Source organism: Myxine glutinosa, chromosome 7 (genome assembly GCF_964187855.1).
Source record: "Myxine glutinosa chromosome 7, kmMyxGlut1.1, whole genome shotgun sequence".
In the NCBI taxonomy this organism is placed as follows: Eukaryota; Metazoa; Chordata; class Myxini; order Myxiniformes; family Myxinidae; genus Myxine; species Myxine glutinosa.
Genome location: NC_136267.1, coordinates 174,246,616 through 174,386,196, shown reverse-complemented (window position 1 = coordinate 174,386,196; position 139,581 = coordinate 174,246,616). Strand labels below are relative to the sequence as shown.

General features: G+C 46.1%; 2 protein-coding genes across 5 annotated transcripts in view; both read right to left on the bottom strand.

The window, feature by feature from the left end:
* Positions 1-4,541, bottom strand: part of LOC137431847 (uncharacterized) — a 113,079-nt gene extending 108,538 nt beyond the window's left edge. The window contains exon 1 of one of the 2 annotated variants that reach the window (XM_068123605.2): positions 4,314-4,541. The gene's annotated coding sequence lies outside the window, so the exon portion shown is untranslated. The remainder of the gene's footprint in view (positions 1-4,313) is intronic. The other variant, XM_068123606.2, reaches the window with a different exon arrangement.
* Positions 4,542-39,143: 34,602 nt separating this feature from the next.
* Positions 39,144-79,957, bottom strand: LOC137431846 (uncharacterized). Of its 3 annotated transcripts, none has more exons than XM_068123598.2 (7): positions 79,661-79,952; positions 57,557-57,704; positions 54,919-55,027; positions 53,878-53,970; positions 53,463-53,536; positions 41,678-41,899; positions 39,144-40,496 (listed from the first exon to the last, which is right to left on the bottom strand). In XM_068123598.2, the coding sequence occupies exons 1-7, from the start codon at positions 79,669-79,671 to the stop codon at positions 40,368-40,370; spliced, it is 786 nt and encodes a 261-aa protein (XP_067979699.1). In that variant the 5' UTR covers positions 79,672-79,952; the 3' UTR covers positions 39,144-40,367. The 3 variants fall into 3 exon arrangements, with proteins under 3 accessions (XP_067979699.1, XP_067979700.1, XP_067979701.1); XM_068123599.2 differs by having other exon boundaries at positions 57,557-57,701; positions 79,661-79,934; XM_068123600.2 differs by lacking the exon at positions 53,878-53,970 and having other exon boundaries at positions 79,661-79,957.
* Between the last annotated feature and the right edge of the window lie 59,624 nt (positions 79,958-139,581).

Below are 139,581 nucleotides of genomic sequence, written 5' to 3'. Positions count from 1 at the left end.
ATTGTGTACGAGCTGGGTGTGATTGACGGTGATGGTTTCCTGACGGCTGACACGTGTACATATTGTGTACGAGCTGGGTGCAATGGGCGGTGTTGCTTTCCTGACACATGTACATATTGTGTTCCTACTGTGTACGAGCTGGGTGTGATTGACGGTGATGGTTTCCTGACACGTGTACATATTGTGTACGAGCTGGGTGCAATGGGCAGTGTTGCTTTCCTGACACGTGTACATATTGTGTACGAGCTGGGTGCAATGGGCGGTGTTGCTTTCCTGACACATGCACATATTGTGTTCCTACTGTGTACGAGCTGGGTGTGATTGACGGTGATGGTTTCCTGACACGTGTACATATTGTGTATGAGCTGGGTGTGATTGACGGTGATGGTTTCCTGACACGTGTACATATTGTGTATGAGCTGGGTGTGATTGACGGTGATGGTTTCCTGACACGTGTACATATTGTGTATGAGCTGGGTGTGATTGACGGTGATGGTTTCCTGACACGTGTACATATTTTGTATGAGATGGGTGTGATGGATCGTGTTGGTTTCCTGACATGTACATGTTATGTACATTTTGTGTACATATTGTGTACATATTGTGTACGAGCTCGGTGCGATGGGCGGTGTTGGTTTCCTGACGCATGTACATATTGTGCACGGGCTGGGTGTGATTGATGGTGATGGTTTCCTGACGCATGTACATATTGTGCACGAGCTGGGTGTGATTGATGGTGATGGTTTCCTGACGCATGTACATATTGTGTACGAGCTGGGTGTGATTGATGGTGATGCTTTCCTGACACGTGTACATATTGTGTACGAGCTGGGTGTGATTGACGGTGATGGTTTCCTGACACGTGTACATATTGTGTTCCTACTGTGTACGAGCTGGGTGTGATTGACGGTGATGGTTTCCTGACACGTGTACATATTTTGTATGAGATGGGTGTGATGGATCGTGTTGGTTTCCTGACACATGTACATGTTATGTACATGTTGTGTACATATCGTGTACATATTGTGTACATATTGTGTACGAGCTCGGTGCGATGGGCGGTGATGGTTTCCTGACACGTGTACATATTGTGCACGAGCTGGGTGTGATTGACGGTGATGGTTTCCTGATACGTGTACATATTGTGCACGAGCTGGGTGTGATTGACGGTGATTGTTTCTTGACACGTGTACATATTGTGTACGAGCTGGGTGTGATTGACGGTGATTGTTTCCTGACACGTGTACATATTGTGTACGAGCTGGGTGCGATGGACGATGTTGGTTTCCTGACGTGTACATATTGTGTACGAGCTGGGTCTGATGGACGGTGTTGGTTTCCTGACACTTATTCATATTGTGTATGAGCCGGGTGTGAAGAACGATGTTGGTTTACTGGCATGTGTACATATTATGTACATTTTGTGTACGAGCTGGGTGCGATAGAGGGTGTTGTTTTTATGACGTGTACATATTGTGTACAAATGTACACATTGTGTACGAGATCGGTTTGATGGACAATGTTGGTTTACTGACACGTGTACATGTTGTGTACGAGCTAAGTGTGAAGGACGGTGTTGGTTTCCTGACATGTATACACATTGTGTACGAGATCGGTTTGATGGACAATGTTGGTTTACTGACACGTGTACATGTTGTGTACGAGCTAAGTGTGAAGGACGGTGTTGGTTTCCTGACATGTATACATATTGTGTACGAGCTAAGTGTGAAGGACGGTGTTGGTTTACTGACACGTGTACATATTGTGTACCAGCTAAGTGTGAAGGACGGTGTTGGTTTCCTGACATGTGTACATATTGTGTACGAGCTCGGTTTGATGGACGATGTTGGTTTACTGACGTGTACATATTGTGTACACGTTGTGTACATATTGTGTACATATTGTGTACATATTGTGTGCATTGTGTACATGAGCCAAGTGTGAAGGATGGTGTTTGTTTCTGACACGTGTACATATTGCGTCCATATTGTGTACATATTGTGTACGAGCTGGGTGTGATTGACGGTGATGGTTTCCTGACACGTGTACATATTTTGTATGAGATGGGTGTGATGGATCGTGTTGGTTTCCTGACACATGTACATGTTATGTACATGTTGTGTGTATATATTGTGTACATATTGTGTACATATTGTGTACGAGCTCGGTGCGATGGGCGGTGTTGGTTTCCTGACGCATGTACATATTGTGCACGTGCTGGGTGTGATTGATGGTGAAGGTTTCCTGACACGTGTACATGTTGTGCACGAGCTGGGTGTGATTGATGGTGATGGTTTCCTGACACGTGTACATGTTGTGCACGAGCTGGGTGTGATTGATGGTGATGGTTTCCTGACGCATGTACATATTGTGCACGAGCTGGGTGTGATTGATGGTGATGGTTTCCTGACACGTGTACATACTGTGTACGAGCTGGGTGCAATTGACGGTTTTGGTTTCCTGACGCGTGTACATATTGTGTACAAGCTGTGTGTGATTGACGGTGATGGTTTCCTGACACGTGTACATATTGTGTACGAGCTGGGTGTGATTGACGGTGATGGTTTCCTGACACGTGTACATATTGTGTTTGAGCTGGGTGCGATGGACGATGTTGGTTTCCTGACGTGTACATATTGTGTACGAGCTGGGTGTGATTGACGGTGATTGTTTCTTGACACGTGTACATATTGTGTACGAGCTGGGTGCAATTGACGGTTTTGGTTTCCTGATGCGTGTACATATTGTGTACGAGCTGGGTGTGATTGACGGTGATTGTTTCTTGACACGTGTACATATTGTGTACGAGCTGGGTGTGATTGACGGTGATGGTTTCCTGACACGTGTACATATTGTGTTTGAGCTGGGTGCGATGGACGATGTTGGTTTCCTGACGTGTACATATTGTGTACGAGCTGGGTGTGATTGACGGTGATGGTTTCCTGACACGTGTACATATTGTGTACGAGCTGGGTGTGATTGACGGTGATGGTTTCCTGACATGTGTACATATTGTGTACGAGCTGGGTGTGATTGACGGTGATGGTTTCCTGACACGTGTACATATTGTGTACGAGCTGGGTGCAATTGACGGTTTTGGTTTCCTGACGCATGTACATATTGTGTACGAGCTGTGTGTGATTGACGGTGATGGTTTCCTGACACGTGTACATATTGTGTTTGAGCTGGGTGCGATGGACGATGTTGGTTTCCTGACGTGTACATATTGTGTACGAGCTGGGTGTGATTGACGGTGATGGTTTCCTGACACGTGTACATATTGTGTACGAGCTGGGTGTGATTGACGGTGATGGTTTCCTGACATGTGTACATATTGTGTACGAGCTGGGTGTGATTGACGGTGATGGTTTCCTGACACGTGTACATATTGTGTACGAGCTGGGTGTGATTGACGGTGATGGTTTCCTGACACGTGTACATATTGTGTACGAGCTGGGTGTGATTGACGGTGATGGTTTCCTGACACGTGTACATATTGTGTTTGAGCTGGGTGCGATGGACGATGTTGGTTTACTGGCATGTGTACATATTATGTACATTTTGTGTACGAGCTGGGTGCGATAGAGGGTGTTGTTTTTATGATGTGTACACATTGTGTACGTGATCGGTTTGATGGACAATGTTGGTTTACTGACACGTGTACATGTTGTGTACGAGCTAAGTGTGAAGGACGGTGTTGGTTTCCTGACATGTATACACATTGTGTACGAGATCGGTTTGATGGACAATGTTGGTTTACTGACACGTGTACATGTTGTGTACGAGCTAAGTGTGAAGGACGGTGTTGGTTTCCTGACATGTATACATATTGTGTACTAGCTAAATGTGAAGGACGGTGTTGGTTTCCTGACATGTGTACATATTGTGTACGAGCTCGGTTTGATGGACGATGTTGGTTTACTGACGTGTACATATTGTGTACATATTGTGTGCATATTGTGTGCATTGTGTACATGAGCCAAGTGTGAAGGATGGTGTTTGTTTCTGACACGTGTACATATTGCGTCCATATTGTATACATATTGTGTACGAGCTATGTGCTATGGACGATGGTGGTTTCCTGATAATTGTATTTTAATAACCGTCCGGTAAAGGACTAAAGTAAAGTAAAGCAAACGGACACGATCTCGTCCATACGATGTGTCCTAATGTCGTGTCCGAGCCGTGTTCGTCGCTCTCTCGAACTGGCACCGAATTCATCGGCACGAACACTCTTCCTCCTCACAACAACTCTCACACTCACAGCACGAACTCGTTGTAACTCACGAGTAACGCGCGCCCGGTAAACTCACCCGTTCGCTCCTCTCCTTGTTACGACCGCTCGTCACACACACACACAGGTCTCTCCGTAAAAAGTCTCGATGGTCGATGGAAGCTCCACGTCCCGGAAACAGCCCGAAAGCGCAATTTCGGACGTGCGGGCGAAACGGTCCAAAATAGCTTCTTGGGATTTCCCAGCGACCTCTGACCCTCGGAGAAAGCGGAACCGCGGCTGCAGATTAACACGTGCGAACTGTGGCGCGGAATTCAGACGCGGGGTTGTTGTTGTTTTTCGGAACGTTCATTTTAGGGAGACGAAAATGGGATTTTCGGATCGAGCTACATGCATAAATTATTGGGAAAATAAGAGGAGGATAACAATAAATTACAACATATTAGAGAAAGGTTCAAACAAATAGGACAAGGAATGTTATTACACTGTCTTGTCAATTTTAGGATAAAACTGCAGATTTCAGTGCAGGACTTACAAAATGACGTCATGAATGATGGATGAGGTATTTTGGCTAAGATGAGGATTGGGAGTGACTCCTATTGCGAATCAGTCCAATTGTATGACCATGCATGATTGTAACCCTTTGGGTTGGGGTGGGCGTGTTTGTTGTGATCACGTGGTACTTCAGCCTTTGTGCAGAGGTAAATGTGTATATAGTTTAATTTTTATTATAAATGTAAGAGGAAGAGCATGGGATTCCACCATAAGTACTCAGTAAAGTACGTCTCTGTGTAATTTTGTGTCGAGCATAAAACGGATATTGTGGCGGACACATTACATTGTCAATGGGCAATAATTCCGCGCACCAGTGGGTGGCGCGAGCGTCCAGCCGTGCAAGCGCAGCTCGGGCCACGCCCGGAGCGAAGGCGTCACGAGGCGCAGGGTGGAACTGAGGACATGCCCCGCCTTTCGGCCGACCGGCCACGCCCGGGGGCAAGGCGTGGCCTCGGGACATATATGCGGGCTCTATAGTCGAGCCCGCCCAGTGCTTACGTGCGAGCTGGTATTAAAGCATTTCAGTTTGTACAACGTGTGGTTGCCTACCTTCTTGGCAAACGAATCGTGTGTGCACAGCACCACACTGGTGACCCCGACTGGTTCAGCGAACTGAACCAGCTGGGTGTGATTGCCACTACCAAAACCAGCGGCGGTAGTGGCCGCTGCTACGCCCCGGCCACTACCGCCGCCACCAACACCACCACCGCCGCCGGCACGGCCGACGCGGCCGCCACCACCGCAAACCTGGTGCTACTATCATGCCATGTTCGGCCGCAAGGCTAGAACGTGCCGCCCGCCGTGTTCTTTCGACGGGTCGGGAAACAACCGGGCCGGCGCTCACTTGCGGCCATGAGTGTCGACCATTCCGGCAGCCTCCTGTTCATCACGGACACCTCGTCTGGTCGTCGTTTTCTGTGCGACACGGGAGCGCAGGTAAGCGTCCTCCCTGCCTCCACGTCCGACAAGCAAGCCGTGGGCCGGGGCCCCGCTTTGCTCGCCGCCATCGGAACACCCATCCGCACATTCGGGAAGCATTGCCTCTCACTGCGGTTCGGAGGGCAGCGCTTCCAATGGTCTTTCGTCACCGCCAGCGTGCCAATGGCCCTGCTCGGTGCGGACCTCCTTTGTGAGCATGGGCTGTTGGTGGACGTTAAGCGTCGACGTCTTGTCCAGGCCGAAACCTTCAGCTCGCTCACTTGTTCGCTGAGCGGCTCGTTGAGCAGCTCGCTGAGCGGCTCACCGAGCGGCTTGCCAAGCGGCTTGCTGAGTGGTTCCGTCACGGCGAGGTTAGTCTGTACTCTTCCGGCAGCGGACGAGTTTACGCGCCTCCTCGCCAGTTTCCCGGCACTCACGCGGCCCACCTTTTCAGCGGTGGCCGTCAAACACGGGGTGGAGCACCATATCCCCACCCTCGGACCACCAGTCTATGCCCGGGCGCGCCACCTCGACCCCACGAAGCTCGCCGTGGTGAAAGCGGAGTTCGCCACGCTGGAGGGGCTGGGCATCGTACGGCGCTCCAACAGCGCGTGGGCCTCTCCTCTGCACATTGTGCCCAAGCCCGGCGGCGGATGGCGGCCGTGCGGTGACTACCGCCGGCTCAACGATGCCACCACCCGACCGCTACCCGGTCCCGCATATTCAGGACTTTTCCACCCGGTTGGCAAACACGACCGTTTTCTCCAAGGTGGACCTCATCCGTGGCTACCACCAGGTCCCCGTACAACCGGACGATGTACCAAAGACGGCCGTCATCACCCCTTTTGGCCTCTTTGAGTTCCTGCGGATGCCTTTTGGGTTGGAAAATGTGGCCCAGGCGTTCCAGCGGCTCATGGACAGCATCTTGCGCGACTTACCTTTCATCTACGTCTACCTGGACGACATCCTAGTCGCGAGCGCGTCCTGGGAGGAGCACCTGCTCCACCTCCGCATGCTCTTCGAACGCCTGGGCCAGCATGGCCTGATAATCAACCCCGCGAAGTGCCGTTTCGGCGTCACCACCATCGACTTCTTGGGGCACCGCATCACCAGGCACGGGGCCATCCCTTTGCCGGCCAAGGTGGAGGCGGTCAGGAGTTTCCCGCGCCCCCACACGTTCAAGGGGCTCCAGGAATTCCTGGGCATGGTGAATTTTTATTACCGCTTCGTGCCCCGCGTCGCCCAGCTCCTCCGCCCCCTGCACGAAGCCCTCCGGGGGAAGCCGGGCAAAGGTGACATCGCCTGGACGGAGCCGATGGCCGCGGCGTTTGCGGGCGCAAAGCTGGCCTTGGCCAACGCCACCATGCTGGCGCACCCGGCACCCGATGCACCAATCACCCTCACCACTGACGCGTCAGACTACGCGGTGGGCGCGGTGCACGAGCAGTGGGTGAGTGGTGCTTGGCAGCCGCTGGCGTTTTTTAGCCGGCAGCTTCGCCCGCACGAACGCCGCTACAGCTCCTTCGACCGCGAGCTGCTCGGGCTCCACCTGGCGGTCCGACACTTCCGCCATCTGCTCGAGGGCCGCCTGTTCACGGCTTTCGTCGATCACAAGCCCCTTGTGTTCGCGATGGCCAAGGTCGCCGAGCCATGGTCGGCCCGGCAGCAACGCCACCTCTCTGCCGTGTCCGAGTACACGACGGACATCCGTCACGTCGCGGGTAAGGACAACCCGGTGGCGGATTGCCTTTCCCGGTCCGTCGCACACGCGGTCCACCTCGGGATCGACTATGCCCGGATGGCGGTGGACCAGACCCCCGACCCCGACGTCCAGGCCTTGCGGACCGCCGTCACGGGCCTCCGAGTCACTGAGGTGCCGTTCGACGTCGCAGGCACTGCCCTCTTGTGCGACCTCTCCCTCGGCCGGCCTTGCCCCATCGTGCCCGCTGGTTGGCAGCGCCCGGTGTTTGACGCCATCCACGGCCTGTCCCACCCAGGCACGAAGGCCTCCCAGAAGCTCGTCGCGGCGAAATTCGTCTGGCATGGCCTCAGGAAGAACGTCCGTGACTGGGCCAGGACGTGCCTCACGTGCCAGCACGCAAAGGTCCACTGCCACACCCAGGCCCCGTTGGCCTCGTTTACGGTGCCCGAGTGTCGGTTCGACCACGTCCACGTCGACTTGGTGGGACCTCTGCCCCCCTCGCGGGGTTTCACCCACCTCCTCACCATGGTGGACCGCACCACCCGGTGGCCGGAGGCCATGCCATTGGCTGCGACGGCTGCGACTGACGTCGCGCAAGTCTTCATCGCCACGTGGGTTGCCCGGTTCGGTGCCCCCTCGGACATCTCGTCAGACGGCGGCCCCCAGTTCACCTCGGAGCTCTGGGGAGCGGTGGCGCAAGGGCTCGGCATCAAGCTGCACTGCACCATGGCCTACCGCCCCCAGGCCAACGGCCTGTGCGAGCGCTTTCATTGCTCAATGAAGGCCGCGCTCCGGGCCAGCCTCCGCGACTGCAGCTGGGCCGACAGGCTCCCCTGGGTCCTGCTGGGCCTCAGGACGGCGCCCAAGGACGACCTGCGCGCATTCTCGGCAGAGCTGGTCTTCGGACAACCGCTGCGGGTACCGGGTGAATTTATCCCCGACTCCACGGCTCCTTGGTCCGCGGCGCAACAGCGCTCCACCCTGCAGGAGACCGCCAGGAGGTTCGCCCCGGTGCCGACGACACACCACGGTTGCCCGTCCTCCCACGTCGCCCCAGAGCTTCGCACGGCGGTGTACGTTTTCGTCCGGCACGACGCCCACCGGGCACCGCTGCGGCCCCCGTACGACGGGCCCTTCCGCGTGCTGGAGACCGGGGACAAACATTTCACCGTGGACATCGGCGGTACTCTGGATCGTATCTCCATGGATCGCCTCAAGCCGGCCCACCTCGATCTGGACCACCCCCCGCAAGCAGCTCTGCCTCCGCGTCGAGGCCGCCCCCCGGCGGTCAGACCCCCGGCACGCCCCAGCCCCGCTACCCCCCAGCCCTGCACGCATCGCCAGAGGGCGTTTCGGCAGGGCCCTCCGGCTTCCCCGCAAGCTGACCCTTCAGGTGTGCGGGAATTCTGGGGGGGCGCGTGTGGCGGACGCATTGTCAATGGGCAATAATTCCGCGCACCAGTGGGTGGCGCGAGCGTCCGGGCGTGGAAGCGCAGCTCGGGCCACGCCCGGAGCGAAGGCGTCACGAGGCGCAGGGTGGAACTGAGGACATGCCCCGCCTTTCAGCCGACCGGCCACGCCCGGGGGCAAGGCGTGGCCTCGGTACATTATGCGGGCTCGGTGGTCGAGCCCGGCGCCCGCCCAGTGCTTACGTGCGAGCTGTTAATAAAGCATTTCAATTTGTACAACGCGTGGTGGCCTATCTTCTTGGCAAATGAATCGTGTGTGCACAGCACCACAATATAAAAGGCAAGGACTCTTCAGGTTGAGGTCTCAGAACATCGTGTCCTGTTTGTATTTCCGTTTTCATATAATAATTTTAAGCAGAGATCCAAATTTATCATCTGACCTGTGCAGGTTCATCCTCTTCTAATTCCTCCTCTTCTTTGTCTGCCGGCAGAACCTTGGGACGAGCCTTCACGAACCGGATGGCCAGGCTTGACGTTTCAATGGGTTAAAGCAGGAGTTTGTGATTTCTTCAGGATGCCGGCGATGGCTCGCCTACTCTTCGCAAAGGACACCATCGATTAGGATCGTTAGCGTCCACCAACCAATGCTGACCGACGGGACGTCTGTTAAACTGAAAGTCTTAATTCTTAAACAACAACCACCATTATGCACCAATAATAACCCGATGTTGAATCGCAGTTTAGGCGATGGAGGCTTTATTGATCACCACAGAACACAGCGTTAAACAGCATGGTGCAATCACAGCCATTCGGCGGCTTCTTTGTTCATTCGCTATGCACTCCCTCATAATATACCACGCCCTCTCGCGCGCCACGCCCTCACATGCCACGCCCTCTCGCGCGCCACGCCCTCTCATGTCACGCCCTCTCACGCCACGCCCTCTCACATGCCACGCCCTCTCATGCTATGTATCTATCTATAATTCCAGTAATCTCTGTGTGTATGTATGTATGTATGTATGTATGTATGTATGTATGTATGTATGTCTGTGACCGCTGTTTCTCGACAACCACGGGTTCGATATACTTGAAACTTGCCAGGTATATTGCTGGGGACCCGAGGATGTGCCTTTTCAAGGTTTCATATTAATCGGACAAGTAGTTACCGAGCTATGTCCAAAAAACGATTCAACCAATCAGAGAGCAGCGAGCTATCACGTGTGCCGAACGTGCCGAACAGACTCTGCCTCGGACGGCACATTTGAGAGCGTATTCATTTATTTCACGTTGGCAAACTATGTTGCCGCTATGTTGGCGTTAAACTATGTTTTAAAACTAATTAAAACTAATTTGCGATTCTTTCGCTTTCCTGCGCGTTTGTGCACGTTATGGCGATTTCTTTACCAAACTCCGCAAGCCGTTCGCTTTGGACCAAACCATTTCATGTAAATAGAGGGGGGGGATTGTCACCGTACTCGCAAGCCGTTCGCTTTGGACCAAACCATTTCATGTAAATAGAGGGGGGGGATTGTCACCGTACTCGCAAGCCGTTCGCTTTGGACCAAACCATTTCATGTAAATAGAGGGGGGGGATATAATTTTAGATATAGATATAGTACGGGCATGCCCTAGTATCATTAAATTTAAGTAGAGGTTTAAAGGCATATAAATAAATAAAATCTGGGTTTTACTGCCGTTTTACCCAGCGTTTAATAGATCACCTAGATTCACCAGCGGAATTGCACAACATTGGTCAGGTAAAACCAGATCACCGATGACCTTCTTTAACCGGTTTGCGAGTACCTTGGAAAACAGTTTGTAGTCCGTGCACAATAATGAAATTGGTCACCAATTTTTCACCTGCAGAGATCACCAGTCTTTGGCAGTAGGCGCACTACTGCTCTTCTGAAGCTGAGCGGAATTTCTCTGGACAGAAGAGATGCATCCAGAACATTGAGCCCCTCTGGGCCCAAAAGGTCCCAAAATGCTGAAAAAAATTCAAATCTGATAGGTCAGATAATGTCCCCCAGGGTCTTGGGCATAACTTGAGGCTGTTGAAAACTTATCTGGAGGCACCTTCTGGTTCTGGGGTTTTATTGGTTGCTGCGGTCCACACTCACCAGCACACTGGTGTTTATCTATATATATATTGTTGCGGAGATGAGGACTGTATTTTTTTGATTGTGTGCTGTATTATTATTATTATTGTTTATTCTGCGCCCCCCTACCTCCGGAGCTGTGTAAAGGTGAAAGGGCATCCCATAATTAGTCCACAAGCATACACATCAGCCAAATAATAGAATACCCCTGTTTGATAGTTATCTCTTATTCTGTGTTTTAGAGTAAGGCTGTGTCTCCCATTAATTGAAGTACTCCATTGCACCAGTGAAAGAGAATAGATCCCCTTTCATTCCCATCCCCAAAATCTCCATTCCCTTTTACATCCCCTCTGATCATTGCCAACCCTCGATTGCCAATTACCTCCCCTCCAATAACCGCCATTGACCACGAGGCAGGGTCGGAGAAGAAAGGCGTGTCTCCACCTCGTCATAGAGGGGAGGAGTGAGCCAGAGGGTCGCATGACCAACCAGGGCCGAGGTGAGCACACCGATTGGCGTGTCCTAAAGGCCGGCGGCTTGATCGCTGGAGGCGCTATAAAAGGCGCGCACGCAAGAAGCAAGAGAGAGAGTCGTGAGGAGTCAGTCAGTGGAGTCGGTGGTCAGTTGGTTGCGTTGGTTGCGGTGAGGAGTCGGTGGTGGTGGTCAGTTGGTTGCGTTGGTTGCGGTGAGGAGTCGGTGGTAAAGAGTGAGTGGACCAAGAAAGAGTTGAGGGTTTGGACCAGACGAGTCGGACAAGGCCTGGCAAAGCACGCGACGTCCACAGCAGCCCCAACAGCAGCTTGGGGGCCTGAACGGCGGTTTGGAGCAGGGCCGTGAAGGAACGGTGGCTGCTAAACGCGCCGGTTGTGCTGCAGGACCCCCTTGGACCTTCCTCTCCCTCCAGCCATCCACCTCCTGCCTTTCCACCCTTCTTGTGTACGTGAGTTTGTTTTGTTTGTTCTGTCCCTGGGTTAATTAAGTCTGTATAAGCTAATAATTGCACTGTGTCTCTGATTCTTCTGTATATTATTTTATTATCTTTCCTTCTCCTTGGTTACTTTGAGCATGTAAATAGTAGGAATAAATTTAGTAGTATTTCCAACCTTTTTGTCTTCTTCTTCTTCTTCACATCCGTGTCGCCTTTGTCTTTTCCCTATTGAATAGCTGCGGTGCGATCCGGCCAACGTTTGGGTGGAATCGGGTGAGTCGGGGATCCTGTAACGGTCGCGGTTGGACCATCCGCTCGGCCCATCATAACATCTAAACCGCGATCAGTAACAATTGGTGTCTGGGAGTGAGATTCGGGGCCCGAACCAAATTTTTAAAACATCTAAAAAAAAAATTTGGTCAAAATTTGGAGCGGCCGAAATTTGTTTTGTTTTACAAAACCTGAACTTTGAAATCGCGCCATGGCTGGTCAAGGCGATCGGATGCAGGTGGGTGAGCTAGAGGAGGGGTTAGGAGTAACCCAGGATCAGAGGGACGAAGTAGAGGAGAACAATGAGGAGGTGGTTGAGGAGGTATCAGGCGCACAAAATGGCGCCCTCGCGCACATGGTTATTGTGGCGCCAAATCTAGCCGCGCCCGTGACCGTAGCAGCACCGATGAATTTGGACCTCTTTATGATACAAATAAGGGCGCTCATGGTCCAGACAAGTGAAGACCTGAGGAATGACTTGGGGAACCGGATGGATGCTCAGGGTGAGCGAATGGGACAAATGGGGAACCGGATGGAGGCTCAGAGTGAGCAATTGGGGGTAATGAGGGACGAAGCGAGGGGTACCAGTGCCCAAATAGGGAAAATAGACAGCAAATTTGAGGGGTTAGACAATGGGATAGAAGGGGTGAAAAATGGGCTGAGGGGGTTAGAAGATAGGATGGAAGACAAATTGCGGGAAATAGGGGAGCAATCCGCCCGAGAAATTAAACAAATGGGAGAGCAGATAGAGGAGGTAAAAATCGGGGTAGAAACCAAATTGGATGCTCAGAGGGATGAATTGGGACAGATGAGGGTGGCATCTACAAAGGAGATGGAGGAGATGAAGGAGGAGATACGACGAGGTGTGAGTGAGGAGGTCTCGGGGCTACGCAAGGAGGTAAAGCGAGGTGAGAAGCGTATGGAGAAAGAGGTGAGAAATAATACGGCAAAGTTACAAGGGGGAATAGAAGATCTGACGGAGGAGGTGGAACAGCTGACGGAGGGACAAAAAGAACTAGTGGAGCAGGTTCAAAAGAACACTGCGGTACTAGGAGGGTTAAAGGCGACACAAAAAGAAATTAAAAACGAATTAATAGCGACACAGAGGCAGTGTCAGATGGTACGTGAGGAACTGACAATGAGGGTGGACGAGGTGACAGAGATAATGGAGACAAAGGACCGGCAGGTGAGGATGCACATAGAGACGGTCACGGTAGCCTTAGAGGACGAACTTGAGGAGACGCACCGGGAAATAAAAGAGGTGAAGCAAAAATTAGAGGAAGTGGAAGGAGAGGTGAGTGAAATTAAGAAGAGACGGACAGAAACTAAAAGAGAAATCCAGGAGGAGGTGATGGAATATGTGCAAGGTCGGTGCTCAACTCATAATGTGATGCTCACTAACCAAATAAAAAGTTTGCAGGTGGCAAAAGAGGTGCGGAGACGAGGTGCCAAGGTGAGTGGCGAAATATTCGGCAATGTATATGATGTGAGGAAAGCTTCAGTCGGCTTGGGGGTTGCTATGGATCCGGGTGTTCGTGAGAGGTCGTTGGTGAAGTGTGCGACAGGTCTGGTGTGCGAAAAACGAGGTGTGCGAGAATGTCCGACCATGGGGTGTGTGAGGAAAAGTGCACGCCGAGGAGTGAGTGTGCCGTCAAGAGTGAGTCGGTCGTAGCGCGTGTGCGAGGGGGTACATGGAAGCGCGGTGTGGTGAGTGTTACGGAGGAAGTAACGGAAAAGTGTGCGCAAGAGTGTGCGTGAGAAAGGTGTGTAACGGACGGGTGCATGAGGAAAGAGTGTGCTGTCGAGAGTAAGGGTGAGTGCACGACCGAGAGTGGAGGTGAGAGTAGTGAGAGTGACACGTAGCGTGAGTTGGTTGTGACAGGTGAGCGAGGATGTACACCTGGAATGGAAGGATGCACACCTGGAATGGTAGAGCGTGTGTGGGAATGCACACTTGAGTTGGTCGTGAGGCACGTGGTTGGGTGTGTGGGTGAGAGCACACCTGTGGTTGTCACAGAGGAGGTGACCGAGGAGGGGGCGCGAAGAGGTGTGTTGGTGAGGTGTGCGAGCGACGAATGTGTGCCAAGGTGTTCGGTGGTCAGGTGTGTGACCAAGTCTGGGAGCGGAATGAGTGTACCGAGGTGTGAAAGGAAAGGTACAAGGAGCATGGGAACAGCTGGAGGTATGAGCAAGAAAGGGGTAGCGTATGCGTGTAGGAATCCAGGTGAGGCATCGACGGTAACCGGGTTAGCGGTTAGAGCGACTTATAGCCGAATCGGGCCCTCGGTGCGCGTCGGGCAGCTTCGCGTGCCGCGAGGACCAGTGGGGATCCGAACCACGGTGGTTTCGAAAGAACCGCCATATGCGATCCACGCTGTGCCTCGCTTGGAACGGCCGCGTCCGGGCTCCACTAGGCGGAGCGGGAAGCCCGATAGGAAGGGTCGTCATGGCGACCACTTTCTATTGAGACGTGCCGGCAGGTCGAGATCGGGCAATTGGATGGCTCCGCGCCGAGGTGGTGCGTGGGATCTCGGCCCGGGTAAGCCCCCGTCCCTGCCACGAATGCGGGACGTATCCAGCCGCTGGCACAAAACAACCCGTATTCATTGCTCGGCTGTACGAAGCCGAGCTTTAGAAGGGAATTGGCGCACCGAGAGGATCTAATAAGTAGACGGGTGATGAGGATAGTGTTTTGGCCCCGAAATTAGAAGAAGGCAAAATTTGATGATGGTATGGTGATTAGCAGTAAATGGCAAATTGTTGATTTGTTGGATTTGGACGAGCGAAATTGATAGTAGGACCTCCCCGATGTGGTGGGATGGCAAATCCACCATCCCTCACAAAAAGGGTGGGGCAAATGCGCAATAGATTATGGGGTTGATGGCAGTGAAAACTAGCCCGGGTGGGTTAGGATATCGTGTGTAGGGATCTAGCGAAGATGACATTAGGTAACGTTAAGGTTAGTTAGTGACTGATACCTGTAGTGGGGACGCAGGTAGATTAGTGTGGATGATAATGACGTGGGAGCGCAATAGTTTAAAGGGGCGACTGGGAAGCGCAAGTTTCAGAGGGGAGTAGTTAGCTGAGATGATGCCGTGTGTTTGAAGATTGAACAGGTGTGATTGAACAGGTGTGATTGCACAGGTGTGCAACTGAACAGGTGTGTGGAGCAGTGTATGAGGGAGTAGTGGTGATTGCGTGTTGTGTTGACCAAATGGTCCAGGAAGAGGAGGAGGGTGCAGGTGGCACCAGATGATTGCACAGGTGTGCAACGACAGGTGAATGGAGGACAGGTGTATGGAATAAATGGTATGGAGTATTGGAATGGATGGTCGTGGAGTGAGTATGGTGGAAATTGTGGAGTGGATTGGATGGTGCGAAGGTGTGAATGGGGGAAGAGTGGACCCCCATCACGGATACCCGGGGCGGGTAGTGTAAGTGTTAGGTAGAGGGTACAGGTAAATTGTGGTTGGATATTGGCATCTGTGGTGCGGGTGAAAGAATGGTCTTTGGATGGGTGCATTAGTGTTGTGGAAATGGCTGGGCGTGTAGCCTGTTAGTGTGTGTAGTTGGTTTGGGCACTCCACCACTGTGAGGATGTCGGCCAGGTGAGGCCGCAGGTGGGCTCTGGGAGCCGGTAGTTGTGGATGGGGCCCGAGGATCCGGAGGACGGACCCGGGTAGCCCAGTGCCAGAGGGCACCGAGTGGGGTGACAGAGCCAGGAGGGGTCTTCCCCAGTTAGTTAGGTTAGGGTGAGGAGCTAGGTAAGCTCGGGTGGCAACTGCAGTGGTGGAGGTGTGCAGGTGGGTAGACCTGCTGGGAGAGCTACACGTCGCAGCCCAGAAATTGTGCGAGGGCACCGGGAGATGAATCGGGGGAGTGAGACCCCAAATTGAGAAGCACCACAGTTTGGTCAATGGGAATTGGTTATTAGAACCCATAGTGTAAGTTGGCCAATGGATTGGCAGGGAGAGACCCCGGGTAGTGTAAAGTGTGTTAAAATCATTTAGGGGATAGTTAGGATGAAGGATCTCCTCGCACCATCTGCATCCACTCACCTGAGGTGACAGGTACTCCGCACCATGCCATGTTTAATTATTTTTGATGCAAATGTTTTGGATTGTGAGACGCATCATGGCGTGGGTGTGACATTGTGCGTAATTCCATCTCTCCCTCCTTATGAGGATTGATGACGAATTGGGTGATGGCAAATTTTGAAGTAGAGGGATTGTGGAGACGAATTTGGTATAGGAGAAATATGGGGAAGACGTGACAGTAGCGACGGATTGGTAATGTGTAGATTTTGTACATATGGGGTAAGGGCAAGGGTAGTGTAGGTGACGAGGGGGGTGACATACGGTAGGGACGAGCTTTCTCATTTCGCTCTCCGTACGCATTTCGCCTTGCATTGCCTTATTGATGTGTGCCCTTGTGACCTTACCCCTCGCTCATTTGTCTTTCCCCTTTTGTCTCCCACATGACCTGTGCGCCATTGGGCGCCGAGGGGAGCGTGCGTGGGTCGGCCATTGTGCGCCCGAAATTCCCAGAACCAGCTGTCTGCATCGATGCATCACATTATGGACCACAGGTCTGTGGCCGAGCACCACTTATGGACCCCATGGGTTGGGGCATGGCCCCTCTGCTGGAACCGGCCATGAGGGCCCGACATCTTGCTGGCGGACCTTGGCCACAGGGCACCGATGCCCCACAGGTGAACCACACTAGTCGGCCCTGTGGGCCATAAATAAAATAAATAAAAATGGACACATTGGGTGCAAGTTTTAATACAAATAGGCCGCCAGTAAGCAAAGCAAAAGGAATGACAACATCTGGAAGACCAAATAATAATAACCAGCAGAGGGAGCCGAAGAGCAAGAGATCACCTGCAGGGTTAGGGGTTGTTGGTTTATTTTTATTGTTGAACACTGATGAACGATGGTGACTGCACCGATTGGTGCTTGAGGGTGTGTATTGGTGCGTTTTTAGGTGCTTTCATGGTGCATTGATGCAGAGCAGACTGTCTCCCCCCCAGAAAGAACAATCACAGGTCCTGGGTTAGTTTTGTAAATAAAAGTAGTGTCAACTGTAAATAATGCTTCCCACCGTCAGTGTATAGTTTGAAGACCATTCCGCAATTCGGTTAACTGTGGGCGTAAGTCTGTTAGGCAGGGTGCAATGGAGCAGCGGGACACATTTATTTATGTTTTAAAACTGTCGCACTCAGGGTCAGGTTAAAAGTAGAGGGAACTACACCTACGTGTCACACTAAATAAAAGTTGTAGGCCCGGGACGTGCCTAAGAGGAGGAGGGTGCAGTGTTGTGGAGATGAGGACTGTATTTTTTTGATTGTGTGCTGTATTATTATTATTATTGTTTATTCTGCGCCCCCCTACCTCCGGAGCTGTGTAAAGGTGAAAGGGCATCCCATAATTAGTCCACAAGCATACACATCAGCCAAATAATAGAATACCCCTGTTTGATAGTTATCTCTTATTCTGTGTTTTAGAGTAAGGCTGTGTCTCCCATTAATTGAAGTACTCCATTGCACCAGTGAAAGAGAATAGATCCCCTTTCATTCCCATCCCCAAAATCTCCATTCCCTTTTACATCCCCTCTGATCATTGCCAACCCTCGATTGCCAATTACCTCCCCTCCAATAACCGCCATTGACCACGAGGCAGGGTCGGAGAAGAAAGGCATGTCTCCACCTCGTCATAGAGGGGAGGAGTGAGCCAGAGGGTCGCATGACCAACCAGGGCCGAGGTGAGCACACCGATGGGCGTGTCCTAAAGGCCGGCGGCTTGATCGCTGGAGGCGCTATAAAAGGCGCGCACGCAAGAAGCAAGAGAGAGAGTCGTGAGGAGTCAGTCAGTGGAGTCGGTGGTCAGTTGGTTGCGTTGGTTGCGGTGAGGAGTCGGTGGTGGTGGTCAGTTGGTTGCGTTGGTTGCGGTGAGGAGTCGGTGGTAAAGAGTGAGTGGACCAAGAAAGAGTTGAGGGTTTGGACCAGACGAGTCGGACAAGGCCTGGCAAAGCACGCGACGTCCACAGCAGCCCCAACAGCAGCTTGGGGGCCTGAACGGCGATTTGGAGCAGGGCCGTGAAGGAACGGCGGCTGCTAAACACGCCGGTTGTGCTGCAGGACCCCCTTGGACCTTCCTCTCCCTCCAGCCATCCACCTCCTGCCTTTCCACCCTTCTTGTGTACGTGAGTTTGTTTTGTTTGTTCTGTCCCTGGGTTAATTAAGTCTGTATAAGCTAATAATTGCACTGTGTCTCTGATTCTTCTGTATATTATTTTATTATCTTTCCTTCTCCTTGGTTACTTTGAGCATGTAAATAGTAGGAATAAATTTAGTAGTATTTCCAACCTTTTTGTCTTCTTCTTCTTCTTCACATCCGTGTCGCCTTTGTCTTTTCCCTATTGAATAGCTGCGGTGCGATCCGGCCAACGTTTGGGTGGAATCGGGTGAGTCGGGGATCCTGTAACGGTCGCGGTTGGACCATCCGCTCGGCCCATCATAACATCTAAACCGCGATCAGTAACAATATATATCTATCTATAATTCCAGTAATCTCTGTCTGTCTGTCTGTCTGTACGTTTGTTTGTCTGTGACCGCTGTTTCTCGACAACCACGGGTCCGATATACTTTTAACTTGCCAGGTATATTGCTGGGGACCCGAGGATGTGCCTTTTCAAGGTTTCATATTAATCGGACAATTACTTACCGAGCTATGTCCAAAAAACGATTCAACCAATCAGAGAGCAGCGAACGATCGCGTGTGCCGAACGTGGCGGGCACACTCTGCCTCGGATGGCACATTTGAGAGCGTATTCATTTATTTCACGTTTGCAAACTATGTTGGCGTTAAACTATGTTTTACAACGAATAAAAACGAATTTGCGATTCATTCGCTTTCCTGCGCGTTTGTGCACGCGATGGCGATTTCTTTACCAAACTCCGGAAGCCGTTCGCTTTGGACCAAACCATTGCATGTAAATAGAGGGGGGGGATTGTCACCACTCGCAAGCCGTTCGCTTTGGACCAAACCATTTCATGTAAATAGAGGGGGGGGGGATATAATTTTAGATATAGATATAGTACGGGCATGCCCTAGTATATATATAAAACACAGTTTGTGTGTGTGTGTAATGTTACCATTAGACTCCTAAACGGAGAGGCTCACGTGCTTGATATTTGGCATAGACATGGCCATTGAGCCTGGGAAGAACATGGCCGACCTAAAAAAAAAAATTTCGTAATATTTTTTTACCATATTTTTACCTCAGCGCAATTCAGCGAGGAACATTGCCATTCACACCACATAGGTTTTTTTTCTTTCATCTTTACGAGATCCATATTTTTTATTCATATTTACCTCAGCGCATTTCAGCGAGGAATATTATACACGGAATCTGAGCAGGTGGCAGAGCAGCGCGCTGATTCGCTCAGAGCGATCACATGATGTTCCTTGCCGCCAATAAACTCACAGTTACGCGTTCACACGTAATTCACACGTTCAAAACAAACGAGATCCGCGAAGCGAGTTGGTCGAGTCGTGCTAACCAAGATGGTGACACGGCGGCTTCACTTTTTACGGAGTATGAGCGTTCTATATATTTTCAATTCAGTGCGCCCGACTCGCTCACGTACTTGATTTGTGGCATAGACATGGCCATTGGGCCTTCACGGTGTAATTTGTGCGAGGCTTTTGTCCGAGTGAGCTTGAGTCGAGAGAGCGAATGTACGGGTTGGGAATGTACGGGTCTGCCTTCCCCCACCCGGCAACGCCGGTACTGGAGGGCGTCACAGGATCGGTGAGTCTCCAAAATCCACTTCGTGCTGTTGCGAAGATGCAGGACGATGTCGCGATTGTTGTGCTGCTCTCCGACCATGAGAACTGCAACGTCATTGTTGACTGGCCCTCCCCTTCCCTCCCCTTCCCTCCCCCTGAAGGAAAGACACATGAAGGCCCGCTTGAAGTTTACAAAAAAGCACCTAAAGGACTCTCAGACCGTGAGAAACAAGATTCTGTGGGGTGAAATCTGTGAAATCTGTTCTTGGGAACCTTCAATGCAGCAGAGATTTTTTTCTAGGCTTCCCCAGATCTGTGCCTCGACACAATCCTGTCTCTGAGCTCTGCAGGCAGTTCCTTCCACCTCATGGCTTGGTTTTTGCTCTCATATGCATTGTCAGCTGTGAGACCTTATGTAGACAGGTGTGTGCCTTTCCAAAGCATGTCCAATCAATTGAATTTACCACAGGTGGACTCCAATCAAGGTGTAGAAACATCTCAAAGATGATCAAGATAAATGGGAGGAACCTGAGCTAAATTTCAAGTGTCATAACAAAGGGTATGAATACTTATGTAAATGTGATATTTCAGTTTTTTCTTTTTAATAAATTTGCAAAACTTTCTAAAATCCTGTTTTCTCTGTCATTATGGGGTATTGAGTGTAGATTGATGAGGGAAAAAATGAATTTAAACGATTTCAGCATAAGGCTGCAACATAACAAAATGTGAAAAAAGTGAAGGGGTCTGAATACTTTCTGAATGCACTGTACCTCATGTTTGCATGGGTGGTTAGAAGCTACCCCATGTTTGGATAGTAGTTAACCCATGTCTGGATGGGTGGATAGTAGCTACCTCATGTTTGCATGGGTGGTTGGTCGCTACCCCATGTTTGGATAACAGCTACCCCATGTCTGGATGGGTTGGATAGAGACTACCCAATGTTTGCATGGGTGGTTAGTAGCTACCCCATGTTTGGATGGGTAGATAGTAGCTACCACATGTTTGGATGGGTGGATAGTAGCACCCGAGTGAGCTTGAGTCGAACTAACAACCCTAACCCTAACCCGAACAACCCTAACCCTAACAACTCGGTTACGGTTAGGGTTAGGGTTAGGGTTAGAGTTGTTAGGGTTAGGGTTAGGGTTGTTAGGGTTAGGGTTGTTAGGGTTAGGGTTAGGGTTGTTAGGGTTAGGGTTAGGGTTAGGGAGAGGGGGGAGGGAGAGGAGGGAGGGAGAGGTGGGAGGGGGGAAGGGGGGAAGGGGAAGGGGTAGGGGTGGGGGAAGGGGGAAGGGGGGAAGGGGAAGGGGTAGGGGGTGGGGAAGAGGGAGGGGGGAAAGGGAGGGGGAGGGGGTAGGGTGGAGGGGGAAGGGATGGGGAGGGGAGGACGGAGGGGGGAGTGGGAGGGGAGGATGGAGGGGGGAGGGGGGAGGGGGAGGGAAGGGGAGGGCCAGTCAACAATGACGTTGCAGTTATCATGGTCGGAGAGCAGCACAACAATCGCGACATCGTCCTGAATCTTCGCAACAGCACGAAGCGGCTTTTGGAGACTCACCGATCCTGTGACGCCCTCCAGTACCGGCGTTGCCGGGCGGGGGAAGGGAGACCCGTACATTCCCAACCCGTACATTCGCCCTCTCGACTCAAGCTCACTCGGACAAAAGCCTCGCACAAATTACACCGTGAAGGCCCAATGGCCATGTCTCTGCCACAAATCAAGTACGTGAGCGAGTCGGGCGCACTGAATTGAAAATATATAGAACGCTCATACTCCGTGAAAAGCGAAGCCGCCGTGTCGCCATCTTCGTTCGCACGACTCGACCAACTCGCTTCGCGGATCTCGTTTGTTTTGAACGTGTGAATTATGTGCGAACGCGTAACTGTGAGTTTATGGCGGCAAGGAACATCACGTGATTGCTCTGAGCGAATCAGCGCGCTGCTCTGCTACCTGCTCAGATTCCATGTATAATATTCCTCGCTGAAATGCGCTGAGGTAAATATGAATAAAAAATATGGATCATCAAATATTTTGAGGTAGGCCATGTTCTTCCCAGGCTCAATGGCCATGTCTATGCCAAATATCAAGCACGTGAGCCTCTCCGTTTAGGAGTCTATCGGTAACATTACACACACACACAAACTGTGTTTTATATATACAGTATATAGATTGAGTGCAGATTGATGAGGGAAAAAATGAATTTAAACGATTTCAGCACAAGGATGCAACATAACAAAATGTGAAAAAAGTGAAGGGGTCTGAATACTTTCTGAATGCATTGTATATCAGAATTGTTGATTTTGGGTTTGGGGCCATTTGCCTTTATTGCTGTCTAACCTAGGTTACACAAGCAGGGTGATTCGTCAATGTGTCCCTCAGATGGACGTTAAACCAGGAGTCTCGTCACCTGACATTAGGTAAAGATCCCAAAGTGTCCGACGCGAAGAGTAGGTGAGCTACATTTCCGGCTCCGTGGCAAAATTTCTGCTCTAACCTACAGGGACATCAGTGGCACACTTTCGTTCCTAGGAAATGGTCCTACCTGCTGCCATTTACTGCTTGCCAGAGAAGAAGGCATTGGGTCATGTACAGTGCAAGGCAATGCAAGGCCTTGTGTTCCTGTGTCCAAGTAAAGGGCCATTGCAGTGTTCAGTCCTTGTCCCGACGTGTTTGGCAGCTCAAAGCCGGTAGGAGTTGGGTGTCATGGAAGCCAGAGTAACACTATGAAGAGCAATTTAGGCCACTGTCAGTTTTCATATTTGAAAACTCCTATCTGACAGCTTTGTTATTATCACAGGAAACAAAAATCCAACTTGATCTCGTATCACCGCATCACTCATGGCCCCATTACCCAAGTATCTCTCGGTTGTCCAAGATATGTTTGAAGGACACTCAGGGTATGGCTTCTCCGTGCTTTTCCAAGTGCATTTTTTTTTTTGTTTGTTTATTTTGTATACTGAATCGAGGCTCGTGAAAGAGCATTGTCCCTGTTGTTACCATGTAGGTTGATCACAAGTCACTGCCATTTCCATTCCCTCGTTTCAGTGTATCCTCACTGTTCGCCATGTTTACAGCCTGTATTCAGCTGAAGGATATTACATGAAATAAACCATATTTTCAAACAAAGGGAAGTCGATTTTCATTCTGATAATTTTTCAGTGAAAATACATTTTTAGACACTATGGCATTAGTGTCTTACGTTACGTTAGAATGAAACAAACTTTACCATGGTGTTCCATCAACGCACCTACGCTGAAATATATATATATATATTGTTGTGGATATGAGGATTGTGTTTTTTTTGTTTTTTTATTGCTTTATTCTGGACCCTCCTGCCTCCAGTCTGTGTAAAAAGGTCAAAGGGCGTTCCCGTAATTAATTCCATAAAACATACACGAAGGACACCATATATCCCTGTTCAGTAGTTATATCCTTATTCTGTGTATTAGGCTAAGGCTTTGTCTTCCATTAATTAATACTCCATTGCACCGAATCAATTAAGAATAGCTCCCCTTCAATAATTCCATTTCCCAGCCAAACTCTCCATCTCTGGGTAAAGCAGTTCACAAGCGTGGGGTGCGCGCCCTCTCATTTCGCTGCTATAGTGAATATGTGCTCCGTGCTCTGTTTGAACAGGAGGAGGCGGGGTCGCCAGGAAGAGGCAAGCCCAGGGCGCACCAGGAAGGGCGGGGCTGTTCAGCCCCATGCCCAAATAAGGAAACAAGCCCGTGGCTCGCCATGAGGGGTGTGCCGTCGGCGCGATGCCCAAATAAGGAGACAAGCCCGTGGGATTGCCATAAAAGGTCACGAAACAGAGCACGGAGGGGAGGGCGGTACCAAAACCGACGAGGGCATGACACACCCGCGCTGAAGGTATGAGAGAAGGGTGCGACGATCGCTGGAAAAAGAAGACACACCAGAGATACGGCAGATGAGTCCAGGTGCGTAAGAGGGTTGGCAGTCCACCGGGAGAGAGTTGAGAGTTGCACCGGAGTTGCGTGAGAGATACGGAAAGCCTTTGGGTGGTTGTTGCGTGAGAGATACGAAAAGCCTTTGACAAAGAGCCGCTTCAACCAGCCCCGTTTCAACCAGCCGCATGAAGCCCTGACGGGGCAGCGAGTGACCATGCCGGTGTGCGGTGTAAAGCCGAATACAAGGAGCTGCCGGCTCCTCGCTTCCAGCCCGGAGTGGACCTGCTCGCTGTGCCCTGTGATTCCACCTGCTCATCCCTCCAAACGATTCCTGCCCTTCGATCCTTTTGCGTACGTGAGTTTGTTTTGTTTGTTCTGTCCTGGGTAATAAGTTAAGCCTGTTTAGATAAGCTAGTATTTTCACTGTGTCTTTCTGGCCCGTCCCTCTTTCTGCTTTATTTTCTTATCTTTCCTTCTTCCTTGGTTTCTTTGGTCCTGTACATAGTAATAAATTATATTCGTATTGCAAAACCTTTTTGTCTTCTTCTTCTTCTTCACATCCGTGTCGCCTTTGTCTTTTCCCTATTGAATATCTGTGGCGCGATTTTGGCCAACGTTCAGGAATCGGGTTAGTCGGGGTAACTTCGGGTGCGGCGGCCATCCGCTTGGCAAACAACATCCTAGCCGCGTCTGTAACAATTGGTGTCAGGAGTCGGATCGGACCTGAAGCACTTCGTGCGCTCAAATTACGAGTGGGCCGAAATTTGTTTTGCAAAATCTTAAATTGAACATCGTGCCATGGATAATCAAGGCGATCGGATGCAGGTGGGTGAGCTAGAAGAGGGGTTAGGGGTAACCCAGGACCACAGGGAAGAAATGGAGGAGAGCAATGAGAAGGTGGTTGAGGGCGTATCAGGTGCACAAAATGGCACCCTCGCGCACGTGGTTGAAGAGGCACAAAATGGCGCCTCGCACATGGCGGCGAGAGCCGCGCCCTCTGTACCAATGGGTGAAGTCATGCAATCATTTATGGCTGGAATGGCGGCCCTTATGGCCGAGATGAGGGAGCAATTCAAAAATGACTGGGGAAACCAAATTAAAGAAATAACTGAGGAAATGGCGAGGGACAGAGTCGCATATGAGGTAAGGGAAACGGAGAGGGACAGAGACCGCAGGTTGGGCGAAAGGGTCCCAGGGGTGCACGATGAGGTAAAGCGGGGCGAGAAGCGCTGGTTGGGCGAAGTGAGTGGAGAAAAGCGCGGGTAAAATGACGGAGGTAGAAATCGTGACCCGGGGTATGGGGCAGCCGGCGACCGCTGAAGTAGAGGGAATTTTAATAAAGCCAGCGGTCGAAAAAGCAAAAGTAACGGGTATAGTTAAAATTGAAGAGACGACGGAGGTAACCCAGGAATTGAAGGGAGAAATGGAAACTGTACAAAGTCCGTGCTCACATCACGATGCTGTGCTTAACCCAAATGGAAGTTTGCAGGTGCGCGTGGAGAAAAGGATCCCCCAGGTGAGTCGTGCTGTGTATTGTGCGGGGAGATTTTGTAGAAGGATATTTGACGACGAGAGAATTGTCGCGCGATTGGGATCAAGGAAGCACCCAGGCGTTGTTAAAGGGTCGCGTGTGAAAAAAAAGTGTGCGTCAAGGGGTGAGTGTGTTACGAAGTGCGAGTGTGATACCGAGTGCGAGCGAGAATGCACGTCGGGGTGTACGGAGTGTGACACAGGGAGTGAGAGCAATACGGAGTGTACGTGCGAGGGGGAGTGTGAAACGGAGAGTAAGGTGGTGGTGGTGGAACGTGTGCGAGGAAGCACACCTGAGTTGGTCGTGGCACGGGTGTGGGAGAGCCCATCTGAGCGCGTTAGTGGGTGGATGCAAGAGTGCACGCCCATGGTGAGTGGTACGGAGTACGTACCGAGGGAGAGTGTGCAAGATGGTGCGCGAGGTGTATTAAGGGAGTGTGCGAATGGTGAGTGTGCGCGAGAGGTGTGGTGTGTAACAGGGAGTGCGTTGGTGGAATGGACGGAGTGTGTGGAATGTACGGACGGCGTTGGAACGCCGGGTTTTGTGAGTGTCAAAAGGGTCGTGTGTGCGTGTGGGCATGCGAGTAAAGCATCGACGTTGAACGGGGCAGCGTTTAGGGCGACGGATAGCCGATGCGAGCACTCGGGGCGCGGTGCGCTTTGTTGGATGCCAGGCCCGGCACGGATCGATGCTGCGTCGCTTCTCTTCGAAGCGTTGTTGCCGATTCGGGCTTGGCCCCGCCCTGCACGGTCGAGTCCGGGCCTTGTCGGGCGAGGCGACCGGTCCGGTTCAAGGGCGAGTGGGAGGAAGCGGAACCGTGCCCCCTGGCGGGGACGGGGTTCCGACCGGGGGAGATTGAGCCATCGGGCCCGGGACCGCAAGGTACCGCGCCGAGATGGTGCGTGGAATCTCGGCCCGACCAAACCACCTCCCTTGAACCGAAAGCCAGACGGATTCAACCTGCAGGCGACCAAACCACCCGAATTCATTGCTCGGCTTTGCGAAGCCGAGTTTAATGATGTCATGACGCACCGAGGCTAGGATATAGCGGACTGTGATGATGGTGATACTGATAGTGTTTTTGGATTCGAAATTTTGGAATAGAAAATTTTTGATTGGTTGGAATTTGGAGAGCAAAATTGGTAGTGGAAGATACCCGATGTGATGGGATGGCAACTCTGCCATCCCTCATAGTGCGGGCAAAGGAGCACTAGGTTATGGGGTTGGCAGTGAAAACTAGCCCGGGAGGGTTAGGATATAGTGTGTAGGGATCTAGAAAAGATTGACCTAAGGTAACGTTAAGGTTAGGTAGTGACAATGATACCTGTAGTGGGGACACAGGTAGATTAGTTTGGATGATAATGACGTGGTATGTGCTTAGTTTAAAGGGAAGACGGGGAGCACTAAGTTAGCAGGGCAACAGGTAGATTAGAGGATGCCGTGTGTGTGGTTAAAAAGTGTGATTGCACAGGTGTGCAACTGGACAGGTGTATGGAGCAGTAGTTGAGTGAGTGATAGTGATGTGAGTTGTGCTGACCAAATGGTCCAGGAAGGAAGGAGGGTGCAGGTGGCACCAGGTGTGATTGCACAGGTGTGCAACACCAGGTGAATGGAGAATAGGTGTATGGAATAAATGGTCTGGAGTATATGGAGTATTGGAATGGATGGTCGTGGAGTGAGTATGGTGGAAACTGTGGAGTGGAGTGGATGGTGCGAAGGTGTGAATGGGGGAAGAATGGACCCCCATCACGAATACCCGGGGCGGGTAGTGTAAGTGTTAGGTAGAGGGTACAGGTAAATTGTGGTTGGATATTGGCATCTGTGGTGCGGGTAGTTGCACAGGAGTGTAGTGATGGGTGCATTAGTGTTGTGGAAATGGCTGGGCGTGTAGCCTGTTCGTGTGTGTAGTTGGTTTGGGCACTCCACCACTGTGAGGATGTCGGCCAGGTGAGGCCGCAGGTGGGCTCTGGGAGCCGGTAGAGTTGTTGTGGATGGGGCCCGAGGATCCGGAGGACGGACCAGGGTAGCCCAGTGCCAGAGGGCACCAAGGGGTTAACAGAGCCAGGAGGGGCCTTCCCCAATTAGATAGGTTAGGGTAAGGAGCTAGGTAAGCTCGGGTGGCAACTACAGTGGTGGAGGTGTGCAGGTGGGTAGACCTGCTGGGAGAGCTACACGTCTCAGCCCAGAAATTGTGCAAGGGCACAATCTCGCGAGATCTTGGAGACGGCGGCAGGGATTTTCGAAGCTCCACACGGTCTCCACGTTTTTCGAAGTTAAGTCTGTTCACAATTGTATTTTGTCGAAACTGTATTTATCTTTCGGTGTGTGAAGTTATTGTGTGCAACTTTGGTTGTTTCTCGGTGTTTATCTTTCATAAATTGATCGTCTGTTTGCCGTGTCGCGAGCAAGGCCTTGTACAGTGTGCACTGTACAACCTTGAGGCTTTGTTTTTCTCTCAGTGGTCCGTCGTTTGTGATCCAATAACTTTCGTTCTCTGTATTCCCAGGCTTTTCACCCATAGCCTACTTCCTTGTGTAAATCTCAACTCAAAAAAAAAAAAAAAAAAAAAAAAAAAAACATTTCTTTCTCTGTTCTCATTCGTTTATTCATTCTTATTCGTTCGTTCGTTCTTCGACCACGTGTTTCTCCCCCATTTCCCCAGATAGTTTTCACTCATTAACCTTCAATGTTTACACTTTCCCCTCAAGTTATGTATTCCGTCATATTTTATAACACCTTTTTCTTCTTCTTCTTTAAAAGGCTGCTTTCGACTTGCTCACCAAATCAATTCATCCCAAAAAAAAAATCCATCTCCTATAGTGCCTTTTTTCTACATTCCCTAAACTCTCCTGCACTCCATCCTCCATCCAGCGTCCTTAAACGTATTTTTAACTCGAAGGTCACAAGAAACTCATTTTGCAATAAATGTTCGTTTCCCATAAATCGTACACTTTCAAAAATCCAATCTCACCCCTCCCCTCCAAATCTTCCCCATAACCCCTCCCCTCCAAATCTTCCCCATCACCCCTCCCCTCCAAATCTTCCCCATCACCCATCCCTTTCAAATCTCCCCCCTTGCCCCCTCCCTCCTAAACTACCCCCTCACCCCTCCCCGCCAAGACGCCCCCTCGCCCCTCCCCTCCTAGACTCCTGTCTCACCCCTCCCCTCCAAATCTCCCCCATATCCCATCCCTTTCAAATCCCTCCCCTTGTCCCTTCCCTCCCAAACTCCCCCCTCACCCCTCCCCTTCAAATCTCCCCACCCTCATTGCTTCTCAATTTCCCCCCTCTCACTCCCCCTCCTCAAAGCGTCCTCCCCGCTTCTTCCCCCTTCAAACTCTCACCTCCATCTCCCCCAACCTTCTGCCTCGCTCTTCCCCCTCCTCAAATAACACCTCATTGTGGCTCACCCAATCACCATCAAACCTTTTGTCCGCCCCATCCTTCCCTTTCTCCGAGCTATTCTGAAATCTCTGACACACCTTCAACAGCTCTCCCTACCTCTTCCACCTCTTCCACATCTTACCCTACCCCTCCTCCCCCCTGTTCTGTATCTGATGCTCCCCCTTCCTCTTCATTAACGGTATGGACCTCAAACATCCGGGGCCTTCGTTCAAACTTAACTGATCTCTCCATACAGGTTGCTTCTGTCAAACCAGACGTGATCTGCTTAACAGAAACTTTCCTCCTTTATGATGTCTCTGATTCCATAGTATCTCTCCCGGGCTACTCCCTCCTCCGGTATGATAGACCTGAGCCTCGTCCTGGAGGCGGGGTTGCTATCTTTATCAAAAACTCTCTTCCTCACTCGCCCTGCACTGCACTCTCTCCACCTCACCCCCAGGAATACCTCTGGCTTCGGCTTCCCCTTCGCTCCCACCTCTTGTTCATATGTGTGTTCTACAGTCCACCAAACAGCGATGACTCCATCTACATCTCACTGTCTGATAATATGGACCAACTTCTATCTACCCATCCCAACTCTCTCTTCCTCATATGTGGTGATTTCAACTGTCATCATGCCAGTTGGCTGGGTGTGGGTACCTCTCTCACCAGCCATGGCTCCTCAGCAAAGGACTTCTGCGACTCACTGGGACTGACACAATCTGTCAATTTCCCGACCCGGATCTCAGTCAACGGAACATCTTCTCTTCTGGACTTGGTTATGACTAACTTCCCTGAAAATGTCTGCTGCTCTTCTTCTGCTCCGATCGGATCATCTGATCATGTCCTTGTTAAAGTGGACATCTCTCTGACCATCCTCAGGGAGCCTGCTCAGCGTCGACGAGTCTGGCATTTCACTCAGGCCAACTGGCACGGTCTTCAAGCAGCCATCAATCATCTGGACTGGTCTCCCATCTCTACCACCTCTGACATCAACTCATCCTGGGAATTCTTCCAAAGTAAATTGCTCTCTCTCATGCACAGATTTATCCCATCTCGTCTTCAGTTGTCATACCCTTCCTCCCGTCCATGGTACACGGAATCTTGTGGTGAGGCTGTTGCCCAGAAACAACTTGCCTTCGTCTCCTGGAAAGCAAATCCAACGGAAGGAAATCTCATTTCCTTTCACAAAGCCCGAAACAAGTGTGTGTCCACCCTCAGGAGAGCCAGGAAACAATATCTCTCCGTTCTCAAGACCGAACTCTCTTATCTGTCTCCCTCTTCCAAATCCTGGTGGCGTCTGGTCAAATCCGTTTCTGGTGTTTGTTCCTCCTCCATCCCCTCCCTTACCTCAAATGGCTACACAGCTGACTCCGCACGTGAAAAAGCTCAATGCCTCAACTCTGTGTTTGCCTCTAAATCTTGTGTCCCAAACCCATCCCTCTCTGTACCCACCATACCCAGTCGTACCCTGCTGCTCCTGGACTCCGTGTCCTTTCCTCCTGACAAGGTGGAAAAGTTTCTGTCAACCCTCGACTCTGATTCTGCAACTGGACCCGACGGCATCAGCCCACGGGTCCTAAAATCCTGCTCTGCTGCTCTATCTCACCCTCTCTCTGTTCTCTTCACCCTCTCTTTTGCTCAAGGTCAACTGCCATCTGCTTGGAAATCAGCCAACATCACCGCTTTGCACAAAAAAGGTGCAAAAACAGATCCTAGCAACTACAGACCAATCAGCCTTCTCCCAATTATCAGCAAAGTCATGGAATCCATCATTGCTTCGGATATGAAATCTTTCCTCTTCTCCAATGGCTTGATCTCTGATCATCAATTTGGTTTCAGACCAGGTCACTCTACTCTGGACATGCTGCTTCTGCTGTCTCAACAATGGATGGAGGTCCTCAATGCCAAACAGGAAATTAGAGCTGTCTCCCTCGACATATCACGTGCCTTCGACACGGTCTGGCACCCCGCTCTGCTCACCAAACTCTCCTCCTTTGGTATCCATGGAAATCTCCACGCATGGCTGGCGGACTTCCTCTCTAGTCGTCGTCAACGTGTGGCCCTGAATGGGTTTCTCTCATCTCCTCTTCCTGTTCAGGCTGGAGTTCCCCAAGGCAGTGTTCTGGGCCCCGTGCTTTTTCTGGTCTTCATCAATGATCTCTCTGACTCTCTCGAAAATCCTCTCTATCTCTTTGCTGATGACTCCACTCTCTGCCGCTCCATTCCTCTTCCCTCAGATCGGCAGTCTGCTGCCTCCTCACTCTCTGAAGACCTGGACAAAATCACAGACTGGTCAAACAAGTGGAACATGTCTTTCAATCCTGACAAATCTCACACTCTTACTATGTCTCTCCGAAAAGATCGACTGGACAACCCTCCCATCTACTTTCTCAACAATCCTCTCCAAGAAGTTCTGTCGCTCAAGATTTTGGGTCTCACTATCTGCCATGATCTTTCTTGGGAAAACCACATTTCCCAGCTGGCCTCCAAAGCCAGTCGCCGACTGGGCATCCTCCGTCGTGCGAAGTCCTTCCTCGGCACACCTGAGCTCCTCACCACATACAAGGCTTTCATCCGCAGCTCAATGGAATACTGTTCTCCCCTATGGGCCGGTGCTCCTGCCTCACACCTAGCTCGGCTTCACGCTGTTGAAACCAAAGCTTTCAGAATTATTGGAATCTCCCGCGATGAAGCTATCTCTGAGGGCCTTTCACTCACTCACCGCAGGCAGGTAGGTGGTCTTTCTGTCTTCTACCGACTCCTCTCCGGCCTTGCACCCCCAGCTCTCTCTGTGCTCTGTCCCCCAAATATTCCTACAGGTCGCACAAGATCTGCCAGCAACCCTCTGATGGTTAAACTGCCGAAATCTCGGCTCTCCGCTCACCTTCACTCTTTCATTCCTCTTTTCTCCCGCCTCTGGAACAAACTACCTCACTCCCTTCAATCCCACTCCTCCCTCCAGGTCTTTAAAACAGCTGTTCACCACCATCTCTTATCTTTCCCCATCCAAAACCTTGATCTTTTCTACCCCCGCTAATTCACCCCAGATCCACCTTGTTTGAAATTCCAACTTCTTTCCTGGAAGTCCTGGCAGTGTCCATATGTTTTATACCTCTCCCACTGCCCCCTTCCCACGCCCCCCCCCCCCCCAAAGCCCTCGCCCTCTCTCAGATCTCTCGATGTCTCCATGTCTCTCGGTCCCTGCTCTCAAATGTTGTGTTTGTGTCCTTCCCCCTCTCTCCCCATCTTGTCTACCGCTCCCTATGTTATATGTTTTATGTGTCGGTTTGTCTTTCTGTGTGATTAATGTTCGCTCTTTCACGAGCCTCGATCTTGTATACAAAAAAAAAAAAAAAAAAAAAAAAAAAAAAGGGCACCGGGAGATGAATCGGGGGAGTGAGACCCCAAATTGATGAAGCACCACAGTTTGGTCAATGGGAATTGGTTTTTAGAACCCACAGTGTAAGTTGGCCAATGGATTGGCAGGGAAAGACCCTGGGTAGTGTAAAGTGTGTTAAAGTCATTTAGAGGATAGTTAGGATTGAAGTCTCCTCGCACCATCTACATCCACTCACCTGGGGTGACGTAACTCCACACCATGCCATGTTTTGTTATTTTTATTGTGCAAATGTTTGGAATGTGAGACGCATCATGACGTGGGTGTGACATTGTGCTGATGTTCCATCTCTTCCTCCTTATGAGGATTGATGATGAATTGGGTGATGGCAAATTTTTGTTAGAGGGATTGTGGTGACAAATTTGGTATAGGGGAAATATGGGGAAGACGTGACAGTAGTGACGAATTTGTAAAGGTGTAGATTTTGTAAATATGGGGTAAGGGCAAGGGTAGAGTAGGTGACGGGGGGGGGGGGGGGTGACGTACGGTAGGGACGAGATTTTCTCACTTCGCTCTCCGTACGCACTTCGCCTTGCATTGCCTTGTTTGATGTGTACCCTTGAGACCTTACCCCTTGCTCATCTGTCTTTTCCCCCCTTGTCTCCCACATGAGGACCGTGCGCCACTGGGCACTGAGGGGAGCGTGCGAGAGTCCGCCATTGGGCGCCCGAACCTCTCGCAACCACAGCTGTCTGCATCGATGCACCACCTTATGGACCACATATCTGTGGCTGAGCACCACTTATGGACCCCATGGGTTGGGGCATGGCCCCTCTGCTGGAACCGGCCATGAAGGCCCGAAATCTTGCTGGCGGACCTTGATCACCTGGCACCGATGCCCCACAGGTGAACCACACTAGTCGGCCCTGTGGGCCATAAAAAAAAAAATGGACATGTTGGGTGCATTTTATTATTGCAAATAGGCCGCCAGCAAAGAAGATGACAACCATAGGAAAATAGCAATAGCCAGCAGAGGGAGCCGAAGAGCAAGAGACCACTAGCAGGGTTTGTTGGTTTTATTTTTTATTGAACTGTAGTGACTGTGCACCGATTGGTGCTTGAGGGTGCGTTTTTGGGTGCTTTCATGGTGCGAGGATGCAGGGCAGACTGTCTCCCCCCCCAAAAGAACGATCACAGGTCCTGGGTTGCGTTTTGTAAATAAAGCAGAGCCATTGTAAATAATGCACCCCCACCGTAAATGTATAGTTTGAAGACCATTCCGCAATTCGGTTAGTTGTGGGCGTGAATCTGTTAGGCAGGGTGCAATGGAGCAGCGGGACATATTTATTTATGTTTTAAAACTGTCACACTCAGGGTCAGGTTAAATGTAGAGGGAACTACACCTACGTGCCACACTAAAAGCTAAAGTTCATAGGCCCGGGACGTGCCTAAGGGGAGGAGAGTGCAGTGTTGTGGATATGAGGATTGTGTTTATTTTTGTTTTTTATTGCTTTATTCTGGACCTTCCTGCCTCCAGTCTGTGTATAAAGGTCAAAGGGCATTCCCGTAATTAATTCCATAAAACATACACGAAGGACACCATATATCCCTGTTCAGTAGTTATATCCTTATTCTGTGTATTAGGCTAAGGCTTTGTCTTCCATTAATTAATACTCCATTGCACCGAATCAATTAAGAATAGCTCCCCTTCAATAATTCCATTTCCCAGCCAAACTCTCCATCTCTGGGTAAAGCAGTTCACAAGCGTGGGGTGCGCGCCCTCTCATTTCGCTGCTATAGTGAATATGTGCTCCGTGCTCTGTTTGAACAGGAGGGGTGGGGTCGCCAGGGAGAGGCAAGCCCAGGGCGCGCCACGAAGGGCGGGGCTGTTCAGCCCCATGCCCAAATAAGGAAACAAGCCCGTGGCTCGCCACGAGGGGTGTGCCGTCGGCGCGATGCCCAAATAAGGAGACAAGCCCATGGGATTGCCATAAAAGGTCACGAAACAGAGCACAGAGGGGAGGGCGGTACCAAAACCGACGAGGGCGTGACACACCCGCGCTGAAGGTATGAGAGAAGGGTGCGACGATCGCTGGAAAAAGAAGACACAACAGAGATACGGCAGATGAGTCCAGGTGCGTAAGAGGGTTGGCAGTCCACCGGGAGAGAGTTGAGAGTTGCACCGGAGTTGCGTGAGAGATACGGAAAGCCTTTGGGTGGTTGTTGCGTGAGAGATACGAAAAGCCTTTGACAAAGAGCCGCTTCAACCAGCCCCGTTTCAACCAGCCGCGTGAAGCCCTGACGGGGCAGCGAGTGACCCTGCCAGTGTGCGGTGTAAAGCCGAATACAAGGAGCTGCCGGCTCCTCGCTTCCCGCCCGGAGTGGACCTGCTCGCTGTGCCCTGTGATTCCACCTGCTCATCCCTCCAAACGATTCCTGCCCTTCGATCCTTTTGCGTACGTGAGTTTGTTTTGTTTGTTCTGTCCTGGGTAATAAGTTAAGCCTGTTTAGATAAGCTAGTATTTTCACTGTGTCTTTCTGGCCCGTCCCTCTTTCTGCTTTATTTTCTTATCTTTCCTTCTTCCTTGGTTTATTTGGTCCTGTACATAGTAATAAATTATATTCGTATTGCAAAACCTTTTTGTCTTCTTCTTCTTCTTCACATCCGTGTCGCCTTTGTCTTTTCCCTATTGAATATCTGTGGCGCGATTTTGGCCAACGTTCAGGAATCGGGTTAGTCGGGGTAACTGTTCGGGCGCGGCGGCCATCCGCTCGGCAAACAACATCCTAGCCGCATCCGTAACAATATATATATACTTGTGATTGGCAGGTGGTGGCAGACCTAAATCCAGAATTGGTATTCCTAGAGAAGATCTGTGTGACAAGGTTGCGGCCTGACATTGTCATTTGGTCAGGTGCAACAAGACAGGTCATCTTAGGGGAATTGTCTGTACCTTGGGAAGAGAACATGGAGGAGGTGCACGAGAGGAAGAGAGGAAAGTACAGTGAGCTGGAGGCAGAGTGCCGGGAGAAGGGTTGACGAGTTTCTTGTCAGCCATTTGAGGTGGGGTGTCGAGGGTATCTTGGCGATTCCTTTTCTGCATTTCTTGCTTGTCTTGGAGTATGTGGGACAGAAAGAAGGAGGATGTGTGATAGAGTGGCCCAGGTTGCCTTGAAAGGCTCACTTTGGAAATGGTGGAAGTTTAATGGAGGCACGTCGAACGGTGTAGGTTGAGGTTGTAGGTGGTGGTGGTGGTTCATTCCAGCCTAAAGGGGTAGTGACTGAGCACGGAAGAGAAATGGAGGTGTGTGTGTGTGTGTGTGTGTGTGTGTGTGTGTGTGTGTGTGTGTGTTCCAGGAGTGGGTGTGTGTGTTCCAGGAGTGTGTGTGTGTGTTGCAGGAGTGGGTGTGTGTGTTGCAGGAGTGCGTGTGGTTTTGCATGAATGTGTTTTTGTTTGAGTGGTGCATGTTGTAAGGGTGGTGGTCGGTAGGTTGTTTTTTTTTGTTTTTTTTGTGTGAGTGGATGAGGGGCTGTTGATTCTGGGAGTGGAGGCGGTTTTGTTGTTGTAGTCTCTGTTCTCACTGGCTGGAGGTGGGGCTATGTACGCATTCGGGTGTAGCTGCTGCGTGTGGAGGCGTATGTGCCCCTGCTGGCCCACTTTAGCTGACCGTATCGAGGTTGAAGGGCCGAAACGGGATGATGCTGAGGACCTCGACTGAAGACCCGGTCAGTGAGGCACACTTGTGACCAGGTGTGTTTTGAAATTATATATACAGTGAAACCTTGACTTACGAGTGCACCAACTTACGAGTTTTCCGAGATACGAGCCGTCGCTCGGGCGGTTTATTGCTTTGAGATGCGAGCCGAGATCTGAGTTACGAGCTTACGCCACCCGCCACCAGGTGGGTTCCGGTCACGTGGTTATCTTGCCGTGCAAGCATCTCTGCCGTATATCGCTGCTGCTTTGTTTTCGCATTTTGGTTATTTTGGAGCTTACGCCACCCGCCACCAGGTGGGTTCCGGTCACGTGGTTATCTTGCCGTGCAAGCATCTCTGCCGTATATCGCTGCTGCTTTGTTTTCGCATTTTGGTTATTTTGGAAAATTTCTTAGTTTTAACCATGGGTCCTAAGAAATTGAGTGCCAAGGGCAGTACTGAGAAGAAGAAGAGGATGATGTGCTTGGATATAAAACACGCAATCGTCGAAAAACATGAGCGAGGTGTGCGTGTTGTCGACTTGGCGAGGCAGTGCGATCGTAGTACTTCTACGATATGTACGATTTTGAAGCAGAAGGAGTCGATAAAGGCTATAACGCCAGCCAAGGGCGTTAAGATTATTTCAAAGCGGCAGCTTCAACTGTGACGATTGCGTGTATAACTTATAACAAAAATTATAAAATCAAAATAAAGATTTTATTATAACTTTTGCCGAACTGATAGAAGCCGAACGATACATCCCCCAGCAAATCTTCAACTGTGACGAGACAGGGCTCTTCTGGAAAAAGATGCCGAGGAGGACGTATATAACGGCAGAGGAGAAGAGCATGCCAGGCCACAACTTGTTCAGAGTGCCGGCGATAGCTCGCCTTCTCTTTGTGGAAAACACGGTGAGATCCTTAACATCCAACAACTAATGGGACGCAAACGGGGCGCCCAGTTTAGCGGTACACACATTGATGAATCACCCTGCCTGTGAAACACCGACATGACAGGTTATAGCTGGGTCGGGATTCAAACCCAGGCTGGACAGTTTAGAGTCAAGTGTGCGTACCTCCAGTCCAGGCCATCCTGCCAACTTGTATGCTGCATACAGGTGAAATATAAAGCGCGAGATATTTTTATATATACTGTATATAAAAAAAAAAAATGGTGTGGTTTTTGGCGGGCTGGAACGGATTAATAGCATTTCAATGCATTTTAATGGGGAAATTTAATTTGAGAAACGAGCAAATTGAGTTACGAGCTCGGTCACAGAACGAATTAAACTCGTAAGTCAAGGTTTCACTGTATATAGTTTTTTTTATGTTTCTGGAACATCTCTGCTCAGCAAGTGGAGGTTCAGAGGAGCAAGTACAGTATACCAACTAGATGGTATTCATAGAGTACTTACCCCGTGCAGTCTTGAGAAGGAATTGGTGTGAGCCAACTCTTCTTTTTTTAAAGGTTTTTTTTCTTTGATCCAATATGGCTGCCAGACCAGTGACTGACGATGTCACTTTTATAAAAACGATATTTCCCATGGATAGTTGATCAATTAGTTAAAGTTTTGCATTGATCGATTAAGCAGTTTCAAAGAAGAAGATTTTCAATGATTTTCACTCAGATACAATATGGCTGCCCAACCTATTGTTACGGATTCGTCACTTCCGGTGTTGTGGTTTTCATCCACTTGAAACATTTCTGGTTCTATGTATTATTATTATGATTGTTTGAGGGAAATAGCCATTATTATTGTCAAAAGGTAAAAAGGTTAATGTTAAATGAAACAGGAAACCGGATCGGGAACCGGAAGACGAAGAAGAAGAGGAGAGAGAAAAGGAGGCAGGGCAAAAAAGTCGGACAAGAAGCTGATCACTTAAAGCTCCGGAGCGAGCGTGGTCGAATGAAAGTCGCGAGTGAACTTGGAGTTTCCTTGAAAGGAATTCCTGCGATAGGTGTTATCGCTGGGATTGATAAACCTGCATGGTTTGGTTTGGCGTTGGGATTCTGAAGAATCATCGCCAGGTCATTGCGACTCAAATACGAGCCATCGACCATTTTGACACTCGCGCTTTGCTAATCGCAAAAGGTCTTTGCTTCCCGTCAGCCTTTTTCACCATTCCGACGTCTCTCTGGGATGTGTGTGTGTGCAACGCGGAGTTTGAAGATTAATTTGCGGTTCGCCGACTGAACCGTGAATGTTCATACCTGGAGGGCGCCTTGGGATTTCCCATTCCTCCGTGAGTTTGCCTTACGCAGTTTTGGACCACGTGACTTTTTGCGCCGTTTCGGCCGCCTATGCCTTTTGTGCTGTTTTGGCTGTGTGACTGAGCCCGTCATCTGAACGAGGTTCGGGTTTCGATTCGATATCGCTCTGACGCTCGCTGGAGGGGATCACCTTTGAGCTATAGAGACATTGGGGGAGTGTTCTTTTTCACTCACTTGGAGCACAGTGAGTTATATTACCCTAGCTGATGGTACCATCATAAGATGTGTTGATTGGATTGATGATTGCTATTATTGTTGAATCGTTAATCTTGTGTGATTTTTAATACAATATTTGTTTGTTGATAACCATTGGTGTGGTTTCACTCGTGGTTTTTGACACGGAGTAACACATTATTCTGCCGTGGCTCCTCTCGGGGCTCGGAGGCACACCATGACCAGGGGGTCGGGGAGGACCACGTAACACTATGACATCGTAAATTTACATTCCGGCTCCAATTGGGTAGGGGATAATGGGTGTGGAGTTTTGTGTTGATCAGAAAAGGGTCGTTTTTCTTTCCAAGATGGCTGCCAAACCATGTTAACTATGCCATCATCATTTTCACACGGTATGCAGCAATCGTGTTGGATGATATTTGGAAAGTTTTGCTTCGATAGCTTCAGCCGTTTCAGAGAAACATTAATTTTCTTCCTTTGATCCAACATGGCTTCCAGAACATGTGACCTATGATTTATTCGTGAACACCATGGTATGCCCAAGGCTTGGGGAACATGTGTGTGAAGGTTCCCTTATATATTTCTGGCTGTTCTGGAAAATAAGGTTTTAAAAGGTTGTATGTTAAATCCAATATGGCTGCAAGACCATGTGACCTGTGATTTCTGCATTGGACACCCAATATTCCACAAGGCTAGGAGATCATGTGCATGAAGTTTTGCATTGATCTGATCAGCCGTTTTGGAAAAGGTAATTGAAAAAGTTTTTTTTATATTCAATACAACATGGCTGCCGAACCACGTGACCTATGATGTCATCAATTTAATTCTGTTGACCATTCTGTTGATCTCCAGATGACCCTCAATTTTTTTCATTCTGATCGGATCAGTCGTTGTACTTGTCGAATTATGACGTAAAGAAGAAACCAATGACATCGATATTAACAAATTTTATTCTTTATGGGGAGTGCTTGATAATGAACCATGTTTCAATTTTTCCATGGAGAGGTTTTGGAGATATAGATGTCCAAGGTTTTTCAGTTCTTACAAGATGGCACCATATGACCTATGACGTCATAATTATGACTAAAAAATTATACAGGAGGAGGCGTTCTTATGGTGAAAATTTTGTGTATCAGATCAATGGTTGCCGAGAAAATAAATTTTTAAAAATGCAGGCATGTACGTACAACATATGTAGGTACGACCTATGTACGGACGAAGGAGATCGCTTAACTCCGCTTTTCGCTTTGCGAGCACAGGGTAACAAGAACAGCACTCGGTAGAGCACATACGTCCGCCAGGCTGAACAGTTTGTTTTGTATCCCACTGATAGGCCGGATATGGATCCGGACCTGAACCAAAATCGAATCGGCTTGTTCTTGTCACCTACCCAACTCATCCACCAAGTTTTGTCCGAATCTGTCCATACCTTTTGAGATACCCTGCTCAAAGACAGACGGACAGACAGGCAAGCAGACAAACAAACATGGGTGAAAACATAACCTCCATCCACCGTCGGTGGCAGAGGGGTCTATAGTAAATATGATGCATAAGAAGCTTGAAGATGCTTTGAAAAAGTTATTGGTCAGTCTGTGTGCAGATGCATTGAGTTCTGGGGTGCACATGGATGGAGCGGTTGAATCCTCCGCTCACTACTAGGAAAAGGTAATTTAATGATATCAGTAGAAGCTTCACATTGGTACAACGAAGGTCTCACAGGCTTTGAAACCCAGCCTTGTCTCAGTGAGATCTGGTACCGGTCACCTCGAGGTGCGGTTTGTTTTGCTGAAGGTAGTGAACAAACTGAGAATGACGTCACCATTGCACCTGCAATTTTGAATGAAGCATGCACAAGAACTCCCGAAAACAAGTTCCGGAGAAGGCTCCAATGCTTGAAGGTGACCATGAAAAGCAGTTGCCGTCGACAATGGAAATGCGTCAATATTTTATTGGAAATCATATATAGCTCCCTATAGATGAATCGGTGGATATTTATTTATTTATTTATTGTAGAATTACTGTACAGGAGATTTGCAACAAAGCAAGTTACCGTAACATTAACTGTTTGTTAAAACTCAAACATGTAAACAATTTGTTGTCAAACAATCAGGTTCATCTGTCTTTGAATGGCACACATTGTCATGAGGACGTATCGCTCAGTTCACGTCCGAAAAGTGACTATTGATGTGACGATTTATTTCTGATGCACAAGTGTTGTCTGGGAAGAAAGCGAAGCACACGGGACACTCTTTGAGTAGATGTGGTCGCGTGGATCTTTGATGGTCCTGCAGAGGGCACACACCATAACACATGCTCTCCTGGCTCAAGTCCAACAAGTACATGCAGAATCAGAGTGTGTTTGAGCTGAAAATGCAGAGAAGGCCCACATCCAGTTTCCTTGCATCCTTTTGTTTTACTTGTTAACGTCATTGCAGGTGGTCATTCTTGTTACCTCCGCCACCAAAGGTGGATGGAGGTCGTGTTTTCACCCCTGTCTGTTTGCCTGTTTGTTTGTTGTGAACAAAATATCTCAAAACGTTGTGGTTGGATTAGGACGAAATTTGGCAGAGATGTAGCGAATTTCACAAGGACGAAGTTATTAGATTTTAATGAAGATCCGGATTCGGATCCGGCTACTAGAATTTTTAAAGTGATTCTTCACCATTGGGAGATGGGGCCAAAAACGATATATAGCAGGATATCCCAAAAAGTTTGGACGGATTTGGACGGAACCTGGTGGACAGGTTGTGTGTGTGACAAGGAAGAATCGATTCGATTTTGGTGAAGATCTGAATATGGATTCGGATATGAGAATTATTTAATTTTTTAAGTGATTCTTCACCATTAGGAGATACGGCCAAAAACGATACATAGCAGGATATCTCAAAAAGTTATGGACGGATTTGGACGAAACTTGTTGGACAGGTTGCGTGTGTGACAAGGAAGAATCGATTCAATTTTGGTGAAGATCCGAATATGGATTCGGATATGAGAATTATTTAATTTTTTAAGTGATTCTTCACCATTCAGTGATATGGCCAAGCAGACGAAGGTTTGCTCACTACTGAGTGCCGTTCTAGTTTATGATGTAAATGTCACTTACGTCATTTCGAAAATATCGTGCTGTCCAAATCATCGATGTCGATTATTAGTAATATTGATCGCAATATTGACCCCTGAGGTTCCCCACTACTTACATCCTCCAACTCACAGCCACACCATGCTTCCCATCACTAATGTAGTTTACAATCCAGATATCTGCATCCCAGGCTGCACAGCTCAAAGGTAAGTTGTGCTCCTGTACTTCTGCAACATCCTCATAAGACAACTGAACAAACAATTTGACGGTTCAAATAGATTGAAACCTAAATACATGTGATACTTCAGATGCTTAAACTTGAACAAAAGACCGGCCTGAAGAGGCCCGTGGATCAGAATTGGCTAGCTCAGCTCAATGACACCTTACCTTCTTCATTGGCTGGGCGACTCTGAGTGACCGCAAGGGGTTAACGAAGGTGAGCCTTGGTGCAGGTTGGCGCGCCATCAAGGCCTCTCTATTCATAATCATTCTGCAAGGAGCGTCCTCTTGCAAGTGTACGACAGTAGCCTCCGGCTCTGTTATCACGTCACATTTCGGTGTGTCCACTTCCTGGGCTTTGGAACCATGTCTGGCGGAGTAGTAATTATCCTTTGTGGGCACACAGTGAAAGGCGAGTAGCACAAAGTCAAATTCAGCTTCAATGTCATACACAACTTCACACTTCTGACTTTCCTATCATACTAAAATACGCCATTTGTGTCTGTCTGATGAATTTTTGACACCAATACATTCTGTCGTTACTTATCCAATCTCAACCAAACTATACAGGATGACGAAGTTACACAATGAAGGTTGTATCCCATTCATTTCCCCCTCCCCAAGGGGGTTTTCTCACCCCACCCCTCCCCCGAGCAAGTTTTCCCGCCATTACCGTCAATGGGGTTGCACGTTGAGGTGTATATAAATGTTAAATTAGCTTTATCGTGGCGTTTGTCCAAATAAGAAGATTTATCGTGGCGTTTTTCCAAAGACGCTTTTAATAACAAAATTAATGATAATCGCATATTGTTAATGTTATTACAAAACAATATTAATACTAATAATGTCCCACTTCCCCAAGGCGTTTTTCCTGCAGTGATAACGTGTATAAATAGCTTATATATATATAACTAACAACTGTATCCGCCCTATGGGTGGGGCTTCAATTGGGAAGCCCAAATGAAAAGGCAAAATATCAGAAATTGAAGGCTTTTTTAATTTTAAACGATTCATATAAACATCCATTGAATCATATCACACGCAAATCATCAAAATCTAAACAGTACATGGCGCCCATTTTGAAAAAGGATTGAATTCTGCAAAATGGAAGCGGCGGCTGCACGTCTTTCTCAGTCGCACGTTTATGTGTGAAGAGTACGCGCCGAATCTGTAACACGGAAGCGGCGGCTACACCTGTTTCTCAGTCGCTTTGCACACTCTGCCATATTACTTCGGAGCCGCACGTTTATATAGGAAGAGTTCGTCAGGAGTTGATCTACTCTCTCCTGGTACGTAGAATAAACAGTATTTGTAGAATTTCAACAAAAGCCACATCACTGTTCATATCAGTAAATATGATTCCATTGTGTTTGGAAAAACTGAAAAATTGGAAAACTAGAAAAAATTAGAAAAACAATGTGGCCTATTTTACTCCCAGTGGTCCCAGGATTACCCACCCAAAATATCTTTGCGATCGGTTCAGCAGTTTTTACAGTACCTTCAAACAGACAGACGGACATTTGGTGAATTATAGTAAGGTGGCGTTTCTGTGGGAGCAACGCCTTCTGCAGGAAGTAAAAATATTATAAACCACAAACACGTATGCTTAGCATTTTAAACAGCCGCTAGTGCTCTTTATAACACTAAATTAAGAAATTTGGAGAAATCCCGACATCCGTGAAGTAAGGTTTACTTGTAGAACTGAGCGAAGATCTACTGTACTCTATATAACCCACAAATGTTGGGTTAATAACATGGCCCTTTCTGCTGCTACCGTGGAATTTTTCGGAGCGAACTTTTCAAACTCGCTCCTGCTGTTTCATACGAAACTGAAAGGGAGAAGCTCGGGTTGTGCTCCTTTACCAAGCAGCTGGCTAGCGCTTGCCAAGCCCGCCGTTCCTTAACGGTTTTGAATGGAGTGCTTGCTCGAATGCTTAAACCACTTGGCGATCTCTTCACAATAAACTTGGTAAATGAACATACACTGAATGTTCTTGAGACTCGACCATAGAATGACTGTAATCTATATACCCCAAAGAGGAATGACCCTTCCTGCCCCTCCCGGAGTCTGCGTGTGTACTTGTTGGTTAAAATTTGGGGGGAAAAAAATCTCATTCCTTCATGATTTCAATAAAGGGTCGAACAGTCCACTTTGTACAGGAACACTTCAAAGTTAGAGAGAGAGAAGAAGTGGAGCCAGTTGCCATAGATATTGCATGTGGCAACAATGCAAGACCACAAAATATAAGCATACAGATAAAATTTACCGCAAAATTCCTAAGCTTTGGCTTCCGGTCATGCCGGCGAGGTTTTCGTTTTTTCGAAGCTGTACACGCTCTCCACTCTATCGAAGTTAAGTAATTGTTTCCATTTGTATTTTCGTCAAAACTATTTATTTTATGGTGTGTGTATGTATCGTGTGTCCCTAGGAAGATTATCGGTGTTAATCCTTCATACCTGTATAAAATATCGTCGGTTAATTCGTGTCGTGTCTTTTGAGGCCTAGTCCAGTGTCCGACCTTGAGGCTTTATTTTTCTCTCAGCGGTCCGTCTATTGTGCTCCAACTACTTTCGTTTCTCTGTTTTTCCCAGTCTTTTCACCCCATACGTCCTTGTTTAAAATCTCAACTCAAAAAAAACAAAAAACAAAAAACATTTCCTTCTCTGTTCTTATTCGTTTATTCGTTGTTCTCATTCGTTCGTTCGTTCGTTTTTCAACCACGTGTTTCACCTACATTTCCCCAGATAGTTTTCACTGTTAAACTTTAAAATATTTAAACTTTCCCCCTGAAGAACTGTATTCTATCATGTATTATAACACCTTTTTCTTCTTCTTCTTTAAAAGGTTGCTTTCGACTTGCTCACCAAATCTATTCATTCCAAAAAAAAATTCCATCTCTTACAGTGCCTCTTTCATACATTCCCTAAACTCTCCTGCTCTCCACCCCCCCCCCCCCCCCCTCCAGTGTCCTCAAACTTATTTTTGACTCGAAGGTTACAAGAAACTCATTTTGCAATAAATGTTCATTTCCCATTAATCGTACACTTTCCAAAATCCAATCTCACCCCTCCCCTCCAAATCTTCCCCATCACCCCTCCCCTCCAAATCTTCCCCATCACCCATCCCTTTCAAATCTTCCCCCTTGCCCCTCCCCTCCAAATCCTCCCCATCACCCATCCCTTTCAAATCTACCCCCTTGCCCCTTCCCTCCTAAACTCCCCCCTTGCTCCTCCCCTTCAAATCTACCCCCCAACCATCCCTCCCAAATTCTCCCTCCTCCCACCTCCCTCTCAAAGCTGCCTCCTCCCCACTTCGTCTCCCTTCTATCTCATACCTCCACCTCCCCCAACCTTCGATCTTCCTCTGCCCCCCCTCAAACAACCCCTCACTGTGCCTCATCCCATCACCATCAAACCTTTCGTCCTCCTCATCCTTCCCTTTCTTGTAACTCTTCTGTAATCTCTGCCACACTATCAACTGCTCTTCCTACCTCCCCTCTCATCCTTCATCTGACCCAACCCCTCCCCTCCCCTGTCCTGCACCTGATGCTCCACCTCTCTCCTCATTAACGGTATGGACCTCAAACATCCGGGGCCTTCGCTCAAACCTGATTGATCTCTCCATTCAGGTTGCTTCTGACAATCCATACTTGATCTGCTTAACAGAAACTTTCCTCCTTCAAGATGTCTCTGATTCCTTAATATCTCTTCCTGGTTACTCCCTCCTCCGGTATGATAGACATGAGCCTCATCCTGGTGGTGGGGTGGCTATCTTTATCAAAAACTCTCTTCCTCACTCTCCCTGCACTGCCCTCTCTCCACCCCATCCCCAGGAGTACCTCTGGCTACGGCTTCCTCTCCGCACCCAACTTTTGTTCATATGTGTTCTGTACCCTCTTCCAAACAGTGACGACTCCATTTACATTTCGCTGTCGGACAACATGGACCAACTTCTATCAACTCATCCAAACTCTCTCTTCCTCATATGTGGCAACTTCAACTGTCATCATGCCAGTTGGCGGGGTGTGGGTTCCTTTCTCACCAGGCATGGCACCTCAGCAAAGGACTTCTGCGACTCATTGGGACTGACACAATCTGTCAATTTCCCGACCCGGATCTCAGTCAATGGAGTATCTTCTCTTCTGGACTTGGTTATGACTAACTTCCCTGCAAATGTGTGCTGCTCTTCTTCTGCTCCAATCGGTTCTTCTGATCATGTGCTTGTTAAAGTAGACATCTCTCTGGCCATTCTCAGAGAGCCTCTTCATCGCCGACGAGTTTGGCATTTCACTCACGCTGACTGGCACGGTCTGCAAGCAGCCATCAATCATCTGGACTGGTCTCCCATCTCTACTGCCTCTGACATAAATTCTTCCTGGGAATTCTTCCAAAGCAAACTGCTCTCTCTCATGCACAGATTTATCCCATCTCGTCTTCAGTTGTCTTACCCTTCCTATCCATCCATGGTACACTGAATCTTGTGGTGAGGCAGTTGCCCTGAAACAACTCGCCTTTGCCTCTTGGAAGGCTAATCCAACTGAAGGCAATCTCAGTTCCTTCCACCAAGCTCGGAACAAGTGTGTGTCTACCCTCAGGAGTGCCAGGAAGCACTATCTCTCCACACTCAAGATTGAACTCTCAAACCTGTCTCCTTCCTCCAAATCCTGGTGGCGTCTGGTCAAATCCGTTTCTGGTGTTTGTTCCCCCTCCATCCCCTCCCTTACCTCAAATGGCTACACAGTTGACACCGCACGTGACAAAGCCGAATGCCTCAACTCTGTGTTTGCCTCAAAATCTTGTGTCCCAAACCCATCTCTCTCTGTTCCCACCTTTCCCAGTCGAACCCAGCTGCTCCTGGACTCTGTGTCCTTCTCTCCTGACAAGGTGGAGAAGTTTTTGTCAAACCTCGACTCTGATTCTGCAACTGGACCAGACGGCATCAGCCCACGGGTCCTAAAATCCTGCTCTGCCGGTCTATCTCACCCTCTCGCTATTCTTTTCACCCTCTCTTTTGCTCAAAGTCACCTGCCAGCATCTTGGAAATCAGCAAACATTACCGCTTTACACAAAAAGGTGCAAAAACAGATCCTTGCAACTACAGACCAATCAGCCTGCTTCCAATTATCAGCATAGTCATGGAATCCATCATTGCTTCGGATATCAAATCCTTCCTCTTCTCCAATGGCTTGATCTCTGATCATCAATTTGGATTCAGACCAGGTCATTCTACTCTGGACATGTTGCTTCTGCTGTCTCAACAATGGATGGATGTCCTCAATGCCAAACAGGAAATCAGAGCTGTCTCACTTGACATATCACGTGCCTTCGATACGGTCTGGCACCCAGCTCTGCTCACCAAACTCTCCTCCTTTGGTATCCATGGAAATCTCCACTCATGGCTTGCGGACTTCCTCGCTGGTTGAAGGCAACGTGTGGCCCTGAATATATTTCTCTCATCTCCCCTTCCTGTTCTGGCTGGAGTTCCCCAATGCAGTGTTCTGGGCCCTGTGCTATTTCTGGTCTTCATCAATGATCTCTCCAACTCTTTGGAAAATCCTCTCTATCTCTTTGCTGATGACTCCACTATCTGCCGCTCCATTCCTCATCCCTCAGATCGGCAGTCTGCAGTCTCCTCACTCTCTGCAGACCAGGAAAAAATCACAGACTGGTCAAACAAGTGGAACATGTCTTTCAATCCTGACAAATCTCACACTCTTACAATGTCTCTCTGAAAGGACCGACTGGAAAACCCTCCCATCTACTTTCTCAACAATCCTCTCCAAGTAGTTCTGTCGCTCAAGCTTTTGGGTCTCACTATCTGCCATGATCTTTATTGGGAAAACCACATTTCCAAGCTGGCCTCCAAAGCCAGTCACCGACTGGGCATCCTCCGTCGTGCGAAGTCCTTCCTTGGCACACCTGAGCTCCTCACCACATACAAGGCTTTCATCCGCAGCTCATTGGAATACTGCTCTCCCCTCTGGGCTGGTGCTCCTGCCTCACACATAGCTCGGCGTCACGCTGTTGAAACCAAAGCTTTCAGAATCATTGGAATCTCCTGCGATGAGGTTAACTCCGAGGGCCTTTCACTCACTCACCGCAGACAGGTAGGTGGTCTTTCTGTCTTCTACCGACTCCTCTCCGGCCTTGCTCCCCCAGCTCTCTCTGTGCTCTGTCCCCCAAATATTCCTACAGGTCGCACAAGATCTGCCTGCAACCCTCTTATGGTTAAACTGCCAAAGTCTAGGCTCTCTGCTCACCTTCACTCTTTCATTCCCCTTTTCTCCCGCCTCTGGAACAAACTCCCACACTCCCTTCAATCCCACACCTCCCTCCAGGTCTTTAAAACAGCTGTTCACCACCATCTCTTATCTTCCCCCATCCAAAACCTTGATCTTTTCTACCCCCGGTAATTCACCCCAGATACTTTTTTTTTTGAAATCCCAACTTCTTTCCTGGAAGTCCTTGCAGTGTTCATATGTTTTATACCTCTCCCACCTCCCCCAAAGCCCTCCCCCCCCCCCCCCCACATTTCTCCCGTTGTCCTTGCTCTCAAATGTTGTGTTTGTGTCCTTCCCCCTCTCTCCCCATCTTGTCTGCCGCTCCCCTTATTTTTTGTGTTTTGTGTGTCGGTTTGACTTTTTGTGTAATTAATGTTTGCTCTTTCACGAGACTCGATCTTGTATACAGAAAAAAAAAAGGAAAAAAGAAAAAGAAAAAAAAAAGCTAATGGATACGATCGAAGAACATCCAAATCGGAAGTTTTACTAACCTGCAGTCAGGTACTTCTTCTTTCACAGCCATGATTCACATTCCTGGGACGTTTTAGCCCAAGTGTTTCACGAACCGGCTGGCCAGGCCCGACAACGTTTAGGGCAGGAATTTGTAATATCGCCAGGGTGCCGGCGATAGCTCGCCTACTCTTCGCAAAGGACACCATTGGATATTTAACGTACCCCAACTAATATCGGCAGATGGGATGCCACACTGACGTCGTCAATCCGAGGGAGGGCATACACATTGATGATTCACCCCACCTGCTAAACACCGGGATGACCGTTTGTAGATGGATCGGAATTCAAAGCAGGTCCAGAGACAGCTTGAAGGAGTATGTGTACCTCTAGGTTATCCTGCCAGCCCGAAGCCAGGTTAAATGGCTTGAAGGAGTATGTGTACCTCAAGGGTCTAGGCCATCCTCTGAGCCCTCCAGTCAGGTACAGTCTGTAATATTTTAAATAAAAACGATTGATTAATGTCTCCCTTCACATATTGAGTAAGGATAATGTTCTCTCCTGCTCCCACCTCGGAATGTCACATCACCTACTCCCAAAAAAAGCATAAAGGGAAGAAAGTGGTTAAGAAGTATCAGGATAAATATAATTATTAATAAATTATGTTAATGTGATCCTTTACGTCCTGCCCAGGTGTATGATTAATCACAAAAATGTGCCCTTCCCACCCTTTTCATTGAATGGAGTTTGTGGTATAGTGTTGCTTTCCGCACAGGTGAGTGCCTCCTTCCTGCCAACGTTCCTTCTCCCACCCAGATCTTCCACTGTGAGCCTGATCCTCATTCCTCCCATGAGGCTTCTGGCTCTTTCCTCCTTCCAGCTCTTTCGTCATCTCGAGCGCTATCCCTAGCCTACATGCTCCACTGCTCCAGTTTTATGATGGTCATCAATTCTTCCTGGCTTGTAACAAGAAACATTTAAAAGTAAGTAATATGGTATGAGCAGCATCACAATGCCCTATGCCTCCTCAGCAACACCAAAGGCCTCCCCTGCCCCAATCCCTCCTTTTCCTCCATCTCCCCTTCACAATCCCATTGTCTCTCATTCTCTTCTTTCTCCTGCCACCTCCGCTTACCTCACCTCCCACCTTTTCTTTAACTGATGAGAGGCTTCCGTCTGGCCACTCTGCCATAAAGCCCAGATCGGTGAAGTGTTGCAGTGATGGTTGTCCTTCTGGAAGTTTCTCCCATCTCCACACAGGATCTCTGGAGCTCAACCAGAATGACCATCGGGTTCTTGGTCACCTCTCTTACCAAGGCCCTTCTCCCCCGATTGCTCAATTTGGCCGGGTGGCCAGCTCTAGGAAGAGTCCTGGTTGTTCCAAACTTCTTCCATTTAAGAATTATGGAGGCCACTGTGCTCTTGGGAACCTTCAATGCAGCAGAGATTTTTTTCTAGGCTTCCCCAGATCTGTGCCTCGACACAATCCTGTCTCTGAGCTCTGCAGGTAGTTCCTTCCACCTCATGGCTTGGTTTTTGCTCTGATATGCATTGTCAGCTGTGAGACCTTATTTAGACAGGTGTGTGCCTTTCCAAATCATGTCCAATCAATTGAATTTACCACAGGTGGACTCCAATCAAGGTGTAGAAACATCTCAAAGATGATCAAGAGAAATGGGAGGCACCTGAGCTAAATTTCAAGTGTCATAGCAAAGGGTATGAATACTTATGTAAATGTGATATTTCAGTTTTTTCTTTTTAATAAATTTGCAAAACTTTCTAAAATCCTGTTTTCTCTTTTTCATAATGGGGTATTGAGTGTAGATTGATGAGGGAAAAAATGAATTTAAACGATTTCAGCATAAGGCTGCAACATAACAAAATGTGAAAAAAGTGAAGGGGTCTGAATACTATATGAATGCACTGTACATACAAACACCTGCTCCATTATATACAGATGGCCACCATACAGAATGCCTCAGTGTATGTCCTGAGACCTTCAAGTATGACATCACACCCAAAAAATTTCACCGGTCAGCATTCCGCACCCAGTTCGTCAACCCCCGACCTCGGATCTCACAAACAGGTTCCATCACTCTACTTGAGCTTGCAATATGTCTGGCAGCTCAACAATGCAAATTAGCCTGTTTTAGGATATGTTTTATCTCTCAAAGAATTGTCATCCATCCACATAATCAGAAAAAGACCAATTACTGCACAGTAGTCACAAGAAGGAAGCCGGACATTAACAATACATACATACAAACACACACACACACACACACACACACACACACACACACACACACACACACACACACACACACACACACAATACTGTATGTACATATATATATATATATATATATATATATAAACACATACACTACATGACCAACAGTATGCGGACACCCATTCTAATTAGTGGATTTGGCTGTTTCAGCCAAACCCATTGCTGACAGGTATATATAATCAAGTTCACAGCCATGAAATCCCCATAGACAAACATTGGCAGTAGAATGGGTCGTACTGATGAGCTCAGTGACTTTCAACGTGTCACAGTCATAAGATGCCACCTTTCCAACAAGTCAGTTCGTCAAAATTGTGCCCTGCTAGAAGATTCTGCTGTCCCAGTCAACTGTAAGTGCTGTTATTGTGAAGTGGAAACGTCTCGGAGCAACAACAGCTCAGCCGCGAAGTGGTAGGCCACACAAGCTCACAGAACGGCACTGACAGTGCTGAAGCACGTAGCGCGTAAAAAAAAGTCTGTCCTCGGTTGCAACACTCACTACCGAGTTCCAAACTGCCTCCCGAAGCAACGTCAGCACAACAACTGCTCGCCGGGAGCTTCATGAAATGGGTTTCCATGGCTGAGCAGCCACACACAGGCTTAAGATCACCATGCGCAATGCCAAGCGTCGGTTGGAGTGGTGTAAAGTTCGCCGCCATTGGACTCTGGAGCAGTGGAAACGCGTTCTCTGGGGTGTTGAATCACACTTCACCATCTGGCAGTCTGACGGACGAATCTGGGTTTGGCGGATGCCAGGAGAACGCTACCTGCCCGAATGTATAGTGCCAACTGTAAAGTTTGGTGGAGGAAGAATAATGGTCTGGTGCTGTTTTTCATGGTTCGGGCTCGGCCCCTTCGTTCCATTGAAGGGAAATCTTAACACTACAGCATACAATGACATTCCAGACGATTCTGTGCTTCCAACTTTGTGGCAACAGTTTGGGGAAGGCCCTTTCCTGTATCAGCATGTCAATGCCCCTGTGCACAAAGCGAGGTCCATATGGAAATGGTTTGTCGAGATTGGTGTGGAAGAACCTGACTGGGCTGCACAGAGCCCTGACCTCAACCCCATCGAACACCTTTGGGATGAATTGGAACACCGATTGCTAGCCAGGCCTAATCGTCCAACATCAGTGCCTGACCTACTAATGCTCTTGTGGCTGAATGGAGGCAAATCCCCGCAGCAATGTTCCAACATCTAGTGGAAAGCCTTCCCAGAAAAGTGGAGGCTGTTATAGCAGCAAGGGGGGGGGGGGGGGACAACTCCTTGTTAATGTCCATGATTTTGGAATGAGGTGTTCGATGTTCGGGTGACCACGTACTTTTGGTCATGTGGTGTACATACCTACATACACATGTACATATAAAGGCACATATACAAACACAGATATATTATGTACTTGGAAGTACTTGTAAAATATATTACATTTAAAGTTATAATCTTAACTTATTAACCATTGACTGGTTTTCCAACTGCCTGGATCATGAACTGTTTTCATGACAACATGCACGGCACATTACATTTCCACTTCATGAAGTTTTGAGATGAAAAGTGGAGTTAAGCAGGGCTGTGTCCTGGCTCCAACTCTGTTTGGTAATTTTCTCTCGGTACTTCTCAGATACTTCTTCCCTGCAGACATGGCAGGAATCTACCTTCACACCTTCAAGAGCAAAGCCAAAAGTGCAGCATGTCCTGCTCAGAGAACTTCTCTATGCAGACGACGCTGCACTTGTCACCCACACAGAAGACCAGCTCCAGAAGCTAATTGATCATCTCTCTCATGCATGATGTTCTCTCGCCATCAGTGTTGATAAAACCGTGGTGATGGGACACGGTGTCACAACCCAGCCACTGATTACACTAAACAATACTGCGCTGGAAATAGTCAGCAAATTCAGTTATCTCTGGACTTTGGTGATGTAACAACCTGTCTTTCGATGATGAACTGAACGTACGCATCAGGAAGGCAGCCACCACCATTGGTCGTCTAACAAAGAGGGCGTGGAAAAACATCAAGCTGGCCCTCAGAACCAAGACATTGATCTACAAGGTGTGCATTATTAACACCCTACTTTATGGCTTTGAAACATGGGCAACTTATAGCTGCCAAGAACAAAGACTCAACAATTTTCATCTTCGCTGTCTACGATGCATCATTGGCATCACGTGGAAGGATAGTTGCACAAATGCAGAAGTCCTTTCCCAGGCAAATCTGCCAAGTGTCCTTGCACTTATTAAGCAAAGACGACTTCAATGTCTTGGACAGGTATACAGGATGGAAGATGGACGTATCCCAAAGAACATCTTATATGGGGAGATGGTTGGGCCAAAAGACCAAAAGGGTGTCCGAAGCAGAGGTATAAGGATGTCTGTAACTGTAGCAAACTTCAGAGGCACATGGTGACATCAATTATGGGCTGGAGTAAGCCATCATGATGACCAGTGGCTGGAGCAGCTGCACGACAGAAGCTGTCGCAGCAAACAACATCGTCCCACAACTACAGGAGACAACAACCTCACTAACTACTTCAGATGCGGCAGGTGTGGCAAACTCTGACGCTCCCAAATTGGCCTATACAATCACCAACGGAAGTGCAACACATAACTGACCTCACGAAGAAGTGCTGCATACCCACCATTTTACATAGATGAATGGATGCCATTGCTACAATATGAAGTCTACATTAAAATGTGTAGCCTTCATCCGAATATCCTAAGACTCCATCAAAGAATATTTGCTCGTTAGAATAAAATTTGTTGAAAAGTTTTTCATCTCGGTAGTTCTAGAAATAAGTCCGCAATGACATGAAGTTGATTTCAGAGGCTTTTCTGGACAATCTGTAATGGCCAGCATCTCTTGATCATATATGATACCTATTGCTGAAAAGGTAACTTGTAATCATTTGTGAGTGTGATATAAATCTGTTGTACCTTTCGGTTTTCTGTTTCTGCTTTCTCTTCTGGAATATGCGTTGTGATGTCAAAAGGCCTACTTTGCCCTACTTCTGGAGAAAGAAACAAAAAAGACAATCAGTTAAACATATTCTTCTCCATATTCTCACAATAAAGCTTCGTTGAAAATTTGATGACAAAAGCTCAAATGGTAAAAAGGTTACGGCCTGGACAGACAGACGGGCAAATAGAAGTGATTGCAACCCCCGTCTCCCACTCCATGACGGACGGGTTAATTATACTAGGTTTTTGCATCTATTGGTGAAATTAGAAGCGTGTGTGTGTGTGTGTGTGTGTGTGTGTGTGTGTGTGTGTGTGTGTGTGTGTGTGTGTGTGTGTGTGTGTGTGTATGTGTGTGTTATAACCACGGCCACCATTAGCTACTTCAATTCACCGGAAATGATATGAAGCCAACTCCTCTCATCTACGGATAAGGTGGGGAGGTGGGGAGGCAGGAGAGGGAGGGGTGAGGAAAGGAGTGGGGGGACTGGAAGGGGCAGGGGAGAGAGTGGTTAGGGGAGAGGGAGGGGTAAGATATGTCACATATACATCTTTTGGGGGAGGGGGGAGGAGGGAAGGAGGAAAACATTTCCCGTACAAAGAGTGCTTTAACCTCAATGTTGCCCAGGTAAAAAAAGAAATTGTAATACCCTGTGCGACCATCACCAGGTGGCATTACATGGTACACATTTACATAGAGAATTTACACCGCTCTCCCGGTCCCCCACACGCCCATATGAGGCCGCGGCCACATAGCCTATGTTACCCCCCAGCCAAAAATGTATTTGTATTTGTACCCCGAGTAAAGTATGTAAGTGTTTATAGCTGGAGGACCCGGCGTTGCTCAAGCGAAAAAGAAACATTAACATATTTGAAATGAGGGCAAATATAATGGAAAAGCAATTACATCCAAATCAGAATGCATCACAAATGTTAAATCACCATTTTAGCTTTTCGTGGAATATGCTGGTGAAAGTGCCGTTCATCACGTTTCTGAGTTAAGTAAGATGACGTTCAGGAAGAAGAAGAAGCCTTACCACCAACTTCGACCGCTTCCAGAATTGTTTGCTTTATTCGTGTTCAAATGTCGGGTGATTGCTTTGTATTTATTTATGCGACTGTGCACTTGTATATAACTGTCATTAATCAAAAAGGCTCTTGTACTATAGATCGATTTTTTTTCATCCAAAAGAGCTAACTTGTTTGGCCTAAAACACCCCCAGGCACTCACTCACGAACCTCTGAAAGTTTCCCGAAGATCCGTTGAGCCATCTCTGAGAAAAAATGGCGACACACAGACGGACCAGCGGCTCTCTTATATCGTGGATTTACAACACTGTCGCATATATTTGTGTTTTTAATTATTGTTGAAATATCTAATTAGTGCATTTATGGCAATCAAAGTAGTACTGGATATAAAAAGAATCACCCCTACCTGTAGGGGAAAGCTGTTTTGATCCGGTGTCCTGAATAATCTCTGTAAGTCTTTTGTTGATGTCTTCTTGAATCTGGAGATGATTTTTGAGTTCTTGAATCTTCAAGTCCTGACAATTTTGGAATTTTGTAAGTTGGGTTCGGGTGAACAAGGTCACAAGATTGTGTCAGTCTATTAAACACAAATACCTCTGAAGTGTCACAAGTTAATTACCTCCGCCACCGAAGGTAGATGGAGGTTGTGTTTTCACCCCTGTCTGTCTGTTTGTTTGTGAACAAGATATCTCAAAAGGTTGTGGACAGATTCGGACCAAATTTGGCAGAGATGTAGCGCATGTGACAAGGAAGAAATGATTCGATTTTGGTGAAGATCCGGATTCGGATCCGGCTAGTAGATTTTTTAAAAGTGATTCTTCACCATTGGGAGATCGGGCCAAAAACTATACATGGCAGGATATCTCAAAAAGTTGTGGACAGATTTGGACGAAACTCAGTGGACAGGTTGTGTGTGTGACAAGTATGAATAGATTCAATTTTAATGAAGATCTGAATATGGATCTGAATACGAGAATTATTTAATTTTTTAAGTGATTCGTCACCATCAGTGACAGGGCTAAAACCAACACATAGCAGGATATCTCAAAAAGTTATGGACAGATTTGGATGAAACTCGGTGGACTGGTCGGGTGTGTGACAAGTATGAATAGATTCAATTTTGGTGAAGATTTGAATATGGATCTGAATACGAGAATTATTTAATTTTTAAAGTCATTCTTCACCATCAGTGACAGGGATAAAACCAACACATAGCAGGATATCTCAAAACGTTATGGACAGATTTGGACGAAACTTGGTGGAGATGTTGTGTGTCTGACAAGGACAAATAGCTTCGATTTTGGTGAAGATCTGAATATGGATCTGAATACGAGAATTATTTAATTTTTTAAGTCATTCTTCACCATCAGTGACAGGGCTAAAACCAACATATAGCAAGATATCTCAAAAGGTTATGGACAGATTTGGATGAAAGTCGGTGGACTGGTCGGGTGTGTGACAAGTATGAATAGATTCAATTTTGGTGAAGATCTGAATACGAGAATTATTTAATTTTTAAAGTCATTCTTCACCATCAGTGACAGGGCTAAAACCAACACATAGCAGGATATCTCAAAACGTTATGGACAGATTTGGACGAAACTCAGTGGACAGGTTGTGTGTGTGACAAGTATGAATAGATTCAATTTTAGTGAAGATCTGAATATGGATCTGAATACGAGAATTATTTAATTTTTTAAGTGATTCGTCACCATCAGTGACAGGGCTAAAACCAACACATAGCAGGATATCTCAAAACGTTATGGACAGATTTGGACGAAACTCGGTGGACTGGTTGTGTGTCTGACAAGTATGAATAGATTCAATTTTGGTGAAGATCGGAATATGGATCTGAATACGAGAATTATTTAATTTTTAAAGTCATTCTTCACCATCAGTGACAGGGCTAAAACCAACACAGCAGGATATCTCAAAACGTTATGGACAGATTTGGACGAAACTCGGTGGACTGGTCGGGTGTGTGACAAGTATGAATAGATTCAATTTTGGTGAAGATCGGAATATGGATCTGAATACGAGAATTATTTAATTTTTTAAGTCATTCTTCACCATCAGTGACAGCAAGATATCTCAAAAAGTTATGGACGGTGATTTTAATTAAATGTGATTCTGTATTGTGATTTTCTGGTCTACTCTGGGATACAAAACGTTCACCTGGTGGAGGTATGCTCTCTACTGAGTGCCGTTCTCGTCTTAGAAAAAGAACAACAATAATTACTATCTGATCTGTTATGGGAACGACACTAATAAACAGGTGCAGCACTTTGTTGCTGCTGCAATGATAATAATCATCGATTGATAACAAGATGTAGTGGGGAAGTTGGATGCGCAGTGGACTGATCATGTTTCCGTTGCCAATTGGAATCTTCTTATGGCAGACAAGGACATGGCGTTTAAACTTGTTGCCTGTTCTACACCCTCTTAAGAACACATGGCTAGCATGAGAGTTTTGTGTTTATATGGGACAGTAATATGGAGACTATAACCAATATAACTATAACCACCAATTGATTGTTTGCTCCATATTTAACTTCGCCACTGAAGGTGGACGGAAGTTATATTTTCTCCCTGTTTGTCTGTCTTTGAGTAGATTATCTCAAAAAATTGGTTCGATTTTGGTGAAGATCTGGATCGTGATCCGGATACTAGAATTGTTTTTAATTCTTGAAGTGATTCCTCATGATTGAGAGATAGGGCAAACAACGATATACAACACAATATTTCAAAAACGTTTGGATGGATTATTACAAAACTTGGTGGATGAGTTGGTTAGATGACGAGAACAAGCCGATTCGATTTTGGTTCAGGTGCGGATCCAGATCCCTCCTATCAGTGGATACAAAGCGTAAACTGTTCAACTCGGTGGAGGTACGCGCTCTACCGATTGCCCATCCAGTTTGGTTAATGATATTGTTTGTCTGATATGTGGGTGTTCCTTTTACTCTTGCAAATCTCTGTATTTCCACTAAAAATAACACCAAAACATAAAATCCTCATTTGAATTGAAAGAAAGTTCCTCCTACCTTTTTGTTAAGAAGTTCCTGCAAAGTCCGACACATTCTTTGCTGGTCCTGGCACTCTTGGCATGGACCCTGTTTTCTCTGTTCAGATATTGTATTCGGGGTTTTCGTTTTGTTCATTTCCACATCATGGACTGCAGGGTTTGAACTGCTGTGAGTTCAAAGGGAAAAGAAATATTCAAATGTTAAAATGTACATCAAGAGGCACTGTGTGTGAACAGGCTTCTGTGTTCCATCAAAGGTTATATTACCAAAGATAATTGATTATATTTCTCAACTAGATCTTCCAGGGAAGCAGAACTCAACTGAACTGACTGGACAACTGTAAAGTAGGTCGGTTGTCTGTACTAGATTTGACTTAAATGAAAAGCCAACAACCTACCTTGTGTGGTAAGGGTTAAACAGTCTAAGTTTGATCACAATCTGTTAATATTTGTGGACGCTAGAGTGTTAACGTCGTTTTCATGACCAAAAACAAAATGGTCGCCTAAATCCGCCATTTTTCAACGGATCGGGCTGAAATGTAATACCACCCTGGTCCTTGGGGTAAGGATGCTGCACGTCAAGTTTGATCAGAATCGGTTGATATTTGTGGACGCTGGAGTGTTGACGTCGAAAAGTTAACGGACGACAGACGACAGACGACGACGGACGCCGGAGGGTTCAGTATGTGATGAACCGTCCAGTTGAGTTAAAAATGAATGATTAGCTTTATCAAATAAATAGCACCGCAAAGCGGACGTAACCCCTCAGCCCATGCATGGTGGAAACCAATTTCAAGATGGCTGCCGTGGCGGCCATATTGAAAATCGCAGCGTGCCCATGAACCTTCCTCAAACCAACCCCAACACACCCTGCAAAAATGGATTTAATCGGACAAGCCGTTCTGCTCGAAATTGATGGAAACCAATTTCAAGATGCCTGCCGTGGCGGCCATATTGAAAATCGCAGCGTGCCCATTTTCGAAAGGAACCTTCCTCTACCCAACCCCAACACACACTGCAAACATGGATTTAATCGGACAAGCCGTTCTGCTCGAAATTGACGGAAACCAATTTCAAGATGGCTGCCGTGGCGGCCATATTGAAAATCGCAGCGCGCCCATTTTCGAAAGGCACGTTGCTCTACCCAACCCCAACACACACTGCAAACATGGATTTAATCGGACAAGCCGTTCTGCTCGAAATTGACGGAAACCAATTTCAAGATGGCTGCGTGGCGGCCATATTGAAAATCGCAGCGCGCCCATTTTCGAAAGGAACCTTCCTGTACCAAACCTCAACACACACTGAAAAAATGGATTAATCGGACGAGCCGTTCTCCTTGAAATTGACGGAAACCAAAAGTTGACAGACGCCCGGACGACGCCCGTGACGACAATACCCCTTAGCCCAATTTGGGCTGAGGGGAGAAAAGTGAATGATTGACGAATGAAACTGAATTGTTTGGCAACAGGGAACAATGCACAGAGCGTGTTTCTCCATTCCATATGCACATTCATCCACCTGTTCATTAACATTTTCATTTTTTCCACGAAAACCACTTCTATCACTAAACTTTGGGGAAACCTTCCTCCCTACATATATTTTCAAGAATGTTTGAGCCAATCCCCAACTCATACTATAAAATCGGTCATCCTTGGGTGAAAAAAGGTCATAAAACATATGCTTGCCCAATATTTGAGGACAGTACTAAAAGCATGTGAGTTTCATGAAGATTTGATTTAATTATTCTTTGGACAAAATTGGTCAATCCCAGGGAAATTACAGATCATCAGGCTCCATTTTTCTTTCACGTTATAGTTTTACACCTTGTATGTTCCTTTTAATAGGACAAACACTATTCTATTAGTATTTATTTATTATTATACTTTATTATATATATATATATATAATTATTATTTATTATTAATTAATAATATTATTATTATTAATTATTATTTATTTATTTATTCATTTATTATTTATTATTATTTATTTTATATATACTAGGGCATGCCCGTACTATATATACTAGGGCATGCCCGTACTATATCTATATCTAAAATTATATCCCCCCCTCTATTTACATGAAATGGTTTGGTCCATGAAATGTTTTGGTTCATTCGCAACGCCAAAGCGAACGGCGAACGCTTTACATGAAATGGTTTGGTCCATGAAATGTGTTGGTCCATTCGCAACGCCAAAGCGAACGGCGAACGGCTTGCGAGTACAGTGACAATCCCCCCCCCCTCTATTTAGATGAAATGGTTTTTATTAGTTTTAAAACATAGTTTAACGCCAACATAGCGGCAACATAGTTTGCAAACGTGAAATAAATGAATACGCTCTCAAATGTGCCATCCGAGGCAGAGTGTGTTCGCCACGTTCGGCACACGCGATAGCTCGCTGCTCTCTGATTGGTTGAATCGTTTTTTGGACATAGCTCGGTAAGTAATTGTCCGATTAATATGAAACCTTGAAAAGGCACATCCTCGGGTCCCCAGCAATATACCTGGCAAGTTTAAAGTATATCGGACCCGTGGTTGTCGAGAAACAGCGGTCACAGACAAACAAACAAACGTACAAACAAACAAACACACAGAGATTACTGGAATTATAGATAGATATCTAAAATTATATCCCCCCCCCTCTATTTACATGAAATGGTTTGGTCCATGAAATGTTTTGGTCCATTCGCAACGCCAAAGCTAACGGCGAAAGCTTTACATGAAATGGTTTGGTCATGAAATGTTTTGGTCCATTCGCAACGCCAAAGCGAACGGCGAACGGCTTGCGAGTACAGTGACAATCCCCCCCCCCCCCCTCTATTTACATGAAATGGTTTTAATTAGTTTTAAAACATAGTTTAACGCCAACATAGCGGCAACATAGTTTGCCGACGGGAAATAAATGAATACGCTCTCAAATGTGCCATCCGAGGCAGAGTCTGTTCGCCACGTTCGGCACACGTGATAGCTCGCTGCTCTCTGATTGGTTGAATCGTTTTTTGGACATAGCTCGATAACTACTTCTGCGATTAATTTAAAACCTTGAAAAGGCACATCCTCGGGTCCCCAGCAATATACCTGGCAAGTTTCAAGTATATCGGACCGGTAGTTGTCGAGAAACAGCGGTCACAGACAAACATACATACAAACATACATACAAACATACACACAGAGATTAGTGGAATTATAGATAGATATATATATATATATTTATATATATATATATATATACATATATATATATATATATATATATATATATATATATATATATATATATATATATTGTTACAGACGCGGTTTTAGATGTTAGTTTACCGAGCGGTTTGGTATTACCGCGTCCGCACAGTTACTCCCCGATTAGAACCCTATCCCGCCCGATTCCACTCGACGTTGACCAAGTCGCGCTATGCTAAATCAATGAAGGAAAGGACACAACGGCTGGGATAAATGCAACGACACAAGGGGTACAGTTCTCAAAACCTCCGGAGGAGGATATAATATTGGTGATGCAGAAACGGGTAGATTACACGGTAAGAGGTAAAGCACAGAAAGATGGGCACTTAGACACAGTCTTATCTTATCCCCGACAGACCACAGACAAACGGGACAAGACTGACTTACACAGGGATTGATGGCAAGGAAGGGCAGGCAGTCGATAGCACAAGGTGCACCTTGGCTCAGGGGCAGAATCGACCCGGTCCGGTCCAGAGATGCGGGGAGGTATTGTCGCGCTCGGAGGTGGCGTCCTTTTCTCTCCAAGCTGAGGCACATCTGACGTCACCTCCCTCTTCCTGCGCATGTTCAGCGGGGAGTGACACGCCCTCGGCTCGTTGTCTCCGCCCCCGATGGAATCGGTCCGCCGCTTCCATTGGGTGCGGGGGGTTACCGGGCTCCGCCCTTGACGAGGAGCTGACAGCGAGCCCCTGCGTGGTAACCCCGTCGGAGCACATGTTCAATGGCGGCTAACCAAGCCGGAGTGAGGACGCACACTCCCCGCGCCGCCGCCGCTGTTGTTGTAGTTGTTGTTGTTGTTGTTGTACCATGAGGGAGAGCTGCGGGGATGGTATTGGGAGGTCCTAAACTTTCTAACGGTGCCATACAATCACATTCTGGTGCAACGAAGAGTCAGAATTAATGGAAACGAGTCCTTAACTGACATAGACTAAGAATAACTAGCAAGATGTCCTATCGTTGTCTATGTGAGATGCGGTGAACCTGGATGCGACATTTAATGGGGGAAAAAGGGGAAGGTCGGCTCTACGGAGTGTTGTTTACAGAAAATGGGACTAGGGAATGGGGGATTGGGGATAGTTGGGAAGTATTGGGGAAATAGGGGAATATTTACAAGCGGATATGGATGGAGGCCAAATCCCATATCCGCAACATTGCACCCTTCTCTACCTCGGGGCGTCCCGACCCGATAAATCTTTACCTACGTTAGTGTGGCACTCAGATGTAGTTCCCTCTACTATTAACTCAACCCTGAGTGCGACAGTTTTACAGATGTTCACAAATGAGTAAATATGTCCCCCTGCGACGTTGCACCCTTCTCCTCACAGAAACACACCCACAGGATAACCGAATCGCGGAAAGAATCCTCAAACTAAACATACAGCCGGTAGGGAGCATTATTTACACAAGACTGCACTGATATTTACACTACGATCCAGGACCTGTTTTTGGAGGAACACATGCAGATGTTATGCATAGAGAGAGCACGCATGCCAGCATCGATACACCAACCCACGAGTGCCCTGTGGCCTTACGGCCTTTAATAATGTGCAGAGCACCCCATCCAAGCACCAAAAGCACCACCCCATACATACAGTCAGCACCATCCGGTGCACCAATAAAGTGTTCATAGTCACCGGTGGTGTCGCAGCCGGCCGATGTTCTGCCGGTGGTCTTGCCTTCATGTGGTGTACTTGGCCTTCTGGCTTCTTTCAAAAATAAAGAAAGGTGCCAACCGCGTCCATTTCTGAATGGTGGCCGTCAGGGGGGCCAACTATAGTGGTTCACCTCTATGGCATAGGTGCCACGTTGACCCAGAGGTCCATCCACGGGTGGTGCTTGCCCGCAAAAGAACTGCGGTCCATGGTGGGCGGCCACAAAAATTGCGGTCCATATGGTGTATCGATCCAGGCAGCAAGCAGCGAAAGTACAGGCCCACAACTGCGGAGCCAGCACCTCTCTCTCCTCTCTCTCTGCCCCAAAGCCAGATCCTCGGAGGTGGGAGACAAAAGAAGAAGACACGTGAGTAAGGTGGTAAGGGCACAAAAGTGCACGCAATACAAGGTGATGCACTCTGGGGGCACATGGGAACCAGGTGAGACAGGTATGTTCCTACCGTACGCCCCCCCCCCCCACCAGGTAACCTACATTGCCCCTCCCTTACCCCTTACTGTATCCACAAAACACAACACTACCCATAAACATCTACTTTACAAATCAACAAACGTCCCTACTGTCTTCCCCGTTCCTCCCAAAAACCAAATTCGTCTTCTCTCCCTCCTAACCAATCAAATTTGCCATTTCCAACTCTCATCACAATTTGCCATCTCCAACTCAACATCAAAATTTGCCATCACCAATTCATCATCAGTCCCTCCTAAGGAGGGAGAGATGGAATCACCCCAATGTCTCATCCACGTCGTGATGCGTCTCACAAATCCAACAGCAATTCTCATTTCCTGCAACACAGAACAAGGGAACACAGGTGTGGAGGCATCATCATCACCTCAGGTAAGTGGCTGCGTATGGTGCGACAGGTTCATCAATCCTAACTATTTCCTAAATGACTTTAACAACTTTACATTACCCGGGGTCTTTCCCTGCCAATCCATTGGCCAACTTACACTATGGGTTCTAAAAACCAATTCCCATTGCCCAAACTGTGGTGCCTCCTCTCAATTTGGGGTCTCACTCCCCCGATTCATCTCCCGGTGCCTTCGCACAATTTCTGGGCTGTGACGTGTAGCTCTCCCAGCAGGTCTACCCACCTGCACACCTCCACCACTGTAGTTGCCACCCGAGCTTACCTGCTCCTCACCCTAACCTAACTAACTGGGGAAGGCCCTCTCGCACTCTCACCCCCTCAGTGCCCTCTCTGGCACGGGCTGCCCGATCCACACCCGGGATCCTCAGGCACCCACTGACACTAACGGCTCCCAGAGCCCACCTGCGGCCTCACCTGGCCGACATCCTCACAGTGGTGGAGTGCCCAAACCAACTACACACACTAACAGGCTACACGCCCAGCCATTTCCACAACACTAATGCACCCATCCACAATACCATTCTGCAACCGCACCACAAATGCCAATATCCAACCACAATTTACCTATACCCTCTACCTAACACTTACACTACCTGCCCCGGGTACTCGTGAAAGGGGTCAACTCTTCCCCCATCCACACCTTCGCACCATGCACACCACTCCGTACCACTTACTCCAACTCTCTCCACACCACTCATTCTCTGCTCCATGTATTCCACACACCTGTACTTGCACACCTGTGCTCTCACACCTGGTGCCACCTGCACCCTTCTCTCCCCAAGCGCATTCGCGCTGATCCACAACACTCACTAGTCATACACTGCTCCACACTGCTCCACACACCTGTCCAGTTCTCACACAGCATCATCTCATCTAACTACTCCCCTCTGAAACTTGCGTTTCCCAGTCGTCCCTTTAAACTATTGCGCTCCCTCGTCATTATCAACCACTAAGCTACTACGTCCCCACTACAGGTATCAGTCACTATCTAAACCTTAACATTACCTAATGTCATCTTCGCTAGATCCCTATCAATATAACCTAACCCACCCGGGCTAGTTTTCACTGCCATCAACCCCATAAGCTATAGCGCATTTGCCCCACATGGGAAGGGTGGCAGGGATGCCACCCTTACCCACCATCATACGGCGCGAGTGGGACCTTGTGGGACCACCTCATATGCGAGTCGTTGCCCGCCTGCCGGACCCCGTGCGTCGCCCCTTGCGGGGTCAGCGCGGGGCCGAACCGGCCGGGCCCCCACAGTACATTACCCCCAAGGGGCTCTCGTGCCTCCCCTGTCCCTCTAACAACTACCCCTGTTGGTGTCGATGCATGGGTCACACTTCCGCAACCCGCTACCCATTCCATACCACCACAACCTTGCTCACCCACACCTCGCACCTCTCGTTCCATACCCTCCGGACCAGCCATACACCTCACTCTTGGCCTCTCACGAACATCCGGGTCTATCTCGACCCCCAAGCTTATTAAATCACCTGGCGCATCATACGCACGACCATATTGGTCACCACTTACACCGGGTCCTCTTCCTCTTCGCTTCTCCTCCATCACCTGCGAATCCCTCATCCGGTTAATGAGCACATCATCACGATCCGAACACAGACTTTTGACCAATTCTTTTACTTCCTCCTTTATCTCTTTCTTATCCCCTCTCCGTCGCTTCTTAATTTCGCTCACCCCTTCTTCCACTTCTTCTAATTTCTGCTTCACCTCTTTTATTTCCCGGTACGTCTCCTCAAGCTCGTCCTCCAAAGCTACCTTGACCGCTTCTATGTGCGTCCTCACCTGCCGGTCCTTCGTCTCCATTACCTCTACCACCTCGTCCAACCTCGTTGTCAGTCCCTCACGTACCATCTGACATTCCCTCTTCGTCGCTATCAAGTCGACTTTTAGTTCTTTCTGTGTCGCTTTTAAACCCTCTATTACCGCTGTGTTCTTCTTTACCTGGTCCCCCAACTCCTTTTGTCCCACTGTCAGTTGTTCTACTCCCAGCGTCAACTCCTCTATACCACCTTGCAATTTTACAGTCCCCTTTCTCACCTCCTTCTCCATGCGCTCCTTACAGTGCCTCACCTCCTCGCGCACTCCTCCGACCTCCTCACTCACCCCTCTTCTGATCTCTTCTCCCATCACTTGCATCTCCTGCCCAGATGCCACCCTCATCTGCTCCATTTCCTCCCTGTGAGCATCCAATTTAGTTTCTACCCCCATTCTGACCCCCTCTACCTGCTGCCCCATTTGTTTAACTTCCTTTTCCGCTTGGTCCCTCATGTCCCTCAATTTGCCTTCCATACTGTTTTCTAACCCCTCTAACCCATTTTTCACTCCCTCTATCTGATTCTCCTGGGCAGCCATTCTATTTTCCACCCCCATTAACCCATGTTTCACCCCTTCTATCCCATTGTCTAACCCCTCTAATTTCTTGTCTAATCCCTCACCGGTACCCCTCGCTTCGTCCCTCATTACCCCCAATTGCTCACTCCGAGCCCTCGCTTCGTCCCTCATTACCCCCATTTGGCCCTCCAATCGCTCACCCAATCGCTCACTATCAGCCCTCATTTGCTCACTATTCTGGGCCATAAGGGCCTTCATTTGTATTAAAAAAAGGTCCAAATCTACCAGCGGCGCTACTACGGTCGCGGGCGCGGTCGCCGTGGCCATGTGCGAGGCGCCATTTTGCGCGCCCGTAACCTCGTGCGCGAGGACGCGATTTTGCGACCCTGCCACCCTCACTGCTTCGCTCTCCTCATGTCCCTCAATTTGGTCCTGGATCGACCCTGCCTCACTCTCCTCTACCGGAACCCAGCCGTCTTGATCCGCCATAGCGCGACTTTCAAAATTCGGGTTTTTATTTTTTTGTAAAACAAAATCAAATTTCGCCGTTAATAATTTCGAGTGCGTGAAGCACGCTTCGGGTCCGATCTCACTCCTCGACACCAATTGTTACAGACGCGGTTTTAGATGTTAGTTTACCGAGCGGTTTGGTATTACCCCGTCCGCACAGTTACTCCCCGATTAGAACCCTATCCCGCCCGATTCCACTCGACGTTGACCAAGTCGCGCTATGCTAAATCAATGAAGGAAAGGACACAACGGCTGGGATAAATGCAACGACACAAGGGGTACAGTTCTCAAGACCTCCGGAGGAGGATATAATATTGGTGATGCAGAAACGGGTAGATTACACGGTAAGAGGTAAAGCACAGAAAGATGGGCACTTAGACACAGTCTTATCTTATCCCCGACAGACCACAGACAAACGGGACAAGACTGACTTACACAGGGATTGATGGCAAGGAAGGGCAGGCAGTCGATAGCACAAGGTGCACCTTGGCTCAGGGGCAGAATCGACCCGGTCCGGTCCAGAGATGCGGGGAGGTATTGTCGCGCTCGGAGGTGGGTCCTTTTCTCTCCAAGCTGAGGCGCATCTGACGTCACCTCCCTCTTCCTGCGCATGTTCAGCGGGGAGTGACACGCCCTCGGCTCGTTGTCTCCGCCCCCGATGGAATCGGTCCGCCGCTTCCATTGGGTGCGGGGGGTTACCGGGCTCCGCCCTTGACGAGGAGCTGACAGCGAGCCCCTGCGTGGCAACCCCGTCGGAGCACATGTTCAATGGCGGCTAACCAAGCCGGAGTGAGGACGCACACTCCCCGCGCCGCCGCCGCTGTTGTTGTAGTTGTTGTTGTTGTTGTTGTACCATGAGGGAGAGCTGCGGGGATGGTATTGGGAGGTCCTAAACTTTCTAACGGTGCCATACAATCACATTCTGGTGCAACGAAGAGTCAGAATTAATGGAAACGAGTCCTTAACTGACATAGACTAAGAATAACTAGCAAGATGTCCTATCGTTGTCTACGTGAGATGCGGTGAACCTGGATGCGACATTTAATGGGGGAAAAAGGGGGAGGTCGGGTCTACGGAGTGTTGTTTACAGAAAATGGGACTAGGGAATGGGGGATTGGGGATAGTTGGGAAGTATTGGGGAAATAGGGGAATATTTACAAGCGGATATGGATGGAGGCCAAATCCCATATCCGCAACAATATATATATATATATATATATATATATATATACAATTATTTATTATTATTTGATAGGACAAACACTATTATACATTATTTAATTACCCACTTCTCATTGCAAAAAATTACACCTCTTCAATGACCGAGACCACCAAAATATGCTGATGATGTGAATAACATGACTAAGGTGATCAGCCTGACATGCAGGACATAAAATAGTCAAAATAACAACAGTCAAGCCAGTTCTGCAAAACATAGAAATCCAAGTTAATTGTTCCAATGAAAATATGTGCAAGTATTGAAAATATACATATGAAATATTGCTCTCGCACTCTAGGCAAATTTAAAGTGGAATCAAAGGCACAATTACACAAGAACGGTCAAATTAGGATGTAGGTCAGAACAAAATACAGGGTGTTCCAAAAAGACATGGACAACTTTGGTTGTTAACATATTTAGTACACACATGATATTAGTGTAGCAGCATAGCAAACCTGTTGTGCATTTTGTGATACAAGCACCAAATTTGGCACAAATGTACATTAATATGTTGCGAACATTTTCAGATATTGGGCCACTTGAAATTCCGTAATTTTTTTTTTCAAATTTTTTCAAATTTCGTAATTTCAAATTTTTCGGGTGACACCGTCACAATTTCGGTCTTCGAGGCCGGCCGATATAGTGGGGCGGCTTAGCCCAAATATTCAAAAGAATTGTGCATTTTGTGATACAAGCACCAAATTTGGCACAAATGTACATTAATATGTTGCGAACATTGTGTGGTCAGCAATGAAGACGAGAGTCTGAATTACATGTATGCAAAAGACCTTGTGAACCAGTGAAGCAAATACACGGGTAAGCATGAATTAAATCTAGGGCATGATATAATTTCCATGATGTTTACCTCTACACTCAATGGTGGAAGGAGGTAATGTTTTGATCCCAGCTTGTCTGTATGTCTGTTTGTCTGTTAGTCCACAAAATTCCAGCCAAAGCTTGTAGTAGTGGTAGTTGTAGTGGTAGTGGTGATAACAGAAATTGTTATATAGAACTGAACTTATATTATTATTATATGCAGAAAATAACTTCATTTCTATATGCCCTGCAGTGGACAGGTTAATTGGTTTATGCACTGAAGGGGTCACCCTGGTGTGCACTGCTGTGTTCTGCCTCACTGAGTTGTTCAGGTATGATGTACTCAGCACAAGCTTGCGGTCGGCCCGGAGGTGGGGGTGCGGGGCCTGTCACGGAACGTCAAAACAAACGGCCTGCCGGGGCCGCCCAAAAGTCGGGCGTGAGGGGCGCGTCCACTAATGGAACGCCTCTCGCTTCCCAGATCGAGGGCCACGTGGTCAGGAGAACCTCGTCCCTTCCGGTCACACTTTGCCTATCGGCCGGCCTCGAAGACCGAAATTGTGACGGTGTCACCCGAAAAATTTGAAATTACGAAATTTGAAAAAATTTGAAAAAAAAAATTACGGAATTTCAAGTGGCCCAATATCTGAAAATGTTCGCAACATATTACTGTACATTTGTGCCAAATTTGGTGCTTGTATCACAAAATGCACAATTCTTTTGAATATTTGGGCTAAGCCGCCCCACTATATAACGACTTTCAGGTCTGCTGGTTTAATATAAAATAAAATGGCGACTACACAGGAGAAAGATCAGTGTGTCAAATGGTTCATCGAGATGAGAACCGACATGCAACTTCAACATAATTTCCGTACGAGGTATGGAAGGAATCTGCCATCGCGGAATAGTATCAGAGAGTGGTACAAGATGTTTAAGAAGACCGGAAGTTGTCAGAAACAGAAAAGTACCGGTGGATGAAGCACAAGTGCAGCAGACGTTGAACGAGTAGTGCGATAATCATTTCAACAAGGTTCCAGAAAATCAATCTGCTGCGCATCCAGAGAACTGGGACTACCAACCACCACTGTACACAGGAATTTGCATAAAAGACTGAAGCTTTGTACCTATAAGATGCAGATTCTGCAGAAACTCAAACCAAATGATGGACCCAAATGCAAGGTGTTTGCTTTGGGAATGCTCAGTCACATAGAGGATGAAGAAGATTACCTGAAAAAGGTCAAGTTCACAGACAAAGCTTGCTTTCATGTATCGGGGAAGGTAAACTGGCACAATGTGAAGATCTGGCGCTCTGAAATCCCCAGGTGGTCATTGAACACATACGCGGCAGTCCAAAAGTCAATGTGTGGTGTGGCCTTTGGTGGGCCCGTTTTTCTTTGCGGAGGACACAGTAACCTCAATAATTTACATGAACATGTTGGAAGGATTCACTTTCCCACAGATTGAAGACCTGCAACCCAATATCATTTCTCAACAGGATAGCGCTCCCCCTCATTGGGCCTTAGTCGTTAAAGCCGTCCTGAATGAAAAATTTCCAGGTCGCTGGATTGGCCAAGACGAACCAACCGGGTGGCCCCACGATCACCAGACATAGCCCTCCTTGATTTTTATTCTGTGGGGATTTGTCAAAGATGTTGTCTACAACACCAAGGTGGCAAACCTGCAGGATCTTCGTTCTTGGATCACAGCTGCATGTGCACTGGTGGACGCAAACAGGCTGAGCCGAACATGGAAAGAACTTGTGTACAACCTCAATGACCTGCACGTGACAAATGTAGCTCACATTGAAGTGTACATTGATGGTGTGTACAAAATCATTTGTGTCATTGTATCAATTGTGGTTCTAAATATAATAACAACCAAAGTTGTGCAGTTCTTTTTGGAACACCCTGCTCAACACAATGTGTGCCCCACCAGGTGGGCATTTAGTGGTGGAGCCATCTGTCGGCACTGGTCGTTGATGGGCGTTAAATATCATTAAAGATCCCTTTGAAAGAGGGGCGAGCTTTCGATGATGAGCTGGATGCCAACTTCATGTCACCAGCCATTTAGAGCATGTTTTGTGAACTGTCTTCCGTAATTACTAGTTTCAGTTTTGTGTGTTACATATTACAATGATTCTTATGTATGTGTGTCATGGTGTTTTCAATGGGAAATTACAAAAGTATAAAAACAACTTTAGGTTAGAATTTTTCTAACCTAAAAAATGTTCTATTTACGAAAGGCGTATATCTAATTTTCTTACTAATTACATACATGTATATATGTTTTATTTAATGTTGGCATTTCTTGGACTACTGTTGGGATTGGAGGGCTAGCTGGATCTCTTCTCCCTACACTTGACCCTGCCTGGAAGTTCTGGCCTTGCCGACATCCTCCCGTTCAGCCTGGGGTTTTCCACTGCCTGTCTGAAGTTCCCAACTCACCCTGTTCTGTATGCATGCATGTTGTGTGTGTGGGCCCATAGAGGGGTTAGTTCTATTGTTTAAATATAGTGTTTATGTAATGTCTCTGTCTTGGATGCAGTGCATGTTTTTATTAACAGCACAGGGAAAGCAAATAAAGAAGATGGGAAATATAATCACGATGGTGGTAGCGCAGATGATTGGCCAACACTAAAATGAAGAGGGGGCAAGGTGTTTCCCAAAATTTTGCAAATAAACAATCAGCATTCCAAATGGCAATAACAGTGTAAACTGGTGCCCTCGGAACAGCTTCCCTGGAATCCCCCGCTCGGTGCGGCTCCAGTTGTGAACTGTGAGAGAAGGTGATCTTTGATTTATGTGCTGGTTGATGAGGCAGCTTCACAGGGAGCTACACCTGGGTTTGGGCTTCTAGCTTTCTGCATTAATCATGTGGGAACACAGACCCGAAAGGTAACCTCCAGCAGGCACAGCTGAACTGGGAACACACAACAGTGATGGAAGAAAGAACCACCAAAACCACCGCACCTCTTCCACCCCCTGCCAATCTGGCAGCTTGCCCAAGAGCTTGCAACAGAACCAACGTTCCATGGACGTTTACTACAGGACAGGTGGTGGGACTGCACTGGGTGGCTTTGGATAGCCTATCACCTTAATTTGTCTTGTACTCATTAAGTTAGTTTTATTCCATAAGTTGTGCACGTGTCAACTCCTGCGATATTTCCCGTTTCAACCAATTTGGATCATTGAGGACCCCTGGAGGATTAAATTGGATTTTATTTTTTTGGGGGATACAACATCGAGGCTCGATTTAATTATTTTATTGATGACAAACATGGTTTATACACACATTCAAAATATGGGGACGCGCTAAATACTGCTCTAGCATGATCCATGTTTAAATTGGCCATTGGCAAAGGGATCGCTGCCATGTTCCGCCTCTGCACCAGGATCTGTTCTGGTTGTGGTTGAGTGGTTGAGTTGGAGGCTTGGAAAGAGTCGGCCATTTTCCCCATTGAAGTAAGAATAGGAGAGGCTCCCTGGCCAGATTCCAAGTTCGTGCCACCTTCAGTTAAATGTCAGGAATGGGCAGCCAGTTGCTGAAAACTTGAGTGAAAAATATTTTTGACAACCTAAACAGGTGGGAATAATTGAGGCTGTTAAAAGAGGTAATAGTTGGTGTTTGAGTTTCTTTTTTTTCTCCATCACTGAAGGTGGACAGAGATTATATTTTCACTCCTGTCTGTCTGTTTTTCTATCTGTGATGAGGATATCTCAAAATGCGATGTACAGATTCCCACAAAATTTGGAGGACAGGTTGAGAGTGTGACGAGAACGAATCGATTCCATTTTAGTGGAGTTCCGGATCCAGATACGATAATTTTTTTATTTTCTGAGGGATTCTTCACCTTCACCGCTCCAGCGGGGAAAATGGCCTTAAAACGATCATTCATTCTTCACCATTGAGAAATTTGACGCAAAATGATATGCAGTACTGTACATAGCATGGTATTTCAAGAAGTTGTGGACAGATTATGACAAAACGTGGTGGATGAGTTGGGTAGGTGACAATAACAAGCCAATTAGATTTTGGTTCAGGTCCAGATCCACATCCGGCCTATCAGTGGGATACAAAACGTAAACTGTTCAAACTGGCGGAGGTATGCGCTCTACCTAGTGCTGTTCTATTTGTTGTTGTTGTTGTTGTGTTGCCCCAGTCAGTTCTGGTTGAACAGACCAGCTGCACGGAGATAGCAGATAGATCTCACAGGAGCGAAACAGAGATCCCTCACATCTAAGGTGTTGTGATGTTGACTTTGTGAACCCAGGACCGTGCAGTCTTCCATGATATGTTTTTACCGTGTGTGGAGTGGCCTGGCAGTGGTTGCGGGTGTTGTCAGTGGTGTGGTCGAGTCTATGTTTGTAGTGTAAAAGTTGTGGGTGGTGTCCACCATGAAGACGTGAAAGGTGAACACGATCAGACCTGTGGAGTAGTTTCTCTGTGTTATCGATGTGTGGGGGTTTTGTGCCCGAGATAATGTTTGGGCCCTGGTTGTTTGTTGTGTTTATGGTATTGTGGGTGTGGGTGTGTTTTTTTTGGAGTTTCGGTTGTTTGGTGGGGGATGTTAGGAAGGATGTCACTGTAGTGTCTTTGTGGTGTAGTTTTAATGTGTTCAGAGGCCGGTGGGTGGTTGCACGTGGAGTGCCATGCGTGCTCTGACAAATCCAGACAGCAGGGTTGGGAAGATTTGGCCCCCGTCTTGATTTGGGGGGTGCAACCACCACGAAGTGGCATCCCCATTAGTTGCCCGCTCTAGTTACCCTCGCCAGAGGTGAGGGTATTGTATTTGAGTCCTTTTGTCTGTTTGTCTGTTTGTTTGTCCGCACAGAATAAATATGATTTTCTCTGCAACCGTTGGTCCGATTGAAAGGGAATTTTCACCATTGGTGCATCTCTACCTGTAGAAATTTAAAATTATAATTATGACGTCATACGTCACCTGGTATGGGCACTGTAGTGAAATCGTATTCGTACTGAACCCGGGGTGATGCTCGCTGCTCGTTGACACCGCTAGGGGTGTGACTATAAGACCCGCTGCTGCGAACGGTGCTCCGAGACTTCTCCTGTGACATGTTACATCTGGTAGACTCGCTAACGGTACGCCTGCATAGATTATCCAGCTTGCTTGCATTGAATGATATGAATGGACCCATGAGATGTCACATCGTATAAGTATTGTATTTTCTACTTTACAGGATGATGTTATGATCTAAATGCAATTAAACCAACCCGTTGGACTAAAGTTGTGTGGACCTGATTGGTTTTACACAACACTTAATTGCATTTAAGATCTACAGACATGGCTGGCAACAAGACGCTGACGGTGTCCGTATTCAGCGCCGACCCGCAAGCCCCGGATGGAGGCTTGCAGCTGAAGCACTGGCTCAGACAATTGGAGAATCTTTTTGATGAGCCTGAGACCGCTCCGACGGCTGCCGCGAAGCTAGCAACTCTCCATTCAAAAATCGACTACCGGGTATACAACGCTATCGCTCAATGCGCGACGTATGACCTTTCCATCGCGGAGCTCAAACGGCTGTACATAAAGGAAAAAAGCCCGGTGTATGCACGATATTTGCTGCAAACGCGACGTCAGCAACCCAACGAGGCGATGGACCACTATGCCCAGGAGCTCCGGCAGCTTTTGCTGGACAGCGTCAGGGAGCCACGGACTCCCGCGCAGGCTCAGGATGATCGTCTTTTAGATGCCTTCTTGCAGGGGTCTCCTCCCAGGAACTAAGGCTCAAACTCTTGGAGAAGACCGACCTGACCTTCGCTACGGCACTCGAGCAAGGGACAGTATACACCGAAGCGCGGATGCAATCGAACACCTATGATCGCACGCGCCTCGTGGCGGGCACCACACTACACGCCCGGCCAGAGAGTGCTACCGCCGAGGACCCGGATCCGCTCGCTGAACTCCGGGATGCTCTGGAGGAAGACCCAGCCCTGACAGCTGCCGTTACGACCAGACCCAAGGCCTTACGCGGGGCCGCATGCTTTTTCTGTGGGGGGCCACGTCATGCCTGGGTCGTGTGTCCGGCACGAGGCGCTATATGCCATTTGTGCTCGCAAAAGGGTCATTACGTGAAAGTGTGCAGGAAAACGGCACGCGGCTCGCGGCTCATTGACTCGCGCGGTCGCGGTCGCGCAGGCGCGGCGACCTTGAATGGGCTCATTGCGGAGCCCGCGAGCCGAGCCCGACACCCGGCGCCTTACCCGACTTCGAAGGGGAGGGCCCCTCTCTGCGGGCCCCTGGGCGCTCAGACGTCCTTGGCGGGCGTCACCGGACAGCCACCATCGTCTCATCCTCCATCGGGCACAAAGGACGTGTCCTTGACCAAACTCCGGGCCACGCAAGGGGCTTTGAAGCCACGCCAAGCCCCAGCGGAACGTTCTCCTCGAGTCGTCCACGAGCTAACGGCGGCCCACGCCCCGACAAAGGAGATTTCAAAGACTACGGAGGCCTTTTGCTGCCAAAAATGTCAAAAGGCGATTTCGAATACTACGGAAGCCTTTTCCTGCCAAAAGTGTCAAAAGGCGATTTCAAATACTACGGAGGCCTTTTCCCGTCAGAATTGTCAGTTTTTGAATCGCGAAACACTGGAATGCTTGGGAAAGCCCTCTGATGACGATAATGGATTCCCCATGGTCAACACAGACTCCGGCCACGACCGCAAAACTGCTGCTGGCGTAGGATCCACCCGCGAGGCTGGTCCGACCCATTCGGGGGGCTCAGTCCCGCTCCCAGCAGCCTCGTCTGGCCTGGCTCAAGCCCTTATTCCCCTCATGGTCGAAGGCCATTGTGTTCAGGCCTTGGTGGATACAGGATCTACGGATAGTTTTATCGACCAGCGACTTGTGCTCAGGCATGGATGGCGGATCTGGAGGTCTACGAGACGGATCTTCATGGCTTCCCAGGGGCTTCGACTCAGCACGAAGGGGGAATGCCGATTGAAACTCGTGCTAAAGGGACGGGTTTTCCCTGATGTACACCTTATGGTTTTACCCGCATTATGTGCTGATATTCTGTTAGGACACGATTTTCTTAAGCTGCATGGACGTCTGGTAATGGAGTTTGGTGGGCCTGACACTCTTGTTGTGGGGGCGGACGACGTGCTTGCGGTGTGCGCCCTAGCGCAAATGGACGTCCAGCCACTTTCGCTGTTCCCCAATCTAACCTCCGACTGCACCCCTGTCGCGGTAAGATCCCGACGCTACTCTCGTGCTGACATGCAATTCATTGCGGACGAAACGGCTCAGCTCTTGAAAGACGGCATCATAGAACCTAGTAGGTCGCCGTGGCGCGCCCAGGTCTTGGTCGTGCGCAGCGAGGCCCATCGCAGATGCATGGTAATCGACTATTCCCAAACGATTAACCGGTTTACACAGCTGGATGCCTACCCCCTTCCGGGGATGGATGCGCTAGTGCAACAGGTGTCCCAGTATTCGGTCTATAGCACTCTCGATCTCCCTAGTGCGTACCACCAGATCCCTATCTCTAGGGCGGATCGTATCTATACCGCATTTGAGTCGGGGCAGCGGTTGTACCAATTTACGCGACTGCCTTTTGGGGTAACGAACGGGGTCGCTTGTTTCCAGAGGGCCATGGATGACCTCGTTGCGCGGGAGCACTTAACCGATGTTTTCGTCTACCTCGATAATCTTACGGTTTGTGGATATGACCAAGGGCACCATGATGCTAATCTGAAGCGCTTCCTTGAGGTCGCGCAGCGGTATCACTTAACTATGAACGAGGATAAGTGCCAATACTCCCTACGCACGATAGATCTTCTGGGGTACACCGTGACCCATGGCTCTGTCGCTCCGGATAAGGAGCATCTGCGACCTTTGCTCGACATGGCCCCTCCCTGCGATCGGGCGTCCCTGAAGCGCGCCCTTGGGCTGTTCGCCCATTACTCCAAATGGGTGCAAAGTTTCTCCGCGAAACTTCGCCCCCTTGTGGCCTGCGACACCTTCCCCCCGAGTCCGGCCGCGTTGACGGCCTTTGACGGCCTTAAGGCCGACATCGCCCGAGCCGCCGTGGCGACAATCGACGAGAGCGGCTCGTTCGTCCTCGAAAGTGACGCCTCGGATCAGGCCATCGCGGCGACCCTCTCCCAAGGGGGGCGTCCCGTGGCTTTCTTTTCTCGGCCTCTTACCACCGCTGAGCGGAGACACTCGTCCGTTGAAAAGGAAGCGCATGCGATCGTCGAGTCTATTCGGCGATGGCGCCCGTACTTACTCGGGCGGAGCTTCCAAATCATCACGGACCAGCAACGCGTTGCGTTCATGTACGACACCTTACACGCCCAGCGCATTAAGAACGAGAAAATCACTCGCTGGCGTATCGAACTCGCCGACTTCTGTTACACCATCAAATATCGCCCGGGGAAGGATAACCAGGCCGCCGATGCCTTATCACGGCCAGCTACATGTGCCGGTATCACCTCTTTGGAGGGCCTACGGGTGCTGCATGCCACTGCGGGCCATCCCGGCGTAACGCGTTTCGCTCATTTTGTGCGGAGTGGGAATCTCCCATACTCGATTGACGATATCCGCCGTATCTGTCGCGACTGCACTATCTGCGCGGAAATCAAACCGCGTTTCTATAACCCTCCCATGGGGACTCTGGTGAAGGCTACACGCCCGTGGGAACGCTTGGCGATGGATTTCAAGGGCCCATTGCCGGTGTCGAGCGGCTCTCGCTATCTGCTCACTATCGTAGATGAGTACTCGCGATTCCCCTTTGCTTATACGTGCGCGGACATGACTGCTGCCACGGTGATGCGATGCTTACAGAACTTGTTCTCAATGTTCGGTTACCCGGCCTATGTCCATACCGACCGGGGTGCGGTCTTCTTGTCTCAGGAGGTGCGCGGCTATCTGCTCCAAAATAACATTGCGTCTAGTTACACCACGCCGTACAGACCCCAGGCTAATGGGCAGATCGAACGCTTCAACGGGATTATCTGGAGGGCCGTCATGCTCCACCTCCGGACCCTCGGCCGGGGCCTCGATAAATGGGCTTGGTCGCTACCTGCGGCGTTGAACTCGATCAGGGCTCTCCTGAGTACGGCAACCAACCAAACTCCCCACGAGCGACTTTTCCACCACCCCAGGAGCTCGGGGTGTATACGGTCTTTGCCCAGTTGGCTCGCTGGGCCCGGGCCGGCCTACCTTAAACGGGCGGTTCGCGCGAGCAAGTACGACCCCCTAGTGGACAAAGTGCAGATTCTCCAGGCTAATCCTGAGCATGCTCGTGTGATGACGACTGATGGCCGTGAGACTACTGTCTCCGTCCGTCACCTTGCCCCTTGCGGGGTCGACGACCTAAGTAGGGAATCGGACGAACCGGTCGAACCCATCTATGAGACTATGGCCTCTCCCGACGCTCCCATCGCCAAAAGTCTACCGACCCTCCCCTCGCCGAGACTACCTGGGCCCGACGACTTGGAGTTACCCCCTTCGTCACCCGACCCTGTTGGCGCCCCTGACGCCGGGGACACAGGGATACGTGATGCCGTACCCGGGGAATTTCGGACGCGTGCTGGCAGAGAAATTCACCGCCCGGCCCGATACGGTTGGGTCGACTGATGTTCCGCACCCTATTCGTGCTGACGCTCACTCGCTTTAGCCGCGCTGCCATATAATTCTGACGGGGGGGAGAATGTAGTGAAATCGTATTCGTACTGAACCCGGGGTGATGCTCGCTGCTCGTTGACACCGCTAGGGGCGTGACTATAAGACCCGCTGCTGCGAACGGTGCTCCGAGACTTCTCCTGTGACATGTTACATCTGGTAGACTCGCTAACGGTACGCCTGCATAGATTATCCAGTTTGCTTGCATTGAATGATATGAATGGACCCATGAGATGTCACATCGTATACTTATTGTATTTTCTACTTTACAGGATGATGTTATGATCTAAATGCAATTAAACCAACCAGTTGGACTAAAGTTGTGTGGACCTGATTGGTTTTACACAACAGGCACCATCTTGTAAAAACCGAAAAGATTTGCATCTCTATATCTCTGAAAGGGCTGCAGAGAAAAAAATGAGACATGGTCATTGTAAAGAGCTCTCCATGTGGGATAACATATGTTAAAGATGATGTCATAGTTGCCTCCATTATGACATCATAATTCGACAAGTACAAAACGTCATCCGATCAAGATGATATTTCTTGAGCATCATCTCAGGATAAATAGGTGGAGGGAAAAAAATAACGATGACGTCATTGGTCATGTGGTTCGGCCGCCATATTTTGTTTTAACACAAAATCCTTTAAAACCACTGAAAACAGGCCCTGGCGAGGGTCTGCAATCTCTGATTGCTCTTTCTTGTTATATCCTGTTGTTTATAACTCGGATTTGAAAAATAGAAGCAGCAGCAATATTTTATTCCATTTTCACATTCTTAGCCTAATCATTGACTTCATGTCCAAACAAGAGAGGTATTTTTCATTTAATTGCGATATTTACTGCAATTGTTGTAATTTGTTGTTGCTCTAATTTTTTGGTTGATAACGTAATTAAATAACATTTCATTCCAAGTTATACAAATGAGATGCTGACAAAATTGAAAGAAACACCTTAAAAAATCAATATATTATGTTATATATGATTTAGTCAAAAAAATTAACCCCTGAAAATAAAATATGTTGAGATTTCTTGGACTTGTACTATATCTCGTTTTTATTTTGAATTTTGAACTTCCATCAACAACAACACAACAACATGCATTTTAAGGCCATTTTCCCTGCAAGAGCGGGGGTTAGCCTTGCGGTCCCCATTACAATCTTCTCCATTTTGCCCTATTTTCTGCATCTCTCCTTGTTAACCCCCTTGCCCGCATTTCTTCTTCCACCATCTTTAGCCAAGTCTTTTTCGGTCTTCCCCGTCCTCTACTTCCTTCTACATTCATTTCCATCACTTCTCAACCAGTCACTTTCATCCTTCCTCAACACATGACCAAACCATCTCAACCTGTTCCTCTTCACCGCATCAATCACAGGCTCTATTCCCAGCATCTTTCACAATTCATCATTTGTCTTCCCCTCTCTCAACGATACTCCGCACATCCACCGAACCATTCGCATTTCCACCCTTTCCAGCCTTCGTTGCTGCTCTACGTTCATTACCCATGTCTCGCTCCCATAAATCATAACAGTTCTCACACATGCAGCATACACCTTTCCCTTCAGCTTCAACGACACTCCCCTCATCATCAGCACGCCACCCAGTTCCCGAAACTTCTTCCATGCACATCTCACTCCAGCAACCGTTGCCGAGTCTGATCCACCTTCTCCATTCAGCATGTCTCCGAGGTGGCAAAGTGGTAGCAAAACTACCATCGTAGCAAACAATTCACTGCTTGGACAACTTTAATGACGGTACCCGAATAAGTTTAACAAAATGTCCAAACAACTCACCAAGAAGTCATGGTGGATTTCCACGGTATTCTCCTTTTCAAAATTGTCCTTCAGAACAAGGTTGTTGAAAGATTCCCTGTTACTGTCCCGACTAAGACTACCTCCTGTGGAACGGTCTTCCCACAAGGACAGAAGAAGCACAACAGAGCAAGAAGTAGGCCTCAAATATCCCTTAAACGCAAATTTCCCTTAAAGCACAACAGAGCAAGAAGTAGGCCTCAAATATCCCTTAAACTCTGAAATCTTCTAATGTCCCTTCGAGAGACCGACAGAAGTTTATATTAAAGCTTCTGAGTCACTCATGGGAAGGAGTGTCTGTTTTGGGTTGAAGTATTTAAAATTGCAATCATTTCATGAATGCTTGCATGTTTGGAATGCTGTGGGTCATGTGATGAAACAGGTTTGGCCGCATTGATAAAAGCTTCCATATCTGGACTAGTTGGTTAAAAATCAAAATGTGACAAACTCACATATCGAAAATAATACACTTCCATTTACCAAACTTTTTCATGTTACACAGTTGATACATTGTTCGACTAAACATTAATAGAAATGGTTGATCCCAGAGGGAATAATAAAAGAAGAACATTTTCTAAAGTGTTCATAAATGGGAGGTGAAAACATAAAATGAGACCAATTTCGCTTTTTGGAATGTATATTTATTATGTACAGGTGCTGGTACAGGTGTAGAGGTGGGGGTCATGCCATTGCCCCACAAGTTGTACATTTGATGGGAGAATGCGAAGGGTAGTTTCGAGGAAGGGTGCTGTATCTGTGCTAATCACAATAAAATACAGTCACGTGAAAAAGTAAGTACACCCCATGTAAAGTTTTGACTTTTTCAACATATTTCAACATACAGCTATTTGATCCTCATTTCAACAATATTGATAGATAAAGGTGATGTAATATAACAAATATCATGAAACATTTACATTTTGTAGTCCATTGTATAATTAAAATAAACATAAATGCAAATGTCGCATGTGGAAAAAGTAAGTACACCCCGACATTTATCACTACTTCAAATACCTAAAATTAGAATCAGGTGCACCAGCTCAGGTGCAAATGATTACAACATCGTTAGAGAGGATCTTGGAGGAACCTGTCTTATTTAAACCTCAGACATTTAGTTTGGTTTGCTCTTTGTTGTTGAAGTGTGTGGCGTCACCATGCCTCGATCAAAAGAGCTCTCCGAGGCCTTCAGAAAGAAGGTTATAGATGCTTACGAGTCTGGGAAGGGATTTAAAAAGATCTCCAAACAATTTGAAATCAATCATTCGACTGTCCTGAAGATCATCGACAAGTGGGGAAGATTCAAAACAACTGCCAACTTGTTCAGGCCAGGCCGCCCCAGCAAGTTCAGCCCGAGAGCAGACCGCAAGATGCTGAAAGAAGTCTCTAAGAACCCCAGAATGTCATCACGGGACCTACAGGTAGCTCTTGCCACTGTAGATGTCAACGTGCACGAGTCTACCATTAGAAAGAGGCTGCACAAATTTGATCTACATGGGAGGTGTGCCAGGAGGAAACCTTTGCTGTCCAGAAAGAACACCAGGGCAAGACTAAAGTTTGCCAATGAACACCTTGGCAAAGACCAGCACTTCTGGAACAATGTGCTCTGCACAGATGAGTCAAAGGTAGAGCTATTTGGCCACAGTACCAGAAGACATGTTTGTTGAAAATCAAAGACAGCATTTGACCACAAGAACCTGATACCAACTGTAAAGCGGTGTGGTGGAAATATTATGGTTTGGGGCAGCTTTGCTGCATCAGGGCCTGGGCAGCTCACCATCATAGAATCCACTATGAATTCTTCATTGTACCAGAGGTGTACTTACTTTTTCCACATGCGAAATTTGCATTTATGTTTATTTAAATTATACAATGGACTACAAAATGTAAATGTTTCATGATATTTGTTATATTATATCACCTTTGTCTATCAATATTGTTGAAATGAAGATCAAATAGCTGTATGTTGAAATATGTTGAAAAAGTCAAAACTTTACATGGGGTGTACTTACTTTTTCATGTGACTGTACAGGTTATCATAATTATGATAATATAATAGATATTATAATAGATAATATTACGGCATATAATTTTCCCATTATAATAGATAATATTACCACCTATAACGATATAATATTATATAATACAATCTACCAGTAGATTATAAAACAGGAGTGTCCATCTATCTGTCCCCAAACTACTTCCTCAGTTTTGGGGCCAGCCCCACCAAACCTCCTGTGGAACGTTTTGGGGTCCCAGTGGATGTTGTAAGGTAGGTAGGAGGTTCCAAAAATTCCTCAATCAAATTATGATTTTGAAATTAACTCGATACGAACCTTCCCCGGATATGGAAGTGAACAGATGATGATAATGAGCTGGTTAAGCAATTGTCTCACTTTGTCTGTCTGTCTGTCCATTGACATACTGACACTAAAAATCTGCACAGGTACTTGTATGCATTTGCCCATCTCTATCTGCTTTCTCCCTCTGCCATGCTGTTGGTGTTTCCTCTTTCTCCTGCTATTCCTTTTGTTATGTCCTTATCTGTTCTGCGTCATAGCTCTTCCATAAGCCTATACCATGTATTAAAATAACTCCGCTGTACACAACACATTTTCTTCAGTCTCCTGCCATCTTACCTGCTCGCACCCACTGTCTATTGGACTTTGAATTCTTACCTGAGTCAGTGGAGAAAGTTATGTCCAGCCTCAACCCTGACACAGCAACTGTCCAGATGAAATCAGTGCCCATGTTCTCAAATCCTGTTCTGGTGTTCTTTCTTCTCTACTGTCTGCACTCGTCAGCTAATCCTCATGTTGCCACCTCCTATATACCTGAAAATGAGCACGCATCACTCCCATTTGGCAAAAAGATTTGGTAAAAAGAGTGCAAAAGCAGATTCTATGAATTACAAATTTGTAAGCTTATTTCCAATTACAGTGTAAGCAAAGTCGTGGAACCCATTATTGCTGTTGACGTCGTCTTTCCTCTTTTTAAACAGCCTGGTGACGTGTTAGGGTTATGGGACAGAAACATGGTACAAAAATGGCCCGCCATGTGAAGGCCCCTGCCAGGAATGCTCAGCTGGCAGAAAAGGGTATTGCCCAAATGTAAAGGGGGCATAAACCAGCAATTATATTTACAAACGGGATATGATGCTCAAGAAGATTTCAGCAGAGCAGTCTGAAACAATCCAGAGGCAACTCGAGGGACACTCCTGGATGGTCTTTCTGGAGTACCTGCTACATGCAGGTGTGGTCGGCAAGGCCAGACGGAGAAGTTACGCCTCTGATGTAGTAGAAGAAACAAACAAACAAGAAAACACCCGGAGTGAAAACTGAGTACTCCCTTTCAGTGCACGTCATCGCCGGGCCCACTTCGGTGCCTGCCGGTGACGTTATGCAGCGCCTGGAGATGGCATAGGAAAGGAGTGGTGTACAAAAATTGAAGACCTTTTGCTGCTGTGACATGGTGAATGCTTTTGTGGGTTGAATGAAGGTGAGTTGGGGAATTGGTTTGGGTGATGGACTAGAGGTGGCAGGAAGTGCCAGCACGTTGCACCAAGTGGAAATGTTTTACATGTGTTCGCCATGCATATGGAAGTAAAAATGAATGTGTAACAAAATTGCTGGCATGTTAGGTATTATGTGTCATGATGGCATCATCATCATGACATAAGTTCCCAGGTGTGTTTGATGCCAAACATGGCAGGAATCTTACTGTGGTACTCAAGCTGTGGTACTTACTGAGAGAAGATAGTGCCACATGCCATAAGTTCGGAACTCCCTTGTCTGGAAGATTGAACGTACTGCAGCTTTTTACCTGGGGACCACAGACGTCTGACAAGCAACATTGGATACAACTGGGAATATTGATCAGGAGCTGCAGCTGACATCTGCCAAGTAATAGAGCAACAGTTGCAACAATATCTACTCCACATTTGGAAGAATCTTGTTCAGGTTGTCATCGAGAATGTCATTGATTCTGCATCGTCTTGGGTTCCAGCACTGTATAATGTCAAAGGAAGTGCTCCTAGATATTCGTGCATGCAGCCAATTTGATTGTGTTTGCAGCACAGATTATGACAATAAAGCTTGTTTGAAATCAGGGGTCATCTTAATCATTTCATATGCAGCCTGTGGCTGCCGGTTGCATCATTACCGGATGCAGTACCCCCTGTTCCCAGTCACCTGGTACTCATTTTGCTGACCTTGGAAGGATGATGGGCTGAGTCAACTCACCTAGTGTCATTTTAACGGCACGGCAGGGGCTCAAACTCGAGACCTGAAGATCTTCAGCCACCTTAACCGTTAATCCAACACGATGATTCAAATTTGTGGTGACCATCTTATTCTGGTAGGGCACTGTATACACCACAGTCTTTTCTTGTTCTGGAGATTTTTTCTCCAGCTATGGGGAGTAGTACAGCTGCGTCATTCAATGATCTCCAAGGATTGTTCTTCAATTAAGCCCAGTATTGTCATGTCCCTGCATTTTGACATTTTGCCACTTCGTCATTGCTCATCCTCGAGGCCAGACCGACTCCCACTTAGGGATTTCACAACCTGAAGTTTTTCAAAGAACTGTCACCTCAACTATCCCCAACTTTTTGATGTCTGTTTTATTCAGTACTGCACCAGTTAATGCTAAATCCTCATTTTCCTAAAACATGTAACATCTTTTTAACAACTGTTGTGCAGCACTTTTGACTAAGGCACATCTCCAATTAACTTCATCAGTAATGGACTGTCGGCTCCGATCAAGCTCCCCAGGTAAGACGCCATTTGTTCTATGATTACACCTGCTGCTACATTTTCATTCATCATCTATTTCATCATTTTCAAATTTGACACCAAATTATTCAATGTAGAGAAGAACATGATTGTTCTTTCAAGTGAGTCTTCTGAATAAATGAAGGAGCTGATTTTAGGTAATCCAATTACACAGACTTCAACTCGTCTCACATTCTTAACGCTCAGTTTATGAACACCATGAATAGAGATGCCGTTTCCGTGCCTACTTGTCTTACCCCAAAGTTAACTAACAGGGTGGACGGGATACCTAGATGTATGGCAATCACATTTGGGATCACTCGTCTAGGTTCAACTCCAAACCCCAACATAAACCTTCATCCTTGTGCATCACAGGCAGTGCATCTGTCTGCTTGCATTAGCCGGAAGGCCTTCACGATTGTGTGCCGCAACCCTGGCTAAATTCAAAATTCTGGCTGGCAAGTGCAGGCACACCAATTCAGTGGCACAACCAGTACACCAAATAAATAAATAAATAACACCAATCAAATACAGAGTGTCCCAGAAGAATGTGGTGCACTTCATCAAGTAATATCTTGTACTAGTAAAAAGCCCGTCAAAAATGACGGGTTGGAACAGTTTATTCGACAGTGCAGCCATGCGAGCATGCCAAAGTCTGAAGCCTCAGCCTAGTGTTAGGTGTGCTTCGATTTTCTTTATTAATTAGACATCCTATCGACATAAATAAACACTCGGTTTACTCTCTGCGTGTTGCACGTCACATGCAGCGAATTTCGCCTCCCTGCGCCTTGTATTTATTGTTATTTAAAAAAACGCTTCTGTACACCGCCCATGAGGCTCGTTTTGCAAGTCACCGTCTACAATTGCAGTAGAAGAGACGTAATTACTCTTTTATGGGAAATGTTTTTCGAGTTTGTTTTGTCCTCAAAATTATACCATAGTGAACACAGATTCGTGTTAAAACATTGGACTTTAAAACCTTCCCTTAAGGAGGGGGACAGACATCTGTACAAACACACAAACTGACATTGTGTTATATATGTTAGATGTTAATAACTACAATATTATAACTGTGATAGCTCGAGGTTCTGTAGTGTTCACAATGGGTAGCAGAAGCAGATGGCATTAGCTCACTGTGCATGTGGTACCTGCATATGTATGAATTTGATGGAGAAGAGAGGGACAGGTGGACAAGGCAGTGGATTTACCGAGACTTCTGGCGTAGTGTGGTCTGTCCGCTCGGGGTATTTTGGGACAATTTTTCTTTGAGAGGACAGTTACTGGTGCCGAACACTTCAACATGCTCAAGTTATCCAAAGTACCCGCCATTCATCAGAAGTATGGCAATGAAGAATTTTACTTCCACAAGACGGGGAACTCCCACATTATCATCGCAAAGTCAGGATCTATCTTGATGCCCAATTTCCGAATCATTGGATAGGCCGAAGAGGACGTGTTGATGTTGGGGTTACCTCAACATTTACTTGTGGGGTTCCCTGGAGGATGAGGTGTACAGCAGGAAACCAGCTGTACGCGGAGAACTTAAGCATGAAATTGAATAGACCTTTGCATCTATTTCGGCACAAAGTTTTGCTGAAGGTTGTCGCTCAGTCGTTAGCCACTGTCACCAGTGCCAAGATGTCAACGGTGGTCACTTTGAACATTTGTAATAATACTTCAGGGAAGAAAGCCTTCTTTTGATATATTACATATGTGTTTCCTTTATAAAAAATACTAAAAGGAATACCCTGTTTTCACCACCATCTCTTGGTGGTGATGGTGATGGTGAGCAAGAGATGGTGGTGAAGAATCCATCACAAATACCCGGTGGGGGGGGGGGGGGGGGGAGGAGGGGGGAGAGGGTAGAGGGAGGGGAAAGATATACTACATATACATCCTTTGGGGAGGGGAGGTGGCTTTGACAGGCCCCCCCGTTTTGTGTGAATGGGGGGGGGGGGGGGGGGGAAGGGAAGGAGGAAAAAATTTCCAGTGGAAAGAGTGCTTCATAACCTCAGTGTTGCACAGGTAAAAAAGGAAATTGTAATACCCTCTGTCACCATCACCAGGTGGCGCTGCACGGTACACATTTACATAGAGAATTACGCCCCTCTCCCGGTCCCCCACACTCCCGAATGAGGCCGCGGCCACATAGCCTATGTTACCCCCAGACAAAGTTGTATTTGTATCTGTACCCCGAGTAAAGTATAAAAGAGTGTATAGCTGGAATACCCGGCATTGTTCAAGCAAAAAAGAAACATTAACATATTTGAAATGAGTGCAAATAGAATGGAAAAGCAATTACATCCAAATCAGAATCCATCACAAATGTCAAATCATCATTTTACCTTTTTGTTGAATATATGCCGCTGAATGTGCCGTTCATCACGTTTCTGAGTTAAGTATGATGACTTTCAGGAAGAAGAAGAAGCCTTTTTGTGTACAAGATCGAGGCTCGGGTAAGAGCTAACATTGATCACACAAAAGTCAAACCGACACAGAAAACACAAAATAAGGGGAGCGGTAGACAAGATGGGGAGAGGGGGAAGGACACAAACACAACATTTGAGAGCAGGGACATCGAAAGATCTGTGGGAGGGAGAGGGCTTGGGGGGAGATGGGAGAGATATAAAACATATGGACACTGCAAGGACTTCCAGGAAAGAAGTTGGAATTTCAAAAAAGTGGATCTGGGGTGAATTAGCAGGGGTAGAAAAGATAAAGGTTTTGGATGGGGGAAGATAAGAGATGGTGGTGAACAGCTGTTTTAAAGACCTGAGCTTTGAAATTTATTGAGCATGATCGACACAAAAATTGTACAGGAGAATTAAATTGCCGATGTCATCGGTCACATGGTTTGGCAGTCATATTGGATTGAATATAAATCTATGTTGTCAATAAACCACACAAACACAGCAGCTATTAAGCACCACACAAAATACACCACACAAACACGTCCTGGCTAGGGTCTGCAATCTCTGATTGATCTTTGTTACTATTGATATTGTTATGTAATAAAATTATTATTATTATGCTATTGTGGCGGACACGAAAGCACTGACGTGGTGACATCACCCCGCACACCAAGTGGGGATGGGCCACGCCAGGGAGAGAGGCGTGGCCTCACGATATACACGGGGCGCGCAGCCCTGAGCAGCTTAGTGCTGCAGTTTGAGTACTTTGAATAAAGACTCTTTTATGAACCGCGTTGTCCACGTGCTCCTTGCGTAAACATTAGTGCGCGCAGCATCGCGCTTTATATGGTGACCTCGACGTTGGATCTGCCGTAGCGATCCTTCCGAACACGACGCCATTGCAATGGCAAACGACAAGGCAATGGCGATTAAACTTCTCGAATTTTGGGAGGCCCAGGCCGAAGTCTGGTTCGTTCAAGCCGAAGCCCAATTTCAGCTTCGGCGCCTCACCAACGACGACATGCGCTACTGCCACGTTGTCGCCTCCCTCGGGCCCGGCACGGCCGCTCGAGTTGTGTCCGTCCTTCGCCACCCACCAGATGGCCACAAGTACGAGGCACTCAAGCGGCTACTCCTAGCCACGTTCGGCCTCACGGACGACGCATGGGCCGACCGCCTCCTGGATCTCCCCGAGCTCGGCGACACGCGCCCGTCGGTCCGAATGGACCATATGCTGTCACTGTTGGGTGACGAAGCCCCCGGTTCTCTATTCCGGGCGCTTTTCCGTCGCCAACTTCCAGCGCAGGTTCGCCTCGCGTTGGCCGGGACCGGGCTAACGGAACCCCGAGCATTGGCAGCCGAGGCGGACTGGTACTTCGCGGTTTCGGATACGCGGGCGAGAGTCGGCGCGGCCGTCACGGACCTCGAGGCTGATGCTGCTGATGCTGCTGATCCACAGCATCAGCTTACACAGCATACGCAGCATGCTGATACGCCCCTCGTGACCGCCGTCACGCCCCGCCCACCGCCGCGGCGAAAACCGCCAACTTCACCGGCCTGGCGGAGCCAGCCACACTCCTCCAGCTCCACCACCTGGTGCTGGTTCCACGCCAAGTTTGGCCACGAGGCTCGGCAATGTCATCCGCCATGCTCCTTCAACAGGTCGGGAAACGCCCGGGCCGGTGCTCAATAGTGGCGATGAGCGCCGGCCGTTCGAGCAGCCTGCTGTTCATAACGGACACCTTATCCGGGCGCCGTTACCTGTGCGACACGGGAGCGCAGGTGAGTGTCGTTCCCGCCGGCACGTCAGACAAGCACTCCGCGGGCGGGGCCCCGCGCTGCTTGCCGCAAACGGGACGCCCATCCGTACGTACGGAAAACGCTGCCTCTCTCTGCGGTTCGGAGGGCAGGTTTTCCGATGGACGTTCGTCACCACCGACGTGCCCATGGCACTGCTTGGCGCGGACTTCCTGTGCGCTAATGGGCTCCTGGTCGACGTAAAGCGCAGACGTCTTGTCCAGGCCGAGACGTTCAGCTCGCTCGCTTGTGCGCTGCCCAGCTCGTCGAGCAGCTCAACGAGCGGCTTGCCAAGCGGCTTGCCAAACGGTTCGGTTCCGGCCACGTTGGTCTGTACGCTTCCGGCAGTGGACGCATTCACCCGCCTCCTCGCCGGCTTCCCGGCCCTCACGCGGCCCACCTTCTCGGCGGGGGCCGTCAAGCACGGGGTGGCCCATCACATCCCCACCGTCGGGCCACCGGTCTATGCCCGGGCACGCCGCCTCGAGCCGACGAAGCTGGCGGTGGCAAAAGCGGTGTTCGCTACCCTGGAGCGACTCGGCAACGTTCGGTGCTCAGAGAGCGCTTGGGCGTCGCCGCTGCACATCGTGCCGAAGCCCGGCGGGGGATGGCGACCGTGCGGGGACTATCGCCGTCTCATTGACGCCATGACTCCCGACCGCTACCCCGTCCCCCACATTCAGGACTTTTCCGCCCGTTTGGCGGGCATGTCCTTCTTCTCGAAGGTGGACCTCATACGCGGCTACCATCAGGTCCCCATCAGGCCGGAGGACGTCCCGAAGACGGCGGTCATCACGCCATTCGGACTCTTCGAGTTCCTGCGGATGCCCTTCGGTCTGAAGAATGTGGCTCAGGCGTTCCAGCGACTGATGAGCAGCGTCCTGCGCGACTTGGATTTTGTCTACGTCTACCTCGACGATATCCTCGTCGCCAGCGCGTCCCGCGAAGAGCACCTACGCCACCTCCGCACGCTCTTCGAACGCCTGGGCCAGCATGGCCTGATTGTGAACCCAGCAAAGTGCCGGTTCGGCGCCGCCATAATCGATTTTCTGGGGCACCGTGTCACCAGGCACGGAGCCGTCCCCCTGCCGGCCAAGGTGGAGGCAGTGAAGGGGTTTCCGCGCCCCCGCACGATCAGAGGGCTGCAGGAGTTCCTGGGCATGGTGAACTTTTACCATCGGTTCCTGCCCCGTATCGCCCAGCTCCTGCGCCCCCTGCACGAAGCTCTCCGAGGTAAGCCGGGCAAAGGCGACGTTACCTGGACCGAGCAGATGGACACGGCGTTCATGGGCGCGAAGCTCGCCTTGGCTAACGCCACCATGCTCGCGCACCCGGCGCCCGATGCACCGATCGCCCTCACCACCGACGCCTCGGACTACGCGGTGGGCGCGGTGCACGAGCAATGGGTGCGTGGAGCTTGGCAACCGCTGGCGTTCTTTAGCCGGCAGCTTCGCCCGCCCGAATGCCATTACAGTACCTTCGACCGCGAGTTGCTCGGGCTTCACTTGGCGGTCAGGCACTTCCGGCATCTGCTCGAGGGCCATGCATTCACGGCCTTCGTCGACCACAAGCCGCTGATCTTCGCGATGGGCAAGGTCACCGAGCCGTGGTCGGCCCGGCAGCAGCGTCACCTCTCGGCCGTGTCCGAGTACACGACGGACATCCGGCATGTCGCGGGGAAGGACAACCCGGTGGCGGATTGCCTTTCCCGGGCCGTCGCCCACGCAGTCCACCTCGGCATCGACTATGCCCGGATGGCAGCGGACCAGGCCGCTGACCCCGACGTCCAGGCCTTGCGGACCGCCGTCACGGGCCTCCGTGTCACCGAGGTGCCGTTCGACGGCGCAGGCACGGCCCTCTTGTGCGACGTCTCCCTCGGGCGTCCTCGCCCAATCGTGCACGCGGGCTGGCAGCGCCAGGTGTTTGACGCCATCCACGGCCTGTCCCACCCGGGCGCGAGGGCCTCCCAAAGGTTGATCGCCGACAAGTTCGTCTGGCATGGCCTCCGGAAGGCCGTCCGCGGCTGGGCCAGGACGTGCCTCGCGTGCCAGCGCGCCAAGGTGCACCGGCACACCCAGGCCCCGTTGGCCCCGTTCACGGTGCCGGAACGCCAGTTTGACCACGTCCACATCGACCTGGTGGGACCTCTGCCCCCCTCACGGGGTTTCACCCACGTCCTCACCATGGTGGACCGCACCACCCGGTGGCCGGAGGCCGTGCCCTTGGCGTCGACGACGGCGGCGGATGTTGCGCAGGCTTTCATCGCCACCTGGGTCGCCCGGTTCGGTGCCCCCTCAGACATCTCGTCCGACCGCGGCCCCCAGTTCACCCCGGAGCTCTGGGGGGCGGTCGCGCAGGGGCTCGGGGTCCGGCTGCACCGAACCACGGCCTACCACCCCCAGGCTAACGGCCTGTGTGAGCGATTTCACCGCTCATTGAAGGCCGCGCTCCGGGCCACCCTCCGCGACGGCGGCTGGGTCGACAGGCTCCCCTGGGTCCTGCTGGGCCTCCGGACGGCACCCAAGGAGGACCTGCGCACATCCGCGGCGGAGTTGGTCTTCGGGCAACCGCTGCGGGTGCCGGGCGAGTTCCTCCCCGACTCCATGGCACCATGGTCCGCGGCACAGCAGCGCTCCGCTCTGCAAGAGACCGCCCAGAGGTTCGCCCCGGTGCCAACGGCATGCCACGGGCACCCACCGACGCACGTCGCCCCGGAGCTTCGCACGGCGGAGTACGTCTTTGTCCGCCACGATGCCCACTGGACACCACTGCGGCCCCCGTACGACGGGCCTTTCCGCGTGCTGGAGACCGGGGCGAAGCACTTCACCCTGGACATCGGCGGTACTCCTGACCGCGTTTCTGTAGACCGCCTCAAGCCGGCCCACCTCGACGTGAACCATCCACCGCCAGTGGCCCGACCCCAGCGTCGGGGCCGCCCCTCTGCGGGCGGACCCCCGGCACCGCCCAGCCCCGCCGCCACGTCGCCCCCCGGTCCTGCAGCCGGAGGCATCCCAGATGGCATCCCTGCATCCCAGACGCCGCCAGTCGCCAGGGGGCGCTTCGGCTGGGTCATCCGTTTGCCCCGCAAACTGACCCTTCAGGTGCGCGGGGATTCTGGGGGGGCGCGTGTGGCGGACACGAAAGCACTGACGTGGTGACATCACCCCGCACACCAAGTGGGGATGGGCCACGCCAGGGAGAGAGGCGTGGCCTCACGATATACACGGGGCGCGCAGCCCTGAGCAGCTTAGTGCTGCAGTTTGAGTACTTTGAATAAAGACTCTTTTATGAACTGCGTTGTCCGCGTGCTCCTTGCGTAAACATTAGCGCGCGCAGCATCGCGCTTTACTATTATCATTACCTCCACCACTGAAGGTTGACGGATGTTACGTTTTCATCCTTGTCTGTTTGTTATGATCTCGTTTGTTTGTCTGTGAGTGCGATAACTCACGAACGTTTTCAGGTATCTTTATCAAACTTTACCAGAGGATTCTGAAGGAAAAAGTGAGGCTGACACTTGTTTTTTGACTTTTTAGGTCAAAGATCAAGGTTCTCCAGATTTTCGTCATACCTGTCAGGCTACCTACCGCATGACGCCTTTTTGTGTCTTGTCTGTTTGTTTGTGAACAGGATATCTCAAAAAGTTGAGGACGGATTTGGACGAAATTTGGTGGAGAGTTTGGGTGTGTGTCGAGGACGAATTGATTCAATTTCCTTGAAGATCCAGATCCGATAATTTTTGGTGAAGATGCGGATCCCGATACTCGAATTTTTAAAGTGATTGTTTACCTGTAGACAAGAGGTTATTCTTCATTCGGTAGCGAGCATACCTCCGCCAGGCTGAACAGTTCACGTATTGTATCCCACCGATAGGCCGGATCTGGTTTCAGACCAGAACAAAAATCGAATCGGCTTGATCTTGTTGCCTACGCAACGCATCCATCAAGTTTTGCCATAACTCGTTCACAATTTTTTGAGATATCCTGCCATATATCGTTTTTGGCCATATCTCCCAATGGTGAAGAATCACTTTAAAATTCTCGCGTCCGGATCCAGATCAGATCTTCACCAAAATCTAATCATTTCATCCTTGTCAGTTGTCAAATACCCAAGCTCTCCACCAAATTTCGTCTGAATCCAACCACAATTTTTTGAGATATCCTGCCATATATCGTTTTTGGCCATATCTCCCAATGGTGAAGAATCACTTTAAAATTCTCGCGTCCGGATCCAGATCAGATCTTCACCAAAATCTAATCATTTCATCCCTGTCAGTTGTCACATACCCAAGCTCTCCACCAAATTTCGTCTAAATCCAACCACAATTTTTTGAGATATCCTGCCATATATCGTTTTTGGCCATATCTCCCAATGGTGAAGAATCACTTTAAAATTCTCGCGTCCGGATCCAGATCAGATCTTCACCAAAATCTAATCATTTCATCCCTGTCAGTTGTCAAATACCCAAGCTCTCCACCAAATTTCGTCTGAATCCAACCACAATTTTTTGAGATATCCTGCCATATATCGTTTTTGGCCATATCTCCCAATGGTGAAGAATCACTTTAAAATTCTCGTGTCCGGATCCAGATCAGATCTTCACCAAAATCTAATCATTTAATCCCTGTCAGTTGTCAAATACCCAAGCTCTCCACCAAATTTCGTCTAAATCCAACCACAATTTTTTGAGATATCCTGCCATATATCGTTTTTGGCCATATCTCCCAATGGTGAAGAATCACTTTAAAATTCTCGCGTCCGGATCCAGATCAGATCTTCACCAAAATCTAATCATTTCATCCCTGTCAGTTGTCAAATACCCAAGCTCTCCACCAAATTTCGTCTGAATCCAACCACAATTTTTTGAGATATCCTGCCATATATCGTTTTTGGCCATATCTCCCAATGGTGAAGAATCACTTCAAAATTCTCGTGTCCAGATCCAGATCAGATCTTCACCAAAATCTAATCATTTAATCCCTGTCAGTTGTCAAATACCCAAGCTCTCCACCAAATTTCGTCCGAATCCAACCACAATTTTTTGAGATATCTTGTTCACAAACAAACAAACAACCAAACAGGGGTGAAAACAAAACCTCGGTCCACTTCCATTGGTCGAAGTAATAAACGGTTTTATTTTTTTGTTTGTCTAAAAAATTTTTTTTAGAGCTAACAAATATTATTCAGAAGAAACACAGAGACAAATCTGCATCGGATTATTTCATTTGAAGGGCGATTGAATGAATATTTCAGGTTGGCTTCAATGGAAACAGACGAACAGGTAAACATGACAAAGGTAGATGGTGTGTTGTGGTTAACTGAATTAAAAACCCAGTTACAGTGGCTGTGGTTACGTGAACAGAAGTTTGCTCCTTGTTGTTGAAACAGCATAACCATCCAGAAGGTGGCAGGATTTCCCTTGCATTTCGTCTTCAACAGGAGCATCATCAATTTTGTTCTGATTTTCACAAATAAGTATACAGCAGTCACGTGATCAATGGCGGAGTGCGCGAAACGTACACGTGGTGAAGAGTGCCATCCTCTATGTGTCATGTCCAAAAAATGGAAAGGACACCTCTTGTAAAAGGTAATGCTTGTTTCGCAAATATAATATAATTTGTTTAAAATAACATTTTATTTAACCTTCAATTAAACATACAAATTACAATGTAACAGAGACAGTCTGACAAGTCGTATAGATCATGAGTATGGATGGGGGATGACCAGAGGTAGTGGTGAACAGCTGTCTTAATTGAAGCCCTGGATGAAAGAATGGGATTGAAGAGACTGGTTAGGTTGATTCCACAGGTGAGCAGGGAGCCTGGATTTTGGTCTGTTTAACAAGAAGAGTGTTACTGGCAGACCATGTGAGCCCTACAGAAACCTTGGAGGGACAGAGCCAAGAGAGAGTAGAGGGGACAAGACCAACTAGAACAGCACTCGGTAGAGCACGTACCTCCACCGGACTAAACAGTTTACATTGTGTATCCGGAAATCCAAAATCTAATCAGCTTGTTGTTGTTACCTACCCAGGTCATCCACCAAATTTCATCCATATCAGTCCACAACCTTTTGAGATATCCTGTTCACAGACAGACAGACAAGAAAGATGTTGTGCAGAGCAAGATACTTGCGAACTCCCTAAAACAAATTTGACCTTAAAAATAATCGACAATTGAATTCAAATACCAAATATGCAAATCCTCTTAAAATTTCAAGTCAATTGGATGAAAATTGAGGATTTTAGAAAACTAGTACACCTGCTCACTACATTAGCGGCAGGGGGGAGTCATGTTATTATTCTTTTTATTATTTCCAATTATTAATATGACCCTACTGCAAAGCCGCAATGAGCTGGCGAAGCCAAAGCCTCTATTGGTCTTTTTCGCAATAGTTTATGCATACTTCCGCATCCACAAGATGGCGGCCTCCGTGGAGCGATTTGGTGCGTCAAAGCTTCGAAATTTCCAAAGGATGCAGCAAAATCTGGCTTTTCAACATAATACGCGAATATTCACAACACCGGCTTCACCGGCTATTACTCATTACAATATGTCAGACCAGGTCATTGAAATGATCAGAACATGCATGATATTATAACAGGTTAGATCAGGTCATTGAAAGTATCAGAACATGCATGACATAACATGTTAGTTCAGGTCATTTAAAGGATCAGAACATGCATGACATTATAACATTGTAGATCAGGTAAATGATCTGCTCTCACCTCTGGGCCGGTGCTGCTGCCTCACACCTAGCTCGTATTCACGCTGTTGAAACCAAAGCTTTCAGAATCATTGGAATCGCCCGCGATGAAGCTAACTCCGAGGGCCTTTCACTCACTCACCGCAGGCAGGTTGGTGGTCTTTCCGTCTTCTACCGACTCCTCTCTGGCCTTGCCCCCCAGCTCTGTCTGTGCTCTGTCCCCCAAATATTCCAACAGGTCGCACAAGATCTGCCTGCAACCCTCTTATGGTTAAACTGCCAAAATCAAGACTCTCTGCTCACCTTCACTCTTTAATTCCTCTTTTCTCCCGCCTCTGGAACAAACTCCCTCACTCTCTTCAATCCCACTCCTCCCTTCCGGTCTTTAAAACAGCTGTTCACCACCATCTCTTATCTTCCCCCATCCAAAACCTTCGTCTTTTATACCCCCGCTAATTTCACCCCAAATCCACTTTTTTGAAATACCAACTTCTTTCCTGGAAGTCCTTGGTGTCCTTGTGTTTTATACTTCTCCCACCCCCCACCCCCCACCCCCCCTTCCCACACCTCCTCCCCCCAAGCCCTCTCCCTCCCACAGATCTCCCGATGTCCCTGCTCTCAAATGTTGTGTTTGTGTGCTTCCTCTTCTCTCCCCATCTTGTCTACTGCTCCCCTTTTTATATACTTTGTTTGTCTGTTTGATTTGCTTGTGTGATAAATGCTCTTTCACGAGCCTCGATTCTGTATACAAAAAAAAGAAAAAGAAAAAAAAATGAAAGAATCAGAACATGCATGACATTATAACACGTTGGATCAGGTCATTGAAAGGATCAGAACTTGCATGACACTATAACATGCTAGATCAGGTCATTGAACGGTTAAGAACATGCATGATACAAAAACATGATCGATCAGGTCATTGAAGGGATCAGACCATGCATGACATTATAACACGTTAGATCAGGTCAATGAGAGCATAAAAACATGCATGACATTATAACATGTTAGATCAGGTCATTGAAAGGATCAGCACATGCATGACATTATTAGATGTTCGATGAGGTCATTGAAAATACTAGGACGTGCCCGTACGTGGGTGCCCGTTCCTTGCCAAAAAAAAAAAAAAAAAAAATTGGTCCATTCGCAAAGCCAAAGCGAACGGCTTGCGAGTACGGTAGAACCCCCCCCCCCCCTCTATTTACATGAAATGGTTTGGTCCATTCGCAAAGCCAAAGCGAACGGCTTGCGTTACTTTTACTAATAGCTCGGTAACTACTTCTCCGATTAATATGAAACCTTGAAAAGGCACATCCTCAGGTCCCCAGCAATATACCTGGCAAGTTTCAAGTATATCGGACCCGTGGTTGTCGAGAAACAGCGGTCACAGACAAACAAACACACAGACACACACACAGACACACACACAGACACACACACAGAGATTACTGGAATTATAGATAGATATCATTAATATTACGGTATGCCATTATCATAAGTGTTGTTATCACTTTTGTAATGAGAAGTAGCCTTGGAAAAACACCACAACAAACGCCTCGGAAGAACTCCACGTTAGCGGCAGGAAGGGTCGTATTATTAACCCTTGTGGGGGTATATAGACTACAGTGAAAAGCACCGAGTGATGTCCGGATTCCTATCAATTTATTGTTACAAAAAGCATTAGCGACTGCTTAAAAAGCTAATCATACGTGTTTGTGGTTTATATTAATTTAACCTCTGGTAGAGGCCGTTGGGTTATTGCTCCCACGAGAACGCCATGATAGTCTATATATAAACGTAAACGTTGAGTCGACGTTTGTTCAAGGAGGAAAAAAACCGTTGTGGAGGTGGAACATTATTAGTATTAATATTGTTTTGTAATAACATTAATATTATGCTAATAGTATTATCATTCGTTTTGCTATGAGAAGCAGCCTTGGAAAAACGCCACGATAAAGCTAACTTAACACGGATATACACCTCAACACGTATCTCCATTAGCGGCAATGGTGGGGAAATACCGCTTGGGGGGAGCAAACCCCCTTGGGGAGGGGGGCAAATGAATGCGCGACAACCTTCCTTATGTACCCTTTAGTCATCCTGTCAAGTTTGGTTGAGATTGGATAAGTAACGACGGAATGTATCGCGGTCAAAAATCATCAGACAGGCACCAAATTGTGTATTTTAGTGTGATGATTGACAAAGTTGTTGACCTTTGACCTACGTTGACCTTTTGACCTCAAAAATAAACTTCTTGCTTGTGACTGTCTCCACCAGGTGGTGAAGTTTCATGAACATTGGAGTAAAAATGTGACCTGTGTAGGTTGTTGACAAACAAACAGGCAAACAGAAAGAATAACGTTGACATATCAAAATCGAACATTCAATTTAAATTAACTTGTTCCTCGACCTGAAACTGACGTCTGTGGACAAACAGACAGACAGAGTGAACCAATTTCTTAACCTGGCTTTTCATTTTGCACACGCCGCAGAGTAATAATGCTTCCAATGAAGTCAGACTCGTGCATTGTATTGTTAATAACAAGTGTATGTTTCAATGGTGCTTCAAATGTCTGAAATCTGGGCAGCTGGTGCTGTAAAGAACGGTTTAAATTACAATTGAAGGCAAATTTGTAGAACATATAATAACTGGGGGAGAGAGTGGGTGTAGGGGCAGAATTGTCCACTGTGTTTGTGATTCATGTAAAAGTACATTGATGCTCACATTATAATGTGCTTCTCCTGCATGTGATTTATGTACTTGAGCTCTTCCCTGAGCCATAAATCAATGCAAAAAAGAGCTCTGTTGTCACTTTTAGGATTTATACTACATAAACAAATATGGCGGAATTTTTGACTCAACCCTCCCACCCTCACGTTCATATGAAGAATGACTTGGAACTTTATTTCCACAACTTCAATGGCATCCTCTGCAATGATTAAAACTTTGAATCAGACCAACACCACCAAAAGTACACCATTTATAACCCAGTGAGCCGAGCAGTGTATAAATAATGTGCACCATCGGGCCTGGAATTCTGGCAAAATATTATAACATCAAGAGCTAATCTATAATTAATTCGTATTTAAACAACCTGTCGATAGGAAAAACGGAAATTCATACTCGTAAGTACATAAAAGACATGGCAGTGAATAGAAGTGCAAATAACAATAAATAATTAAACACGATAGTTATTTCATAACTCAGCAGGGAAAAGCATGTAGAGTATTTTTTTTGGTATCCTAAAAATCCACAGGTACATAAGTGGCACAGGTTGAAATTCAGTTATGTGAAGCCATAAAGTGTGTATGTTTTACTACAATCATCAGAAAACTGTTAGTAGCTCCACCATCGAAGGTGGACGGAGGTCATGTTTTCACACCCGTCTGTCTGTTTGTCTGTCTGTTTGTCTGTCTTTGAGCAGGATATCTAAAAAATTGTGGACGCATTTGGACGACACTTGATGGACAGGTTGGGTATGTGTAAACGTCAAATTCATAAGATTTTGGTGACTATCTGGATCCGGATCCGGATGCGATCATTTCTTGCGCGATTCTTCATTAGGCTGGGCCAAATCGGAGGTGATTTTCCTAATTCAATGTAATTTACCTAAAAGTTGTGAGTGAGTATCAGGAACAAAATCATGAAAAAAAAATTCAAAAATATTGACGTTTTACGGTCAGACAGCCCGTTACCATAGCAACAGTTACAGACGACTCAAAAAATGCCTAAATTGACGATTTCTCAAGCTGTGTTTGACCCCCAGAGTTGATTCTGGTACCAAAAGATGCAGAATTGAAAGCCAAGGATGATTGGATAGCTTAACAATGTCTGTGACACAATTCAATACCACTTTTATCCAAAAAACTGATTTTTGTCTGAAATTTCAAGCATATTTATGGAAAAAAATTGAAAATTTTGCTTTTTAATCATAGGATAACCATTAATCAGATTAAATTTACTTTAAATTGTCTTTTACAACCTTGTATTGTCCAGTTTTTATAACTGTTATAACGTTGTTTAAATTTGGCCATCTTCATTTCAATAAAAAAAGTTAACAAAAGCAGCTTACAATCATTAATTTTAATGCCTGCTTTCGGTTGTTACTGTAACCATTCATCAGGGCGTTCAAGGCGCTCTTGCACACATCAAGGATAGGCGCTCTTGTCTTCGATACAACGGCAGTGAACTCTGGGGTCAAGAGTGGAGTCGTAGTAAGACTGGAGACTGAGTTTGGCAGGAGTCTTCTGCAACTGGCGTGTCGGCACCACATCCACGAATTGGTTGGAGGGGCGTCTTGCTCAATAGTGTATGGCCCCACCACAGGACCTAATGAACAGCTGTTCAAGCGACTGCTCAATACTTGGAGTGAATTGGACCAGGGCAACTACACATTGGTCGAGGTGTCTGCTCAACAGAGAGAGCTGGCTGGCCATGTACATGCCACCATCACCTTCCTTCAGACGTGGATGGACAATAGCACAAAGGAGACTCTTCGACACGACTACCTGGAGCTGGCACACCTCACACTGCTGTTTCTTGGAGGGACTGTCCCTGATGGTATGAGGACCATCACTATCAAAGCTCCTGGGGCATTCCACCACGCCCGTTGGATGAGCAAGACTTTATACACTATAAAGGTGGCATTCTTCCGTCGGCAGCTGGGAGATATCTACACACCCGAAGAGCTGGAAGACATAACCAGTCTCGCTGCATTCATGTCAGTCTTCTACACTAAAGCGTGGTTGACATGTACCAGTGCTGCAGATGCACCATCTAACGACATGTACCTGATGAAGAACCTCCTCAAGGCTGAGGCCAGTATCGCAAAGAATCCAACAAAGTGGCCTGCCAAATTTCTGTCCTTTGTGACTGTGGCCCGAGAGAAGCTACAAAACCATTTGTGGTACCTCTCAGAGAGATTGGTCTCTTTGGCACTCTTCTCGGACAGAACGTCATCTGACAAGCAGACTATGAGAAGGGCTATGCTCAGGTACCATGGGACTGCACATAACATGATACAGGAGATGCCAGCCTCACAGCAATTGGGGAGTAAAGCCCTCAAAGACTTTGTTGGTTACGACTCTTGGAGCATGTTTGAACTCTTGGGTATTGACTCCAGTTTTGTCAAGCTCCCCGTTGCACAGTGGCCCACCGCAGACAGCTATCGTCATGGCAAGGAAGTTGTGGCCAAACTCCCAGTTGTCAATGACGCAGCAGAGCGGACACTTGGACTCGCCACAGATTTGAACACTAACAAGGCCCCCACATCTGAGGCGCAGCTCCAGGCTCTATACAGGGTTGGGAAGGGCGTCAGGGAGAAGCTGCATGGACTGGCAACATCCACTGAGGTTGTGACTAAGAAGTCAGTGGCCTCCATTGATTACAATTGGGACTAGGTTTTTTATTTTGTTATCAATGTTCAATGTCAGACCTTAAATTTGAGACAAAAAAGCTTAATCAATGACAAAAGTTAATTTAAAGTACATTTAATTTGACTATAGCTCTGATTAATGATTATCCTATGATTAAAAAGCAAAATTTTCATTTTTTTTTCAAACAAATGCCTTAAATTTGAGATAAAAATGAGTTTTGGGATAAAAGTTGTATTGAATTGTGTCACAGACATTGTTAAGCTATCCAATCATCCTTGGCTTTCAATTCTGAATCTTTTGGTACCAGAATCAACTCTGGGGGTCACACACAGCCTGAGAAATCATCGATTTTAAGAATATTTTGAGTCGTCTGTAACGGTTGCTATGGTAACGGGCTGTTTTACCGTAAGACGTCAATATTTTTGAAAAAAAATTTCATGGTTTTGTTTCTGTTACCCAGCCACAACTATTAGGTAAATTACAACCTTGTAGTATGAAAAATTGAAAATCACCCCTGATTTGGCCCAGCCTATTCTTCATCATTGAGAGATCGGGCCAAAAACTATATGTAGCACGATATCTCAAAAAGTTATGGACGGATTATGACAAAACTTGGTGGATGGGTGAAAAGTTTTGTCATAATCCGTCCACAACCTTTTTAAATATCGTGATATATATCGTTTTTGGCCCAAAATCTCAATGGTGAAGAATCACTTAAGAATTAAAAAAATTCTCGTCTTCGGATCCGGATTCGCATCTTCACCAAAATCTCATCAATTCCTCCATATCACACACCAAATCTGTCCACTAAGATTCGTCCGAATCTGTCCACAACCTTTTGAGATATCGTGCTATGTATTGATTTATGCTCTATCTCCTCTCAATGATGAAGAATCACAATGAAATTATTGGATCCGGATATTCAGCAAAATCTCATCACTTCCTCCACATCACACACCCAAGCTGCCCACCAATTTTCGTCCAAATCCATCCATAACATTTTGAGATATCCTGCTCAGAGACAAATAAAACAGGGGTGAAAATATAACCTGCATCCACCTTCAGTAGCAGAGGTAATGATACCAAATTACACCTGAATCCACTACATCTTGAACAGCTCACACCAAATTTGGCCTATTTGTACATGAGAGGACTCAGACCAATTATTGATAATTGATATCCTCTCTTGGTTTTGTCCGAATAGGCAATGGTCATTCAGAATAAAAAGTATACGAGGGTGATGTAATAGGTAAGCCACTTTTTAATTTTCCATGTTAAATATACACCAAGTGTAAATTATCCCTGCAGCAGATTCTAGTTAAGACAGAAATCTGTCTCTAGGTGATTGAAGTGAATCAATATTCGTCCACATACAGTCACGTGAAAAAGTAAGTCCACCCCATGTAAAGTTTTGACTTTTTCAACATATTTCAACATACAGCTATTTGATCTTCATTTCAACAATATTGATAGATAAAGGTGATATAACATAACAAATATCATGAAACATTTACATTTTGTAGTCCATTGTATAATTTAAATAAACATAAATGCAAATTTCGCATGTGGAAAAAGTAAGTACACCCTTACATTTATCACTACTTCAAATACCTAAAATTAGAATCAGGTGCACCAGGCTCAGGTGCAAATAATTAGAACATCGTTGGAGAGGATTTTGGAGGAACCTGTCTTATTTAAACCTCAGACATTTAGTTTGGTTTGCTCTTTGTTGTTGAAGTGTGCGTCGTCACCATGCCGAGATCAAAAGAGCTCTCTGAGGCCTTCAGAAAGAATGTTATAGATGCCTATGAGTCTGGGAAGGGATTTAAAAAGATCTCCAAACAATTTGAAATCAATCATTTGACTGTCCGGAAGATCATCTACAAGTGGAGAAGATTCCAAACAACTGCCAACTTGTTCAGGCCAGGCCGCCCCAGCAAGTTCAGCCCGAGAGCAGACCGCAAGATGCTGAAAGAAGTCTCTAAGAACCCCAGAATGTCGTCATGGGACCTACAGGTAGCTCTTGCCACTGTTGATGTCAAAGTGCACGAGTCTGCCATTAGAAAGAGGCTGCACAAATTGGATCTACATGGGAGGTGTGCCAGGAGGAAACCTTTGCTGTCCAGAAAGAACATCAGGGCAAGTCTAAAGTTTGCCAATGAACACCGAGGCAAAGACCAGCACTTCTGGAAAAATGTGTTCTGGACAGATGAGTCAAAGGTAGAGCTATTTGGCCACAGTACCAGAAGACATGTTTGGCGAAAACCAAAGACAGCATTTGACCACAAGAACCTGATACCAACTGTAAAGCATGGTGGTTGAAATATTATGGTTTGGGGCAGCTTCGCTGCATCAGGGCCTGGGCAGCTCACCATCATAGAATCCACTATGAATTCTTCATTGTACCAGAGGGTGCTTGAGGATAATGTGAGGCCATCTGTCGGAAGTTGAAGCTCAACCGAAGGTGGACCTTGCAACATGACAATGACCCTAAACATACCAGTAAATCCACCAAGGAATGGCTGAAAAGAAAGAAATGGAGGGTTCTGGAATGGCCAAGTCAAAGCCCGGATCTAAATCCCATCGAGATGTTGTGGGGGGATTTGAAACGAGCTGTGCATGCAAGAAACCCCTCAAACATCGCACAGCTGAAAGAATTCTGCATGGAGGAGTGGGCAAAAATTTCTCCCAGTCGATGTCAGAGACTGGTAGAGTTATAAGAAACGCCTACTTGAGGTTGTTTCTGCCAAAGGGGGCAATACCACCTATTAGAGCCAAGGGTGTACTTACTTTTTCACGTGACTGTAGGACTCAACTTATTGCTATTTTTTTTGTAGAATGTTAAACTCTTCTTCGGAATAGCAAATGTAACTTATTCGGCAAAATACAGTAATTTCTAGTTCACTGGAACAATTAAACAATAATGCTATACAGCATATCAAATGGACAGGATCACAGAGGTTAAATAACTCAGATGTAGACCTAGTGAATGGGTCTTTACATCTTGTGGTCATGCCAACACTGAAAACTCAACTCAACAACGTCAAAATGACATTGGAATATAAGCCCAAAGTGTGACTTGGCAATTCTACAATGTTTTAAAGCAAGTACAGAAAATGTGAAATTTATATACGGTACTGTATTTTTCTTACCTGGAAAAGTTATGTAGATGGAGATTATGCAGCGAGAGAAAGAGATATAGATGAAATTGTGGAGATTATTCAGTGTCAGACATACAGAGACATATGGAGATGTAAATGGTGGACACAGATACATATAGAGATGGAGATGTAGATAGTGGTGCATATGGAGATGGGGATGTAGATGGTGGTGAATATGGAGATGGAGATGAAGATGGTGGTGCATACAGAGATGGAGATGTAGGTGGTGGTGCATATGGAGATGGAAATGTAGATAGTGGTGCATAATGAGATGGAGATATTAATGGTGGTGCATATGGAGATGGAGATGTAGGTGGTGGTGCATATGGAGATGGAGATGTAGGTGGTGGTGCATACAAAGATGGAGATGTAGGTGGTGGTGCATATGGAGATGGAAATGTAGATGGTGGTGCATATGGAGATGGAGATGAACATGGTGGTGCATACAGAGATGGAGATGTAGGTGGTGGTGCATATGGAGAGGGAGATGTAGGTGGTGGTGCATACAGAGATGGAGATGTAGGTGGTGGTGCATATGGAGATGGAAATGTAGATGGTGGTGCATATGGAGATGGAGATGAACATGGTGGTGCATACAGAGATGGAGATGTAGGTGGTGGTGCATATGGAGATGGAGATGTATATGGTGGTGCATATAGAGATGGAGATGTATATGGTGGTGCATATAGAGATGGAGATGTATATGGTGGTGAATATAGAGATGGAGATGTATATGGTGGTGCATATAGAGATGAAGATGTATATGGTGGTGCATATAGAGATGGAGATGTATATGGTGGTGCATATAGAGATGGAGATGTCGATGGTGGTGTATATAGAGATGAAGATGTATATGGTGGTGCACATAGAGATGAAGATGTATATGGTGGTGCATAATATAGAGATGGAGATGTAGATGGTGGTGCATATAGGGATGGAGATGTAGATGGTGGTGCATATAGGGATGGAGATGTATATGGTGGTGCATATCGATATGGAGATGTAGATGGTGTTGCATACAGAGATGGAGACGTAGATGATGGTGCATATGGAGATGGAGATGGAGATGGTGTTGCCTACAGAGACGGAGATGTAGATGGTGGTGCATATAGAGATGGAGATGTAGATGGTGTTGCATACAGAGATGGAGACGTAGATGATGGTGCATATGGAGATGGAGATGGAGATGGTGTTGCATACAGAGACGGAGATGTAGATGGTGGTGCATATAGAGATGGAGATGTAGATGGTGTTGCATACAGAGATGGAGACGTAGATGATGGTGCATATGGAGATGGAGATGGAGATGATGTTGCAGACAGAGACGGAGATGTAGATGGTGTTGCATACAGAGATGGAGACGTAGATGATGGTGCATATGGAGATGGAGATGTAGATAGTGGTGCATATGGAGATGGAGATGTAGATGGTGGTGCACATGGAGATGGAGATGTAGATGGTGGTGGATATGGAGATGGAGATGTAGATGGTGGTGCATACAAAGATGGAGATGTCGATGGAGGTGCATATACAGATGGAATCAGGGGTTGGAGATGGAGATACATATACTGTACATATAAAGATGGAGATGTAAATGCTGGATTGCTGGTGCATATATAAATGCAGCGGAAGATGCACCTGGATATCGAGATGCATCGGCCATACTGTGAGGATTTAAAACTGGTACATTTGTCTGTCTCTTCCTATTCATAGAACTTCTTGTTTGGCAAAATCTTCTAAAATAGTTTACGGAATCCTGCCCAGCATGATATAAACTCGTTCTGGTGGGCACTCCACACACAGTTGGGCAATATTCTGCTTAGGGGACAGCATGGAGGCCATATTTAAGCTGTAACTTTCTTGCTGCACCAAGATTACAGAGGGGACGTGATACTCTTGAACAGTCCAGGAATCGGCTAATTGCCGAGAATGATTCATTGGTGGCAGCAGTGGAAGAGGTGGGTGGGCTGTTGTAAATCAAAATTGCTTTGTCCTGCAGCATTGGCATTGATATGGAATCGCACTCCTTATCCAGCATTTGGCATCAAGCTGGCACTGCATCTCCATCTGGTCATATGCGATGAGCCGAATGAATTTTGGCTGGCCTTTCATCGTCGTAAACCTCCTGCACTGCTTGCTTTACAGCTTCTCTATATATTAATAGACTCTCACAGGTCCAGCTCCAGCATCACTGGTGAAGTTATGGATTCTCTCTCCAGCTTCACCAAATACAAAAGTGGCCAGCTTTTCCTCCAGAAACCCAACATTTGACTTGCACATTTTGCTTTTCCCAAGAACTCATCATGAAAAGCAAAGCATGAGGCAAGGAAAACACAAGTAGAGTTTAAATGATTCCTTCAAACCTGAATGAATGAATGTTCATTCATTTTTCATTTTCATTATTCATTATTCAATTATTATTATTATTCATTATTATTCACTATTATTAATTAATTATTAATTATTCATTATTATTCAATTCAATTATTCATTCAATTATTCATTCATATTCATTCATTATTCATTCTTCGAACCATAGAGCGAGCCAAAATATGACCAAAAGGAGGAAAATATAGCTTAATAGAAAAGCTGGACTGTATTCAACATGGTGGGCGGTGAAGCGGACATGCCAACTGTGAAAATGCGGAAATATCTGAAGAACAGGACGTGGAGAAAACGTGGAGCAGCGAGGAGTCTGATCAGTGGGACAAAGCATTTTTGATATGGTGAAGGACACAGCTGAATGTCAAAATGGAGCAAACAACTGTGTTGACTGACCCTGACATTTGGCAAAAATTATGGCACACTGAGTCGCCAAACTAAAGGGAATCCCCTGCAATAATATGTAAAGATGGAATTAGCTATGGCACAGGAAAATGCCATAGTCTGTAAACTTAGAACAAAGGAGAGTGAATACAACAAATGTCAAGAGCAGAGTGGTATACGCCCAGATGGAAAAGGTGCATTTGCTCATGAAAGCACCAAACAAATACAGCAATCCCCAAGGCTAACCTAAGTGCTAACAAAGGTGGGCCAATACAGTTACAGAATGAGGGAAAAACTGGTTCGGCACAGGGGAAGTGATCTGAACTAGGCTTTGCCAAGCAGTTGAAGGAAGCCGAAGAGATCAAACCAAAATCAATGGAGCAGGATGTGGAAAATGTCATCACTGATGCCCACTACCTAAGAACCCACCGGAAGGTTTCCTGCAACATATCTGTGACTTAAATACAGGAGGAACTAGATGGTATTTTTAGAATACTTACCCTGTGCAGTCAACTTGTTGCGAGCAAACTCTTCTGTTTTTGAACATTTTTTTTCTTTGATCCAATATGGCTGCCAGACCACGTGAGCGATGACATCATAAGTTTATATTCTCTAATATAATTGTTGCATAGATCACGCTCAATACATGTCAAACTGATCAGAATAAGCGTTGTCCCTGTCGAATTATGACGTCATCGTTAACAACACCTATTCCCCATACGGAGTTCTTTACAAAGAGCCAGGTTTATATTTTTTTTCGATGTAGTGGTTTTGGAGATATAGAGGTGCAACGTTTTTCGGTTTTTCCAAGATGGCGCCTGTACCACATGACCTATGACATCATGATTATAATTAAAATATTCTAAAGGAGGAGGCGCTCCTATGGTGAAAATTTCGTGTCCATCAGACCAACAGTTGCTGAAAATTTTAAAATAATGATCGGATGGATAAGTGTTGTATTTGTCGAATTATGACGTCATAATGAAGGCACCGATGACATCATCATTAACATATCTTATTCCCCATGGGGAGTAGTTTGACAATGAGCCGGGTCTCAATTTTTTCCATGGAGTGGTTTCAGAGATATAGAGGTGCGAAGTTTTTCCAATATGGCGCCTGTACCACGTAACCTATGACGTCATAATAATCGTTAAAAAATTCTACAGGAGGAGGCCCTCCCATGGTGAAAATTTCATGTCAATCGGATCAACGGTTGCCATGAAAATGATTTTTTTAAATGCAGACACGGCACACGTACGCAGGGAATGCTTAACCACACTTTTCGCTTCGCGAGCGCAGAGTAACAAGAAGGGCACTCGGTAGAGCGCATACCTCCACCAGGCTGAACAGTTTACGTTTTGCATCCCACTGATTTAGGCCAGATCTGGATCCGGACTTCCAGAATCGAATCGCCTTGTTGTTATCAAACACTCAACCTGTCCAACAAGTTTCATCTTCTAAAGAAGGATTCCTCTTCCTTCAGTTTTGACAACATCGGACAGTGTGGCACAGACCGATTAGACCACGAGCACCATTTGAGAATCATGCATAAAGAGCAGAAATTTAAATTGAGGGAATGTCGTGACTACCCACACAGAGCAAAACTCGGAAAAGATGAATAGATCTCCGATAGAATTTTATGTAAAAATTTATTTTTCCCCATCTTACTCTATTTTTCCAGTTGTTTCTTGTCCAGGGTGAAAGCTAGTGCCCCTTCAAGTTTTCTTTCCTGCAGCACAAAGCTGATTGGTACTGTCACGATGTCATGTCGATTGTCGATTTGACCAGTCGTACACGATTTTCACGCGATCACCAACTCTTTCAAGGAACTGAAGTGTCATTTCCTCATCATTGCGGTCCAACTGATGTCGGATGTAAAAGTGTCCTGTCCAACGACGTGTAAAGTTTGAGTAGACCAAAGTAGTCAGACGTCTCGGCTTCATTAGCCTTTCCAACTCCATACGCCTCAACCTCCTTAGTCTTTAGACCCCTCCATGCCTCCCAATGGAAATGTCTGTCCAGCTCCTCTGAAGAGAGAAAGTGTTGAGGTCATAAATGACATCAAGTCCTTCTCACCAATGATGTTTGAATTGCTTTTGCCGTTCAACTGTCAACTTCAGCATGGATGCCACTGATGAGAGGGTCCGTCAACAGCACCTCTATTGGACTGTAGCATTCGCACCTTTCTTTGCTTTCATTGCGACAGTAACATGACAGTTACCTGTGGAACACAAGCACAGAATTCTGGGCTACCAGTTGATCAGTCTTCATTGTACCCTTAATGATACGAGTACACTGTTCTGTTTTATGTGCCATTTCATCAATGGCTTCCTAGCTTATCTGAAATGTGCTTGCTTTGAGTTTTGCTGAAGGAAGCCTTTGCATCAACTGTTCGATACCCAATAAATCTCTCCAAAAACTACACTTTGTGATCAGTCGTATTTTTCACGCCAGCCCCAATGCTGTCAGCCGGACCTTTTCTATGGGATGCCTCGAAGATTCCAAAAAACACGATGTAATCCCAGGGAAAAGGAAACGGACAACATCACCATCACCATCGTTTTATGGTCGTTTTCATGTTTGCATGTGTAAACCATGATGCACCTAATAGCTGCTTCTCCAAAAGGCAATTTCAGCCATGTTTTTTGTGGCCTAATGCCCTTCCTGATGCCAACACATAATCAGCCATGGACCTAGCCTTTGTTTAAAGCGACATACCCTACAAGGCAGCAGGGGGATTTGCAAATCAGAGTTTCCTTCTCCGAGGTGGACTGCCTACCAAGGCTAAGGAGCTCCACCTACCCTGGTTGGATTGGTGAGTGTCACAGCAAGTCCTCATAATGAAGGTCATGCACACTACACCTCTAGGGTACTAACCTACTCCGAGATACTCCAGACATTTAGCCAGTGCCCTCAAGAGCATGGTCACCATGGTGCAACACGAGGAGGCAGGTTGAAAGTCTTGCCAAGGGTAAAAGCTATGTACCGGAAGGAAGGGCTTACACACTTGGCTTTATTTTCGCTCGCAGAGCTATCCGGCGGCCATAGCTAAAATCAACGAGTGGTAAACTCACACCTTACTAGAGCACTAGATGCGCACACCTGCCCTGTGGGGAAAAAACCAAAAAAAAAACCACAATCACCACAAACACGATATAATTTGAAAATAAGTTGTTGTTTTTTTGTCCCGAGTTGTTGGTCCACCATTGTTGAGCGTTATCAATTGGGCCTTAATTGTTATACAGGTAGATAACTGTAAAGAGTTATTTGACTCAACAATGACTTTTCTGTCTGGACATTGCTTCAGATAAACAGGAAACTATATTTATTACATTTTTGATTAGTGTTGAATCCTTGCATTGACCTGTGTTGTTCCGTAGTATTTGTCATTAAGGATAAAGATTATCAATTTGAGAGACAGCTGCAACTCCAGAACTTAGATTCAAAATCGCCAATGTTTGCATTTGTCAATCTGTAATGTCGATAAAAATGGCGTCTTCATAGTGTTACGTATTACCTCCCCAAACTCCGGTTATGGTGCCCCTCAGAGTCTCGAGCGGGAACACGGCAGAAAGATTTGTTATTTTGAGTGTTCTAATAAACCATGGTAAAACCACACCAAGGCAATTGTGTAGAACAAAACAAGTCATTGTATTAACAACTCTCACATACACAATAATAACACTCTTAAAGAAAGTACCATGAAAATCTCACTTGCATCAAATGAACAATACATATAATGGTACCATCTTCCCCAATGCTCTCAAAGCAATAAACTCACGATACGCCATACGATAAGTCCGTGCACGAATCCCCACGCTGGTTGAAGCCGTGCAGAACGACGAGAACAGGTAGGTATCGGGACGGCGGCAGACGAGGAGTTACGAGGTGAGACATTGATATGGGAATTGAGCTGATAGGGAAACCAATGGCAATCAACACGATGATGTCGATATGGGAATCCCAACGACCAAACACGATGCACCAAGAGGACGGCCTCTTCAAGGACAAAATTGCAGATCGGCCTGTAATGGATAACCCACGCTTGGTAATAAAACCTGAGACCCAGGATCAATTGCAATCGCAATATAGGATGATGTCGCAGGCAATCCCTTTCACGGGAAGCCTCAACTCATTCACGACCAATATCAAAAAAGTCCACTCGGTCTCGATGCGACTTACGGCTGTATCTCTCTCATAGCCATTTCCTCCCTTCTCTTTCGGTTTCTCTTTTTTGCGTTTTCCTCTTTCCTTCACAAACATTTATTTTTACCTTTTACTAAAGTCATCTCCATTTCACACAAAAATCTTAACAACAATATTACCTGAATCTAAAAATCGTACAAGTAAATAATAATCAACAACAAAGGCGGAAGTGACGAATCCGTAACAATAGCCACGTGGCTTGCATGCGATAGTTGCTCCCTCACACGAATGGATGAATAGTTAGCCATCATGGATAACGGTAAATAAATTCAATTTGAAAAACCTCACCCATCGACCCATGGATGGGATGATTTTCACAAATTTTGGGATGGGATAATTCCCTCAGAATTAGGGATTGGATAATTCCCCCAGCATTAGGGATGGGATAATTGTCCCAGAATTAGGGATGAGATAATTCCCCCAGAATTAGGGATGAGATAATTCCCCCAGAATTAGGGATGAGATAATTCCCCCAGAATTAGGGTTGGGATAATTCTTCCAGCATTAGGGATGGGATAATTGTCCCAGAATTATGGATGAGATAATTCCCCCAGAATTAGGGTTGGGATAATTCTCCCAGCATTAGGGATGGGATAATTGTCCCAGAATTAGGGATGAGATAATTCCCCCAGAATTAGGGATGAGATAATTCCCCCAGAATTAGGGATGAGATAATTCCCCCAGAATTAGGGATGAGATAATTCCCCCAGAATTAGGGATGAGATAATTCCCCCAGAATTAGGGATGGGATAATTCCCCCAGAATTAGGGATGAGATAATTCCCCCAGAATTAGGGATGAGATAATTCCCCCAGAATTAGGGATGGGATAATTCCCCCAGAATTAGGGATGAGATAATTCCCCCAGAATTAGGGATGGGATAATTCCCCCAGAATTAGGGATGAGATAATTCCCCCAGAATTAGGGATGAGATAATTCCCCCAGAATTAGGGTTGGGATAATTCTCCCAGTATTAGGGATGGGATAATTGTCCCAGAATTAGGGATGAGATAATTCCCCCAGAATTCGGGATGAGATAATTTCGCTACAATTAGGAATGGGATAATTCCCCTAGACTTCGCGTATTTTAGTATGTCTGACCCGTAATACCCACCTCACCGGGAGTGGTGCTGTAGGATGCACATTTACATGGAGAGTATTGCTATGCTTCCCCCACCTGAACCCCAGGGGCTATTAATTTTTTTAAGTCAAACACACTTCTCAAATTATATATAGTTTGATTATTATTCCCTATATGCGAACGAAGTGTAGAACCCCTCAACCACCCTTCTCCCCAAACTCCCACCCCGCCATGTGGATTTATTGACGGCTAAAAGAAACTTCGGAACGTCCAACAATCCAATAAACACCTAATGGTTGTCTGCATGTATAGTGTGGCCTCTTTGCGAATTCTCTCCTTCCTGTGTTGTCATTTGCTGTACCTGGAGGTGATGTATGCTGTGCTAAAGTGCTGGGGCCGGAATGCAGCGCATGCTGGATGGGCATCATTTTTTTCTGCTTTTCGGGATACAGTATTTTCTTCCATAAATTTCAATCTTAGACAACGTAATGTAATTATGCATCCATAATGTCATATTTTTGTTTGTATAAAAAAAATCATGGCTCATGGAAAGACGTGGTGACAAATTTGTTTTTATAGATTAGACAACTTTTCTTTAGCAACTGTTTCTGAAGCTCCCATTTGATTGTCACATTATTTCACTTGGATAGTGATTAATTTTAGATTATTTCAAACAGAGACTTGATTTTATTTAATGAGAATTGATTTTTTTTTTCTTGTATTGCTGATCTTGCATAAAAAGTGTATCTTTCATTGGACGGGACCTTAAGATGAGGTTGTCGTTCAACCTTAAATATCCTACTATGTAATTTGACGAAGATTGGTGAGTTGTCACGAGCAGCCTGAACGAATTACAAATTCCTTCCACAATTAACCCTGGCATCAGAGATGACATTAGGAACAACTGGGTCATTTTCTCATGGAAATGCCAACATGGCATTCCTGCAATCTTCAATGTCATGGGACTCCCTCGCTCTCTTCAATCCCACTCCTCCCTCCAGGTCTTTAAAACAGCTGTTCTCCACCATTTCTTATCTTCCCCCATCCAAAACCTTGATCATTTCTACCCCCAATAATTCACCCCAGATCCACTTTTTTGAAATACCAACTTCTTTCGTGGAAGTCCTAGTAGTGTCCAAGTGTTTTATCCCTCTCCCACCCCCTCCCTTCCCATGCCCCCACCCCAACCCTCTCCCTCCCACAGATCTCCCGATGTCCCTGTTCTCTACTGTTGTGCTTGTGTGCTTCCCCCTCTCTCCCAATCTTGTCTCCCGCTCCCTTTATTATATGTTTTATGTGTCCGTTTATGTTTTTTTTGTTATTAATATTAGCTCTTACACGAGCCTCGATCTTGTATACAAAAAAAAAAAATCCCCAAAGTCCGTGCACGAATCCCCACGCTGGTTGAAGCCATGCAGAACGACGATCTCGCGGGCAATCCCTTTCACGGGAAGCCTCACCATCACTCTGCTCAAACATTGTACTCAAACTAAACTTATTGAACAACAGCAAAAAAAAGAGAAGGAAAAAAAAAGAGAAGGAAAAAAAAAGATGTATATTCTTTTTGAAGAAAGTTTTAAGCTCTTTTTGTTACGACAGTGATATTATCATTGCTCCTTGACCTCCGGAAACTCTTTACTCTTGACTGACTTATCTAACATAAAGCCAATAAAGTTGAGAATAACAACACTGACATTAGTTGAACTGCATTTTAAGTAAATAAAGTGCTCCAAAGTTTAAAGCAAACGTTTCAGTTATTTTATTGTCATATTTTAAATTTTAATTGCTCTGTGAGAATGATTTAAGATGCGATTTATTTACACAAGCGTTTGCGTGCCCGAGCATTCGACCTTTGCAAACATGGAAGAACGTTTGAGTTGCGACGCTCGGCTTCGTAATTATTGGAGTTCATAGCTCTTGCGCCGTGCCATTGCTAAATAATGAATGTGGTGTAATGAATGTTCCACATCCTGCGCATCCTTGCTGACACAGCAAGGGATTCGGGAGAAATGATGATCCGGCCAAGAGGCAGTGGACATCTTCATTATGTCCCTAACAGATTTTTCTAAATCATTCCAAGCCTTCCGATCCATTGACCACGTTGGTTCCAGCAATTAAACATTAAGTGGGCCATCCGTTTACTAATGAGTGGTGGAGCAGTCTGAAGAGACGTCTTTATGTACATCATTGTTTTGGAATATCACTGACGTCCTGCACTTTCCTGTGCTTTTCTCATTTGCTTTAAATGCTGAAATTCCACTTTTCCAAATTCCACTAAAACCTCACATTTTGACTCAATCATTAATTATTTTGTCCATATTCTCATAGTAAAGTTTTGTTTAACACCCTTACATCCTTTGCAAGCAATGCATACACATAGGTACTGCTGTATGTCAAGGTTATGGCCCACAATTCATACAACAGCTTGAATTGTATACATGTGGGACATTCAAAATGTTATTGGGAGTTGATACTAAGGTTTTTTTTTCAGTTCTGTACTGTATGTAAAAATATTTTTTCAATTATTTTTGTGTATAACAAATGAATATATGCTTATGCATTGACAAATAGAAAGATGTTTGTTTGTCATGGACTTCTTGTGAGTATCTTACTGGAATAATTTTTTATGCATGCAGGACAAGAAAATATTACATTAGCCAATGTGGTTTCGCTATCATCGTCCTTTTGCAAGAATTAGGACATTATATAACAAGAAAGAGCAATCACAGATTGCAGACCCTCACCAGGACATATTTTAGTGATTTTTAAGGCTTTTGTGTTAAAACAAATATGGCGGCCGAACCACGTGACCGATGACGTCATCATTACTATTTTGCTTCTCCACCAATTTATCCCGAGATGACGCTCAACAAATTTCATCTTGATCGGATGAAGTTTTGTACTTGTCGAATTATGACGTCATCATGGAGGGAGCTATGACATCATCATTAACACATATTATTCCCCGTGGAGAGTTCTATACAATGAGCCATGTGTCAATTTTTTCGATGCAGCGCTTTCGGAGATTACAGAGGTGCAAAGTTTTTCGAGTTTTCCAAGATGCCGCCCATACCTCGTGACCTATGACGTCATAATTATCATTAAAAATTATACAAGAGGAGGCGCACCTGTGGTGAAAATATCCTGTCAATCTGACCAAAGGTTACAGAGAAAATCATATTTATTCTGTGTGGACAAACAGACAGACAAACGGACTCAAATGCAATACCCTCTCCACTGGCGAGGGTAACAATGGCCAAACTAGAAAGTATCCCAAAAGGCAAAGGTTGTTCCTGTCCACTTTGTACTCAAACTAAACTTGTAGAACAGAAAAAAATTAAAATATATATCCATGTGTATATATATATACAGTATATATATATATATATATACAGTATATATATATATATATATATACAGTATATATATATATATATATATACAGTATATATATATATATATATATATATATATATATATATATATATATATATATATATATATATATATGTGTGTCAAGTAGTAGATTTGTTATTGCCTAAAGTTCAGTTATAGACGTTGGGTGCTAATGTGTTATGATTTAAATGTTGTCTAAAAATGCTATTTTCATAAAGTAAATAAAGGGTTTTTGCTTCGTTTTAGTTTTGGATGAGGAAAGGCTTAAAATGAGGTCATGCTGAACAAATTGTATACGTGTGCTTTTTTCGAGGCTGGTCATAAAACCACGCCCACATGCGCTTGTTTTTGCGTAATGCTAGTAGAATGACATGAACCTATCGTTAACTATATATATTTTGTTTTAATCACAGCAACGCATGACTCTGTATAAACATGCTTTGGATTACTCATGTACACAAACCCATAAAATATATGGGTTTGTTTGGCTAAGCATACACTCTCCTCTTTGTGAGTTATATTTCTGTTTTCTCGGAGCCCAGAGAAACAATTGGTCCAAATGATAAGGAAGGGCTGACTCCCCCGAATGATAACGGTGGGAGGGACTCTCGCCAGTCGCTTCGTTCTCTCGGAGATTTTCTGATAATCGTATTCGTATATAAGTGAATGAGAATCAATGCGTTTTCAGGAAGGCTTGACGTGGCATGAGACTGGCTCTTGCTATAGATGTCTTGGCCTCCTCCGGATCTGTATAAGTTGGTTATTAATAAAGCTGCGCCATTCCAGGCTATTGTGGACTTCTTTTGCAAACGAAGAGCTGATTCTTCACAGATGGTACCAGGAGTGGGGTGTCAACAGACGCGGAGGACGGGAAACGGAGCCCGAGGGACAGGAGGAAGGCTGACCTGAGGCCGGCGCCGGCACGTTGATTTGATTAAAGGTGGGAGTTGTTTTATATCAGAGGGCTATTATTCCAAATTCGTACCTTCCTCCTTCGAGCGGGTTCAGTCTCCTTGTCTTCCGCGCTGTCTGCACTCGAACAGAAATTGTAAGTAAAGGCTCATTTAGGCCTCAGAATGACGTAGCTTTGTTAAAGCCAGGATAAACAAGTAAGGATAAACCAGTAAGGACTTAACAGTAAGCTTAAAGTTACAGTTAGCACCAGGAGGGGAAAGTGAGGTCGGACAGACATATAGGTCGAGCCAGGCCGAGAACTTTCCAGGAAGGAACAGCCCAGAGACAAGATGGGGTATGCCATTGCATGCCAGGGAAGGAGGGCTGTGGTTAACTTAGACGGCCAAAGGGACATGGCCAGGAAGGGTGAAATGCGTAGGTACCAGGTAGGTTTGACAAGAAGGTAGTGACAACTACGAGGTCAAGCCAGGAAGCTCTAGACTAAGTTCTAGACAAGAGGTCCAGATAAAGCAGGCCAGGATCTGGTGGACAAGAGAAAATAAATAAGCTCACAGGAAATGGGCCAGGTGGCCACAGGGTGAGAAGGACAGGTTAGGTTTTGAAATATTGAAAATTGAAGCAGGAGCTGCATTGTAGGAATTTGAAGCTTCAGAGCCAAAGGAAGCAAGTTCAGGAAGCAAAGTTCAGGACAAAACAATTAAGGAGGTAGTTAAACAAGTAAATCAGCGAGTGATGCCGCTGGACCAGATACCAGACCAAGACCCCCCAACCCCCCAAGACCTGAGCTCAGTCCCGGGGCTCTAGGCAACACCCCCCACCCCCCCCCAAGACCTGAGCTCAGTCCCAGGGCTCTAGGCAACACCCCAACACCCCGCCCTGCCTTCCCTTTTTTTTCACCTCAACCCACCCCCCGTCCAACCAGTCCCAAAAAATCCTTTTCCTTGAATGAGAGACGTAACATGAATGAGCAAAGATTGTTTGGGAGTGGCTGGAGAAAGGCATGATTTGAGTCGATCTGAGTTTCGCGCGAAGAATGGGAGACTCACTCGTATATGAATGAGGAATGAATGTATATTGGGATGTTAATTGACGTGTGTGTCTGGCCAATGTGTTTGTCTGTGTGTCATGTGCAAAGCAGAGGGTTTCGGTGTGAAGCTTTGTAAGCGATCTGCTCGACTTGGGGGAAATTCAGGCCGGGAATGTCCATTTTAACGTCTATCCGAGAGAACAGGCGAGGTCCTGAACTGAGTCCGGATTTTCATCTGTTTGGGAGTTGTTTGGGAAGCGAATTGATATAAATCGGGTCAGGAAAGCACCCGGAGTGCCCTTGTCGATCTACTGTTGATATGAAGCGGTTTCTTGGAGATGGTTGCAGAATTCGAATCAATATGTGTGTTTTACTTGAATTGAAGAGTTCATTCAATGGCAGATATTGTGTATTGTATGTGTGGGATGTATCGCTGAGGCAGCTCACCTTTGGAATTGGTGTCATATAGTGCATTTTGGATCAGAGAGGTCAAGCGTCGGAGATCCTGTTTTTTTGCGATGTAAACCCCGCCGCGAACGCGAATAGAGCGGCGTGCAGGGAGTGTTGGGATTCGTGTGGAGGCACGAGGGTGCGCGCCAAGACGGGGGGCGGCGTGGCGTCGTCGCGTTGAGATGGTTGTGCCAGGTCGATCGGCGATCTCTGAATTTAAATCGGATTTTTGTCATGTGTGTTGTGAAATTAAACGTCTATCCGAGAATCCTGGCAATGTTCGTTTAACTAAAGTATGGTACAAACCTGTGTTTCCGCCATGCGGCTCCGTGTAAGTTTGGGTAGAGGGATATTGGGTGTTCAGACAGGAGCCGAGCGAGCCGCGAGTCACGGGTGTGCTGTATGAGATTTGCTCAGAGTGCTGGCGATAACTCGCCCACTCTCAGAGGAGGATGTGTGCCCAAATGCATTGTGGGTCATTTCGACTTTGCTGGATGTCGGACGTTCATGTCAGACGAGCCATGTCGGAATAGTGGCCGGCTGCGACATATATGCCAGGCAATGTCACAGGACGAATACGTTACTTATAAGATGGATTTTTATTTAAGATGGATTTATAAGATGGATAGATGGATGGATTTATTTAAGATGGCTAAAATAAACGATTTCAAGACAGAGTAATTAATTTCCGGAGCCAAGTTCCAACAGGAAGTCTTGTTCATACAGTAAGGTACAGTGCGGAGTGGCGGCTGGAAGATGCATCGATGCATTTGTGTTGACCAATTCGAAGTTTGACCTTTTAAAGTTTAGTTGACCTTTGTTCGAGATATGTAAGGGTAAGAGGTCAGAGGTAATTCACTAACCTTGGAAGAACGACAGGCGGAGTCAGTCTACAGGGTGTTGCTTTAACGACAGGATATATAGGACTTAAATCTGGAGAATATCGGGACATTATATTGTGGGTAAAACCAAAATCATGTACATAATTAGTGGACAGAGAATATCGAGTTTTTGTTGTTGTTGAAGCGTCAGGTACAGTACGCTTGGAATTTAATTTAACCGGGTCGAGTACAGTAACGTGTTCGATCGAGCTGTGGGGATTTGAGATGGATTTGAGTCACGTTAAATGGAGGACATTTGTGAGGATGAAGAGATGCAAGTAACGTGGATTAAATTGTGGTATCACGAGTTGGGTGCCAGAGATATTGTGGTTATTATAACTCACTGATTATAGGGGGCGCCGGGCGCACCGAGTACAGATCGGGTTGCATGATGGAGCACGCATGCATGGATTTTGGCTTTGCGAGGCTCCGGATAGAAATTGGCATTTCGATGCTGTGGATCATATTGTGCCTGCCCGGAAAGGGGATGTCCTGTGCTGGGGCTGGCGACATGCCTCTGTTATTTGTCTGTCTGTCGGTCTGATTGTAAGTCTGTGGTACTGGGAGGGCTAATTGAGTGCTCAGGCGTCATTGTTCCATGGAGGCAGGAGCTGTGAGTCACAAAATGTAAATGTAACACAGAGAGATGAACAGGACAACAATGGAGTTTATATGGACGGGTTTGGGGATGCAACTTCGTCCGGGGGTTTTGGTCCAGCCTGCAAGGAGTCCAGGGGCTTGTTTTAGGGCTGGGTCGCCAAAAATGGGATGCTGTGCCCATCTGGATGTAAAATTATCCATCAAGGACGGGGAATAATGTGCAGTGTGATTGGGTAAGAGGTAAAGGCCATAAAACACCAACCCCATGAGGAACGAAATAAATGGAGAGATGTTGGGATCACATGATGGTTGGGATTGAAGAACAACCTACTGGGATTTCAAACCTGTGTTTGGGTCTGGGGCAACTGGGTGATGGGCAACAGTGTATGAGTGAGTAATTATGATCTGTTTAAGTGTAAGAGGCGGTGGAGAAGAAAGGGGTGATGAAAAGTTATTTGTTTAGTGTGAAGTAGGTTGGTTGCTTATTTGTCACAGTAAGATGAGAGTTGTGTTTTTAAGCTTGGTCTTTGAATGAATTGTTGCTTGGAATGTGTTGATTGGAAAAGTGATTTCTGATCGCTGATCCGATCTGGTTTTGAATTGTTTGATTTAATTTTGAATTGATTGGAGGTAATAAGGATTTGTGTTGATTTCCTGATTTGAGTTCATCTGGAAACAAAGACAGATGGGATTAATGTGTATATCAGGAACAATTTGGAAAAGAAATATGGATATATGACATTACTAAAATATAACCAAGCAATTGAGAGTTCTTGGGTTAATGGGATATAAATAAATGCATCTACAAGTTGATGGTTTATAAAAATTTAGTTCTGGATGATACTTAAACGATGAACAATGTTGGCAATATACAAAGAATGTGACTTGTTTTTTGGGGGGCAAAGTTATGAGTGGTTTGGGGCAAACGAAGATTAATTTAGATTTATCATAGTTAAGTTCGAGGAAGTTGATTTGAAGCCAGAATTTTATTTGGATGCCAGAAAGGAGAAAGGAGATGCTGAAAGCCAGAAAGGAGATGCTGTTGTCTACTCTGAATGACAGGTGGCGGTATCCAGGGCGCTGAGGAGTTTGTTCACGTTGTAAAGTTTGTTTATTTAGTTTGTTTATTGTAGAGAAGAGTGCTTTTGGGATTCCGGAGCCAGAGTGGATAATTTGAGAGTAGTAGGTGGTCCTTGTGGGCTTGGGAGTGAACTGATTTGGGTTTAATAGGCACAAGCTGGTCTAAACAGGGTGAGGAGGATGGTGTGATTGATGATGTCAAAGGAGGCGTTGAGGTGAGGAGGATGAAAATGTTGAGGTTGCCGGCATCAGAGGAGAGAAAAGGTCGCTGGTGATTTTGAGGATAGCAGTTTCAGTACTGTGGCTGGAGCAGAATCCGGATTGGGATGTTTCATACAGGTTATTGGCAGAGTGGTGATGTTTGAGTTGAGTGGCCACAGCACGTTCCAAAACTTTTGACAGAAAGGGTAGATTGGAGATGGGTCTGAAGTTATTTAGGGTGTCAGGGTTTAGTCCAGGGTTTTTCCAGAATGGGGGTGAAGTTTCACGAGTTTTTGGGGAAATCGGTATGTGAAGCTGGATTAAGTTGGAACTGCTTGATGAGCCATGGAGATGGATTGGGTTTCGTTGTTGGTTGTCTGGGAGTTCGGTTGTTGCATTGCCAAAGGTTTCTGTGTGGTGGACACACTCGTTGGCTGTTGTCTTGTGTGACGTGGATGGAGATGTATGTGGCTGTGTGTGGCTGCCTGGAGGGGAAGGCGGCTACAGTGGTTGATATTGGTTGTGGGTTGTCCGGGGTGCTTCGATTTGCATAAGGGGTGAAGATTGGGATATTACATTATTTTGAGTAAGTATTGGCATGAGTAATTACAGAAGTAATTATGAGTTATTATGAGTAATTAGTGGTATGAGTATTAGTTATGAGTTCCAGGTGTTGAGCTAGTTATGCTAGTTATCCAGCTAGTTATGAGTAAGTGATTATTTTAGTAAAATTACATGTTTCGCTGTGTTGTGGATCTGGGGACAAGCTAGTTTGATGGGTACCCTGGGGTCTTCGGCGTGTCTATGTGTTTGGCTGTCTGTCACACCGGACTCTTGAATGGGTTTTCATGAGACGAATTTCAGACATAACAGTGAGAATCTATTTTGAGCGAATCATAGTGGGTGAGGAAAACATTGTGTGTGACCAGACACCAGAACTGACCAGAATTGAAATTGGAAGTAGACCAGGTTATTTCTATTATTTGTTTATTCGTGAAAATAAATAAATAATAGGGGGAGGTTAATGGAGGTTAATGGTGGTTTGCTTGTGTTAATGGAGGTTAATGGTGGTTTGTTTGTGTTAATTCTAGTTGAAACTCTCGCTGAAGTAATTTTCGTTTATTTTTATTTTTTGATTTGATTTGAGAGTTGAGATGATTGATTTTTTATTAATTTTATAATTTTATTTTTATTGATGTTGGAAACAGGTAATGGGATGCTGAGAGAAGGATTGAATTTAATTTGAATTGGACTGGATTAAATGGGATTGAATTTAAAAATTGAATATTGGATAAAATTGGATCCACTTGAAAAAAAAGTGGATTAGGAAATTGGAGAAAAGGTGTTCTATGAAACTATGAATTGAATGAATTGAATCTATGAATTGGAGACCTGTAGACCAGGCGCTCCCAGGAGACTTGTGGACCAGGTGTTCCACCAGAGGAAAAAGACCAGGTGTTCGTGGAGCACTTCACCTGCAAGAACGCCTTGGAACCAAGGTGGAAGGGACCAGTCCAGGTGTTGCTGACTACACCAACGGCAGTCTTTTGCGAGGGCAAGACTTCGTGGATCCACGCCACGCACTGTAAGTTGGCCATACAAGCACCAGACACTACACCACAGCAACCACAGTAAGGATGGGCCTAATCATAGGTACAATACTATTGATAGCGACAGCAGCTAGGGGAAACTCCGATTCCAATAGATGCGAAAACGAAACCCGACACCTCACCGTAACAGGGGGACAAAGAGTATCACTACCATGTTTCGAACAGAAAGCCCTGCACACAAATTGGGTGAACATAAATTGGCTAGCACTGTCGGCAGGGCCTGGACGCGTTGGCATGATACTACAAAAGCAACGAGAGTTCCGGGAAGACGGGCAAGCTAGCATTAAGACCTTGGCCCAACCAGGATACCAATGGGGAACCCCTGATTTTAAGCTACAAACACGCACGCGCCTAGAGAAAGGCATGACTATGCAGGTCCGGTGCAGCGTCTGGACCCCTGGCGCGGCCGGTGGCGAAAAGAACTACATACCATGCATCGAATACATACTCACGCCACAACCCCAGAATAAGGCCCCAAAGAAGGGGGAAAACACATATTGGAAAGTGGCCAGGGAGGTGGCAACAATTCAAAATAGGACACACTGCTGGTCGTGCATGCGCTTTCCCCAAGCAGGCACCACAGGAATACACATGATAGTGCTACCCTTGTCCCTCAATGACCTCTGCTCACAACCTATCGATTCCCCATGTTTAGTCACCACGCTGGAAAGAGAAGGGGTTGACAACGGCAAGAGTTGCAATCGACAATTTAATTATCGCCCGCCAATGATTGCCCATGTGGCCGAGAGGCCTGCCCCCGTCTGGGTCAAACCACAGAAAGGGAGGGTCTGCCTCCAGGGTTCCGGCCACTTGCGTATGGGAGAATCAGAATGCGCCTACACCCTCCCCGGGAAGCTGGGACAAGGGAGCTCGGGGATTACATTACGAATAGTACTGCAAGATAAACACAACCACAACATAACGGCTATAACATTCTCTAGGGGGGTTAGTAGGATTAATGGGGTGGTAAAGGGACTCCAGTGCTTATCCACCCACCTGGTCCCACCCCATGGGACAATGTTTATATGCGGCGACAAGGCTTACCCCTATTTACCAAATAATTGGGGGGGTACATGTTATCTGGGTTCAGTCCTTCCTGACGTTGAGATACTGGATGAGCTAGACCCAAAGTCCTTGGACAGGCGTTATAAGAGGTCAGTCATGAACGAAGATGGAACCACTAAACTACACGGGAGTCTATGGGAAAAGGTGTTTGGTTTCTTCTTCCCAGGAGCGGGCACAGTCATGGATAGTTTCCGGATAGATAAATTGGCTTTGGCCCTAGAAAAGGTGGCAAACGACACCGCTACGGCTCATGACATACTATTGGATCGATCGGATCGCGCGCGAAAATTCTTATACATTTAGCTGGCTCACTGACTGGTTCCAGGGATGGACGGGCACCATAGTGAAGTGGTTATTGACCGCACTGGCTGTGATAATCGGGGTAGTAATTTGGGGGGCACTAATGAAATCTCTAGTCCTCCTCTGTATGAGAAAGTATTTTACAGGATGGAAAGTGAAGAAGCCGCCGACAACAACTATGGCTCTGACCACAGAGGCCGTCGACCTGAACGGGTCCTTCAACAAGGCAGTTGCGACCGGCGCTCCAGAAAATTGCATTGAATTTTGTGGCAACTGTGATACTTGTGTGGATCCCATGTGGGAACTGGCTGCTGCCTGTAACGGTGTATGTGATGACTGTGATACTTGTGCTATAAACCCCTTGCGTGTACTGGCTAACGCTGCTTATGTATTACAAGCTGACAGCTGCACGCCCCCTTCTGACCCAACTATGGATCTGATTGCGACACTGGGTCTGGCGGTCGAGGGACCCGACGTGGATATCCTAGACCCGCAAGCCGACCAGGCGCCCAAGGGAGACTTTGACATAAAGGAAGTCCCTCTCTTTTCTCCAAATGTTTTAAGTTCAAATGCTTCAAGTGAATCGGATTTTTACGCTCTGTACCCTGACCAGGAAATTGAGACACAAGATACTGACAATACTATGTATTCCCCAGAACAGCAGCACGTGAGGGACCTCATGGGCATGATCGTTGATTAACTTCGAAGATCTGCAAGGACTGGGTCTGCAAAGGGTGGGGGGAGCAAGTTCCGCAGGGGAGGTGATGGGCCCTCTGGCGGAGCAGAACCTCATCTGGACCAGACACCTTCGTTGTGGATCCGAAACGTTAATGGACTTTCATGTTCTGAGCCCTCAGGCTCCGAGCACGCACCACACGACACGTTCGCCAAATGCACGGGCGAGGCGCTTTGGGCGCACGATATGCCCTTGGGAGATACCCGCATTACACAATCATTTTTTCAATACCCGCATTACACAATTATTTTTCAATAAAGCCCGATGTGGCACGTTGTCTCTTAAGATACTTTGTCTCGACGAGACAAGAGGAAGGAATGTCAAGTAGTAGATTTGTTATTGCCTAAAGTTCAGTTATAGACGTTGGGTGCTAATGTGTTATGATTTAAATGTTGTCTAAAAATGCTATTTTCATAAAGTAAATAAAGGGTTTTTGCTTCGTTTTAGTTTTGGATGAGGAAAGGCTTAAAATGAGGTCATGCTGAACAAATTGTATACGTGTGCTTTTTTCGAGGCTGGTCATAAAACCACGCCCACATGCGCTTGTTTTTGCGTAATGCTAGTAGAATGACATGAACCTATCGTTAACTATATATATTTTGTTTTAATCACAGCAACGCATGACTCTGTATAAACATGCTTTGGATTACTCATGTACACAAACCCATAAAATATATGGGTTTGTTTGGCTAAGCATACACTCTCCTCTTTGTGAGTTATATTTCTGTTTTCTCGGAGCCCAGAGAAACAATTGGTCCAAATGATAAGGAAGGGCTGACTCCCCCGAATGATAACGGTGGGAGGGACTCTCGCCAGTCGCTTCGTTCTCTCGGAGATTTTCTGATAATCGTATTCGTATATAAGTGAATGAGAATCAATGCGTTTTCAGGAAGGCTTGACGTGGCATGAGACTGGCTCTTGCTATAGATGTCTTGGCCTCCTCCGGATCTGTATAAGTTGGTTATTAATAAAGCTGCGCCATTCCAGGCTATTGTGGACTTCTTTTGCAAACGAAGAGCTGATTCTTCACATATGTATATATATATATATATATATATTATATATTTTTTATATATATATATATATATATATATATTGTTACAGACGCGGCTTTAGATGTTATATTGACCGAGCGGTGGTGTATTTAACCGCGTCCGAACAGTTACTCCCCGATTAAAACCCGATTCCACCCGACGTTGACCAGATCGCCCCACAGATATTCAATCGGGAAATCTCTAAAGCGACCGAAAGAGAATGAAAAAGAAGAAGAAGAAGAATACGGAGGAAGAACAGATTTATTATACACACACAAGCAATGGATGGAAGAAGCAGTAACACAGCGAATCGTTAACTTACACTATTCATTTTTACTTAGCCCCAAGACAACGAGCAGGACAGGACGTTCGCACTTACACAGGGGATAATGCAGGCAGGTAGGGCTTGAGGTGGATTGCTTGAGAGGGAGGCAAAGTCGGGAGGCCGCAGCTCGCAATTCCTCGTGGTTTTGGCGGGAAACCCTCCGTCGTGTATCCGCTGCGGTAGACGTCACGCGCTGGTTCGGCACACCTGCTCCTCTTCTTGGGGTGGAGCTGTCTCCCTCCTTTCAGCGCGTCTCTCCAAAGCTGGTTTCCTTGCCGAGTACCTCTCCTCTTTGGCTTGGAGCGTTTCGCATCTCACCGCTCCTCTTGGTCCAGCCTCTTTGCTCATCTCCCAGGGTCATCTCTCAAGGCCTCTCATAAAGCAGTCCCTTACAGTCGCTTTTATCACCTCGGGCGGAATTAAGCCGCCGGCTCTGAGGGCACGCCTACCGGGTCGCTCACCGCGGTGTTGATTGGCTGTTAGGGCTGGTTCACTCCTTCCCTCTTATGACGAGGTGGAGACACGCCTTTCTTCCCCAACCCTACCTCGTGGCCAATGGTGGTTGAAGAAAACCGCCCAAAATGCGGAAGGCAATTGGAAGGGAGGTTTTGGGGAAATTGGAAGGGCCTACGCTTATTTTGTTTGATACAATGCAAAGTCAATCTAGTGGGAAACACATATTTAGCCTACATGGAATAAGGAAATACACTATTTAAAAGATATATCGTGACCTGCGTGTAAGTTTCATGGAATTAACTAGGAGGCCGACTGCGACCATTATTTACATTAACAGGGTGTTACCGTACTTTTGTAACGTTCACATTGTAACGTTTCCACATTCGTTACAATATATATATATATATATATATATATATATATATATATATATATATATATATATATATATATATATATATATATATATTGTTACAGATTCGTCACTTCCGTTGTTGTGGTTTTCATCCACTGTAAACATTTTTGATTCCATGTACTATTATTGTTGTCGTTTAAGAGAAATAGATATTACTATTTTCAAAAGGTAAAAAAGTTAATGTTTTAAATGAAACCGGAACCGAAAGACGACAAAGAGGAAGAGAAGGGAAGAAAAGGCAGAGCGAGTGAGTCGGAGAAGAAGCCTAGCTGCTTCGAGGTCTGGAGCGAACGATTGGCGAACGAGAGTCACGAGTGAACTTTGGGTTTCCCAGGAAAGGGATTCCTGCGACAGAGTTGTTATCGCTGTGACAGATCAACCTGCATGTCAGGTTTTGCGGTTGATTCCGAGGAGAATCATCGTAGTGCCGTTACGCCTCGAGAACGGGCCGTCGGCCATTTTGACTCGTGCGCTTTGCGCTTCGCTCAAGGTTTTGCACCGCTTCAACCATTTCCACCGCATTCAGACGTTAATCTGGTGTGTGTGTGTGTGTGTGTGTGTGTGTGTGTGTGTGTGTGTGTGTGTGTGTGTGTAACGTGGCTTTTGGAGTGGGAAATCTGTGGTTCGCCGATTGAGAGCCGTCAAACGTCCATACCTAAAGGTGTGATTTCCCCGTCGCTTCTCGAGGACACCTTCGCCCATCTTTGACAGTGTAACTGTCAACCCAACAGGATTCTGGTCTCGATACGACATCGTACGGACGATCACTGGAGTGGACAACTTTGGCTTGATGCCGGAATACGACTTTGGCTTGATGCCGGAATACGACTTTGGCTTGATGTCGGAATAGAGACATTGGGGAATGTTCTTCTTTTCGCTCACTTGGAGCACAGTGAGTTATATTGTACGAACCTGATGGTACCATCATAGGAAATATATATTGGTTGTACAATTCATTACTATTGTTTTTGTGTTGTTATTCTTGTGTGACCTTAATACAATATTTGTTTGTTGGTAACAAATGGTGTGGTTTCACCATTGATCTTTGACACAGAATAACATCTTTCTGCCGTGACTCCTCTCGGGGCTCGGAGGTACACTGTGACCAGGGGGTTTGGCGAGGAGCACATAACAATATATACAGCATATATATATATATATATATTCACACATGCACTTTCACACACTTACATACACATACATACAATCACATCAGGGGTCTGCCTCGCAGGCACGTAAGACATCGACCATTATAAAGCTCGCAGTGTTAGTGTGAGAAATCTCTAAGGAGATATTATTATCTTCGCATGCATATGGGTATTGTGGAAGTGTAACTCAGTGTAACTTATTGATTGGCACTGGTAACTTATTGATTAAGACTGGTAACGAAGCAGATAGACGATTTCGTAAATGAATGCCAAGAATGTGCACGAACATGGTAATCTCTTGTCCACCTGGTCACAGCCCCAGGCTGGAGCACCCCCCTATCGTTTGGTAAATGGAACTCGCAGCAGGAGGGGAGCGAGCTGGTGCCAGGACTCGGTGCATGCATGACCTCGGGGCATTAGCGGAGAAGGGATTAGCGCGACAAGGCCCATAAAAACCAGAGCAAACTATGAGTCAGGAGACTTGTCACCAGAAGCTCTGACCTACGGAACGGAACGGAACCCTGTGAACAGCGCTGAGAGAGAGCACTCATCCTCAGAAGCCCTGCACGACGGAATGAACGCGTACCACGAGTTCGGCGCTGCAGCCGAACAAGAAGGACTATGCGGATAGAGTTAACCTGGTCCATTGAGTTAAACGATATTATTTGGTAATGGAATGAAGTGAATAACCAGTTAATAATAAAGTCATGACCTTTTGTAAAACCTGTTTCCGACCATTGGCGTCTTGAGTCTCACCCTACCACTTCCACTACAATATGGAGGCACCGCTGAGATCAATTGGACACATACAAGACCTTTAAAGGTGAGTGTGTCTTGTTTTTGTCCAGTATGATTTACGAACTTGGGAATAGTTATGTGTATATACATGGAGGATTTGGTGTGTGGGACTTGTGATTGTCCATAGGTAATCCAAGGATGGAACGTTTTAAATGATTCAATTATTCGTGAGCTTGCGAGGATATGTACATTATACGCTGGGTATTAAAAGCCTTACTCTGGTCTGCAGGCAAATCGGCTCATGAAGTGCACCATGAGGCGATTTGTTTGCCGGTTCGGTAAGGTTCGGTAAGGTCCGTACACGTGTACAATCGTGTACACCCGTTTTAAATAAATAATTTTTTTTCAGTTTTCCCGCCATGTCTAAAACTCGTTCGATCAACAAATAAATTCATGACAGACAACCCCATCTCATACCGGTCCAGAATTATTATGAAAGATGGCGATTGGATGAAAATTGCATCAAATTTTGTCCAGGTCCATCACTAAGCCTTTGAGACATGCTTCACGGTTGAATGAAAGACAATAATTAAGTGCTTTTGTGGAAAAGCAATGGTTTTTTGACTATTTAAAGTAAAAGACTACTAAAGACTACTAAAGCAAAAAAAAAAAAAGCAATTCTTTCAAAAAGAACCTAAGGAAATAGGCAGCAGAATGAAAATCAACAGACAATGGAACAGCTAGCGACGAGCGTTTGTGAGTAACAACCACCCTCTGGTCGAGGCTCATAGGAAAAGTGATACTTATTGATTCGGCACGCTTACAATAGATATTAATGGCGAAGGTTGTGGTTGGTTCGATTTTGCGAAATGAACGTTCTTTGAACAAGTTAAATGGAAAAATAATGAAAAAGTATATAATTGTTTACTCTCTGAAACTGGGTAGTGTATAGAACTCTGGGTATAGTTCTCAAATCACTCTGGGTTGTGCCTTGAAGAATGAATTGGAGTTGTGACAAGGTGTAGACAGATGGGAGGTTGCGATGCTGGTACTGTGAATTCTATGAGACAAAGTACAGACAAATTTTGTTTCACTTCTAAAAAAAAATTTGGACAAAAGTGGGTGTAAGGATGTAAGGGTGTAATGTAATGTAAGGATGTAAGGTAAAATTGAGTTATGGAATTAATTGCTTTCAACAATGCAAAGGGTGACAAGATATGGGATTGTAATGGGATTTTAATGGGATAAATATAAAAGATATTTGTTTTTGTCAAGAAAAAGTGACAATTAGCTGAGGAGTCACCGAGGCCAAACTTTAACCTTTGACGGCAGAGAAATTGTGTTCTGACAGCAGAAGACTTCCAAATAATATTTATGGCTGGATTGTTTCAAGAGAAATGACATACTATTTATTTTAATATAAAATTGCTATGAGATGAAATTATATTTTCGGTGTTGGTGTGATACTAATTACCTAGAAAAATATATCTGAAGACTTACGGACATAATTTAGGCAAAATATGGCAGAATAGTTGTTGATAGTTTAGGCACATATCAGAATGCTTGTTGATTTAAAATTTCAAAGTCAAATTTTTACACCTTCAAGTACTGATGAAATCTCCATTTTTCACATGTAGTTTTGTTGAAAAACGGATGAAGGTGAATAATTTAGGATTATTAGAAAAATTTTGATGGGTCTAACTGTGGAAAGTGTTATTAAATCATAGGTAGAGGTAACAAGGAAACTAGGTGTTACTAGGAAACAAAAGTATTCAGTTGTTACCAGGAAACAAAAGTAGACAGACAAGCAAAATGAGTATAAAGACGTTGACCAACCAAGATGTTGCATATCTTTGTTGATGTCCTGACGTTGTTTATTTCAATTATGGTCGGAATTATTAGAATTGCTATTAAATGAGAATTTTCATATTGGATGTTAAAGCAACGAAGAGTTTTATGGGATTATAAGGTCATATCGCGACATCATGGGAAAGCTAATGTTAATTGTGGGATGTCAGAGGTAATGGTGTAGTTTAATGTTCACACTGTTTTGGAAAATAATGCTCGATGCAACATGATCCTAAAAAGAACCCATCCCTACATCTAAGGATCAGGAAGGGAAGGAATGGAAAATTTGAAGTATTAAAGTTACGGAACTCAAAATATCTAGGTTTGGATGTAGTCATTAAAAAATTGAGTCATTCATTGGTTTGATGATAATCCTAATATTTTGATAAATATTTGATAATAATCCTAATAATTTTAATCCTAGGAATAATATTGCTAATAGTTTGTCTAAAGGCTTTGATAAGTATTTGTCTAAAGCAAACAGCGACTTCTAAGATGACAGACGTGTGAGGTATTTGGCATCGCCAGACTAGCTTATTGGTTTAGGAATGTTTAGAGGTCATTGCAATGTGATAATTACTTGTGATCATTTGTGAAATTTCATGAACAGATATGTGAAATGGATGTAATTTGAGTGAGTATGAGAAAATTTGGTGCGGGATTCGTGGAATGTACAAGGCCGGACATGATCATTGGGAATTCAATTGAACTAATTGACTGATATGTAAATCCAATTTCAAATTTCAAGTAAATCGAATGAAAATTAAGGATTTTTGTTCGTTGTTGCAACGTTGTGCTCCAACGTTTTGGGAACATTCAAATGTTGGGTTTTGCTAACGTTTCCACAACGTCGCTACAACGTTTCACTTTCGTTGTTGCAACGTTTTGCTCCAACGTTTTGGGAACATTCAAATGTTGTGGTTTTGCTGACGTTTCCACAACGTCGCTACAACGTTTCACTTTCGTTGTTGCAACGTTTTGCTCCAACGTTTTGGGAACATTCAAATGTTGGGTTTTGCTAACGTTTCCACAACGTCGCTACAACGTTTCACTTTCGTTGTTGCAACGTTTTGCTCCAACGTTTTGGGAACATTCAAATGTTGTGTTTTGCTGACGTTTCCACAACGTCGCTACAACGTTTCACTTTCGTTGTTGCAACGTTTTGCTCCAACGTTTTGGGAACATTCAAATGTTGTGGTTTGCTGACGTTTCCACAACGTCGCTACAACGTTTCACTTTCGTTGTTGCAACGTTTTGCTCCAACGTTTTGGGGACACTCAAATGTTAAGTAAATCGGATAAGAATTCACGAGTTATTTAATTATTAGCGATTAATGAAGTACTTATTTAATTAATTACATTTCTTATTAAATTACAGTAATTACATAACAGTAATTACCTGAGGTAATTACAGTAATTACAGTTCCGGCAATTACAGTAATTACAGTAATCATTACAGTAATTGCAGTAATCTTATTACAGTAATTACATTACATTAACTCAGGCACCTTTTGAGTAAGGAAGCTGATATTTGGACATGACACTGACCAAGTGATGTGGCTGTCAAGGAAAATTTTGATTTATTGATTAATCATTTAATAAATTAACTCATTGATTTATAAATGACTTATTTAATTAAAAGTCCTCAGAGATACATCTTCGGATGAAATACTTGCAGATTGGTTATGCTATGAGCCAATTGATTAAGGAAAATATTTTGTGATGGCCATATTGGCAATTTCGTGGCCATATTCGTGGCAACTCAGTTAGTGCCACTGCACCTTTACAATGCATCCCTGCGTTCATTTTTCGATCGATTGAGTTGAAATTTTGAACAATCGGATCTGGACTGTCGTTATTAACGACTCTAGCACACACCCGTCCAATCAGGATGGAGCGGTATGGTCCCCGGATTATCACTGCCCGCAGTTTTAATTAGTTTTACTTTTTCTCTTGGTCATATAATTTTGAAGACATGCATGTCATGATATAGGAAATGTTTGTTCTGTTGAACGGAATAAATGTTGTTTATTTGTGTGGGTGTGTATTTTTGTGTATTTTGGATATATTTTCACGACTAATTCCAGTTAACATCCTGCAAAATTTGCTCGTTTGCTGGCCGAGTCGAAATTGCGTTGAGTTCCTATGGCATGCGCCATTAAAAGCGCTGTGTAATGGTTGAGCTCCCTTTATTTCGTTTTGGTCATGCGGATGAGAAGACAAAGTGACGAAAGCTGCGGCTGGAGCAGTAGAAGCGATGTTTTTAATTGAAACGATGTAATGAGTAATTAAAAGTGGGAGGGGGCAACACCACGCATACCTCTTTTAAGGTGTGTATAAACCCTGGAATAAACGTGGGAGGGGGCAACACCACGCATACCTCTTTTAAGGTGTGTATAAACCCTGGAATATTTCAGCAATCAATACAATGCTGAAACTATGTAAGTTAAGTTAATGAGTAATTTAATGAGGAATTTAATGAGTAATTTAATGAGTAATTTAATGAGTAATTTAATAAGTAATTTAATGAGTAATTTAATGAGTAATTTAATGAGTAACTTAATGAGTAATTTAATGAGTAATTTAATGAGTAATTTAATGAGTAATTTAATGAGTAATTTAATGAGTAATTTAATGAGTAATTTAATGAGTAATTTAATGAGGAATTTAATGAGGAATTAAAAGTGGGAGGGGGCAACACCACGCATACCTCTTTTAAGGTGTGTATAAACCCTGGAATAAACGTGGGAGGGGGCAACACCACGCATACCTCTTTTAAGGTGTGTATAAACCTTGGAATATTTCAGCAATCAATACGATGCTGAAATGATGTAATTTACTGTGTAAGAGGGTCGACCTTGGGTTTGTTTGGGTTTTGTTGTTTATTTTTGTGGGTGTGTATTTTTGTGTATTTTGTATATATTTTCACGGCTAATTCCAGTTAACATCCTGCAAAATTTGCTCGTTTTTCTGGCCGAGTCGAAATTGCGTTGAGTTCCTATGGCATGCGCCATTAAAAGCGCTGTGTAATGGTTGAGCTCCCTTTATTTCGTTTTGGTCACGCGGATGAGCAGACAAAATGATGAATGCTGCGGCTGGAGCAGTGGAAGCGATTTTTTGAATTGTTCAATGATTATTCGATATTGTTATGACTTATTGTCAATAGGTATACTAAGTGGCCATGAGGTAGCCTGTTGCTATGTACAGTTTTATTCTATTGTTGATTATACCACATAGCTGTGGTGATAAAGGAAATGTTCGTTTTAAATAGATGATTATGATAGGACCATGACTATAAAATCATGATGATTATTATGAAGGATATCATAGGGTTCAAATGCAGAATGATTGCATGAACTTGGGAAAGAACTTTCAAGCCCTATGGGATAAATTGGGTGTTACAAGCGATGGAGTTTCAAAATTTAGCATGATTGAAGGAATTTTACAGTCTTATTTCAGGAGTTTTACGAAATTTATATTGCCAAGAGATTTTGGGTACTATTAAAAAAAAAAAAAATGATGAGATATTTTTCCCAATGAACTTTAATATCTGCCATCCATTTTGGCTGTCTCACGAATGAAGGATGAGTTGCCTTTAGTGGTTGCAAAGAAAATTTGTGGAGACCAGACAAAATGGGGAAATATGTCAGATATGACCCAAGGACAGGACGGTGATTCATCAATTGACATGAGGTATGAACCAGAGGTGACGACCGATGAGATTCGATCTCAGTCAATGGATGGACCTGTCCTGACATCATTGGGGAAAGGGCTTATGCAAGGAGTCATCCAAAATGATTAATTTGATTTATTGATGAATATTGATGAATTAATTGAAATTGAATAATTGATTGAATTGTTGATTGATTGAATCTAATTGATTGAATTTAATTGAATAAATTTAACTGGATAAATTGAATTGAATAAATTAAATTGAATATATTGATCGTTTGATTGATGAAAATGCGGTCTCAAGAAAGAAGCTTTAATATCTTTGTGAGATATTATCAATGTGAAGACAACCTTGGAAAATTGAGCAAGGTGGTGAGTTTATATATAGATATATATGTGCGGTTACCATTGTATGATTTCCCCTTCAACAGAGCGGACACCTGAGGATTCACCCATTTCATACTGACCCTCTGGCTCATCTGCAAATACTGATCTGTGAGATTGGATTGTGCAAAAGCCACAGGTGAGGGAGATTCTCTGGAAATCACCGTTTGAACAGGTGGAGAGATCCTTCCTGGATGTACGAGTGAAGCTTTAGAGGAACAAACTACAACACATCTAACGCTACTTTGATAAAAGGCAGAATGGGAAATGGAGCCTGCAAGAATACACAAGGACAACCAGAGATTCCACAAAAAGGTACTTGTACACATCATATGTACGACCGTTATGGTGCCGAAGCTATAAGGCAGGTCGAAAATTGGTATTTGTGGACAAAGGGACATGATGAGGAGTTTCCAAGAGATGGTACATTTGAGCGAAGTTGATTGGAAAGATTGGAACAAAGATTGAAAGCCAGAGAGAGACAGAATCTAACGGTAGACTGGCTTGCATTCCATCTTTGGGATGGTGAATCCAGACAACGGGAACAGCAAGAACGGATAACGGATCTAGAACTTAAAATAAAAAGGATACAGGATACAGTGGAGGAGACAAATGCACAACTGCCCTCGAAATTAGGAATGAAAGGGACAGTTGTCCCATCTGATTTCCAGTTGTCTCCCCAAAAAGGACGGTACAGAGAATTTTTTCGTGTTTCGGGAGATAACGAGAGATTGCAGTGGCAACTCAGGGATGTAGAGATGCAGCCCAGCAATACAAGTGCACAGGTGCACAGACCAGGCAACGACAGAAACCGGTGTTTCAAGTGTGGACGGATGGGACATTGGAAAAGAGGATGTCCGTATACCAAAAGGAAGACAAGTTCATAGGGTAAACCAAGATCAAGGGTACCAGTGCTGACCGATACCTCAGACAATGATTAAGCCTTCATTGCGACAAATCCCAAATGACGATTGGCCTCAACAAATTAGATTACTGGACAAACATGAATAACTGTCGATGATTCTTGGGTCTGAAAAGTTTTCGGAGCAAGAATTATTCATTTTTTCTTTTGCTTGTAAGCAAATTGATAATTAATTGATCAAATGCCGAAATTGGATCTTTTATGTTGGGCACAAAATTTTAAATTTACAAAGTTTGGAACAATTGCTTGCAATTTTTTTGGCAAACCAAGTGACAAGAGTCACATCATGATCAGGTGGGAATTTCGGACTATTGTTCCACACGATTGATAGGTCAGTGGTCGACTGACATACAAATGGGTGGGTAGTCAAATTTGGATAAATTATTGTGGGAACTGAAAGGGTAATGTCAATGTGACGTCATAGGGGTTTTCTAAGAATAAACTTTTTGGTCCATTTGTGTATTAGCGCCTATAAAATTGAAGGACAAATTTTGAGAAATTGAAATAAAGTTGACACCCATCCGGATCTGTAAATAAGGGTTCCAACGCAAACAAATACGCATAATGCACGTGTGTGTGGGTATTTTGTGTGTCAATGTTAGTGTTTTTGTGTATCAATCTTACAAGATTGTTGACACCGACAGTGTGCCTTGTCTGGAAAATAGATAGTTCCATGGGGATGGGATCGCATATCGAGAGAATTCGTAAAAAAAAAAAATATATATATAATTTGATTATGAAAATTATCACTTTTGTCAAGGGAGATGGAGAATAAAGATTTGATTTGCTGAGTTATGAGCAGCTATTCATTAATAGTAAAAATTGGGAGTAATCTTGGGATTCCATTGTGATCGAATTTATATGAGAATCAAAGCTATTTATGGATATGAGCTTCATAAAAATGTGGGAGTACAAAATTAGCCAAATTTTGGAGAGGTCTTACACTGACTTCCCAGAGTACTCTGCTCATGGATTTTTATATATATAAACTTGAATTTTATCAGCATATAAATTGTGCTGTATGTATGGATGTGTTTTAGGCATAGATGATATGGGAAAATAGTAAAGAAAATTTTGCTGGTTTGAACTATTGTGGGTTTTCAGTTCTGGAGTTCAAACAAAGTCACTGGTTAACAGATGAGAAAGGTTAGTAAATAAATTATTCGATGCTGGGCAAATTAAGTACGATATTACTAAGACTTATGAGAGCTATTGTTCTTCCTTACAGCAGTGGAAAATTATTGGAAAAAAAATTAGATCCAACATAATGAATCTATAAAAGAATGTGATAGGGATAATATCCTCAATTTGTACTAATTATTTGATTGTGGGTAAAGGAATTAATTTATCGTAGTGGATTGTTAACAGCAGCCTGAAAATGTCCTGAGAGTGTGCATCCATGTAATCAGAAATCCCAGATTTGTTTTTACAAACAACATTTTGGTAGAGGTCTTGTGTGGACGAACACTTCCTTGGTAGATAAAAAACGGTACTGCATGCTGGCAGCCACTTTTGCGGCCAGTTAGGCCAAACAAATTGAGAGGAAATTGTAGTTAAATACGTAAGTTACACATGGCTATTTGTAAAAAGGAAATTTGTTGAGATGGGAAACATTTTCGAAGGTTTATTAAAGTGTTATAATATGACATGTGGCAAGGCAAACTATTGGATGGGAAAATTAGATCTGGCTATAGAATAAATTTATTGACCCCTTGAAGTTAATTCTTCGAATCATTGTTTCACTGGCATTTTTTGTTCAAATTGGAAATAGTTTGGTAGAGCTTTGGTTAAAACCTTTGGTTGCGGTATCTTGGAACGAAATGATAAACCATAGGAGATTGATAAGAATAGGAAAAAATATGGACCCAAAATAGAAAGTTGGATTCATGCCCCTCATTGCAAACAAGCACATGGGGCTAAGGTGGACGATCCCACAGAAAATGAGGCTGCACCTAGCAGCCCAGCAGAACATTCAGTGGCAGATAAATGATAGTCGTGATTTACAGTCATTTGAATTACATTTTAACACCCCTTGCATTGATAAACATTACATTTTCAACATGTGATATTCCTACTTGGGATAGTGACATTTATTTGCCTACATGACATACAATTACCTGCTGATATTAATACAACATGAGTGAAAAATGTATCACAACTACACTCATGATCAGGGGATTGAGTTCAACCCCGGGAGATAGGGGGATCAGGGTAAGACAAATAATCTGATTTATGTTACATATTAAGGGATTTTCTTTATTTACCTTTTAGGAAGCTTGTTAGTTTGGTATATAATGTTGAATGTCATCAACATATAATTATGTCATAGGTATGAATATATACAAGGAGTAGCAGACTTGTTTGTTGGTTTAGTAGTTATATTGGCAATTGTTTTAGTGGTGGCTTGCTTGAAAGCCTTAGTGACGGTGTGTTTGAATAAGGTAACCAACAACACGATGATAACGCATGAAGTGACAAATGAGGAAAGAAATGTGGAACCAGAAAAGGAAGACTTTTATGGCGACATAATTACTGTGATTAAAAGATTAAATCAAGTGATGTTGCAAATGAATACAGTAGAATTAAGATAATGGCATAACGACAATGTTATGAGTTGTGTCAATTACAATATCAGTGAACTCATATCACCACGAGTGACACACTGGTAGGAAAAAAAAAAAAGAGGGAAAAGAAAAAAAGTGGAGAGGAATTATGGTAATAATACATTATGCTTAATTTGTTGGTTTGGGAAAATTGTTGTTGGGAATTAGGTATTCCCGTTTGTGATTGTAATCATATACAATTTATTTTCTTAGAGTAGTGCTAAAATACCTGCATGAGTTAATTTTTGAACTATATTGTCGCGTAACCGTGATTAACACCACAGTTACGGATGACCGATTTGCGAGACTTTAACTCCCGAGGCGAACACTCAATGGCGGACTCAAGTTCAACACCAACGCGCGGAATGGCGGGGCGCAGCGAAGGCTCCGCAACCTTATCTATTAAAATCAAACACCCAGGAAAACTGCGTTCAGATATTATGTACAAAAAGTAATATAAGGGTTTATTAGGAAAAGTAAAGCCAGTGAAAAAGCCCGCCGGTAAATCTAATAATTCTAATAAACCTAAATCGGGACGTCCCCACACGACTGACAGCAAACACAAACGAGGGAGATTAATCACGAAAATAACACGTCCCGTCGTTCAAAATATACGCGGAGATCGGGCTTATCTGTCTTTGTCGTCTTGTATTGTTGGTGTCCAGCACCGCTCCTTCCGGCCCGATCGCACACCACGAGGCCCCTCGCTCCAAGCACCACGCGTCCGACGCAGGCCAGCGGCTCCACTTGACCAGGGACAGGAAGGACTCCTTTCAACTCCACTCGACTCGACGCGGGAGTGCTGGCAGCCAAGTGCCAACGAACTGCTCAGTGCCAACTGGGTGTGCTCTCGTGTGTCTCCTGCGACTCCCCACAACCCGAACTGCACTCGAACTGCGACTGGAATGGCGCGTCCTCTCCAACTCTCCACCACCGCTCAACTCTCTGGTGCCTGCCCGCGTCCGCCAGTGCCTGCCACGAACTCAACTCAACTCCTGAAATGGCGTCCGACCGTCGCCTATATTGGTGGCCGATGACGTCACATTGCGCACTCCTCAGCCAATCAAAGCCTCCCGCGACTCCTGACATCTCCCCCGTTACGCGACCCTGCGGTCCTGGCATAACACGTGCCGGCCAGGTTTTTAGGCCTTTGGAGGTGTACACGGTGGCGGCCAATTGTGGTGGTGTTTTTGACCTGGTTTCCTGTCAATTTAATACGAAGTCCTTGTCAGGGAAAGGGGATTATTTAATGTTGCGCTAAGGACCTAACTAATGTTTATGTGGTTTGCAGTGCCATAAAGGACAAAGGTTTGATTACTAGGTGATACTCACAGGGGCGTTACCTTTAATCCCTCACTATTTAACACTCGAATCTCCAGGTAGATCCACACTCATACATCTTACCCCGACAACCGCCTGAACATCAATAACTTATTACATGTAGAGTCCCTGTCACGACAGCCGAATACCTACCTATTCAGATCTACCTAGCTCTAGATGTTGCATTACCAAATTCATAACACAGCCCCCCCCCTGGAACCGTAGCTCCTGCAAGGTTCACCGCAGGGCTACCATTCCAGCCTTAACACTTACTGTCACACACTTAATTAACCTATGAAATAAATCAGGAAGGGCTGTGGGAAGTGAGTCGGACTACCTACCTACACTTCCTTAACATGCTGAACCCCTTAACCATCATGCAAGTATGTACATCTTCTTCGTTGTTCCTGTGGAGGGAGGAAACAACAACACACAACACTAACTTAACCACAAAACTTAACCATCTTTCCAAAACTCAAAACTCTAACCTTTGTACATACCCCGGTCTAC

Coding starts and splice junctions, on each gene's coding strand:
- LOC137431846 (XM_068123598.2), bottom strand. Junction 53,537..53,877: donor TTGGCTTCATATCATTTCCG/GTGAATTGAAGT, acceptor TTCTTTCTCCAG/AAGTAGGGCAAAGTAGGCCT. Junction 41,900..53,462: donor CAGAAACAGAAAACCGAAAG/GTACAACAGATT, acceptor GTGCCCACAAAG/GATAATTACTACTCCGCCAG.